This window comes from Phoca vitulina, unplaced genomic scaffold, assembly GCF_004348235.1.
Source record: "Phoca vitulina isolate PV1807 unplaced genomic scaffold, GSC_HSeal_1.0 scaffold9, whole genome shotgun sequence".
Classification (NCBI taxonomy): Eukaryota; Metazoa; Chordata; class Mammalia; order Carnivora; family Phocidae; genus Phoca; species Phoca vitulina.
In genome coordinates this window covers 31412965-31552769 of record NW_022589712.1, presented here as the reverse complement: position 1 = coordinate 31552769, position 139805 = coordinate 31412965, and the positions used below count along the sequence as shown (strand labels likewise).

The 139805-nt window shown below is 38.6% G+C and overlaps 1 protein-coding gene and 1 non-coding gene across 2 annotated transcripts; both read right to left on the bottom strand.

Annotated features, from left to right (window-relative positions):
* Positions 1 to 35287: 35287 nt before the first annotated feature.
* Positions 35288 to 122674, bottom strand: MOXD1 (monooxygenase DBH like 1). The gene is made up of 12 exons (XM_032407851.1): positions 122366 to 122674; positions 101314 to 101460; positions 99515 to 99682; positions 99310 to 99393; positions 57731 to 57910; positions 57344 to 57446; positions 55618 to 55784; positions 54335 to 54526; positions 53126 to 53185; positions 48233 to 48375; positions 37817 to 37985; positions 35288 to 37347 (listed from the first exon to the last, which is right to left on the bottom strand). Exons 1-12 carry the CDS (start codon positions 122627 to 122629, stop codon positions 37147 to 37149), a joined length of 1878 nt encoding a protein of 625 aa, XP_032263742.1. The 5' UTR covers positions 122630 to 122674; the 3' UTR covers positions 35288 to 37146.
* LOC116634853 lies at positions 68224 to 68331 on the bottom strand. Its single transcript, XR_004300072.1, has one exon. It is a non-coding gene; the product is annotated as a U6 spliceosomal RNA (small nuclear RNA).
* Positions 122675 to 139805: the final 17131 nt, after the last annotated feature.

Below are 139805 nucleotides of genomic sequence, written 5' to 3'. Positions count from 1 at the left end.
AAGAAAGAAAGAAAGAAAGAAAGAAAGAAAGAAAGAAAGAAAGAAAGAAAGAAAGATGGAGCCTGGGGCTCAGTCGTTAAGCGGCTGCCTTCGGCTCAGGTCATGACCTCAGGGTCCTGGGATCGAGCCCCGCATCGGGCTCCCTGCTCTCCGGAAGGCCTGCTTTTCCCTCTCCCACTCCCCCTGCTTGTGTTCCTGCTTTCGCTGTGTCTCTCTCTGTCAAATAACTAAATAAAATCTTAAAAAAAAAAAAAAAATAGGGGAGGGAGGGAGGAAGAGAGAGAGAAAGAAAGAGAGAAGAGAAAGAAAGCAAGAAAGCAAGCAGGCTATTTTGCAGTTCTGTGGACAGAAACACCACCTCCCGTCAGCTCTGACTCTGACTGGGTCTTGTAAGCTGGACTCACTCATGGAGGCTTCCCGTCGCCGGCCGCCCGACCCTGCGGGAAGGCTCCGCAGCTTGCTGCTCGGGAGGTCCTGCTATCTTACTAGGGTGAAAAAGGCCCTTGGTCCGCCTCAATCACACGGTCCCCTCGGGGAGTGCTGCTATAGATAGATGAGTGTTGGTTCTAGTTCCCCGAAGTATGATACGTCCATTTCAAAAGTAATCTCAACAGAAATCTTTCCAAGTGGTGTTTTATATAGTTTTCTTCTTGAACTAATCATCAAATGTCATTTGAGATTTTCTTCATCACTTAGTATCACCAGCATAAACATTTCTTAATGAGCTCTGTTCCCAGGCTGGGGTGGTTCTGAGGTTTATCGGAGTTGATAAGGATTTGGGCCCTTGTCCTAAATGACCTTATTATATAAACTGAAAAACTGGGATGGTTTTTTTTTCCTTTTAGCATTTTCCTATCTTTTCCCGTGTACTCACTCCCTTCTGTGAATAGAGATGTCGATGACTGCAGATCTGAATTGCCTTAGATTTGGCAACCATTTACGTGTATAGTAACAACAGATATGTTGTGTGAGGTGGTCACAACTCTGACGCATGTGCAGTAACAGTAAATGCAGTTGGCGTGAGGGCCAGCTGTGTCCCCCCAGGAGCACTGTATCTGTGCCTTGGGGCCTTGATCTGGTGTGTACTTTTTCGCTGCTCAGAGCTGCTTTGGTTTGGTTTTGTTTTTTTATTCCCGGTTTGCAATTATATTTGAAATATATAAGGTTGCCAAATAGAGGAGTTCCTTGATAGACCAGGTGCTGAAGTAATGAGTTCATCTATTTTATACTTGTTCAGTTATTGTCACCTGCAGCATTCCAGAGCTTGCATCGTGTAGGGGTAACTGGGCTGTGTAACCTGGCCCGACTGCTTCTAAGTCCTTTCTCATGCACTTAGCAGCTGTGTGACTTTGGGCAAGTTGCTTAACCTTTTTGTGTCAGTGTTGTCTTATCTATAAAATAGAAGTAATAATAGTATCTAATTCATGGGGCTATTGTGAAGATGAAATCTGTAGAGTCTCCACACCTAGCACATACTAAGCACTCAATGACTGTTATTTTGTTAACATTGCTATTGCAAGCCTAGAACTGTGGTTCCCAAGTGTTAAGTTGAACCACCATAGGTGGTCAATATCCACCGTCTATTTGTAATTCCACTTCCTGCAAAGATCTTTTCCAAATGCAATTGACCCTCACTTTAAAAGATCAGGGGAACTTTGACCTACTTTTTTCTTTTGGTGCTTATCTTACTGTACTTCCAGCTGCAGTTATGGGGAAAAAAACCTCTGTGGAGGGCAAGAACTATAGTATTGATCACCATGACCTAAAGCACCAGCACTCAATCAAAAACTAATTTTGAGGGGCGCCTGGGTGGCTCAGTTGGTTAAGCGGCCGACTCTTGGTTTTGGCTCATGTCATGATCTCAGGGTTGTAGGATCGAGCCCCATGTTGGGCTCCGTGCTCAGTGTGGAGTCTGCCTGTCCCTCTAAAAGTCTGCCTGTCACTCAGTCTCCCTCTAAATAAATAAATAATGAATAAATAAATAAATGAAATTTATTTGAATTGAGAGCAGACATATATTTATGTTTTAAGCAGCTTTTTCCCTCAAAAGAAAAAAAGTATATATTTATATGTATATGTTCCTCAAGAAGGAAATTGGTTGCCCTTCTGTTTTCCTAAGCTAAGGCCTCCTCAAGTAGTGTACAGCAGTAAGAGGCTGGCTATTATTCCCCTCTCTTCTAATAAAAACTACAAATATATATATATATATTCCTTCTTGAGGAACATCCCTGATTAATGATACTCTTACAGAGGAAAACTTGCCCCAGGAGTGAGTAATGTTTACCAGGTAAACAAAGTTTTCAAAGTGCTTTTTCAGCTCTGCAAATCAGTAGAAAAACCAACCACCCCAAAGAATGTGACTCTCAGTAATAACAGCAAGACTTTCCTCTCCTGCCCAGACCTTTCTCTGGAAAGAGGAAAATCAATACCCTGCAGGGGATTTTCCAGGTTGACTTCCTTCAGTGTTGTTCAGCTCTGGCAACGCGTGTTGACAGCCTAGATGGAAAATGTTGACACACTTAGAAGAGCACTCTTCCAACTACTTCAAGCTGAAGCCTGTGGAATATCTCTTTGATATAACCACTCTGTTTCATACTCTTCCAATTCTCTCAAGGTCAGAAAGGAGGAGTGCAGATTTAATGTAAAACACTTACCAGTGATAACCAGTCTGTTTGGATTATTGGTTATAGATTACAACACTTGAGCAGTTCGTGTTCTATGAAAATATTCATGGACTCAAATATGTGTTATGGCTAAAGAAGGAAAGTTGCACACTGTAGGGAATATGTATTGTGTCATTACTTCCAAAGACAAAATTCACCTTTGAGGGTAGTTCAAAAGGAAAAAGAGGAATTAACCTCAGTTAAGCCGGAGGAGGTGTGAGGAGAAGCATCGCTATCTTGAGGACAGGGAGCAAGTGGTCTTGGAATAAAGTACTGTGGGTGTATCCCAAGTATCTCCTTGTACAAACACCCTCCACTCCACTTCCACCCCGCTGCTCCTCTTCCCTGCTTTACCTCCTTGAGGAGACCCTCTCCTTCTGACCTCCCTTAGCCTCTTCTTACTACAAGACAACCAAGCTTGGTCGGACTCTTCACACCACCTTGTGGCAACATCTAAAAATCTTTTTTTTTTTTTTTTTAAAGATTTTATTTATTTATTTGACAGAGAGAGACATAGCGAGAGCAGGAACACAAGCAGGGGGAGTGGGAGAGAGAGAAGCAGGCCTCCCGCAGAGCAGGGAGCCCGATGTGGGACTCGATCCCAGGACCCTGGGATCATGACCCGAGCCGAAGGCAGACGCTTAACGACTGAGCCACCCAGGCGCCCCATCTAAAAATCTTTTAAAAGAGTGTTTTTGTTTCTTTTGCTCAGAAGTATTCCCAACGCTTTCATGTAGCTCTTCCTTTTCTAATTAAACAAGCTTTATTTTTTTAACCACTTAAGATAACTAAAAATTTGTTTCATACCATTAAATATTGGCATGTATGCTATTTTATATTTTAATAGCAAAGTTGTTGTTAAGGATGCTTTATCACCATTTGTTTTTGTGTATTTTTACTTTGTGCCACTGATTAACAATCAACCTGTATAATATAAACTTTATTTCCGTTACAAAAAAAAAGCAGAAGTACCATTGAGCCAATGAAGCAATAATTATGTGAAACAACAATAATATAAAATTTTAATGTCAGGAAGGATGTGGAGAAGCATATTCTGGGCTTGCTGCGCTCCACTTGGGGCTTCAGAACTTCATTCCTACACATCACCAGGAAGCACAAGGAAATTGGTTGCCCTTCTGTTTTCCTAAGCTAAGGCCTCCTCAAGTAGTGTACAGCAGTAAGAGGCCTGCTATTATTCCCCTCTCTTCCAATAAAAACTATGAATTATTGATATCTCCCAGACCTTCCTTTGTTCTCAAAGATTCAATAACTTCATATATATGGTGTGTCCTAGTTGAAGAATAAAGTCTCCATATTACAACGTTTGGATTGTTCAAATAGAAGGGATATGAACTAATAGCTAAAGGCCTGGAGGTGTCCATGGATAGAGAAATGTCATCTTCAAAGAAAATAGCAGACAGAGACTTCTAGATTTAGAAAGAAACTTCCAAACTCTGACTCATTAGCTGAGGAAATGAAAAGTGTAAGCAAGGTCACACATGGCTTTTTGGTAGCAGCATAGGACAAGAGCCAAATATCTCTGATCTCTGGCTCATGGACCTTCCTCCAACAGAGGAAGAGATTCAGGCCATGTTGCAATACTACCAATGAAACTGAACAGGACAGTCACAGTACTATTCCCCTTCTAAATCCAGACTCACCTGGATGCATTGTTCTAGGCTGTAAGTAATACAGAGTTCTAAGTAGAAGAAGAGGAAGACTTGATCAGAACTGTAGGTACACCAAACCACCTTGTCCACATTTCTAGATGACTCTGTGAATAAAGAAACAAGGGCTACTTTTGGGTTTAATAGTAGCAGATTTCAGCAGATTGTTAGACTAAACATGAATTAGGTGAGTTCTGAGACTATTTCACGCTTGGGCTTGGGGCAACTACAGACCTGGTCCTCCAGTTAGCACAAGGAACCTCTGGAGCAGACTTAGAATGAGGTACCTGATGGTAACATCCCTCCTGGCATATCTTATTTCCAGAAAAGCCAATCTTCCATGTAACTGTTATCTGTTCTAATCTCTCTCAGTCATGGACTTCAATGAAAGTTCTGTTTCTGTAAAGAGGAAAACATCACATCTGATTTTTATCATATTAAGCCAAGGAGAATTTCCTTCCTCTAATGGTTCTCTCAGTAGAACTAGGATGCTCTTACTATGTTTTAAATGATGGCTACCTTTGCCCTTGAGGAGTATGTGACAAGGAAGACTAGTGTCGTGGGAACCCAGCATGCCTCCCCAGCATGAGGTGGGCCATGATCTGCCTCACTCTTACTGAGCACATCAGAGGCAGACGTGTTGGGACATCTGTAGTTGTGTGATGTCAAAGAAAAGTTTACTGCAGGCTTTGGCTTGACAAGTTTTGAAATATTTCCCAGCTTTTCAGAGATATTACAATATTTTCCACGTACAATGGATTTATTTTTTTTATGCTGCCAAAATGCAGTATATGGGAAAGACAACATGGAAAGTTGCCTGTGCCTACAGGACTCCAGTTCCTGTATGTTTCGGGGCTCTACACATACAAGTTGGGACCTGGGCTCGATCAGGAGAGCGATTACCACTGACACATTATACTGCGGAACTACCGATCTTTATATAAAATGGAGTGTCTAGGCATTCAGACAACAAAGCTGAAAGAATACAAAATAGTGGCTAAGAAAGTGGCCTCAGAGACATTGTTGCCAATGAGTAACATGAGAATATCTCTCCTTTAGATTTGCCTCAAGTATTAAATTGTATAATGCAAGTAGAGTACTACTCATTGCTTGCACAGATTGAGTATTCTAGAAATGTTACCTATAATCAGCATTACGTGATGCCAATACCCTGGACTGGAAGTGGGACAAGACAATAATCCAGACCTTGTTTAAATGGTTGAGAATATTAAAATATTTGAAATCACTTGATCAATGGAATTTTTAAAGATTTGGAATAACATAGACTTATGTTTAAATTGCCTTCTTTAAACAGTTTATTTCACATGGGGTGCCTAGCATTGTGCTTTGCATATAGTTTTGGTATAATAAATGCTTGTAAAATAAATTAATATTTTAAAGGAATGAATAAATGCATTATTGTTCATCACATAGTATGTAATTTGTTCTTTCAAGCTCCATGCAAAAACTGCATAGAAATTTCTCTTTTGCCTTCATTTGCCTGAGCACTTTTGAGAATTGTAGGGAGCTAAGAATACAAGTCAATGAATACTCTTACTTTTTTGGCCCTTATTTATATAAATGTGTTCATTCCTAGTGGTGATATGTTAGTCATGATGATAATACGTTACTATTGTAGAGTGCCTTATAGTTTTTAAAGCCTATTCAAATGAAATATTTCACTTAGACTTTCTGGGCAAAGGATGTGGGGATCATTGTCATTATTTTGTAGAAAACAAAAAATGCTCAGGCCGATTGACTTGTCTTAGGTCATACAATTAATAAATGAAAGAGAGAGAACAGTGTTTGCACTGGACTTTTTCAATACATGTTTCTTGGATGGATGGATATATGGATGGATGGGTGGATAGGTGGATGGACGGGTGGATGGATGGATGGAAGGATGAATTAATGAATCAGTTATATACATTCTATCTACTGCTTTTTTGCTACACCAAAACAAAGAGATTAAAGAATTATATCTTAGTGTTTGTATCTATTACTATTTTTGTAGCTTTTCTATTTATGGCAAAATTACTTAACGTATTTCAAGAACAAGTTAATCTGTGCACAAATAATTATTGACACCTACTGGGTATTAGGCATTGGCAATATAGATGTAAGAAAAAAAGAATCTCCTTAGAGAGTTCATATTTTATTTGGGGATTGGAGAGCACAGACAAAAAAGGCTACGATAGAATAGTGTGATCTATTCAGCTGTTGCTAATTTATGGACAAGATAAAATGGAATAATATGATAGAGATTAGAATATAGGACATGACAAGGAGGTTAGTGTTTTTGCAGGGCTAACTGAGGAGGCTTTTCTTAAGAGATAAATTAGGAGAAAGCAGTTGTGAAGATGTTGAGAGAGAACCTTGCTTTTTCTTTCAATATTTTTGTAAATGGCTTTAAGAAATCACATTTATATGTCCTTCTCTATATTTTTAAATATTACTAATTATAAGCAGCCTATTAATTTATAAAATCATCATACCACTTTATTATTTATAAGTCTTCTCTTAATTTTTAAAATTGTCAATTCTCAGTTCTTTTAAAGCTACTTAAATTTTACAGTGAGATAGCTTCTGTATATATTTTTAAATCTTTTTTAAATTTCTTTCTATCTGTTGCCTGAATTGGATTGAATCAGATTTGGGGAACTAAAATTTTCATTTTATCCTTTTAGGAAATTTCATTTGTATCAAAACAGTCTGAAGAGAAAATAGGTACCAAACAATTTCAGACAAACTGCAGTAAGAAGATTGTGAGGGCAAGAGCAAGTAAACATGCCCTTTTTCCAGATTTTTTAATTGGATACTGATTATTGTTTTTTCCACAAACAATGCTTAGAGGCAATTCATGATTTAAATAAAGCACAGTTCAAGAGATCTGGAATCTCTCACCATAACAAAGACTAGACATATAGTAAATTTGAAATAGAACCCCAAGGAAAGTCTTGCAAAGAGCCCTGTAACTTTATAGTTTTTAAAGATTGTTGCGATGAAAATGTACAAAACAAAACAAACTTTAGCATAACTTCAGGTCCTCTCCTGGCAAGTATGATGCATCTCTGTGGATGCATCATGATGACAAGTCAGGGGACTGAATGGTGGCCTGTTATGTGCTGTGAATTTTAGGTAGGGAAACTACATGCAGACAAGAGAACCATTGACTGTCCAACACATTGATTCAATGGTGAATTTTAAGAATGCTACTTACAATTTTCAAACAGACACAATATAATGTAACCTAAGTGTAATGTAACCTAAATGCTGGAATAAAAAATTAAACTATATTATTTCTGTGTTCAGGAATAAATAAGATAACTACATGTATATAAAAAATATACAAAAATAATTTGAAAAGTGAAAAACAGCATGGTGGGGGTGGGGAGGCTGTGAAGATACAGGCATTTATTCGCTATATAGCTTAAGAATTTTTTCTTTTTGGGGCTCCTGGGTGTCTCAGTTGTTTAAGCTCTTGACTCTTGGTTTCGGCTCAGGTAATGATCTCAGGATCGTGAGATGGAGCCCCACCTCGGGCTCCGTGCTCAGCATGGAGTCTGCTTGAGATTCTTCCTGCCCCTCCCCCAACTCATGCGCGCGCGCGCTCTCTCTCTCTCTCTCTCTCTCTAAATGAATAAATAAAATCTTTTTAAAAGAGAATTTTTTCTTTTTTTCCTCCTTTTTATTAAGTTTTTTTTTTTAATTCCAGTGTAGTTAACGTACAGTGTTATATTAGTTTCAGGTGTACAGTATAGTGATTCAACAATTCTATACATTACTCATTGCTCCTTGTGATAAGTCTACTCTTAATCCCCTTCACCTATTTCACCCATTCCCCCACCCACCTCCCCTCTGGTAACCATCAGTTTGTTCTCTATAGTTAAGAGTCTGTTTCTTGGTTTTTCTCTCTCTCTTTTTTTTCCTTTGCTTAATTGTTTTGTTTTTTAAATTCCACATATGAGTGAGATCATATGGTATTTGTATTTCTCTAACTTACTTATTTCACTTAGCATTATACTCTCTAGCTCCATCTATGTTATTGCAAATGGCATGATTTCATTCTTTTTTTATGGCTGAGTAATATTCCTTGTATATTTTTCTTTATCCATTCGTCAGTGGACACTGGCTGTTTCCATAATTTGGCTATTGTAAATAACGTTGCAATAAAAATAGGGGTACATGTATCCCTTTGAACTAGTGGCTTTTGTATTTTTTTGGCGAATACCCAGTAGTGTGATTCTTGGATCTTAGGGTAGTTCTATTTTTAATTTTTTGAGGATCTTCCATACTGTTTACCATAATCGCTGCACCAATTTGCATTCTCACCAACCGTGCAAATGGGTTCTTTTTTTTTTCCACATCCTCACCAACACTTGTTTCTTGTGTTGATTTTAGCCATTCTGACAGGTGTGAGGTGATATCTCACTATAGTTTTGATTTGTATTTTCCTGATGATGAGTGATGTTGAGCATCTTTTCATGTGTCTGTTTGGCCATCTGTATGTGTTTTTTGGAGAAATGTGTATTCATGTCTTCTGCCCATTTTTTAATTGGATTTTTTGCTTTTTGGGTTGAGTTTTTTTTTTTTTTTTTTAAGATTTTTTTATTTATTTATTTGAGAGAGAGAGAATGAGAGAGCAAGCACATGAGAGGGGGGAGGGTCAGAGGGAGAAGCAGACTCCCTGCCGAGCAGGGAGCCCGATGCGGGACTCGATCCAGGGACTCCAGGATCATGACCTGAGCCGAAGGCAGTCGCTTAACCAACTGAGCCACCCAGGCGCCCTTGGGTTGAGTTTTGTAAGTTTATATTTTGGATACTAACTCTTATCAGATAAGTCATTTGCAAATATCTTCTCTTATTCAGTAGGTTGACTTGGTTTTGTTGATTGTTTGCTTCACTGTGCAGAAGATTTCATTTTGATGTAGCCCCAATAGTTTATTTCTGCTTTTATTTCCCTTGCCTCAGGAGACATACCTAGAAAAATGTTGCTATGACTGATGTCAGAGAAATTCTTGCCTGTGCTTTCTTCTAGGATTTTTTTATGGTTTCAGGTCTCACATTTAGGTCTTTAATCCATTTTGAGTTTATATTTGAAGCTGAGATTGCTCAAGAAAATAAATCAGGTCTTTGACACTATTTATATCCACATCATTTAGAGCTTGCCTGAAAGCATTTATTCTGTGCATGAAACTGTACTTTAAACATCCACAACCCCCTGAGCTATTCCACTGGATAATTAAAAATGGGCTCTTACTCTACCCAAAGCCCAGGTTTTTAAGTACATTAGCAGTCTCTGAGACCCTAACAGTTTCTTGCATGACTCCTTACCAGTGTAACAGTCTTAACTGATATTATATTTAGCACCAACTTCGAAGTCTTATCCAAAATTTAAATGTTGCGTGTTTCCAAAAAATAAGGTGGCCCAAATTAGTGGGCAGATGTTGAGTGAGGAAGGATTGAGAGCATGAATGACGACTTTACTGAATGGTGCCTCAGTCAATGGCACATACAGAAGGTCCATCAACAAAACAGCGTGCAATAGATTTTGAACTTCTGGGATGACAACCATGCTTCATTTCCTCAAACCCTCAGAACCTATTTGTTTCCACTGGGGGGGGGGGGGGCGAGAGGGAATGCATTTTTGAGCTCAGAAGCTATCAACAAAGACAGGAAAACTGCCAATTCTAGGCAGTAGCTACTGTACAAAGATAAATGGCATCCACTAGATTAGCCTGAAGATAAATTTGGACATTTGGAGCTAAAGTGTTGTCATAATGTCATACTTACTGTCAAAATTAAAGGATATAAGTTTAGATAAAATATTTTTTAAAAAGATCTCTCTGGGTGTGGGGGGGTGCCTGGGTGGCTCAGCTTGTTGAGCATCCAACTCTTGATTTTGATTCAGGTCATGATCTCAAGGTCCTGGGACCAAGCCCTAAGTAGGGTTCCATGCTCAGTGGGGAGTCTGCTTGAGGATTCTCTTCCTCTGCCCTTCCCCCCACTCACACATTCTCTCTCAAATAAATAAATACATCTTAAAAAAAAAAAGATCTCTCTGGGTTCATGATTAGAATATATGGCTGCACAGATGTTTCCCAGCAGATACATAAAAATATTGTTATTTTCTCTTTAATATCCACATAGTAAGTTCCAAAGGGCCATAGCACTGGATTTAGATGGAACATTAGCCATTTTCGGTTGGCAAGTGCCACTTACTCATTTGAAATTTTAAGCATTTTATGAAGACAATGACATTTATGAACTGAAAGGAAACCTGGCCTGCTTACAAATTATGAAGAAAGTTAATCCATACTTTGTGGTAGAGTGTCCTGATTTTTATTTTATGATTATAAAACTAAATTTAGTTATTCAACCAATAATGTCTGGTATCGTAAGCCAATTGAATTGATAGCGTTCTCAGAAAAATAAATGAAACAAAATGAGTCATTTTAAGGGAGGTAAATCTTACACCATAAAAGACAGCTGCTTTTCAAATAACACCAGTTGGATTCTTAATGTAACTTATTAGAATTCTGTTTTCTTCCCCTTTTTGAGAGATGTTTTAAGTGAAACATAGTGACCCAAATCTACAATTTGGCTTTCTTTCCTCCAAGGCATTCTTATGTTCAACTTCCACTATTTTTAGCTTTGCGCAGTTGTTCCAAGAACATACTTTTTTCTCAGAAAGTAATATTTTCTCCATTTTCAAAGAGAAAATTTAGGAATGGTCAGAAAATGCAGACTCTCTAAAAATGTCCTTGGCCTACTTCTTCTCAGAACTTAAAAACAGTTGGGTTTCTTTAGTTCAGTCTCTCTACAGAACAAAAGCAATAGCAGAATGTGTTATTGTAACTGTACAACTTGACCAATGGCAAACTAGGAAACTTAGAGCTCAGGACCATCAAACCACTTATGTGCCTACTGGTAAGTAGCTTACCTTCTCTGTGGTTGGGCCCTTATTGTCACTGATTCTTACAATCAAGACTGGTCTTTATAGTCTACAACCCATTAGCCCACAACACTTCACTGCTTTTCTCAGGTTTTCTAAAAAATTCAGGAGCTTGGCAGTAGAATCATCTCTGACCAGCATGTGCCAATCAGGCAGGATATGCAGTAATTGTATCTATGTTTTATTGTAGGGATGTGATATCATGATATGATGGTGGAATGTAGGGATGTGATATAATGCAGTATGTGTTGTAATGAGTTACAAATAAATAAGAACAAGTGTTACCTACAGAATACCTAGAAAAGCATGAGGTCAGGAATCAAGTATAAGTCACAGGTATGAAAAGTATTAAGATGAAAACTGTGGTGATTTCAACTTTCTAGGGAGTTGAGTAGGTGTTTGAATAATAGTGGAAAAATAAATCTCTATTCTGTTCCTTTGCACTTACAGAAGCTATTGAAGAGGGGGGAAAGGCTGAAATATCAAAGCCTCTGCTATGATGAGACCCAGAGTAGACAGTTCTTTGTTGAGTGGTGCATATTAATGAGTCATTTGGAGCTAAAAGTAGTTTCAGGGATGAGTGAATGGTGGCATGTCTTGAAAGATATCCCAAGCTGATGCGCCAGAAAAATGGAGGAACAGAGAAAGTGACAGAGAAGAGGCCTTGAGAAAGGGACAGGCTGAGTAACACAACCAGTGAAGTAGCGAAGGCAGCCTAAAGACTTAAGAACAAGGATACGCAATAATTAATTTTGCATTATTTGCATTCCATCACTGTAAAAACTCACTATGTTGCCCCTCAACTTTGGTAAAATCGGAAATAAATACAGTGCCACCGGTGTGGTGAACTCAATCATTTTTAAGAATTAGCTCAAATGTCAGTCCCTCTTTATGACTTCACCTGACCCACCCATACCCCCAGGAAGTCCATCAGAGAAAACAGAGAAAATAATCTCTTCTTGCTCTATGTTCTTACAGTACTCCACACATAATGTTTAAAACTTGCCTACCTGGATTGGATTGGATTGCTTTGAAAATATGTCTCATCCATTAGACCATGAGCTATTGTAAGCCAGGGGCCTTTTATATTCATCTCCGTAACCCCCAAATCCTAGCACCATTTTGGGCTGACCCCTAATAACCATTCAAAAAATCATGATTGAAATAAATCAGTCCTAAGGCAGCCTTCTAAGAACAAATAAACTTTTTAGAAAGAAAGAAAAGTTAAAAATAAAAAGCTTCAACAACCACTGATTGATCACAGACAGAGAAATAGAGAGATACCAAAATCAGTTGTATTACCGGAGCGATTAGTGTGGACATCTAATGTTTTCAGGTCATTGGGACACATGACACTTTGTACATGAGTAGCATACGGCGTTGATATGGTTGTATTGCTGTTAATTGTCTTCAAGTCTCCCACAGACTGTGGACACATGTCCGTACTATTCTCTACCCCCCAGCTGCACAGTACCTGATGGACATAGTTGGGGTCTAAAAAAGGCTTGAGAAAAGAAAAAAGGACAAGTTGAAAAGAGTGGTGGTGGGGGGAAGACAGGGTAAAATGTTAAGAGTATGATCTAAAAATACCACAAAAGACCATTTTGCTGGGTTGGAGGTGTCTAGGCCAAATAAGGCGCTCAGACATACCAGAGTTTCCAAGTTGACAGTGATTGAGCCAAAAGAAAATCTGATTCTTCCCGGTCTCCTCCTTGTTCCTCAGATGCCACATGAGTATCTGACTAACGTCAAAACAGAAAGCTGGACTCCTCGTACAGAAATGTGCTGGCAAGCCATCCGGTGACCTTTAGGAATCAATCACTGAAAATGGGCACTGGAACAAGAGGCTAGCTGTTTCTCTTCCGCATATGCTGGCTGGCAAAGTGGCAGGCACAAAATTACAAGGAGCACAATTTTTGTTTTCAAACTGCCTGCCCAAACCTTTCAGTATTTTCCATAGCTTTACTGCAAAAAACAACACTAGCCTTAAGCTTAACACAGGATGTGAAACTCCCTCCATGTTTTGAGACAATTCCCCTCCTATGCCGCTGCTCAGCCTCCTGGCCTCTCCCTACTCACCCAGTGTGATCTGCGTAAATTATTTTAACAGCCAGATACCAAGAACAAATATTGGCTTTTCTTCTTCCTGTGTCCCCAAGTTTTCCCTTTAGCCAAAGGCACCTGGCACCTCGCCAAGGTCAGAAGGAATTGCCTAGGTCGTATTTATGAGCTCAGTGTGAATAAACACAGCTCATCAGCAGCTCCCAGTCTTCCTTCCTTGCTCAGACCTTTTCATTCCCTTTGCAAGCATAAGGTCCAGCTGCCTCCCTGAAGCTGCCCACCACCAGTGGTTCTTTTTAGAAGACCAGGTGGTATGCGGTGTCAGACAGCAAATGCAATGCCTGCCCCGACCTTTAAAAACAGAAAATACAGCTTCTAGGATACTATTTGTCCTTCCGCGTTTCTCAAAGTACCTGCTCACGAGTTTACACATTGTTTGCTGCTGAATAATTCCAAGAAATTGACAGTTCCTATCATTCTTCTAATGAAGACACACACACACAGGAAAAGTGTTTTGTTTGTTTCTCTTTGTTTTTGGAATGGAAGGAGGACGTGAGGAAAGGCAGTTGCTTTGTTTCTAAGTATACAGTATACCTCCTTTTAAGACAAAAAAAAATCTTTCAAAATAAACCTCTCAAAAATCACACTATGTTTGAACTTTGAATGTAAGTTACTTTTTCCCGGAAGGTGAGTTTCTAGTACAAGCAGAGGAGGTCAGTCAGAAGTAAAGTTGAGGGGCGCCTGGGTGGCTCAGTCGTTAAGTGTCTGCCTTCCGCTCAGGTCATGATCTCAGGGTCCTGGGATCGAGTCCCGCATCGGGCTCCCTGCTCCGCGGGAAGCCTGCTTTTCCCTCTCCCACTCCCCCTGCTTGTGTTCCCTCTCTTGCTGTGTCTCTCTCTGTCAAATAAACAAAATCTAAAAAAAGAAAAAGAAGTAAAGTTGAGCTGCTCTCTAAAGCAATACTATATTAGAATAATCCAACTTTGGTTATAACATTTTGTCACCAGCCGATGAGAAGCAACTGCCTCCACTGAAGAAGTTTATATAATGTTCAGAAGTGAATCTAATATTATAGATGAAATACTACTGAAAAAAAAATTTTTTTTTTAAATTTTGAACAAATCTGAACACTATAACAGGTAATAGTCACTGTATTTGCAGCTTTGAATAAAATGTGAGGATATAAGTGCTTTTGAATAAAATGCGCACTGTATTACCATCTAAAACACTTCATTAGCATTGTCTTTTCCTATTCATATATCGTATGGCAATAAATTTCAAAATCTCTTCATCTTTGTCCTCTCCTGTTCCTATGTCTTCTTAGAAATTTGCTGTGAATGTGTCCTCAGGGCCATTTGAGCTCTTGGAGTCCATTCCTATGACCTTAAAGTGTGTGTAAGCAATGGGAAAGGCTTCTTTTCAACAGGTTAGTGTAAAATTAGCTGACTTCACGCTGCTGCTCCAACATGCATATTAGGCATCATTAATTAAGGAAGCTACTTTCTCCTGCAGAGTACAGATTAGACTCAACCTTGCCAAACATGGAGATCCAGACCGCTAAGGAAACCTATCTCTTGGACTGGTGATGGAACTAAAGGAAGTCAGTTCGGTTCTCTGAAGTCCCTCAATGTCTTAAAATTGTGATCTTTGATCTATCATGATCACTCTGGGAGTTTGTCAAGGCCAACTTGAGAAACATGGTCAGGACATAATTAGCTACTGCTTTTCTACGGTTCTGAACTAGAATAAATAATGGTTGAATCAGCCAGTGCATAAATAAATGTTGGTACTATGAACCAGCATTTTGTTATGCTCTGTTTAATTATCTATCTTACCCCATGCACCATAGTTTTATGAGTCAGAGAACTTTCCAGAATACTCATAGTACTGGACAAACCCTGATCCTGGAGCAGCTAGGACCACAACAGGAGAGTTCTGCTGTTGTAGAAGTAGCACATTCTGTTCCTTTTCTGGACCAGCCAGCCAGAATAAATAAGAGCAGTGCTCCGCTCATCTCTGGAGCCGCATTCCAGTGCGGACTGGAGAGGTGCCCCTGACACACGGTGTTTCCTACTGGGAAACGTGCTAAAATTAACCAGAAGTGCCTCAAGTCCTGGCTGGGGAGATATCACATGGTCAGCTTACTTTTCCTCCTTCAGCCCACGATTTTTCTTGCTATCTCTGGAGCAAGTTCTCTTTGGCATTCTGGAGGATTTATAATTGTTGTGTCTTAAACTTGTAACTCTCTAGTAATGATCAAATAGTGGAAATTTCAGGGACCAGAGCATTCCTCTACCTACCGCAGGCTGACTCCAAGCGCTAGCACCAGCGTTTGCCTTTGATCCGCTCACCCGGCCGCACCCCTTCTACCCCCTCCAGCGCGGCCTCAGCCTAACCCGCGGCATGAGCCCAGTTCCCAGCCTCGTTCAGGCCTGGCCCCCGCCGCGTCCTCAGCTGGCCAGCCTTCGCCTCGAGATCCTGTGTCCCCCACAGCCCTGCAGCCCTGCTTTCCTGCCCGACCAATGTCCCCGTGCCCCGGGGTCCTTACTCTCCGCGTCTCTACTGTCTCTCTGAAACCCTTCAGATCCGGGTTGTGCCTCCCAGAAGGCAGGACGTGGGGCCGGAGCACAGAACGGGGGCTGCAGGTGGGGCTGGAAGAGGCCTGGAGAGGCCTGGAAGCCGGGGCTCTGAGCGCGGTCCGCGGAGCGCGGGGACTCGCTTGCTCCCTGACCTCCTGCGAGTCTCTGACCTGCTTTCTCCATCGTAAAAAGAAGAAAACAGTGGTGCTCAAGAACTAATTAAAAATTCTTCTCCAAGCCTTTAGGACTGGGCTGGCAGGCACATGGAGCTTCGCAGTATTCGCTCTTATCGTTACGGTGACACCGACATACCTCGTGAAGAAACAAATCTCTCGATTTGCCGCACCAAAATCTTTCAAATCATACATGCCTGGGGGAATGCGGTGAACTGAAGCTTACCCCAGGTCACGTGGAAGTTTGTAATTTCTGGAGACAGTTCTTCCACGTAGGAGCCTGGACAAATTACTTAATGGCTCCGTTTCCATTTTTCTCACCCATAAAATGGGACCAGTAATAGAGTCTCTTCCGCCTGTTATTTTGTGAGCACTAAATCGTGTGCCATATATTAAACATTTAGCAAAACACCTGGCATATCACATGCTAACGAGGACTTTTACAACTACTATTCCTACCACTAATGATACTGAGAATTCTTGCAATTAAAAAACAACAACAGGGGCGCCTGTGTGGCTCAGTCGTTGAGCGCCTGCCTTCGGCTCGGGTCATGATCCCAGAGTCCTGGGATCGAGCCCCGCATCGGGCTCCCTGCTAGGCGGGAAGCCTGCTTCTCCCTCTCCCACTCCCCCTGCTTGTGTTCCCTCTCTCGCTGTGTCTCTCTCTGTCAAATAAATAAATAAAAAATCTTAAAAACAAACAAACAACAACAACAACAACAGCTTTTCTAATGTTACTGAACCAAGTGTTTCCCAAATTTATTTGACGACGGGTCTCCTTTTTGGTGACCAGTGGACAACATGAGCTAAAGAATTGAACCCTTAAGATGTGTGCAGTGTTCAACAAGACGCTCCCAGAGATGTTGTGTCTTAACCCAAAGAACTTCTCATGCTGCGGCAACATTCCCTGAGCTCTCCTGGCGTGTGTGGTTCATGCTGGGGGAGAAAACATTTGAACAGGCATGGGCTTCAGAGTCCAGACACAGGAGCGTCCCAACAGATGGAATTGAGTCTAAATCTTCACTGGGCATTTATTATTCTTTTGGGGGGGATGAAAGGGAATTATTTCATCTCCCCAAACTTCAGTTTTCTCATCTACAAAATAAGAAGGATTGGGACTACTTCACAGGATTGTTCTCTAGTATAGTAAATGACACATACTTGAGCCTCAAGAAATTAGATCTCCTGGTTATTATAATTGTATTATTATTATTATCTTTGTTATTATTATCCCAGATTCTCTGCCTAACTAGTATATGATCTTCAGCCCAATACACGTTTATGTCTGGAAATTCCTCATGGACTTTTGAAGGTTAGATGAGAAAATGCGTGTGAAGAGGGTGGCCCAGGGAAAGTGCTCACTATAATGCTTTTCCTTCCCCAGCTTGTATCCTCCTATAGTATTGATTGGAGCCCATTTTATACTGGTCCCCATTGTTTCTTATATTGAGACTATTTTTTTACCAGACTGTAAATCCTGAAAAGTAGATTATAAATTCTCTCCATTCTACCTTTTTCTAAGTACCTAGAATATACCAAACATACAGAAGATTGTCTGTGGTTCACTGTGTGAAAGAAATAGGGGAATGTCAAGTATTAATCAGACTAGTGTAGGAGAAAATTTCAACCTAGCTTCTTTCTGGAACCCATCAAATCAAGACCTAAAAGAAAGGCCTTTTCTGGTTTTGTGTTCTAAAGTGAACAGGCACCACCTCTCTGTGGAAAAAAGGCAAACATAACTCTTGGCATTCTTTGTTCTTCCTGTGCCTTAAATTCAGTCGCAAAGTCCCCAAATTGAGGAAGCAAATTCCTATAGGTATTTTATTCTGCAGAATCCTATCTTCCCAAAATTAATTTGCTCATTTCTGTGTCCTGAATTGCTTCCAGAAAGCTGCCAATGGTTAACCATAGCCCCTAGGGCATAAGTCAATGTCGCTTACTTTGTTCTGAAGATTCTGTGTTAATTATATGAAAAAGGAAACCTCTTACATCTGAAAGTCTTATGATCTCAACATTTCTACCTTCCATAACTATTCAGAAGGCAAGAATGGGCCTTGTGATGGTTAATTGTATGTGTCAACAGGACTGGGCTAAGTGAGGACCAGACAGCTGGTAAAACATGATTTCAGGAGGTGTCTGGGAGGGTGTCTCCAGAAGAGATTAGCATTTGAATTGGTGAACTGAATAAAGCAAATCATCCTCACTGGAGTAGTAGGCTTCATCCAATCTGTTGAGAGCTTAAGTAGAATAAAAAGGTAGAGAAGGGAATTTGTTCTCTCTTTGCTTGAGCTGAGAGATTCTTCTTCTCCTGGCCTTGAACATGGATACTCCTGGTTCTTAGGTCTCCAGATTCAGTTAGGAATTTCCACTTCAACCCCCATTTCTCAGACCTTTGGACTCAGACTGAATGACCACACCAGCTGTCCTGCTTCTCCAGCTTTCAGACAGATGTCTCTGACTCCATAACAGTGTCAGCCAGAAAATAAATTTCCTCTTATCTATCTACTTATCTATCATCTATTTGTTATTTATCTCCTATTGGCTCTGTTCCTCTGGAGAATGCTGACAAATACAGACCTCATAGAATGGCCATATATGCAAACAGTTTCATAGTAAAAATTCATTTACACTCTCTTTATTTTAGAAAGCTGAGAAAATAGAAAAATTAAAAAAAAAAATTAGCCAGAAAAGTATACCTCCTTTTGGGAAACAGCAAGTTAATCTATATTTTATTTTTAAGCAAACCTACTTTGTGAACAACTCAATTCACCTAAAATAAAATAAAACATGGGTAGTTGCTTGCACACTCCTTGGAAGTAAGAACTTTATCTTTTCTCTCTATTCACCTTGCATACAGTGCCTCACTTGATATTTAGCAAGCACTAAGTAGACTTTTAATATAATGATTTCTCTTTAAATAGAAATATTAATAGAAATATTAAATATCATAAAATATTAAAATTTCTATTTTAAAATATAAAACTTAATTTACACAGCTTTCATTACTTAACTAGTTCATCTATTTCATGAGAAGAATCATAGCTGAATTCTCACAGACAGGTAATATAATGAGAGGCTTTCTATTCACTAAAAACAATTCAATGAAACCAATACCTTTTTTATTATGCCAGACACCTGCTAAACATTCAGGTTCTTGAGATACATCTAAATATAGCAGCACTTCTCACAAATGGACATTGGCAATAAAGTTGGGAGTGTTTTATTGTTTGTTTCTTTCGATTTGAAGTGGCTAGAAACACTGGATGTGTCATTGTTTTCGATAGATTCCACTAATGTGTGCAAGACAGGAGACTGGAAGGCACTATTTGGGTTCAAAGCAAGTACTGTACTTGCTCACAAATGTCTTTAAAAGGCTGTATTAAGATGAACTTTCTTATCCTTTTTATGTAATAATAATAGAAACTATTAAATCTATTAGGACTGCATTCGAGATTTCTATGCAGATCCTCAAATGCCCATTTAACCTTTTGACAATATTCAAATCCTTCTTGAATTCTTTTTTGGATTCTTTCCAGAGAATTTACCGCTCTCTTTGCAAAGGTGACACATCTACCACAAGAGGGCACTGTGCTCCCAATTGGCTCCAAAAGAAGCTAAAATCAAAACAGCGCTCTGTCCTGGTTTATCCCCGAAGGTTCCAGGTGTTGCAAAAAGAACGTTTGCATGTGTCTATTGTATTTGGATGGTGATAAAACAGATGCTATTAGGAACCCAAAGGGAAGAGAACAAATATATAATGAGGACTATTGGCTTGCCCGCACTTCAAATCATTTTTCATTTGTGCCACAAGATGGCACCTCGTCCCCGCCCATAGCTCTGCTGCCCACAGGGACCCAGCGACCATTTCTTTTTTAAAAACTTTGGGCTGACAGCACTGTCATATTGAAAAAACTTCTATATAAATAGAAGTTTTATTAAGAAACTTTGTAACTTTTATTTTAGCTTTTTAATTTTTTATCTACTTATAAAAATGTATTATTTTTTGAGAATGTGTTCCTGTTAAAGACGAACAAATGTCAGAACAATGAAATGAAGAGCTATTTACTATGTCGGAGGGATTTTCTCCAGTCCCTGAGTAGAGGTTCATTTAATAAGGGCAAGGCAGCGTTTCACGTGTCTTTCATTTCCAGTGCTACCTTAGAAGTCTGTCCGCAAAACTGACAGAAATCCTTTTAAACAATCAGTAATAATTCTCCCATGAGAACCGTGAGGAAGATAAATTATTTTTTGAAGAAAATGATTTCATTTCTTGGTGTTGCAATTAGGTTTTCGGCTCTGAATTTCTGGATAGTTTTCCAAGTCATAAGGCTTGCCCTTCTTTTGCCTTTTGACTTGCATGGTCCACTGTTAAAAGTTCTGAAGCTTGAAGCACTTATGGGCTGTCTTGCAGCATCTTGAACTGTGGTTTCTCTTTGTAGCATGAAGGTGATGTATTGTCCTCTCTAGGAAGAGGAAGGAAGAGGGCAGCCTGATTGGAAATACAAACTGATGTGATGTAATAATAAGAATATTGATGAGTATTTTTTTTATTTTTTTAGAGAGAGGGAGAAAGGGGGGAGGGGCAGAGGGAGAGGGAGAGAAGGAATCTTAAGCAGGCTCCATGCCCAGCCCAGAGCCCGACATGGGGCTCTATCTCACAACCCTGAGATCATGACCTGAGCCAAAATCAAGAGTCAAACACTTAACCGACTGAGCCACCCAGGCACCCCTTGATGAGTATTTCTGAGAATTTAATTAACCAATCGTGAGTGTCCCAAGCCCATCCCCTGAGATTATGCTTTAGTAGGTATGACGTGGAGACTGGGAATGGAAAGCTTTATGTTTACAAAATGTCCGATATGATTCTGACACACATCCAGGTTTTGGAATCACTGACAAGGTAACTATGACAAAAGATCAAATGAAAGTAAGAATTTGAATTGAACTCGTAACACTTGAGGATAGAGAAAGTATTCAAGGATCTAGAAGACACAGGGGCAGATGACTATGAGGATTGAAGAAGTGGGTGACATCTATGATGAGTTCAAATTCCAGTTTAGGTGAATGAGAAGACTGTGGGGCCAGTTTCACAAAAAGGAAATAGATAAGAACATGGACTTTTTGGAGCAAGATGAGTTCTATTTGGGATATAACAAATATGAAATAAATATATATATACCACATACATTCCTATATAATATATACCATATATAACATGTAATAATATATATTACATAATATATAACAACATGTATTATATATAAATAATATAATTTTACATATTTTATATATATCTCTATCTCCAGGTTACTATATCTAGTCCAATATGTTTGAGGCCAGGAATTATCATGATACTAACAATAGTGAACCCCAAGAAGGACGGAACCCTGACGAGCACCAACATTTAAGCCTGGAAATTGCTGAATCACATAAATACGTTTGTGAGGCTTACTCAACATTTTTAAAATTTAATTTAATTTAAAAAATTGAAACTTTTAGTTGAGGCTTGTGTTCTTTAATTGGCCAGAGACCTCTTCATTCCAAATTTTCTTTTAATTGACAAGCATAATGCTTATTTATATTACCTGCTTGGCCACCACATTTATTGAAGTTGCCACCTTAAATTCAAAGAGTGGGTAGGGTTTAGGAAAAGATGAAAGTCTGGGAAAGAACAAGGAGAGAAAGTATGAAGAAAGAAAGAGGTAGTGATTGTTGCATTAAATGCTCAGGGAAGTTAGATGAGATTGGTTTTAGAAGCAACCTGAATTTTCATCTAGTAATTTGTAAAAGAATACATTTATTCAACCAATGTTCATTGAGTACTTTCTCTCTACACAGTAATAAGTTAAGGGCAAGTGAGAAACAATAAACAAGACAGTTATAATTCTTGTGTTTGTAGAATTTATAGGCCAGAGGACATAGAAAAATATGCAGGGAGTATATAGTAATAAATCCTCTGAAAAAGGGAGCACATGATGCTATTGGGTAATAGACGAGGAGCCGCTAATCCAGCCGTGAGGGATGGGAGGAGTCAAGAAAGACCCCTGGAGGGGCGCCTGGGTGGCTCAGTCATTGAGCGTCTGCCTTCCGCTCAGGTCATGATCCCAGGGTCCTGGAATCGAGCTCCACATCAGGCTCCCTGCTCAGCGGGAAGCCTGCTTCTCCTTCTCCCACTCCCCCTGCTTGTGTTCCCTCTCTCGCTGTGTCTTTCTCTGTCAAATAAATAAATAAAAACTTAAAAAAGAAAAGAAAAGAAAAGAAAGACCCCTGGAGGAAGAGACACCTACAGCTGGCCCTTCTGTTTGGATGGCTGGCTTCCTGTGGCTTGGACCACTCTGACTTGGACTTTGGCTTTCTGGTCCTCTTAGCTCTGCACTCTTTCCTGGTTTTAGCGTTTCCCTTTAACTTGGGCCCCATGAAATGGGTGGAAACTTCCCATTCGTGTCCCACGCCCAAGGAACCCCACTGACCAGGTAGATAAGCTTTTCTTCTCCTTTGTAGGAGAAATGAAAATTCAGGCAGAAACCAAGACATTTCAGATATCAACCCACCATGAGATTTGTTGACTTATAAACTTCTCAGTTTTATGAGCATTTATCTAGGCTGCTGTCTATTAGTATCAAAGGAACCCAGTAGTGTCCCTGAGTTGAGGAGACAGAACTGGGCTTACAAGAAAGCCAAGGATGCTAGCATTCACAAGAAGAATATGAGAGAGGAAAGAGATGCACAGAGAGAAAACCCCAGGAATCTGCAGCAGTCCCCATTGAGTATTCAGTTGACTATGAGTCAGCTCATGCTGAAGCCAGGGGAAAAAACACCTGAGCTGTTTGGAGAGGAATAGTGCCTGGAGGTTACCCAACATTGAAAGTAATGCTAGCATCTGTTTCCACCAGCCAGAGTTAAAAACTCATAATTAATCGGGGCATTGGTTAAAATGCTAAGATAAATCTTGCTTCAGTAGTGAGGAAAAAATTAACCCTGGACTAAATGTTTCCACCAACAAAGCTTAAAAGATCTAGGGATTAAACTGTTTCCAGGTAACTAAAGTGTTCCAGCACAAAATTCAAGACTATTTATAGTAATACAAAAATATCCAGCAACCATTACAGTAAACTTCAAAGTGTCTACCATTTAATTAAAAATTACTGCAAAAAAAAAAGTCCTGTAAAGAAGCAAGAAGATACAGTCTATAGTGGGGGGAAAACAAGTCAATCGGTTGGAACTGATCTAGAGATATGAAGGTGATGGGATGAGTAGCCAAGGTTGTTACAATAGTTATAATTGTATTCCATATATTCAAGAAACTAGAGGAAAGATTGAGCATGATAAATAGAGAAATGGGAGATACAAAAGATTCACTTCAAATTTCTGGAGATGAAAGCTACAATATCTTTGATGAAGGATACACTGGGTGGTAATAGCAGAGTACATTACTGGAAAGACATAGCAATAAAAATTATCCAAAATGAAGCACAGTGGGGAAAAAAAAGACAACTCTGAAAAAATAAATAAATAAAGCACCAATCACTGTGGGACAACTTCAAGAAGCCTAATATACAAATCACTGGAGGCCCTAAAGGAGGAGGATGGGAGATAGAAAAAATATCTGAAGAAATAATAGCCAATGTTTCTCCAAATGGGATGAAAACTATAAATCCCAGATCCAAGAATCTCAACAAACCCCAAGCACAAGAAACAGGAAAAAAATTACATCAAGGCATATCATAATCAAATTGCTCAAAACTATAGTGATAAAGAGAAAGCAAAGAAAAAGACCCACTACACACAAAAGAACAAAGATAATGATTGTACATTTCCATCAGAAATAATGCAAAAGGGCCACATGTCTAAAGCAGTGAAAAGAAAACTAACAACCTAGAATTCCCAGCAAAAATGCCTTTCAAAAAGAAGGCGAGCACATGATGTGAGGAGCACTGATGAGCACCTAATGAACCATTGAACACTACTTCAAAAACTAATGATGTACTATATGTTGGCTAATTGAACATAAATAAATAAATAAATAAATAAATAAATAAATTCCTCTAAAAAAAAAAGAAGGTGAGATAAAGACTTCTGCAGAATACAAAACCTGAATGAATTTATTACTGGCAGCCCTGCAATACAGGAAATGTTCAAGGAAATCTGACAAGCAGAAGGCAAAGGACACCAGATGGAAAGCTAGATCTATACGAAGAAACTTGCAAGTCTCTGACCTGCTTTCTTCATCGTAAAAAGAAGAAAATAGTAATGCTCAAGGACTAATTAAATATTCACTGGAATGCTGATTGCATGGGTAAAATGTTTCTTCTCATCACTGAAATTTCTTTAAGGGTCATACACTGTTTGAAGCAAAAATAATGCCACATATCACGGGGTTTATAACACATGTAGAAGTAAAGTATATGACAACGATAGCAAAAAGTTCTGAAGAGGAGAAATGGGAGTACACTGTTGAGAGGTTCTTACGTGATATGCAAAGTAATGAGAAATCACTTGAAGGCAGGACGGGAAAAGTAAAGATGTACACTCTAAACCCTCTAGCAACCACTAAAATGACATAACTAAAAGTCACAGGCAGCCAGCAAGGAAACAAAATGGAGTTACAAATAATAATTAATCCAAAAGAAGGCAGAAAAAGAGAGAAAAGTGAACAAAAGAGATGGAACAAATAGGAAATAGCGAGAATAGATTTGAACCCAACCATATCCTAATCATATTGAATGTAAATTGTCTAAAGACTTCAATTAAAACACAGAAATGATTAGGACCGCCTGGGTGGCTCAGTCAGTTAAGTGCCCAACTCTTGGTTTGGGCTCAGGTCATGATCTCACAGTTGAGGGATAGAGCTCCTCCCTACCCCACCTCCGTATCCCATACCTCCCCTCCACGGTGGATGTGGAACCTGCTTACGGTTCTCCCCCTCTTAAAAAATAATTGAGGGTGCCTGGGTGGCTCAGTCGTTAAGCGTCTGCCTTGGGCTCAGGTCATGATCCCAGGGTCCTGGGGTTGAGCCCTGCATCGGGCTCCCTGCCCAGCAGGAAGCCTGCTTCTCCCTCTCCCACTCTCCCTGCTTGTGTTCCCTCTCTCGCTGGGTCTCTTTCTGTCAAATAAATAAATAAAATCTTTAAAAAAAAAAAAATTGAAACACAGTAATGATCAAATGGGATAAAATAGCAAGACCCAACTATACACTGCCCAAAAGAAACTCACTTTAAATATAAATCCATTAAAAGTAAAAAGATGGAAAAATAAATACCATGCTAACACTAACTAATATCAACTAAATATGTGAAAATTACTTGGCTATGAATAGTGTCAGTCTCCTGACTAAATTTATCTGATAAACAGTATCTAGGGAGCAGGCCATGGAATATGTGAGAAATTTCTATACCTTCCTCTCTATTTTGTTGTAAACCTTAAACTACTCTAAAAAAGTAAGGTTAAAAAAAAAAACAAAACTGCCACCCTGCACTCTCCCAATGAGGACAGATCCCCATCCTAGTAGTATTTATTTGTGTGGGTTTTCCAACCAATGCACAGTGAATTGTTTTTGTTATTTAAAAATTTTTCATTTATACTTTTTAATTTCTGAATAGCTTAAGACTCACGAGAAGCTGAAAGTAGTCTAGAGCACAGATAGTCTGCGTACCAGTCATCCAGCTTTCCTGGATGAGAACATCTGATGTAACCTAAGTGCATTGTCAGAAGCAGCAAACTGATACTGGTACAATACAATTAACTAAACTACAGACAATGTTGGCATTTCACCAGGACTTTCAGGTACCTTTTTTTGGAGGAGAAGGGTACCTAGACTAGGAAATCTTATCACATGTATATATTTGTGTAACTGTCACGATCAGGAAACAGAACTAGTCCATCACCACAGAGAAACCTCCTCATTTTACCCCTTGATAGTCAAATCCTCCTCCCAACCCTGATTCCTAGCAACCGCTGGTCTCTCTGCCACCACTATGGTTGTGTCATTTGGATAATACTACACAAGTGGAATTGCATATTGTGTAACCTTTCTAGGTTGTCTGTCCCGTCCGCACAATGACGCTGGAAACCATGCAAGCTCTCATATCGATAGCTCATTCCTTTTTTACTGCTGAGTGGTTTTTCAGTGGCTGCATGCACCTCAGTCTGTTTCTGCATTCACCAATTTAAGAATATTTGGGGTGTTTCCAGTTTTTAGTTATATAAATAAAGCGCTATGAACATTCATGTAAGTTTTTGTGTGAACACAAGCCTTCCTATCTGTAGTATAAATACCCAGGAGCGGGAAGGCTGAGTTGTATGTTATATGAATGTTTCATTTTTTGTGGGGGGGGCGGTGAATGTTTCATTTTAAAGGAAACTGCAAACTTTATCAGAATGGCTGTACCATTTTACATTTCTATCAGTGATGTCTGAAAAATTGATATATTTTTGCTTCATCTCCTCATTGGCATTCTTTCAGTGTTTTATTTTAGCCACTCTAACATATGTATAGTGGTATTTGTCTGATTGCTATTCATGGTGTTTCTCTCCCATTAGGCGGTCAATTCTAGAAAGTTCAGAAATTTGTCCTGTTTATGGCCTGAGTGGGTGCTCAGTAAACATGTGCTGTCTAGCTGAGAGGATGAGGGAAAGAAGAAAGAATGGGCGAATCTGCAGGTGGAAGGTAGAAGGTCAGGGCGGGGGTGGGGAGAGAACATGGGAGAAGAATGAGGAATTTGCAGGGCCACAGTATTGGCTCAAAGTCCAGGCTACCGTGTTGTCCACGAGACCAGATTTCGGGATTCTCCAGTCATGAGAATATCTCTGCTGCGGCCTGGACCTCTGTTCATGAAATAACAGCCACATCCCTTAAAAACACATGAGGCCTTCAATGATGGGTCGCCCCTCCCTTCTTTGGTAAGGACTTTTCATCAGCCCATCATTGGCGCTATGAATGTTCATAGCGCTTTATTTATATAACTAAAAACTGGAAACACCCCAAATATTCTTAAATTGGTGAATGCAGAAACAGACTGCGGTGCATGCAGCCACTGAAAAACCACTCAGCAGTAAAAAAGGCCATCTACTGCCAATGAATACACCTACCGCCAGGATGGGAGAAGGAGCACCTCTTTTCCCTTGACCTCCCACTCCAGAACTTTATTCTTTATTAGGCGCATGTCTCCTTAGAGAGGACTGAAAGAAAATGCATCTGCTGTGTACAGGGGACCGCATTCAACTTTGCACAAACTTTTCCTCTTGTGAAGCCTCTTGTTTTCCTTCTTGTTTTATACTGATGCTGTTTTTTGTGGGTGACAGGAGAGAATGCATTAAAGGTAAATTATTTTGACAAATCTTGGGTGTGGCTTATGCACATACCTGGTGCCCAGTAAGAAAATGGGAGAGAAGATTGTTTTAGATTTCTTTCTATTGCCTCTTACCTCTTACAGGAACCCTTATTCATTCTTTCATGGAATACACCACCCAGCTCATCTCAAATCCTTTTACCCCCACCACATCCCACTGAATTCCTTCTCTCTTCGGAAGAAATAATAAGATTTACTGCATTATCTTCCTCATTACCAAATATTAATGTCCTAGTTTTGGAATTTTAGGCATCAACCAGTGAGGCAGAGTTTATCCATCCATCCCATAAGCCTTTGAATTCATGAAGCTGGATCACATGGATGGTTATCCATTTTGCCTATTTACGAAGTGAGCCCTGCCTACAAGACATAGCCTTATATCCTAGTTCTGTTTGCTGTGTTTTTCTACCAAAAATAAGCTCTCCCATGAAAGAACTTTACATGAAAATGCTTGATTTCTTTAGTCTGACATTACGTGCTTTGTATCACATTTGGTACAAAAATTCAGATATTTTTTAGAATTTTTAAATAATAAATATATTTAGCTTCTTGGGATTTGGCAACCTGCTTTAAATTCTTTCTCTCTTTCTTTATGTATTTATTTATTTTTGAGTAAAGCATTCAAAGTTTATTAAGTGAAGATACAGAAAAAGCTCTCAAGAGTGAGAGGGGTCCTGACAGGGTTGCCAATGAGGGCCTTTAGAGTTGCTAACCAGGGAGCTTAAATCCCTTTAACATCTCTATTGATAACACCTTCAAAGGCTTACTTCCTTTTTAGAGTCTGGTTATTCTTTATTGGTCACAGGTGATTATCAGAAAGACACCCAGCCCACACAACCCACCCCACACGCCTAGGGCAGGGTGGCCCTCTGCTAAAAAAAATTTTAAAGCACGGTGGGAGATACTCTAAAACTATATCTTTCAGAATTATTCAACTAATATTTATAGTGAAATGACTACAGGCAACTCACCGTGCTAAACTCTATAGGGGTTACTAAGGGAGACGATGGAAACTTTTCAGTTAAATCACATTAGACAGTCCAGTGGACAGGGATTTTTAAATAACAATCTTAAGAGGATTTTTTAAAGTTCAATATTTTATTATAGCTTTTTCATTGTACTTGGGTCAGCTATTTTTTTTAAGATTTTATTTTTTTTATTTGAGAGAGAGAGTGAGAGAGCATGTGAGCAAGCAGGGGGAGGGACAGAGGGGAAGGGAGAGAGAGAGAGAATCTCGAGCAGTCTCCACACTCAGCACGGAGCCCAATGCACGGCTCGATCTCATGACCCTAAGGTCATGACCTGAGCCGAAACCAAGAGTCAGATAGATACTTAACCGACTGAGCTACCCAGGCGCCCCAGTACTTGGGTCAACTTTAAATCAATCCTTTGTTCCTCTTAATGAAGTAAGGCAAAAATTTAAAGTCAATTCTTCATGTCAAAATAGGTACTATAAGCTGGAGACCAAGCATGTGTAATAAATTCCAAGTACATATTTTTCTGTAGATAGGCAATATTGACCACAGTCAAAGCTCTCCTCCTCTGCAGGCTCTCTGCTCACTCATCCCACCTCTCAGTTCCTCTTTCATTCTGGTAGGGAAACTGTTCAAGAGTATAATTTATAAATTAGATAGATTTGAATGGGACCAAATCACATAAAAAATAATATTCTTTTTTTTTAAGATTTTATCTATTTATTTGTCAGAGTAAAAAATAATATTCTTATTGGAGATACAGGGATATCTTACTTGAAGAAAGGTCTTTTAAACTATTGATTTAAATGAATTCATCTATAGATAATAACCAAAAGTAAGTTAAAAGTTCTAAAAATACCACTAACATTGAGGGTAAATACAACACTTAGCTATATACAATATACATGTCAAATACTACGACAAGATGTATACTAGAAGTGAAAAGAAACTATATCCTATGGCCATCAGAATCAATGCTATATTAGCTATGCAAAGAGGACTCAAAAATAAGAGATTTTTAAAAATCATACCTACAACTTCTGTTTTTCTCCCTGTGTTTGAGCTCCAGCTTTCTTGTTTACCAATGTATTTCAAGTCTATAGCGAAGTGTTTGACTCAAGGGTGAATGATGAAAAGTTAAAATCATTTAAAGGATGCATACAGACTTCCTGCAGAGCCCATATGGACAACTACATCTCAGTTAAGCAAAGGACAGACTGCAGGAAATCTCTGTTAACCATAAAAATAGAAGATTTTAAAAGAAGGAAAGAGAAAATTTCTCTAATTAGCAGTCACAAAAGCGACAAAGTCAGCTCAGTATACCGTATTTGCCCAGTTCTCCAAGCCCAATGGCCATATACGGTCCCTGGCTAGGAGATGAAATTGTCAAAGTTAACTCCAGACCCTGTGGTTTTATAATTTGGGGACTATGGAGTTTTAAAGAACAGAGTACTTCGTATCAGGACTGAATGGTCTGTGGAAAGCAACCCCATTCTTGCAAATCCACTGTGTCATCTGAGTGATGGGATCTATGACTCTAGTAAGATTAACACATGACTTCAAGCACTGGGAGAATTTCCTCAGCTGTCCTGGGAAATCCTTTACAGGGAGCCAGTGATACAGATGCAAAGAGTCTGGGGGGAAAATTCCTCCCCTGTTTCTTGTTTGCAAAGTGTATTCTCACCCACTGCTCATGATTCTGCTGATGAGATTCAAGCTGTTAAGAGAGTAAAGAAGGATATTTTTTAAACATAAAGAACTAATGGACTAACTAATAGAGACTGGGAAGCAATGATCAAGATGGTGAAATCAGAATTAAAAGGGGAAATTAAATTAGAAAACAAACCAAAAAAGTGAAAAATAAGAGAACAGAAAGTTAAAGACCTAAACAATTTCAAAATGGAAAGTGAAGTATAAAACACAAGCTATAGTGAAGCAGCAAACTGGAAATTTTATTTTATTTTTAAAGATTTTATTTAATCATTTATTTTAGAGACAGAGAGAGAGAGTGAGCGTGAACAAGGGAGGAGCAGAGGGGGAGGGAGAGGGAGAGAAAATCAAGCCCACTCTGTCCCGAGCGCGGAGCCCAGTCTCATGATCCTGACATCACGACCTGAGTTGAAACCAAGAGTCCGAGGCTCAACAGACTGAGCCACCCAGGCGCCCTCGAATTGGAAATTTTAAAACCAGACTTAGAGTCATCTCTGTAAAAGGCTAAGAGACCTAAGATTGACCTCGGAGCTAAACCCTCAGAAAGAAAAGTTTAAACTTTTTTTAAAGTAATTGAATTTAGAATTTGCCCCAATAAACGTAATAGGGAAGGAAGTAGATAGAGTTGGTATGAAAGGCAGGTTCTGACAGGCCTGCAAGATTTACAGCCAGATACCGCAGCACGCCCCCTAGTGGCTAATAGGGAGAAATACTTCCCTTGTAACACATGCCCCTCCCACCCCACTCTCTTTCATTTCCCGTATTTTTCCTTATCTTTGCTTAACACAGTATCATTATATTTAGTAGAATTATTTGCAAAAGACTGTTTTTCCAGACATGTACTAATAAGAGGAGACAACTTATGGAATAATTTCTCAAGGTGAAGTGAAATTACCGTAATCAAATACAGACAAAAAAGGCTCACCAAGCAATAAAAATTAGAGCGGAATTTAAAGCTATTCACATACAAAACTCATCATATAAAACACAAGAAAGGTGTATTGGCTCATTTTAACTCTGAACCAGCATTCATTTCAGTGAGAACTCATTATTTCCAAGAGGAGGGAAAAAAAGCAAAATACGGTATTTTTCCTCTTCAGACCTGAAAGGCCTAACAAGTAGTCAGTCATTAGAGAGCCTTTTTGAGGGAGTGATTGTCAAATTCACCCAGATCTAATATTCATTTGATTACGTAACATTCGCTCAGCAAAAGTAGTTTGGTTAAAGTCAGATTTTAGTTGATTATGCCTGAAAGGTAGGAGAGAAAACTCTGCAGTGATTGTCAGATAGTGCGCACCCCAGTGTGAGATCTTGCAAAGAGAGGAAGAAAACATTGACAGCGCAGTGTGCCGCGTGCTTTCTCTTCATTGCCTCTTTTAGTCCACAAGCCACTTTATAAGGTCAGAAATTATTATCCCCACTTTACTGGTGGGAAAACAGAAGCTCAGTTAAGTCCAAGTAATTTGGATCTAGCTCATACACATGTAGTTTGTAAAGTGATTGAAAACAGGTCTCCCACGATTATTGAGGTATAAAATGCTATCTCCTTAGCTTTTCTGAATGTAAGTATTCACTTATAAGAGCAGTTTTAAGCATTAAATATTGTGAAAACACTTTGCAAATTCCAAAGCATTAGATAAATGTATGGTATTATTTTGCTTGTGAATATTTAATGGGGCTACTTAAAAATATTAAGGAAGAAATTGGCTCAGTTCAGGCTTGTGTCCTACATTTGTAGATTATTCCCCACACTTTCCAAAATTTTTTTTTTTGTATTACATCAACTCCACACCATTAGTCTCTGTTTAGAGACTGTAAACTTTTCAAAGTCATACAGCCTTATTGGTCAACATTTCTCAAATACCTTATTCATGCCATGTAATTCATTTTAGTATATTCTTTTTTAATATTCCCTTTTAAATTCCTTTTTTAAATCCTCTCTTTATATTATACTATCTCTAGATTAATTAAAAAAAAAAAAAGTAGTGTGTGTTTGTTGGCAAAATAGAACAGGAAGTAAGGAAGAGACCAGTGAACGTAAGTGGAAGGCCTATGTCTGTAGGGCTATGTTTTATAGTTGCCCACGAACAGTTTGGAATCTTCCAAAAACTTGTTATAGAAACCTGGCCATGTTCGGCCAGGAAAGTAGTGTGTCCCAAAGCTTGTTTCTTGGGGAATGTTGCTCCACCACAGCATGGTACATTGGGAAATATTTCATAGAACATAACTTCTTTTGGACTTTAAGATGCATATTTATATTTTAAAGACTCTGAGAAGTTCTGTAGTAAGCCTGTTTAACTTTGAAATAATTTTCCATGACTTTTCATATTTTTCATGGAACACAGCTCTGGCCCGGGGAGTATGGGATGCTGCCATCAGTCTATTCAATTATCTGTTTTCTGCTCATGACGTATCAGTTTGACTATGCTGGATTTGGATACAACTGTCAATCAAGATTTTGTAGGGCTAAGATGATCAAACTAAGACACAAACTGGATTCATGGTCCAAATTTATGGAAAAAAGTGGATGAATAAGCTTTTCACAAAGCTGGATTTGGATACAACTGTCAATGAAGATTTTGTAGGGCTAAGATGATCAAACTAAGATACAAACTGGATTCATGGTCCAAATTTATGGAAAAAAGTGGATGAATAAGCTTTTCACAAAGCTCAATTTATTCAATTTGAAGGACTGACATTTATTCTGAATCCTTCAACATTTCATTTATTTTTTCTAAAATTTTATTTATTTGACAAAGAGAGAGAGTACAGGCAGGGGAAGCAGCAGGCAGAGGGAGAAGCAGACTCCTCACCGAGCAGGGAGCCCGAAGTGGGACTCCGTCCCAGGACCCTGGGATCATGACCTGAGTCGAAGGCAAACGCTTTAACCAACTGAGCCACCCAGGCGCCCCTCCTTCCACGTTTTAAAGTGAAATGTTGGTGATAGGAGATTTTAGTTGACTCAGCTATGAGCTTCATCACAAGACTAAATCTCCATCATGGCAGAGATAATATCCGTTTTTGCTCACAATTCTAAGGCCAGCACTAGTGCAGAGCCTGGCTCCCAGGAGGCTTCCCATAAAATTTGTGAAATAAATAGTAGTTATTCTGATTAGTGCTCTACTTGACAAAATGTATAGGCAGCACCCCTATATTGGTCTAATTGTTTCTAACTCTTGAAAACCTTGGTATCACTGAACCAGATGAAAAGTCAATTTTGCTAAAATATATCTATTGCAGCAGAGACAGCTCTTCTATAGTATGGTCATTGGCAGGCAGCTGCCCCGTTAAGCGTTGTATTTCCAGCCCCTTTTGCATTCCAGTGAGGCCCTGTGGCTAATTTTAATTGACAGAGTGAATCCAGAAATGATATATGTCACTTCTAGATCAGGGCTCTGTCCATTCGCAAGGTGAATGCACAGGACCCTCGGGATCTTGGGATGATGGAATCACAGGATCTTGGGGACCTGAATCACCTTAAGAAGGAAAGTCAGTGACCAAAGGAATCGCACACATTGAACTATTAAATAAACATGATATTTGTGTTCAACCACTCAGATTTGGGTATTTGTTGCAGAAGCCAGTGCTGGCCTAGCATCAATATGGATTCACACAAATATGTTTGCAGAGGCGTATACTAGAAGCATAAGCACCAAAAGGTTAAAAGTGGTCTTCTCTACATAATAGGATTAATGGATTTTGTTATTTACTTTTTCAAAGTTACCATATTTTCTAGACTCCCTTCAGTGAATAGGCATTACTACACATTAGGTTTATAATCCAGGGAAGAACACAAATAATATATATGTGTTTGAATGATTCCAAACTCCAAGCCCTCTTGCTAGTTTGTTTTAGGGATCTTTCTCCACTCTCTGGATTCTTCAAGCCCTTTGTTTGTTCTGGACCTCCAAACTGGGCATATGCCCATCTTTAGTCAGAACTGACAAACTGAGAAATAACCTACAGAGGCATCTGAGGAATAATCACAACCCAACTTCTCTTTTTGCCTCTCCAAAAAGGTGGGTTACTGCCTTGGGGAGAAAGACTGCTTGGATCATTGTACTGTAGGTGGATCCTTCATTATTTCGTTCACATTTGTAGCTTTTTATTCTGAAATAATTTCAAACTTAGAAAGAATAGATTTTTAAAAACCCTTCACCCAAAGTCCTCAATTGTTATCATTTTGCCATATTTAAATTATCATTCTTTCTCTGTAAATAGATGATGGATGGTAGATAGATAGATGATAGATAGATAGATAGATAGATAGATAGATAGATAGATAGATAGATGATAGATATAGTTAGATGGATAGATAAGTAGGTAGATAGATAGATGATAGGTAGATAGAATTCTGAACCATCTGAAAATAATTTAAACAAAAAGTTGAAGACATCTGGCAATATTCATCAAAATTCAATTTATAATTAATTCAAAATTCTTGAAACAGATAATTATTAATTCTGTGATTTCACTTATAGTAATTTATTGTAAGGAAATACTTATAATCACAACAATGTTTATCATACTGGAAAACAGGAGATGGCTCTGTATCCAACAATAAGTTTGGGTGAGCAAATTGTACAGTACAATTATGTACAATGCAATTACCGTGTTTCCCTGTGTCCTTCTGTTTGCCACTCATCATGGGACTCCCTAGCCATTAAGATGAAGTTCAAAGCTCTTAATAGGTTTGCCTCTGTGGACTGCATCTCTCTTATCACTACCAGGACTCTCTTGATCCTGCCTGAGACTCCTTCAGAGAAAGTGATCATCCAAGATACCTTCAACTTCACCCAGCTTTGGTGAATATTGGTGTCATCACACATGTTTTTCCCACCCTTCCTGCATTAAGGATCAAAGCAGGGACCATCAGACATGGAGACTCTGTCCTCCTTTGGGTCTCAGGCAATCCTGCTAGCCTAGGAAACAGGTCATGCAATGTGACCAAGGGCAGAGTAAAAAGCCTGGGTTTGGGGCACCTGGGTGGCTCAGTCATTAAGCGTCTGCCTTCGGCTCAGGTCATGATCCCAGGGTCCCAGGATCGAGCTCCCCATCGGGCTCCCTGCTCAGTGGGAAGCCTGCTTCTCCCTCTCCCTCTCCCCCTGCTTGTGTTCCCTCTCTCGCTGTGTCTCTCTCTGTCAAATAAATAAATAAAATCTTAAAAAAAAAGGCCTGGGCTCTTCAGGAAGGTCTGCTCATTGTAAGAGCAAACTAACTTATAATCTGAATCCTACCAAATTTTCAACAGATAACCTATTTTAACTTCAAATAAAGAGTCAATGCCTCAAAATTATAGATTCATGAGAATTCCTAAGAGAAGAATGTCAGCTTCATTATTAGTACATCAACTGGAAAGGTAGATTCCCTGAATCCACCAATGCAAACTTCCAAAAGCTGTGTATCCCTTTCTAGCCTATATATTCACCTTCCTCACTAAGAACAATGAAAACAAATATATTATTACATAATTTCCAAAGGAAATCACTTTACTTTGACATCTCAAATTCAGACTTTCTGAAGTAAAAATAAACATGAAATTTCAAATAGGGAGTGTTTGGGATTATCGTGTTTCTTACACAAATATTTGGATGGAAAATCATAAAATTCGATATAGCACTTATGAAATAAAAACAAGTAAAGTTAACTATGAAATATGCTTCATAAATATTACACAGATTTCATTAAGTCGATAAATTCTGAGAACCAAGAAGGAAACACTCCAAAATACAATGTTTATTTAAAAGACGATATAGTTTGTGTTGAAGACATTGTTTGCAGGAGAGAAAGGGCTTACAAATGGAATACAAAAATGCAACATTCTCAATCCATTTGACTGGACACATCAGTCCTGGATCTCTTGCTTCTTTCAAAGAGTGTATAAGATTCCACACAAACATTTAATTTTATTTAGTTTATTAATATGAGCCAAACAGACTTAGCTTAAGAAATGAGGAAAGGACACGCAACAAGATTTGGCTGAACTACACAAAGGGAACCTAAAAAGTGACAAGATTTTCCACTGGTGACGGTTTTTCTAAGGAAAGTTAGTTTATTAACTAATATAAAAATAAATCTACCTTAGCAACTGTGACTTAAATTGAGTCAGGATGCCACGCACATGACACCCAACATGGATAGTGAGGTGCTGCAGGGACCTCCCACCCTCCTAGGCTGGCTTGTACTACTTGGCCTTTGACCTGGAACCTCATGAAGGACCCCTCACAGCACAGGGTTTGCAGCCAGCTACATTTCCTCCTCAGCCTCCAATCCATTATGTACCACTTCTGTGTTTCCCTTAGCTTCTTTCTTTTTAGAGAGTGACAGAACTCAAGAAAAAACTCACCTGGTCAGCACTGAGCAGGGAAGGAAAAAGAAAATACTCTGAGATGGGTTTGGGGTAGTCTGGGAATACCAGTAGACTCAGATAAACAAAGAAGCTAGAATGGGCATCACTGAAAAGCACTGAGGTAAGGGGCCCATCGGTTTTTCACAGAAAAGGGCAGAGCTGGGTTAACACTGAAGGACAGAGAGGACCATTGTCACACTGCGGAATTCACACCCAAAGAACAATAAAGAGGAAGATTAAAAAAATTTAAAAAAAAAAACAATTTTAAAGAGGAAGAAACATGAAACAGAGCGTACTTTCTTTTACATTTTTAAGGTGAAAGCATTTTAAGAAAGGCATCTGGAAGCCAAATCACCAATTAAAAAGTGAAATAACGGTAATGAGTCTTTAAATAAAATGAACCATGGAAGGAAATAAAGACCTCTTTCACTTCCACTTGACTTTGTCCAAATTGTTAAAAGGTTGTAAGTCAGTCCAGTTTTGCTTTATTGGCAATGGATACATGTTATCTGACATATCTGAGCAAAAGAAGAGAACCCAATGGACATCTCTCAGGTAGACAGGGAAGGATGGACGTAGGGAGGCAGGGCGTGTGTGACCGGACGTTCTCCACAGGCCTCGTGCTCACTCTTCATGCCCACAGTGTCTTTAACCCGACACGTGTGGATCACAGGAAACGCCGTCCCCAGGCACAGAATGAGGACCACAAGCGTGTGCTGTGCAGCATGCTGCCGAGTACCACGAAGCCCACGAGCAGCTCGAGAGAGCGATTTCTGTGCACAGAAGAGGAAGAAGAGGCTCCACACACCAAAGGCTCTGCTTTATACGGTCTTTCCACATGGGGAGGTAACGCTGTCATCCCTTGAATCTGAAAACCAAAGAGTAGACAATGCCAATGATTGAAGAGAAGGTCTTGCTCAGCTCCCCCACTTGGGCAGGGTGGAAGGGATCGGTGGGAGGGGGTAGCTGCCCAAGGAGTCAACTGTCAGGGGCGTCGGAGCCTTAGGGACTCGGAGGGAGGTGAGGAAGAGAGCCAGAGGCGCCTTTGGGAAGAAGAGATACAAACTCAGCTCTGTTGCTTTTTGAAGCTCTCATCTCATCCTATTCCTGCTTCATTGTGACCTTAGTTGGACAGTCAATCTTCCAATCAGGAGCGGAATCAGGAGTTTTCAGTCAACGCAAGCAGTTATTGAACAAATAAATTATCAGACATACCAAAAGACAACTGAAACATTGGATTTATGGATATTTGTCTGTTCCTTAGATTTTTACCTGTTGGGGATTAGGTAAAATGTGACATCTGGTTTCTCCAAAGATGAAAACAAAGTAGGGCTTACCGACCACTCTGCATTGTCTGTCTTGGAGCATCTCACGTTCACAGGCAAGCTAAGGACAAGCTTGTTGAAGGAAAGACCTTCCTTCTTAGCCCATTTAAACTTATTCATTGCGTCCATGAAAGAAAGGTTTTTATACTGCTTGGGGCTTTTGATAATGAAGGGCCAGGTCCTGAATTTAAAATAACCACAATTAATCATATTCAGAACAAAAGCATTACATGTCTCCATTACTTTTCAACATTCTAAAATAGACCTCAGACTTGTCCTGTGTTACCACATAGAAAACCTAATGCAAAGGATTGATTGACTCATCAGCAATTGCCAGAAGAAATACGCATACCGAGTAAGGAGTCTTTTAGAAAAATGAAATTCCTTATTTTAGTAGCAGATAGGTACTACTCTTGGATAAATGATTTTGACTCAGAAAGCTTCTCCCAGTTTCACAATTCCTCGCTTATTTGTTTTGTCTCTCCTTAACAATACAGCTGGTATGCGTTCCGGTCTGCAGAATTTAACGCTAATGGAGTAATAAAGAAATGTGTTACTGGAAGACATAGAAATTTCAGTTCCATAGAGTTGAAAAGCCTGACCCCTGCTGGCTGCCCTGTTTTGACTTGCCTAAGTGATAATAAATTAAAAAAATCTGAACCTGAACCAGTATTTTTCAAATTTTACTGAGAAAAAAAATACTCTGCAGAAGATATAGTCTGGCTTCTACTTGCTGCTCTAAAAAAACAAAAACACATTAATGCCCAAAAAAGAAGAAAGAAGGAAGAAATCACAGAAGAATGATACAATCTGCTTGAAAAGATATTTCTCGAGTGATGTTTTTCATTAAATGTAAGTTTTATATTATTGACTCCTGAAAAAAGGAAAAGTGTAAGTGTTGGCAGACCACAAAGATTTACATGAACTAATCCATGGTCCTTCCTGGAGATTATCATGGGCAACCAGTAGGTATTTGGCTCCCATAACATCCCAAGTAGATGCTCCAGGGGTTCCAGTAATTATCTACTAATTAACCCCCAAGGAATTTATACTTTTAATATTTGATCTTCACAATTTATTTTTAAAAAATATTTATTAATTTATTTGAGAGAGAGAGTGTGCGTGTGCAAGCAGGAACAGGGCTGGGGGGAGCAGAGGGAGAGGGACAAGCAAACTCCTCAATGAGTGGGGAGCCAAACGCAGGGCTCAACCCCACGACCCTAAGATCATGACCTGAGCCAAAACCAAGAGTCTGACGTTCAACCAACAGAGCCACCCAGGCACCCCTACAATTTCTTCATTTATCTATGCCTTTAATTACTCTCACACACACAAGCTACTCAGGCACATTGAATTACTAGCTTTTTAATTAAATTAACCATCCTTTATTGATCTTTTAGAATTATGAAAATAAATTTTTAATGTCTAAAATAAAATTATTGCCCCCTTACTCTAATAAGTGAAAGAGAGAGAATCTGAAGCCGACTCTACAATGAGCGCAGAGCCTGATAGGGGCTCACCCCACAGTGAGATCATGACCTGAGCCAAAACCAAGAGTCCCTGGCTCAGCCAACTGAACAACCCAGGCACCCCTACAATGTCCTTTTAAATATGTGGAAAGCTACAGGTAGGTTTTATTGAAAGTTTCAAAATCAAATATTAAGAATAAAATTTGCTTTTCAAAGAGATAAGGTGTCCATCTTTAAAAAAAGAAAATCAATTTCATAACCAGTGAGAAATGCTGGAAGGAAATCATCAGCCTGTAAGCCTCTGAACTACCACAAGGTGGCACTGGAATCCGTACTAAAGCGCTAAGGGGGACTAAATTGGCTGCGTTTCCCCCAGCCTTGCTGATGAGTGAATAATGCATTGTTGTACATAGATGAAATCTTTAAAAAGTTTTGCTGCTATAATAAATCAGTAAACCAGTATTTTTTTTGTTTGTTTTAGATTTCACAGCATAAATTAACAAAAGTGGTATAAACACACTTGTTAATTTACTATAAGTGTATGGAAAAGGATGTAGAAAAAGTTCACATGTTCGGAGATCTCATGACCTGGGGCTGGTGACCTGGACACGTGGTCCTGAGCCTCTCTGAGATGGCAGCTGGACTCATATTTATTGTCTCCCCTGCATTCCTGCTGACTTTGTTCAGGCCTCTATCTAAATGACATCACACCAATAAACCTCCTACCCCTTCCAGCCTATCCTATACCGCACTTCCGGATTACCCCTGGAGAACAGGGAATGGAGAGACGGAAGAAGGAGAAATCCTGAAAAAGTAAGTATTTATCCTGAGTATTTTTCCTTAAAACACTCAGCTTTAAACCAGAAACAGGTAACCTTGAAGTAGCAAGTTCTGCTCTCATGGGGACTGGGAGTTGGTTAGGAATATTGGGAATGGGTTAGAAATTAAAAGTCTCATTTCTGTACATCTGAGCCGTGTGTAAATGTCTACCCAGATGCATATATAAATAAGAGGGTATTATTTACGAATCACTGTAGTTGATAAAGACAAATTACATTATGACTTAATATTGGTGAGCAATTTTCCTTTGTAAATTTAATTGACAAGTTGATTTAAAAATATATATATAAATGAAATGAACTTAGACTACCCAAAATAATTTTGGAAAAAGAAACAAATGACAAAGTTTTGGGACTTACATGGTCTTATTTCAACACTTATTATAAAACTATGATAACAGAGTGTGCTATTAGAGTAAGGCTAAACATGAACATCAGTGAAACAGAATTCAGAGTCCAGAACTATAGTCAGTTTATGATCCAATGATTTTCCACAAACATTCCAGGGTAATTCAATGGGAAAAAGGTAAGGTTTTTTTTTTCATCAAATGGTTCTTGAATAACTTGATATCCATATGAAAAACTGTGAACCTCAGTATTTACCTCAGAACACACATGAAAATTTACTCACCATGGATCATCAATCTAAATATAAAAGCTAAAAACTGTAAACTTTTTAGGGGGGAAAAAAACAGGAAAAAATTGTCATAACCTTGGGTAAGCGAAGACTTCCTACACAGCATATCCAAAGCACAAAATAAATAAAAAATGATAAAATGGGCTTCAAAAAAATACCATTAAAAAATGAAAATGAAAATCTCCACAGACTAGGAGAAATTAGTGGTAAAAATATATCTGACAGAAAGCTTATATCTTAAGTATAAAGAACTCTAAAAATATAAAGAACTCTTACAACTCAATAATAAGAAAACAAGTAACCCAACGAAACAATGGACAAAAATTTGAACAATTAAAAAGGAACATATATAAATGACCAATAAGCATGTGAAAAGAGGATCAACATTGTTAGTCATAAGAGAAATGGAAAATAAAATCACAATAAGATACCACTACATACGCTTAAAATAAATAAAATTTAGGAGTTCTTATACATTACTGGTAAGAATGTAAAAAGAAACTTCATTTTGGAGAGTATTTTGAGAGTCTTATGAGTTAAACAAATCCAGTGATTCCAGAACTCCATGCTAGTCCAGAAAATGGAAAACATGTCTATACAGAGACTAATATAATACTGTTCATAGCAGCTTTCTTCATAATAGCCAGAGACTGGACACAATCCAAATGTCTTTCAACTGGTGAATCAATAGATGAATTGTGGTGTATCCACACAAGGGAATACTACTCAGCAATAAAAAGGAGTGGACTGCTGGTAGAGGCAGCCACATAGATGAATCTCAAAAACATCCTGAATCAAAGAAGCCAGGCACAGAAGAGTACATACTGTAGGATCCCATTTTTATAAAACCTAGAAAAGATCGAACTAATGTAGTGATAGAAAGCAGATTTGCAGTTTCCCAGGGCTTTGTGTGGGAGGTGGGACTGTCTCCACATAGCAGGAGAGAACTTATGGGGGTGATGAGAACGTTCTATATCTTGTCTGTGAAGGGGTGCATTTTGTCATAGGTAAGTTCTACCTCAAGCAATGTGACTTTAAAATAAAATTGTAAAACAGAAATAAAAACATACCAACAAGCCAATGAGAAAAAAGACAACATCATGTCATACACTTGATAATCTAACTGTTAAAGAAGAAAGCCAGGAAATCTGACCTAACAAGGTATAACTGAATCCTTTCAACACTCCAAGAGTAGAGGAACGTTGGGAAGCCCACAGTAAAGTTGTCTCCCTGATAGAAGAGAAGCTTCTGGGCCACAGCAGATTTGACCGCATGACGTAAGGCCTCAGACATTCCTCTATGGAAAGGGATTCAGTCCCAGCCAGTTAGAAAACTTGCGCAGGGGGCCGTCTGGCTGGCTTGGTCCGTGGAGCATGTGACTCTTGATCTCCGGGTTCTGAGTTTGAGCCCCACGTTGGGTGGAAAGATTACTTAAAAATAAAACCTTTAAAGGGGAGCCTGGGTGGCACAGTAGGTTGAGTGTCTGACCCTTGGTTTCAGCTCAAGTCATGATCTTAGGGTCGTGAAATCGAGCCCCGCATCAGGCTCTGTGCTCAGTGCAGAGTCTGCTTAAGACTCTCTCTCCCACTCCCACTGCCGCTCCTGCACCCTCTCTCTCTCTCTCAAATAAATAAATCCTTTAAAAAAAACTTATAAAAAAAAATAAAACTTCCTCGGTAGATTTTCTTAAGAACATCTGAGGAAGGAATAACCCATCCACTGTAATCCAGAGTATACAGTCCCACCTCTATACCTCCATCCCCAGAGCCTTTACCCTCAAAATACGGTAAAGTGTGTACATAAAATATGTCAGCCAAACCTCAAACTGCAGTGTGCAGAGACAGAGGGCTACTGTCACATTTGCTTAGAAGGTAGACAAGAATGCACCCACATTTTATCAGAGCAAAGAGACGTTTTAGATAGAATTAGCTCAGCATAAGCAAGAAATGACATAACAAGCCTGCAAACATAGGGAAAGAAGAAATTATATCACATTTCATGAAAAGAGACAGAAAAAGCTGACTCTAGAAGAAAATATAAACCAATTACACCAGAGAGAATTCTCACAAGTGTTTCATGTGCTAAGTTTATTTAATAAGAGCATGAATTTAATTAAACAAGAGCTCACATACAGGAATTTAAAACAACAGAATGAGATGAAAAGGGATGTAGCAGACCAATGGAAATAAATTTAGGATAAAATAAATTTAGCACCAGATAAATTAGAAAAAGCAAGAAGCAGAAGAACCCTTCCAAAAAATTGTAAGAAAAAGCACTTGTGAAAAATTCGAAATAGATTAGAAAACACTTTGTAGATATACGAAAAAAATTTTCCCTATAATAAGTGCTAATCATAATCACAAACAAGACTAAATCCTACCATTTCATATTTTTGCATCATAATAAAAAGAATAAGTGAGTATATGTAATGAAAGAACACATTGTGTTTCAGGAAAAGTTAACACTGATGTTCAACACTGAAATATGTTCAGTTTAACTTACAAATTCTACAGGTAGATGAAGAATATTACCATTCATCCAAAGAGAGCTCCCAAGGGGAAAAAAATGGTATGGCCCCAAAATGTTATATCCAGCCAAATGCTGTCCAGATATAAATGCAGAAATTCACACACACACACCAAAACCAAAACAACAACAACAACAAAACAAAACACAGGGCATTTTAAAGCACTTGGAAACCCTTCTTGATGAACCAACTTGGAAATAACATTCTGATGAATCAAATCAAAGAGTCGGAAATGTAGATATCCTGTAAGATTAGGGATTACCACTGAATCTATTAAACTCTAAAAGTTGCATTAAATATTGTGGGAATTTGGTTTGAGAAATAAGTGGGAAAATTTAAAATCTTGAAAATACAAAAATTATAATCTAAGTAATAAATATTTGGAGGTATGGAAAAGGGACATGGGGGAAAATGTGAAAGTATGAATGTCTTCATCTTTTATGATCTGAAGTCAAAACATGTAGTGAAACAAGTGTGCGCAACATTTTAATGTCTTTTATAATCTATGTTCTCAACATTTGAGACCCTTTTATGAAATATTACCTCTCATGGCTAAAAACAGTAACAGCAACCACGTTTATCTGAAGTTCGACAACTGTTCAGTTTTAGCTTTGTGTTTTATATAAATTTTTTTAAAGATTTATTTATTTATTGGACAGAGAGAGAGAGAGAGCACAAGCGGGAAGGGCGGGAGAGAGAGAAGCAGGCTCCCCATAGAGCAGGGAGCCCGACACAGGACTCAATCCCAGGACCCTGGAATCATGACCTGAGCAGAAGGCAGATGCTTAAGCAACTGAGCCACCCAGGCGCCCCGTGTTTTTATATAAATTAAACAAAATTAAGATTTTGTGTTATTTAAAACAGTGTACCAAATTATCATCTTTATAACAGCAATCTATTCATCTTTATGGCAACACCCCCACAGAAAGACGTCTGTAATAACATTCAATTAATGTTAGCATTGTTTATTTCTAACAAAATTTGAGGTGATAGCTTGTGCCTTCTTTTTGAATCCTTTTTTTCTGCATTCCTTAAAGCCCTTATAACAAGCCTGGGGGATTTTTACACATTATAAACATGGAGTGATTTTTCTTACAAAGAAAAATATACACACATCCCCTGATTCTTTTTTAGAAATGGAACAAATTACATCAAACTTCCCATCACATAAGCCTCACTGGAGCTACGTACACAGGGTCGATGTGTGGTGCAGCAGAGAATACAGAATTTATCTAAATGCATGATCTAGTCTGTTTTCTGATCTTTATGAGTCCTTTTGTTTTTCCTTAAGCCCTGCTAGATCTGTAGGAGGCAGAGGGAAATCGCAACCCCTCAAACAGACAGATCCTGAGACAGGATGTAGTTGTCTTTACGTTTCTACCAGCTCCTCCTCTGATCCTAGGATTGTTACAGAATGTTTAAAATAACTTGTGAACCCAACTAATCGTTACGTTAAAGGCATGGGATAGGAGAGTAGGGGTTATATATTATAGGATATTCTTCTTGAGTATGGTATCCTGAAACTAAATTCGCAATATTCTCTTCAGTAAAACAGAAAAAAAAAGTCATCCAAGCCATTTCTCTTTCTGATCTTTTAGCCCGTACCTTGTTGGTCTGGCTTTCAATAACATCGATGTCAGTGGGATGAACTCGCTTGAAAATCTGATTTAAAGCCTAAACATGAATTTTACAACAGAGGCTCCTTCTCACTTGTATTTTTGAAGAATAAATAAATTTAACCATGTAGTTAAGTGGTTTTATGTGGGCAATGAATCTCAAAATGGCCTGGGTCTGGGAAGCAATTCTCCCTGTCTTTGTAAGTAATGAAAAACCCAACTTCAATATTTCCTGGGAGAGACCAAAGGCATGGACTCTAACACAGCTCACTGGAACTTGGGAGTAGAGCGTTTTCAGAGGATTTACACAGGTTGAACACAAAAGAAAATAATTAGGTTGTAGAATACATTTTGAATCATCACCTTATAAAACAAACAGCTTTGAACGTCCACTTGCTTTCAACATGCTCTCAGATTAATTCTTGAATAGGGAAATTTTCCAGTCATTATGTAAAAGAAATATTCTAAAGGGAATAAAAAGGCTACTAAGTCTTAGTTAGGAACAATATTGATGTTTTAAAAACAGGACTATAGGAGTGCCTGGGTGGCTCAGTTGGTTAAGCGTCTGCCTTCAGCTCAGGTCATAATCCCAGGGTCCTGGGATTGAGTCCCACATCGGGCTCTTCCTGCTCAGCGGGAAGCTGCTTCTCCCTCTCCCTCTGCCCCTCTCTCTCAAATAAATAAATGAAATCTTTGGAAAAAAAAATAAAAACAAGACTAAATCCTAGTGTTTTTAGAATGACATCTTATATACTGTTTTGATATTCATTACCATTTGTATTTTTGCATGTGTAATTATTTATTTTGAATAAAAAGGCAGATATCTATCTCCCTCTCTACATCAGAGACACAACAAACACTTGCTCCTCCATTGATTATGCACCATCTGATGTGGAATAATCTCTGAGTCCCTCAGTTTCCATTTCCTCGTCTACAAAATTGGGATTGCAAGTCCTACTCTACCTATTGGAATTGTGTGAAAACAAATTAATTGAAATTATACATACAGAAATACTTTATGAACTACAAATGAATTTACATAAGCATTTTGTTATTTGTATTTTAGTACATACAGACTTCTGGTGTCATTGGGTTGTCTGGGTAGGAACTCACTAGAACATATTTACAGATAGTATAATTTAAAAAGAAGAGCGCACTTAGTTCATCATTTACAATCTCTATAATATTTTGGAATAAAAAGTAGATCATAATCACATGCTACTTCACTGAATGCATTTGACCACATTCTCATGACGTGTTTTTTAATCCTCTCCTTAAACATAGCCCCTCAAAAATCTACGTGTACCTTTCACCTAATTATATCAGTCTCTTTCATTAGAAAATTCTTCCTTATATTAAAACAAAATCCATGCCCCCAAATTTCCACCAGCCATCCTAATTCTTCTTTGTGGTGTTGCTAAGAATGAATAAAATCCTTTTATCTACGTCGACCTTAATATATCCAAAACACAACTTTCCATTTCTGCTTCAAATATGTTTCCCTACAGCACTCACACATTTTCTCTTTCCTCTTCTTTTTCCCTCATCACCTCCCTGAGATGGCGTCAACCAGTGGGTCCAGCATGTGCTACCATGAGAAGGTAACCTGCTTGTAACTGTTTCTCATCAGCTCGACTGCCACCCCCTTGGTCCCAGACACATTCATCTCACAACTCAATACAACTCAACATCGCGATCACAACAGTCTCCTGGTTGGTGGTTTTTTTTTCCAGTCTGATGCTCCTAGAGTCTTTTCTCAATTCAGTGGCCAAATCAACTTTGTTTCTATCCTACAATGGCCTCTCTTTGCACTTAAAACCCAAAGTCCTTATGTCGCCTATAAAGTCCTACGTGATCTTTATGTCGCCTATAACATCCCTCTTGCTGTCAGACCTCCTCACTTACCCTCTACCATAATTCACCCTGTTCCAGCCACACTCGCCTTCTTGCTGTTCTTTGAACACACTACGTTCATACCCACCCTCAGGTCATTACATTGGTTCTTCTCTCTGCAAAGAGTACACTTCATATCTTTCCATGGCTAGCTTCTCATCACTTAGGTCTCTGCTCAAACATCACCTCCTGCCATGGACTGAATGTTTATATCCCCCCCTAAAATTCATATGTTGAAATCTTAACACTCAAGGTGATGGTATTATGAGCTGGGGTCTTACCCCTCATGCGATTAGCTCCCTCATAAAAGCAGCTTGAGAAAGCTCCCTCTTACCCTCTGCCATGTGAGGTTGTGGTTAGAAGACTCTATGAGAAAGTGAGTCCTCACCAGACACTGAATCCACTGGCGTCTTGATCTGGGACTTCTCAGCCTCCAGACCGTGAGCAATAAATTTCTGTTGTTTATAAGTTACTCTGTCTATGGTACTATGTTACAGCAGCCGGGACAGACTAAGAGACCTTCCCAGGGAGGCGTTTATCACCCTACTGACAACAGCTACATACTTTCTTCACTGTCTTATTTTCATAACATTTATTAATACCTGAAATTTTATTTTTATATTGTTTCTTACCCCTCCCCCACTCTAGAATATAATCCCAAGAGGGCAGAAATAATATATATCTTGTTTATTATTTTATCTTGAGTAGTTTCTATGATGTGCAATTGTGCAGAGCGAGTGAACATAGTAGTCCTGACAATTCCATCCTTAGAAATGCTTGTTTGGAAGGCTGGACTTTGGCGGGCATCAGCGAACCTAAGTAAACAATTTCCCCTACTGATATAAAACTTTCCCTAAATAAAGAGTGACTCACTGTGCCTCGACTATTTGGACAAACAATGCAATTTATGTTGACCGTCTGCTTTCCTTCTAGGAGTCTAGATTTTAGTACTTACTAGGCAAAGGACACCTATGTAACCAGCCCTCAATAAAAACTCTGGGTGCTCAGTCTCTAATGAGTATCTCTCACTGACAACACTTCGTGCATGTTGTCATACTTCGATGCTACTAGACTTAAGTACATTCTATGTGATTCCACGGGAGAGGCCTCTTGGACACTTGTACTGGGTTATCTCTGGACTTGGCCCATGTGCCTTTTCCTTTTGTTATTTTTGCTTTGTGTTCTTTCTCTGTAATAAATATTAGCCATGGATACAATAATAGGCTGAATCCTTTAGGTCCTCTTAGAAAAATCACTGAACCTGGTGGGAGTCTTGGGGACCCTGGACATACCAACCAAGAAGCTCACCTTGTCACCCCAGCTAAAAATAAGTAAACAGAACAAGACTTAAAAGAATTCCATAATGTGGTGATAAATCCAAAATGAAAATGAATCCCATCCTTCTCTGAAGTATACTACCCCACTATGAAATCCATTTACTACTTACGTGACTGGCCTATAGATCTCCTTAACACCAATGAACTGAAGTTGTTCCATAATGTCTGGAATACTTGCACATCGAGTAAGATTAATTCTTGGGTAATAAAGAAGATATGAGAGACACATTTCATTCCTGGTGCTTAATCCTCCCTGAAAATGGAGATATTTTATTTAGAAAAGTTTATGTTCCACCAACTCTGACACTTAGAGCACACAGGCCACCAATGTCATACAGTTCCATCCAATATTGAAATGTAATAAATCTGAAAGCTGAGTAATAATAATCTGAGTGACAATTTGGTTTTTAAAGAGGTAGAGACACATTAAAAAATTAATAGAATGATTTCCATCTCTTAGAAGTTGCCTTTCTTAAACAACCTAATAATCTCTGTCAAGTGCTGTTCGTATGATGTAAACTCCTCACCACAGTGAACATTTGAGAGGATTATGGGGATGTTTGGTTAACATGATACCAATCAGTCGGGTTGATGGCATCTTTGCCTGAATGCACTGAATTTTCTATAATCTTGTTGTCATGTATAAACATCAGAAGACACATGCCACAGAGAAGACAGAGTTCACATTTTAAATCAAGGTAGTAAATTAGCTTCTGAAAGTAAAAAGATCAAAGCTCCTCAGGAGAACAGAATCTAGAACTGCTACAACATATTATCTACAGTGTTGAATTTTCAACACTGATCTGCACTCAGAAAATAAACAAGTTACCAGCAGAAACTGATTGTGAGAAGCTACAGATGCTGCATTTAGCAAAAACTTAGAAAGAGATAAAAATATGTTTAAAAAGCTAAAGAAAGATGCTCAAGTAATTAAAGGCAAATATGGCAAAAATGAGTAAACAAATAGAGAATGACACCAGAGAAAGAAAACATAAAAAAGAAGAAAATAGAAATTCTAGAGTTAAATGTTACCGTCATTGAATAAAAAATTCTCAGGATGAGTTTAACAGCAGATTTGAGATGGCAGAAGAATCAGTGACCTTGAAGATAGAACAATAGAAATTTTCCAATCCGAAAAACAGAGAAAGAAAGAAAAAAAAAAAAACTAAAGAAAGTGAAAATATTCCAGAAAATACCTCAAAATACGATATTAAATGTTCCAACATATATGCAATTAGAGTTCCAGAATGAGAAGGAAGATAGAAAAGGATAGAAAAAATATTTGAAAAAATAATGGCTGAAATCTTCCTAAATTTAGTGAAAAACACTTACAGACCCAAGAAGCTCAACAAATACCAAAGATAAATATGAAGAGAGCCATACCTAGACACATCATAGTCATATAGCTGAAAGCCAAAGACAAAGAGAAAATCTTGAAGGCAGTAAGAAAAAAAGGACACATCACATGCAGGGGACCAATGATACAAATGAGAGCTGACATTTCATCATAAGTGATGGAAGTAACAAAAAGATATTGGGATTACGTATTTAAGGGCTGCAGGGAAAAATAAATCAACCAAGAATTCTGTATCCAGCCAATGATCTGTTCTTCAAAAAATGAAGGTGCAAAACTTGGCAGTATTGTTCATAGTTCTAAATTAATGCAGTGGCTAAAATGCAATGATTTTACAAATTGCAAAACACAATGTTTTGCACTTGATGAGCAAAGCAGGATTGGGCAAAGGGAGAAGCTGATTTACAAATGAGGTTACAAGTGATGCCTCAGTAAAAATAATATTTAATTTATCCTTCAGCTGGGATGGCTATTTGGAGTGGTACTAAATTGTAGGAAGGGAGCCGGGCATTTGTATCTTCCCATGAACCAGTCATCGGCTGCTGGCTGCCCCACTGCAGGGAGCATAACTTCAAGTGGGGCATTCCCTGACACCAAGGGCAATGCCCAGTGAATGACATGGTTGTGAGTTATCATCTGGTATTTTCAGTGGCTGGGTTTTAGCTGTGCTGGCCCTGAAGAGGGACAGTATCCAGGCAGACCACCAAAATATCCCCTAAAATAATAAGGTATGATGTCTGAGGTAAAATATTTCATGCAAACAAAATCATATATAAGGCACGAGACAAATAAAGCCAACACCAATGGACTAACTGTACTCTGTGCCCATTTTTAATTCTCCTCTTCCCCATCCTAATTGAAGATGAGGATTATTTTACTGTTTGATTTATCATTCTATTGCTTTTCAAACCCTTTACATTCCATTTATTGACGTATGTTTGCATCCCTAAATGACATTTTCATTTTGTATGTTCTACTTTAGATACATGACATCATACCTATGCCTATGGTCGGCTGCAAACTTGCCATTTTTGTTCTTCCGATACATTCGTGTTAACATACGTGGCTTTCATTCATTAATTTTCACAGATATATACTATAAATATATTCTATGGACATATTGTATTTATTTGTTCTCTTTTTGATAAATAGTTGAGCTGTTTCCAGCTTTGTGTTCCTGTGTTGTTACGTGCTACTATGAATATTTTACATATTTTCTCCTGGAACCCTTCCTGCAAAAGGAACCTTAAGGTGAAATCCACACAGGAATGGAACTGGGTAGAGCATCTATGAATCTCCAACTTTACCAGATGATGTCATGCTTTTCCCCAAGGTGGTTTTATAAATTTACATTTAGCTGTGTGTGAGGCCTCCAGTTTTAGAACATTGGAATTGCAATTTTAAATATTGCCAAACTGATGGGTATAAAATATCTCCTTCTGGTTTAAATTTGCATGATCCTGATTTCAAATGAAATTTCATTTCATCCTTTCGTATGTTTATTATCTATTTGGGCTTTTATTTCCGTGAAACGTTTGTGTCTATTGCTCTTTGTCTATGGTCTATTTGTTTTACATTACTGATTTATGAAATTTCTTTTATATGCTGGATACTAATGCTTTATTAATCTATGTGTTGCATTTTTTTTTCAGTTTAAAACTTGTCTTTTCACTTACTTAATAGTGCTTTTTGGCAACCAAAAGATTTCAGGTAGTCAAATTCATCAATCTTTTATAGTTCGTGCTTTTTATGTTTTAAGTTCTTACTACCCCCAACATCATAAAAATATGTTCATATGTTTTTCTCCCAATTGCTTTAAGATTTTGCTTTTCACATTTAAATATTTAATCTACTGTGACTTGTTTGTGTATTGTATACCCAGTTGTGCTAGTATTCTTTAATGGAAAGTCCATTCTTTCCCACTTAAATGGTTACTGTGTCTGTTCTAAACCAAGTTTCTGTATAGGGGGTTTGTAGGTCAGTCTCCAAGATTCCTATTACGTACCACTATTCTAACTCTGGACCCAAATACACTATCGATCACCATGGCTTTAAAATAAGCCTTCATATCCAGTAGCTTGTCTCCATTTTTTACTTTGTAGTAGTGTCTTGCCCATTATTAACCCTTTGCTCTTCTATGTAGATTTCAGAATCTATTTGCTCCATATAAAACCTAAAACTGTAAAATTTTTAGAAATATGAAAAAATAAGAGAAAATCTTCACAGCTATGACTAGGCAAAGATGTCTTAGTTAGGATACCAGAACCTCAAATCATAAAATCTCTCTGAATTTTTTTTTACTGAAATTATATCAAATTTATAGGCCAATTTGAATAGAAGGATTATCTTTATTTTATGGAACCTTTCTATCCATGAACACAGTATCTCTTCATTTCTTTAGGTGTACTATAACGTTTTGCAAATAAAGATTTATAAGTTTTTCCCCATGGAGATCAAGCACATCTAATGTTAGATTTTATTTCTATAGAACTTAGAGTTTTAAAATGCATTTTCTTGAGATAGTTTCTTAACTATTCCTAGTTTATAAAATGTATTTATACATTTAGTATTTATGCTAAAATACAGTTAGTTTTAGATATCAATTTTGAGGAGGTTTTTGATGTAGAAAATTATAATATCTGTGAATAATGTGTTTTGCTTCTTTGCTTCTTCCTTTGTGATCCATATGTCTCATTGTTTTCCTTTTCCAGTACAATGTTGAATGGAAATGATAATAAATATCTTTGTCTTCCTTCTGATATTAAAGCAATACTTCTAATATCCAAGTAGTTTGATATTTGCTACAGATTTTCATAGCCAAGCTTTATCTGGCTAAGACAATTCTCTCCTATTCCTAGTTTATAAAATGCTCTTTTTTTATTACTCACTTAAATCTTATGAAGGCTTTTTTTCTACCCCTATTGACCTGATCACATGTCTTTTTCCTTCAATCTCTTAATGTAGAATGGTATTAATATATTTTCTATTTTAAACCAATTTACATTCCTTAGCTAAGCCCAAACTGGTCCTAACATTACATTTTTACCCTATCATTACATTTATATATAATGCTGAATTTATCCATCAAAGATATTTCCATCAGGTGCATGTTGTTGACCTCTTTCATACTGTCATTATCAAGTTTTAGTATTAAGATTATGCTAACTTCATAAAATGAGTTGGTGGGAGGTATTCCCTGGGAGAAACTATGTAAAGCATGAATGGTCTATTTCTTCAGTGTTTGTCAGGACTCCTCAGTAAATCTGCTGGACCAAATTTCTCTTTGGGTCAGAATGCAATTCATTCTTCCTTTTGAAGTTCTTGATTCATCTAAGTCTGGACTCAAGCAGTTGGTCACTTGCAACCACAAGTCTTTAATTAATATGATTTGGTGAGAAAAAACTAAATGGCTAGGATAGCTTTTCATGAAAGGGTTAATAAATTATACCGCAAATTTGCTGTAGAATCATTAGTTAATCTGATAAAATGCTAAAATAGCTCTGATTTCACTTTTGTGATGTTTCTTGCTCAAGATGTTCAGGAATTTTGCCTCCAAAATGGGAATGCTTTTTGCTTTTTCTCCTCTAAAATCAAAGTTTATTCCTCTTTCTCCATAAATGAATTTTAATAATCATAAAAATTTTCTTACCCAAGTCATCCGGGATCTATCTTTTGTGTTGTAACGACACTCAGTAATTAGATTATCTCCCTAGAACATAAAAATGAAAGCTTTCAGATTGGAGTTTGAGGCTGTTTTGTTTATCTAATACATTTGTAGGCCAATAGTTTTATTTGCTATGTGAGTAGATTCATTAAGAAATTTGATCCAGGGGAACCTTGAGCTACTTAATTCTAAGACTGTCAGTATAATAAACAAGCAAACAAATAAGGCTCTCTCAGGTCAGACTCCACCATGTTCTAGCTGCATGACCTTAAGTAAGGAAAAGAATTATCTGGGCACAATTTATTTATTTAAAAAATAATTATATAAAATAGCTGTTATTTTGCACAGCTTTGTGAACAGATTAAATGACATAACATGCATCTAGTTCTTAGTGCAGATTAAACACTTCATAAATGTTACCCACAAATACTAGTTATTGTGATGCCCTCTTCATTTATATTATTTTCTTTAATGGTCTTTAGTCACATCTTTATTTCCTCACAACAGAATTGTGAAGCAAAGTAATAGTTATTGTTCCAATGTTTTCTAACTTTTGAACAATTCAACATACACAGAAAATAATTTTGTTTATGGTTCACCACTCAGGTCAATGGACAGGCTATTCATGGACCAGAGGCAGCTTGTGCTGGGTGCTGGTCCCTAGATTTGCTCTCCTGGCCCACTACTCAGAAGGCCCACGGATCAGGTTCTCAACACACTGTCCTTCCACACCGTCCTTCCATAACCCCAAGTATTGTTGCAAGCTGGATAGTTAGCTCTGTCCAAAACCTTTGTCAAATGAAAGAATTATCCTTATCTTCATTTTTACCAAGATCGAGCTGCCCAAAATTCTTCTCTGGTATAAAAAAAAATCTCTGATTTTTGTATTACCAGAATTGTAACCCAAAGGTTTGCAAAGAAAAGAGTAGTGTTTGGTACTCAGAACCCAAGTTTTTCTTTTCTTTTTAAATCAACAACGTGAGTTGCCCCTGGGAATGGTAAGAAAAGTGAGTTTGATTTTGGGAATGAGATCAAACACATTCCATCTGGGTTGTGCAACACCCACAGTGGGTGGCTTCAAGAATGTGAATACCATGAGCAATTCACTTTACTGGTAGAAAACCTTGCTAAATCACAGTAGGTAGATGCCTTGACTTTTCTAAGATTCAGTGAAAAAGAACAAAACATTCATACCGGTAAGATTGTTTGTTCTTCCCTTAGATACTGAAACTCCTGGAAGTTGAAGTCAAAATCGTCATCATAAGCCAGTAATCTCATTTCCTCCCCTTTGCGAAAATGACGGAGCCTGATGCCCCTGCCAGCCAGGTGAGCATGGAGAAGAACAGCAAACACATGGATTCCACTTGGCTTTTCAGCTTCCAGAGCCTACAGGCGGGGCACACAGAGGAAGACAGAATTAGCCCAAACAAGCACATGTTCAGACAGTTCACCATAAAAGAGAGTTGGAGGGACAACTGAGAAGAAAATCTAAAGCAATTTAAGTGAATGCTTAAGCAGCCAAACATTTTGAATTTGGATTTTTCATGACTTATTCCTAGCAGTGTTATCTTTGTGAAGTAACATTTGCAGGCAGAAAAGAAAGGGAAATAATGCTTACTGAGGACCTACCAGACCACTTCTAAATGTTACCTTTCTTTTTCCTTCTTTTAGGAGGTAAAGAGTCAATCAAAGCTCTTGGCAAAAAGATTCCAGTGTGTTAGTAACCTGTAAATAGAAACTCTTAAAAGGCGAAATGATTCCTACTTTCCAAGATAAGAAAACCAAGTGGAAGAGTGGAATTCCATGAATTGCCCTTGGTCCTACAGCTAGTACATGATGTCATGGCAATTTGAATCCTGATCTAAATAACTCAAAGGGCATAATCTTTCCACTTCATCAGTCTGCCATCTGTCTACAATATAATAGCTTATAATTTGTAAAGAATATGATCCATGTTGAAATACATTTATTTAAGAAAAAAGAACTGTAAATGGAAGCATCCATAATTAAATAGTTTACATGGTTTTCCTTACTCAATATGCATTTTTATATTAGGTACTCTTGCTCTTTGGTTTATGTAGGATGGAAACTATAAAGCAGAGAAAAGGAGAAAAAAATGAAAATGAATAATGGAAAAAACAAATCTGGATTCAAAAGTGAAGTTGAGAAATGGAAAACAGACCACACGAACCAAGGTAGAAATTGTAAAAGATAAAGTGTCAAATATGAAAAAAAACCAAAGGAAGTAGGTCAGGAAGGAAAACATCCTGGAAGTTATTCTTGTCCAGAATTCTACTCGTACAGCCTTCAAGATCTAAAAAAGCAGTCAAAGGGTTGCCACAATGATAAATAATGGCTTTACAGCATGACAACGAGAAAAAGATTAATAACAACAAGCATGGGATTTTCCAAACATAGTTTCCAAGAGCACTGATGAATCTATGACTAGTAGCTCACAGACTCCATGTTCTGCATACCTCTTCTAGGCATTCCAGAGTGCAGTGACCCTCAGACCGGAATTCAGGCATCCCTGGAGGGATGGTGTGGAAGAGGCTTACCCAGAGGCCAGCCTCAATCACCCCAGCATCGTACTTCCTTATATCTGTCGTATGAAATAACCTCAGTCCAGAATTATCTATTAAGCCTGGAATAAGAACATATAATTAAAAGTGAGTTTGAGTTCTTAAAAAAAAAGTTCTTCACATTCAGTTGAAATGGATTTATTAATTTTCCTTAAAATCTCACAAGGGAAAGAATTACAAGTAAAGATTAATGGAAGACAACATTCAGTTTCACAAACAGCAATTAAAACATAAGTCACCATATTGTCTGCAACCATTTTTGACTTACACAGTATACCATAGGAGAAATGTTTGTGTTGTCTAGCTGATATATTCCACAATGATCTAACATAAAGATAGACCAAAGGAAAATTCTAAAGTCATTCATCAGAATATAGAATAACTCAACAAAAGCTTTATTTTATATTGTTTTCAGGTAAAGTTCAGTAACATTTCCATAGAGGTAGAAGCCCCTTGGTCTAGAAACCATCTGCTGATAGAATAAACTACTGATGATGATTAATTTTCTTTATAGTTTGCCACCATTCTTTTAATCACTCAATGAACAGTTATTCAATCAACAAAAAATATTAATAATCTATTATGTGACTAGAAAGCATGACAATAAGCATGTGGGGATGAAAGATGAGTAAGACACATTCCTTGCTGAGACAGTTATCATAAGGATGGAGAGTCCCAACCCCCTCATAAATCTGTTCTACTGACTTTGAAACTAATTGACTCCTTTCTGCAGGGTTGACTTACCTACCTGTGATTACCAAATTGACACTTTGGAACCATTGGCATATACACAATTTTATATTAATTGGTGTGATTATTTTTATTGTTTCTCTTTCTCACTACACTATAATTTCCACCCGGTTTGGTGTGTTTTTCACTCACGTTGTATCATTAAGCACAGACCGGAGACAGAGCTGGTGCTCAGTATTTGCTGAATAATTGCACACATCAGTGTAAAATAATAACTTTGAGTTACTTCTGTTGAGAACTTCATATTGAATCTTTCAACTTTTTGGTTTTGGATTATTACATAAGAAGGTTTAGAAAAGTAGATTCACAAGTCAAATATAAGTACAAACCCTCTTCATTTCAATATCATATTACACAGTGTGTCTGTACACATAAAAATAATATTTTCTAGTGTGATGAATGGTAGCATTTCATATGAGCAGTTAGAAAATGTTTCATAAGCACCAGGTTTGGGGAACTAACTTATATCACAAGGAGAAAAATCTATTATCCTACTTCTTGGAAAGCAGGATGCAAATTGTTTTTTTAAGAACATTGACCACGTGCATTCATTTTGCCTGGTTCAGTGCTGGTTAATCACTGTTGCCTCGGTATAATTTTTTTATTATTAACATATAATGTATTATTTGTTTCAGGGGTACAGGTCTGTGATTCATCAGTCTTACACAATACACAGCGCTCGCCATAGCACATACCCTCCCCAAAGTAATTTTTAACAGTATCCTCTTTTGCTCTAAAAAGTACCCTAATTTGGATGACAAATGTATAGGTTAATTTCTTCTAATACTGGGTGGTAGTTTATTTCAACCCTGTTAAGATACTTACAAAACTTTTAAAAATCATAGGTAAAATATATGAAGAATAAACTCACCCTCCTTATATGTCGGATTGTCATAATGGACTTCCAGGAGCACATAACGAGGATCTAACGGAGTGCCAAGGGATAATCCAACATGAGGTGGATAGGAAAAACCCTAAATAAGGCAAATTCCATGAGACATGCCCTATGAAAGTCCCTAAAAGTTCTATTCCACTCAAAAACCAACCATTCTCAAAGATATTTCAACATTCTGGAACTCCATAATCTAGAGTGGATATAACAAAATGGCATAAGGAGAGAATCACTTCCAATGGGAAGAAAAATAAGTCACCCTCCTATCAGAAATAATGTATAGAGCTTTACTTCTAAGTATTAGAACCAAAGGGAAAGAAACATGATCCATGAATAGTGTCACATCTCAGTAATCGTTGGTCCCACCTCTCCACCAATGGCCCAGGCGAAAATAACGGTCTCGCAGGTGAGGAACGCATCGGGCATGTTAGGGTGGTAGCACTCGTGGCCATAGTCCAGGACGCTGTCGTTAAAGCTGCTGCTGCACTGGTAGAGTAGGATGTGGTGGACCAGACTCTCGTGGCCTCTCTGTATCAGTGGCTCCACCTGAACAAGCACACACGAGAGGGAGGATGCCATGAAGCAAACCACCCTACAACCCCTGCGGTAAGCAGGAAGCGAGCATAAACGATGATCAGTTTTGCAAAGGAATCATGTTCTCAACTATGTCAAAGTTATGATGTGGCTCAAAAACAATTTGTTCTGGGGAAGATAACAAAGATACTGATGGTGACGGTGGCAAGAGCGAAGGTGAGGTAACCCATGGGGCGCCTGGGTGGCTCAGTCGGCTGAGGGCCCAGCTCTTGGTTTCAGCTCAGGTCATGATCTCAGGGTGGTGAGATGAAGCCTCACCTTAGGCTCCGCGCTCAGTGGGCAGAATCTGCTGGACGTGCTTTCCTCTGACCCTCCCCCAACTCATGCGCCCTCTCTCTCTCAAATAAATAAGTAAATCTTAAAAAAAAAAAAAAAAAAAAAAAAAGATGAGATAATGCTTTCCTCCAGGAATCATAAGATTTGCTGATCTGTTTGGGTTTTGAACTGACTTTTGTTTTCCTTAGCATTCTGTGTGGCAACTGTTTCTAGACTGCTTTCTTCCAGGCTTCTTTGCCCTTTGTTCCCTTCCCTCTTTTTTCTTTTCTTTTCTTTTTTTTTGCCACATTAAAAAAAAAAAATCAAGGCTGTAGATAGACACAAACTCCCTCAGACTCCCTCTCTTCCACCTCAAAATATTATCTTTATCCATCCTTATTGAAGGTGATAGATGATGTCTCATTCATCTATTACCTATCTTTCTATCTATCAATCATCTATCCATTATCTATCAATCATCTATCCATTATCTATCATCTATCTATCTATCTATCTATCTATCTATCTATCTATCTTTCTATCTACTGTCTATTTGTATATCTGGTGCTAAGCATAGTGCTGGACACAAAATAGGGCTCAATAATGGATATTTTTATTTTAGTGACTAAAATCAAATTCTAATAAGAATCTTACTATTAGAATTTGGGAGAGAAAACAACATTGTAGTGATGTGCCCCTGTAACACTGCTCAAATTAGGAGAGGGAAAGTGGAAACCAGGGAAGAGAATGAGTGGTCAAGTTGGTTCTAATACTGACAGCACAATGCATGTGAGCATGTTCCTTCTGTTGTCCCTCCTGGGAGTTCCCTTCATAACACCTGCCCACCTCAGCCCGGGAACTCAGGAGGAGCTAAGTGCATCCACAGGTCCCCAAGTGCCTTACCTGCCGAGGAAGTGCAGTACTTAGCGTAGTTAAATACAAGGCTCCAGGATTCTTTGAACCCTCCATACATCTGCTAAAGAAGTCCTGGTGTGTCCCTAAATTTCCAAGACTTTACCTGTCCTAGAGTTCAACACCTCTGCCTTTATCCTTAACTACTCAAATGCAGGCAAATGCATTTTGAAACCCTTGCTTGTTCTCTGCTTTAGACATGCATATAAAGATAAAGTCTATTCTCTCCTAAGGCTTTCCATTTTGATTTTCTACATAGTTTTTCTTTCTTTCTTTTTTTAAATCAGAAAATGGAAGCAGCCACACAGGGAAACAGTATGTAGAAGGCAGAGATCTGAATAAGCAGCCGGGGGGTTTCCACTTTGCAAATCCAGCTTGCCTTTGTGTTGCATTGTGAGTCATGCCGGGGCTAACCCACACGCACATTTTTAACATCACATTCACAGAAATGACATTGCACATGGCTTTGTTTGCACTTGTCTCATCTCTAAAGGACCGGGCACCCCGAAGGCAGAAACTATTTTCTATTTCGCTTGAAAATGACAGTTATTATTTAAGCATGGTTGCATAATGCATTACACAGAAGGGTAACCTAAGATTTCTATTAAAGTTTAGTTCCCACATCCAGTTTGAGCTTTCTTGTGAGATTTCACTTATGTGGGCACCTCAGCACTTCAAGGGGGATGGGGCACAGTATGTCCACAGGAACACAGGGACAGGAGACATTTTCATGAAGTGCCTTATCAGTTCAGGCAGAACCTGGAGGTGGTGCTGAGCTCCACAGGGTCGGTCCCAGAAAGGAGCCATTAGGGCAAAGGAGAGATGACTGCTGCCGGGGCAGCTACAGAAACAAATGGCATTCATCGAGGCGAGCTACAAGTGTGCATGGGGAATATATTTATTAAGGCTGGGTGGTGCCTGCCTTTAAGGAGTTTCACGTTCAACTTCTTGAAAGAACCTTTTAGGAGCAAGTGTTTATTTATTTATTTCTTAAATACAGTAAGTGCTGAAACCAACACCAAGCTTCTAAGCTACTAATGCATTCTAGGAACAGTTATAATAACAACTGTATTTTATTTAGCACCTACTCTACTATCTGTCAGCCACTGGATTCGTCATTTCATTTAATATTGACAACAATCTATCAGGTTAATGTTATTGACTCCATTTTACAGATGAGAGAAGTAAGACTCAGAGGATTAGGCAACAAGCCCAAAGTACCATAGGCAGGAAATGGTAGATGGGGATTTGAGATGAGGCTGGACTGACCCCAAAGTCAGTACTCTCCTAGCTGCCACACATCATTGCGGGAGATGCTTCAGGCCCTGGAAGCTGCTGCCAGCGAGGGGGAGGATGAAGACTGGGAGCCTTACGTCTGGGGGAGAGGGGTCTCCTGCCCCCCTTGCCCCCCTTGCCCCCTCAGTCCGAGCATCCGTTGGCCCTTAGGGAGACGAGACAGATGGTGGTCTTTTGATATGTTCTTTCCTAAGGAGAGCAAATAACAAGGTCTTTCTTCAAAACCTGGTGAGGTCTTCAAAGAGAATTAAGTTGTAATTACAAACCGAGGGGAGAGCCTGCAAGTTTTTCCCAAGAAAAAAATACATTCATAAGATAACAAGGAAACTTTCCGCATGCAAACCTGAGCACTGTTCATAGGAGAAAATATGAAGGCTTGGAAGAAGCAAAGCTCTCGGCAAAACGGAAAGGATGTGAGAGATGAAGGTGCAAACGAAGAAAGAGAAGTGAGGATAACTACGGAATGAAGGTGCCGCTAATATCAGAGACAAAACGCAGGTTATCAAACCCTTGAAGAATAGAAGCATTTCTGGAGAAGGAATTTTAAGCTGACCACGTGGGATAATTAAGTGAGACCCGAGGATATTCCTATGGGTAGGCATAACCTATTCAGTGCAGGGGACAAGTTCCAGGGAATGGGAGCATCTTGACCGGAGTGGGGCTGGCTCTCTCTCTTGGTGCCCCACACAGAGCAGAATTCCCCACAAAGCTTCCTGCCAAGCTTCCGGAGCATAGAGAATCCAGTGCCCTGCTACCAATCCCAGAAAAATACTGCTGCTCATTTCCCGCTGCTTCCTCAACGAGCTCCACAAACCTCGGAAGCAGCTGCAGCCCCTGCCGGGCCATTCTTCCTCAGCCCAAATAAGGCGGAGGCCGAGACTGGCGAGCACTGTATGAGGCTGGAGAGAGAGGTGCTCCATGATACAGGCTTCTTGCAGGTGGAATGCAAGCGTTAAACACTACCCTTTCTTGTGTATTCAGGAATTGTCTATGCAAGAAAGACTCCTCCTTTCACATCATTGCATCGTTTGAAATAATCGTTTAATTTTTATATTAAAAATATTTTGGAGACAAATAAGGCTGTAGTGAATCACTGCTTCTAAAGAGCAGCACTTAAACAGGGTGACTTATTTTGGTTACTTCAGAGATGTCACATTATCATCACAATCTAGATAGGAATGCCGAAAATTGCCTCTATTAAAAAAAAAAAATTAAGCTTAAAAAAATTGTCAAAGAAGGTCATGCCAACATAAGGTATACAAATGTGGATAAATGGGTACTTCTTTTTTTTTTTTTTTTTTAAAGATTTTATTTATTTATTTGACAGAGAGAGACACAGCGAGAGAGGGAACACAAGCAGGGGGAGTGGGAGAAGGAGAAGCAGGCTTCCCGCGGAGCAGAGAGCCCGATGTGGGGCTCGATCCCAGGACGCTGGGATCATGACCTGAGCCGAAGGCAGACGCTTAACGACTGAGCCACCCAGGCGCCCCATAAATGGGTACTTCTGAGACTGGAACAAACATTTAATTTCATTTTTGTTTTAGGCTGGCTATATGACTGCAGAAAAAAAGAAATAAAAAGAAACAGAAAATGCGTACAGAAGTGGGTGGCAGGGACACCAACACCTGATGACATATTAAACCATGTTATATGACATATTGTTATTCCTGTGTTTTTGTACACAGGTGGGATTTGCAGACCAGAACACATGGGAATTCCCTACATCCACCTTCATATATGCATTAGACGCCAGGCAAGGATGGCCTGGCACCTGTGGGTTATTGTTAGCTCCCATGCAGAGCAAAGGAAAAATCTAGAAAAGAAATCACAGATGGAATGGGGATGAGGGGGAAGCCTTCAACCTGAAAGATTTTTAAGAGTAAAACAGTCTCCAGTTAGTTCAAGTGACTGAAACTTTGGGGTACCCTTGAGAGGACTTAGGAGTAAAAAAGAAAACAAGAAAAAAAGAGAGCTGCTAATCATAGCCAAGACCAAGGTGGAAATTAACATCGACTATAAAACTGGGAATTGAAAAGCCTGGGAATTGAAAAGCCCCAAATATTACACTGTTCCCATGACCCCGTCATCTTCTCTTACCCTCTCTCCAGGTCAATATGTCTAGCATAATCCCTGCCACACATAGACTGCTTAATAACTATTTATTGAATGGAAATGAAGATTTTCCATGAAGCCTTTCCATCAACAAGACTGAGTCATCAAATTCATTGCCTCCTAATTTCTTGATTGTCTCAACACCAGTGACCTACCCTGCATCCCACTTCAGCAACCCAATCCCACTGTCCCACCCTGCACTTACAACCACCCAGGACTGTGCTCCCTCTGAAACTCTCTTTCTGTCCCTCTTTCCTGCTCTGTTGGTTCTTTCACACCTCTCCAGTCTCTCAACCTGTCACTTTTTCCCAGGAGGCTCCTTGAAACCAACCCCTCACAATTGACCCAGACACTCACAACTGTGAATCAATCCTGTAATCTTCCCCTTCTGATCCTCCACTTGTACTGAAGTACTGAGGATACTTTCACAACCATTCATATAAAAGCTCAAAAGTCAGGATTCACATTTGTACTTCCGTGCATCAGTCTTTCCTTATTTTGCGCTGTGTTCTGTTCCTTGGCTATGGATGAGTATAACTTGTTCAGTGCAGGGTACAAGCTTCAGAAAATGAAAGCACTTTGCTCCCATTGCAAACATTTTAAAATCTATGTACATCTCCTAATCAGCTCTCGGGTAAATGACTCAATTATTTTGGTAAGGGAGGAAAGAATTTTTATTCACTCCGTAGCTGCATGAGGGCAGAGTTGGACACAATACAATTAGGAAAAAATTTTAATTACATAAAATAATGAAACGATCCAAAGAATCTTACTTGGTATGACCTTGTTGTTTAGAACAGAATGAGATAGGGATAAGACAAAAACTTCCAAGTGTGTCAGGATTCCTTGGAACATAGAACCAAGGCACTATATCAGAATAGGAGGTAAGAAACTCTTAGTGGAAATGTATATTATCTTTCTGTCATTAAAGGTTTGGGGTCCTTGACAAAACTGTGCCTGCCTGATGGTCTTTCACAAACACCTATTGGGAAACAGATTATATTCCAAAAAGGCTTCTCCAAAAAACCACTGAACATTGGCAAACTTAAGAATCCACATGCTTTTGCAAACTTCAAATACCAATTACCTCAACAATAACAATAAACATATTTTTTGCTTTATTCCCTTATACTGGGTTGAATAGTGTCCCTCCAAAATTCATGTCCACCTGGTACTTCAGAATGTGCCCTTATTTGGAAAGAGGGTCTTTGCAAATGTTATTAGTTAAGATGAAGTTACACTGAAAAAAAAGGCGGGGGGGGGGCGGTGCCTGGGTGGCTCAATCGCTAAGCATCTGCCTTTTGGCTCAGGTCATGATCCCAGGGTCCTAGGATCAAGATCAAGTCCCGCATCGGGCTCCCTGCTCAGTGGGGAGTCGCTTCTCCCTCTCCCGCTCCCCCTGCTTGTGTTCTCTCTCTCACTGTCTCTCTCTCTGTCAAATAAATAAATTAAATCTTAAAAAAAGAAAAAAAGATGACGTTACACTGGCTTAGGATGGTCCTAAATCCAATGACTAGTGTCTTTATAGAAGAGAAAGGAGAAGGAGATTCAGACTCAGACATACACACAGAGAAGCTGATCATGTGAAGAGGGACACAGAGATTGGACTCAAGCTGCTACAAGTCAGGGAAAACCAGAGACCAGCAGAAGCTGGAACAGCTAAGGAACAATTCTCCCCTAGAGCCTTCAGATGGAACATGGATGGCCCTGCTGATGCCTTGATTTTGGACTTCTGGCCTCTGGACTTCTGGCTGTGAGAGAATAAATATCTGCTGTTTCAAGCTACCTGGCTTGTGGTCACTTATCAGAGCATCCCTAGGAAACTCATACATCTTCCTCTCTCAATTTTTTTATCATAAACTAACAATTCACAGATTTGTACACTTACACCTAGGTCATGATTGTCCCTGCATTTGTTTGAGACACAAACTTATTACAAATATACATTGTTTCCTCTTACATGATTGAGATTAAATAATTCCATATAGTTACTTAGTCTTAAGGCTATTTTACTTGATGAATATGCAAGTGCTCTTGAAAAAGTTAAGTAAGTTTTATTATCTAAACCTAAGTATATGTATATTTTACTTTAGTTTTTACTTTTGGAGGGTAAAAAAGGAGCGGGGGAGTAGGGGTGAGGGTGGGGCTAGTTCCCTTCTTGACTTGTCCAAGGATACTGAGCTCAGTGTGAGAAAAACAGGAGGTTATTAGAGCTCTTATGAGCAATTTTCCTATACTTATTCTTCCAAGTCTACTCATTTAAGATGTTGCTTGTTGAAACATGAGTAGAACATAGCTCTCCAAAAACAACTTGCAATTCAACAAATTAAAAATTAAAACAAAAGGAGAGAGGTGATGGGTGGAATGTGTAATGAGCTGGAAACTTGGTAAATCTCCATCACTTTTCTTCCTGCCCATTCTTGTTGCTGGCACTGTGCTTTATATAGCCACCCCAGGCACAGGCTGATGTCCACGGAAAAGCCAGTAAACCATCTCTGACAGAGGTTATCCAAAGGGCAGCTGGCTCATAATGCAATGCTGCCTATGAAAACATTTCAGCCAGAGCTAGCGGTGTAGACAGATGATTATAAAATCATGCTGATATGCTCATGGGACTATGGTAGGATAATAGATAGTATCTACCTGTCTTGCCCTCCTTATCTTCATCCCTAATGGGGAGATCTCTTTTAGCATAACAATATATTCAACTTAAAAGAGACAACCAAATTGAGCAAGAAAATGGTATTATTGTCTCACAGGTAATCCACTCTGAAAAAGGTCAGAGTTCAAAGCACAACCTGACTTGCTGATGTGGTATCAAGGGGCCACAGCTTGAATGGACTGGGCAGCTAAAGCTCAGGAAGTGATAGTTAAGTGGAACAGAGATGAAGAGAAGGAATGAAGGGAAGAACCAAGGGAGAGGAGACTTCTGGGAAATAATTTACCCCCCTTCTGCAATCCTGATTTCTTATGGAAACTAAGATGTGTGTGGCCATGCTCTGTCAGCCATAATTGACCAGTTCAGGAATGGGCGCCCAACCCATCAATCTTTCCCTGGGACTTGAAAACTATGAAAAAGAACTTAATACCTTCTGGAAGCTGGACACTGTGAAAGAAGTCAGTGTGTAGTGAGATCCAATAAAGTTGGTGCACAAAAAAGTTCCAAAGACAAGATGGTCTCTGCAGGGTTTGAATACTTAAGTTGTTCCTGAACCCAGCTGCATCTCTGCCATTCTCTGGCTTACTTGTTCAATCTTTCCTCTTATTTCATGAGTCGATTCCTTTCTATTTCCAAAACTAGTATAAGTTGGGTTTCTGTTATTTGCAACCAAGATTCCTGATTAAGAATCAAACACAAGTAAATATATATCATCAATTCATCAATTCTGTGTGTGCATTTATACATGTGGTATCTGAAATTGTCTTCTTTTTTCTCTTAGGAACTTTTTGCTACATAAAACTATTTTGTTTTAATTTTACTCTTTCATTTTATTTATAGTTCTTAATTGGATCTGGGTACATTAATAACAAAGTTCCTTCTATCAATGTCCTCAAAAAGCAAATGAGAAATATAATCACCCCCTATAAAACACACAAGGGTCTCTCTCCTTTGCTTACTGATTCCTGATATATTCCACATAGGTATTTAGTATTAAGCCTGGCTTATTTTGAGAGTTTTTTTTTTTTTTTTTAAGACTTGTTTATGTGTGACCAGGAAAGTCCCAGGGAAGGGGGATATTAATTCTCTAAGTCATAGCTCCGGTTTTAATGTTTTTTGATATTCTTCCAGGGAATATCACCTCTGTGACTCCCAGCCATACAAACGAGTATGCCACCAGCATGGTAAAGCAGTCAACTACTCCATGTTCATCAGTCTCAAGGACTGGGACAGTCACCATCTTGACACCCATAACAACATTTAAAATGGCAACACCGGGGGTTTCAACAAAAAGGACTTCCCTCACCTCAGTTTCACAAAACATACCCCAGAAGCCATTGATGATGACCATGACCACAACCCTCAACAGTTTAGTGACATCTGCTGCTTCATCAATAACAAGTATGTATCATCTTCTTTTTTTATAAGAATGAAGGGGGGGAATCGGAGGGGGAGACAAACCATGAGAGACTATGGACTCTGAGAAACAAACTGAGGGTTCTAGAGGGGAGGGGGGTGGGGGGATGGGTTAGCCTGGTGATGGGTATTAAGGAGGGCATGTACTGCATGGAGCATGGGGTGTTATATGCAAACAACGAATCATGGAACACTACATCAAAAACTAATGATGTAATGTATGGTGATTAACATAACATAATAATAATTAAAAAAAAATAACAAGTATGTATCAGAACTGACCCATGTTTCCTATGCTGAACATAGTTGTGAAATGCTACAGGTATGTCATTGTGCCATTCTGCAAAAATAGAAATGTAGATGATGACGTCATGTTAAATAAGTTAGTGGTATAGATCCTGGTATTCTTGTTCCTGTAGAAAATGAGTGTCCAACTTAATCAGGCCGAATAATGACTGTGAATAAGTGAGGTGTCTTACCAGGGAATTGTCCTTCAACGTGGTGTGAAGATGTGTCATGCCTTTAATTCCTGGGCCCTCATTAGAGAATAGAATTAGGCAGCATCAGTCTACCTGATTTCTAAACCAAATGGCTAACTTTGGTTTTCATTCGTTTGTGCCATAAAGATATTTTCAAATGGTATTCGAATCCACATGTGCAGTATCAGGGTCATTGCTCTTCTTTTTTTTTGCATTTGTTCAAAATAGAATGCCCGTGAAACCATAAATTCTGAACCTCACAATTTTCTTAACTTATTCAAAGTGCAGTTCAACTTAAAAGCTAGTGATTACATTTATCAGAAGAGCGGACTTTCTGGGTTTTTTTCTGTGTATTTTTATGTGTTTCTACTCTATAGTTTTATTACTACAATGCATGTTTTGAAATCAACTGTAATGTCTCAAGAGCTCTGGATGCGATAACACCAAAGCAGGTTCAACTCCCAATTTATTCAAAAGGAGAAATTTCAGTGAGAACAGTTTACTCAGATTGGATCTGGTTGCGAGATTACAGCTGTGTTGCCCAGACTTATTGTTAAGGCATGAACTCTTAAGAGGACTAATAAGGAAAAAAAAATTCCCCAAATCGTGCTGCCTCTGAGGTTGTGGTAGAGGATCCAACTCCAGCACCACAAACACCTTCAGATCCTGGGGTTGAAGCCCCAGGGCGAGGCAGGAGGGATCCACTGGAGGAAGGAGAGCCAGCAGTCATGGACACAAAGCAGGCTGGGGAGCATTTCTACCCAGAGACTCTCTCCTCCTCCATTCAGCGCTCTTATGTAGAAATTCAGTCTTAGCTTATTATAATGTTATTTAAAAAGCATGTTTTTGTTTTGTTTTGTTTTCGTCTAGTCACAGCAACTATTAATTCTCAAGAAAATATATAGTTTCAAAATTTGATATTGGCAGCTTTGTTGGTATTGTATTAATACTGGGAGTTTTGTCGATTCTTGACATTGGAGGCAAAATGTATTATTCAAGAAGAACTATGTGAGTTTTGATTGGTCAGGACATTGTTATTTCTGTATTTCCTTAAATGTCATGACAAAATACCAGAATGGGGCCATAGATTTATGAGTTACATTCCTATTAATCCTCTATGCCCAAAGTAAATTGTTGAAAAACGTGAACGCCTCACGAATTTGCGTGTCATCCTTGTGCGGGGGGCCATGCTCATCTGCTCTGTATCATTCCCATTTTCGTATATGTGCTGCCGAAGCGAGCACTATTAAGACTGTTTTACTTGATGAATATGCAAGTGCCCTTGAGAGACTTAAAATATTATGATTTACAGTCATCGATTTCTGAATGTGAAGTAATTAGGCTCTTTTGCCAAACACCTCAAGAATATAAACACAAACAAAGCAGAAAATTGCCTTTGAGAAAGTTTGTAACAGCATTCTTGTGTCTATTGTTCTTTGAATTTTTAATAGATTATTCATGAACTCTAAGGTAGCTGTTAGCCCTATATTAACAAATATTAACGTTCAGTTAACTGAGATATTCAATAAACTAGGGGTCACCTAGCTCCTCTAAGAAATGTTAAATTAATACCTATATGGCCAGCAAGGAGTGGTGAAAGATCTGGAGGTCAGGAGATCGAGTTCCCTTCTTGGTTGTGCCACTGAACAGCCGTGTGACACGACTGTGAGCGAGTCACAGCGCACTAGCTTTCTCCCAATCAGACTCTAATGCTCTAGTCTGTGTATAGACTAGATGAAAATAATAACGAATTTATATTTATATCTATATCTATTCATTTAATCCTCAAAACAACCTGATGAACTTAAGTAATAGAATTGTCACATATTTTATAAATGCAGAAAATAATGCCCATGTAAGTTAAGAACCTGCCCAAGTGTCAGAGCCCGGATTTGACTACCGGTGACCCGGATCAGGAATTGGTGCTCCTAACCACCACACTGATATATTCGTAACTTTAATGGCAGGGAAGTAAATGAGACAGGGTCAGTGCTCTACCAAGGTCACTTCAGGGTCACTTAACCTTTTCTGTGTACCTATCACTCAGATTCTGGGGGCCTTACTTCTCATCACTTGCATCTGTGGCTTTCCTCAAAGGCCTGATCTTGGGCTCACTTTGCAGGGAGCAAGAAATGCCTGAAAATGTACATTACTCTGAGGAAGGTGGTATGAATGTCCAGTAGCTTTGAGTCAGATGGGACCAACTCTAAACAAAATTTATGTTTTCCCTGGGTGCTATGGACTGAATATTTGTATCCTCCTCAAATTCATATATGGATACTCTAACCCCCAAGGTGATGATTTTGGAAGGTGGGGCCTTTGGAGGACAATTAAGTCATGGGGGCAGATCTCTCATGAATGGGATCAGTGTCCTTATAAAAGAGACCCCATAGAGTTCCCTTGCCCCTCTCACCATTTAAGGACCCAAGATGAGAAGATGGTCATCCATGTGGAAGTGGATCTCACCAGACACCGAATCTGCTGGCACCTTGATCTTGGACTCCAGAGCTGTGAGAAATAAGTTTCTGTTGTTTATAAGCCACCCAGGCTATAGTATTCTGTTAGAGCACCCCAAGTGGACTAAGACCATGGGGTGAGGTTAACACTCAAAGTACAATACAGTAACACCCTTTTTTGGTCTTTTCCCGTCCTTAGCCTTACTCTCCCACCTCGTGTTCTTTCCTGGCACTTCCTTAATCAGTCACAAGCACATAAATCCTTGTTTCAAGAGACTGCATCTGAGAGCCCAATGCAGCATAACGGTAGAGCATTTTTTGGACCCCATTGTTGGGGGTTTGAATCTAATGTTGGGGATTTAAATCTTGCTCCATTATTTTCTTATTTATTTATTGACTTATTTATTTATATTGAAGTATATTTGACATCTAACACTGTGTAAATTTCAGGTGTACAACATATGGATTTGACACTTTTATATATTGTAATATGATTGTCATTATTATGAACATGCTAGAAGACCAGGTCTTTTCTACCAGGGTCCTGAATTTTTTAGCCACACCATTTGGCTAAGAATGATTCCCACTTCCCTTGAGGGGCCTAAACCCATCGATGTGATCCCATCCTTGAAATGAACTTAAGTTGGTCAAATCACAGGGACTTTTACATAGTGGCTGACAGAAGAGCTATCCATCCGAAGCATGAAAGAGAAAGTGCTACTTCAGGAGTTTGGGCTGCTATTTTTCTACCATAAGCGAAAAGAGCCTAAGGATGAGGACCACACAACGTTAAGGACAAACCTCAAAATGAAGCTTAGCTCTTGAAACATAACTCTCTGGACTAAGGGATTTGCTTAAAATAAACCCAAGCAACATTCAGTTGAAATAAAAATGAGTTCGATGCTGGACTCATTTAGGACAATTGTTATTATCAAGGACAATTGTTTTCTTCAGCCACTTTTTGTCTTTCCCCTCTTTAGACCAGGAACACTGAGATGACTACCCAGATCTGGATGAAGTCAGAAGCTCTGTTAATTCAGACTTCTGAAAAACACAAAAAGAAGTTCCCCAAATAATTAGTAGTTGAGTTATATAATGTGTTTGAAAACCACATTTTTTTCATGAGAACACTGAATATTTAGAACATGCTGAAGCAGTATGACTCATCCTAATTTATCTTCCTCATCGTCAAAATGTTTTTCAAGTTACTGTGTAGGCACAGCATCCACTCTGGTCCACACTTCCATACACCCCACCTGGATTACACCAGGAGCCACCTACTTGTCTTCTTGGATGCTTAGGAGGCTGCTTTCTGGACAATGCTCCCTCTCCCAACTAATCTTCCCAGGTCACTTTTCATCTTGTTAATCTAACTGATAATTGGCAATGGCTCCACACCACCTATCCTGTAGCTGATGAAGTCCACACTTCTATTTCTGACATTCAGGATCTTATGTGGTTTGCTGCACATGAACTACACGGTCCTATATGCATGAATACCCAACCACAGGAATCCCTTCCTACACGACACCAGGTCCTTCTTCCCTCCATGGTTTCGTTCAGGGTTTATTCCATCCAATATGTCCACCTAGCCGCTCTTGGAAGTCCAGGTTTTGGGGCACCTGGATGGCTCAGTTGGTTAAGCATCTGCCTTCGGCTCAGGCCATGATCCCAGGGTCCTGGGATTGAGCCCCACATCAGGCTCCCTGCTCAGCAGGGAGTCTGCTTTTCCCTCTCCTCGTCCCCCTTGTGCTGGTGTTCTCTCTCTCTAATAAACAAATAAAATTAAAAAAAAAAGAAATTCCAGGTTTTTCCCCCCTGGATGCCTTTTCTGATTATTTTGGCACACATTTGCCTTGTTTCTCTAAGCTTCTTTCAGGAGGCAGAGCTATGTGGTAGCATAAGCCAAAGACTTGGTTTGGAATTCAACATCTGGCACTTAATAGCTGTGTGACCTGAGACAAATTGCTTAACTTTACTGAAACTCAGTTTTCTTATTTACAAAATGAAAATACAAATCAACTTTTTTTTTAGTTCACTGTAAAAAGTAAAGGAGAAAATGTGTCTAGCATATCATAATTTGTATCAAGCAATTGAAAACTATACTCAGTTCTGTACAACTGAGCACATATATCTTTTTTTAATTGGATGAAATTATTGCATATACATAAGAGTTTTTCTCCTTCGTTGGAGTAGCAACTCACTGTTCTGCCACTTGTTGACAATTCATTATGCGGAAGAGACTTCTTCAAGGCCTTTATTATTTGTTGTAGTTATTTGTTGTAATTAAAATATAACATCAAAATAAATCTTGCTAGCTATTTTTTAGTATGCTATTGCTTACATCTTTATAGGTAGGAGCTGGTTTTAAATGGCAAATGGAATTGATTTTCAGGTTAATCTGCATTTCAAACCCTGGCAATTCATGGAATTGAAAATTCATATAAAGTAGATACGATTTTCTGTTTCACACTGCAGAATATGGTTCAGAGAACTTTCCCCCACAGTTTTATTAGTCAACACATGCCTTTCAATGCAGCAACATGTATATCAAAGGTGTGAGTATATATGGATTTCTGTCAGTCTGATTTAGAGCAGAGAGACACACATGGATCAAGACGTTTTATGGAGCATAAGAATGCAGGAAGGGGGAACTTCTCATAGGAACAGAGTTCGACATCCCACGACAACAAGGGAGACAGACTTATGCAATAAAATACATAGACACTACAACTTTATTTTCTGTGACCCATCTCTTATCCTGGAGAAGTGTATTAAAGGTTAATAAAGGAAAGAATCAGAAGCAGCACTCAGCTGAGCAAGGATAAGTAAACATTAAATTACCAAAACAATGACGAAAATCATTGCAAGTAAAGGGCTAGATCCTTTAACGTAGTGAGAAGGCAGCCAGGACTACTGAGTCAAGAGACGAGAGGTCAGAGTAAAACCGGTTACCTTGCTGGCACCTTGATCTTAGACTTCTCAGCCTCCAGAACTATGAGTCACAAACTTCTGTGGTTTAAGGCATCTAGTCTACAGAATTCTGTTATGGCCACCCAAGCAGACTAATACGGAGAGTTCTTAAATGGCATAAAACTGAAAATAATTTAATGTTGTTCTTTATTCAATTATATTAAATTTAGACAATGGACTACCACACAGTCATAAAATAATAAGATAGTTCTATACATACTGTAGTGGAACATTTCCAGGACATACAATTAAATGTAAAAAGCAAGTGTCAAAATATATAAGGTAATCCCATTGAGGTCTACAAATAAAAGCAAGAAAAACTACGTGTGTGTGTGTGTGTGTGTGTGTGTGTGTATAAAGAGAGAGGGATGAAAATATACACAGAAGCAGACATAAAGGGATATGATTGCATACATATAGAAAATTTCAGAAAAATATAAGAAAATATTAATTTGGTTTATAGGAAGTAGAATGTGAATGGTAGAAGTTAGAACTTTTTGTTTTTCACTTCATGTCCTTCTGCATTTGAATTTTTACAGTGAACAAATATTAATTTTATAACATGTGTTTTATTTATTTATTTTTTAAAGATTTTATTTATTTGTCAGAGAGAGAGAGAAAGCACAAGCAGGGGGAGTGGCAGGCAGAGGGAGAAGCAGGCTTTCTGCTGAGCAAGTAGCCCGATGCAGGGCTCGATCCCAGGACCCTGGGATCATGACCTGAGCTGAAGGCAGACGCTTAACCAACTGAGCCACCCACGTGTCCCAATATAACATGTGTTTTAAATTCTGGTTTCGTCACTTCCTAGCTGAATGTCCCTGAGAAGTCAATTAATATCTGAGTCTCTATCTCCTACCCCACAAGGTGATCGTGACAATTACATGAGACCTTGGGAAACCCCTCAGAGGGCATGGTATATACAAAGCATTCATCAAATGTTAGTTTTCATACTTCCCATGCACAATCTATCTACGATATTACATATGTATGATATATATGCCATGCTATTATACTTAATTATATAATCCAAAGTCTCTAAAAACCCTCAAAATTGTTTATTTCCCTACACAAGGCAAAATAATCTATTTCCTCTCATAATGTTTTAAATTAAAATTTGTTATTTAGAGACGACATGTTGATCCTCTGAAAACCCAATCATATCTTCTGAGTTTTTAGGCTCTTAGAAAAACTAATAGTCTTCTATCCCAAACCTGTTGTCCAGACTTCACAGCCCAGCGGCAGATGTCGTGTATGTGGCTCACCCCTGAGCAGGCACAGCTCCTGCTGGGAGGGTCCCAGCAAAGGCACTGAGACCTTCCTTGGTTCTGCATCAAACGTTTTCTGTCTCTCTGGGTTGTTTTTCCTTTTTGGTCTCCTTTGAAGTAACAGTTGCTAGTCTGCTTTTTGTTGTTGTTGTTATTGTTGTTGTTGTGCATGTTTTTTTTTTCTTTTACAGTTTAAAGGCCTAATAATTCCATCCATGAAAGGACAGAATTCAATTACTAACAGATGATCCTCATGATAAAATGCCACAACCCCAAATTAGAAGAAAGAAAAACAACTCAGTTTTTCATTTACTCCAATACAACTTACATATTAAAAAAACCAATTTAATGGTGTATATTTTAAAACTAACTTTTAAAAACTTGTCTTCACATCCTGAAAGGTCTAGTACTTGTGTTTATATATAATTTATCATAATAATTTTGGCAGTTTTAAATAAAGTATATTATTTTTGCATTTATTTTTCTTAATTTAAGGATTATATTTCCTGAAGAAATTTAATAAATGAGTCATCTTTTTTTTCTTCTAAGAGTAGGGAAATAATCATTGAAAGACATTTTTTATTCCTTCAGGCAGTTTAAAGATTAGATCTAACTGGAGGCAAAACAAATTAATAACACTGCCTCATGCAGAGTTCTGTGTTGGCTTTTATCCAGAGGTCTAGAATCCATTGCTCTTTAAATTTAAGTTAAACTCAAATGTAAAGTATATTCTGTTTTATCTTATAATGAAAGGAGAAACTGATGTTAAGTGTTTTTCTCTAAGATATAAAATACTGTTGCTTTAGAACTGATAATAAGTGCAGGTCTTCAAATCATGTTATTGAATCTTGGCCCTCCCTATGAAGCGTCTACAAGTAGCACAGCAGAACTGTTCAGTTTGGCCCTTAAATTAGATACACAATCCACAGTGCCACACATTCAAAGTTCACTTGTCTGTGGGATAAGATGGATTTTCTGAGCATTGTTTACAGCTCACCATCATTGACCTGAGTCTAGAGTCAAGTCATTAATCCAACAAACACTCACTATGCACCACTCTCAGGAATTGTGGCCAGGGCTGAAAACCCAGGGATGAGCATGGCACAGCGGGGAGGGGGCCTACGTTCTCTGGTCAGGCAAAAAGATGAGTCCCATAGAAAACACGTAGGTTCTATGGCATCAATAATAGCTACCACTTGTGCCTAGTTACCTGTACCAGACCCATTACACATAGTATCACATTTCATTTCATTTCATCTTCATGCAATCTGGAGGTAGGTGTTACTGTCTTTGTTTGACAGACAAGGAAACTGAGGTACAGTTCAGTAAACTGAGCAGACTGACACAGCTGCTGTGTAGCAGGGCTGGGCTGCACCCAGGGCTGGCCATTCAGTCCCATTCTCCGGGTGACTGTGTTTGCTCCTTTCTGACCTGAACAGGCTGCAGTGGGGGTGTGAAACGGGAGGCAGGGTTAGAAAAGGAATTGAAATTGGCTCAAAATAATTTTGTACTTTCATGTTACAGTATGTTTCAAAAAGCCATTTGATTATTTATTTCTTTGTTTTCTTAAGATTTATTTATTTATTTGAGAGAGAGAGAGAGAGCATGAGCGGTGGGGGTGGGGAGAGGGAGAGAAAGAAAATCCTCAAGCAGACTCCCCGCTGAGCACGGAGCCCAAGGATGGGGGCTCGATCCCAGGACCCTGAGATCATGACCTGAGCTGAAATCAAGAGTCGGGTGCTTAACTGACTGAACTACCCAGGTGCCCCAAAGAGCCATTTGATCTTTTAAATCAAGTTTTACCCTCTGGTTATGAAAAGGATGATTAAAAAAAAAAAATGAAAAAAGGCTACCTATGCTTGACCTCACACAGTGTTATTAACCATCACTACAATTACAAAAGAGAGTCTTCTGTACTTCAAGAAACTTAAGCAAAGAAATGAATACCAGTGGATGGCTTTTATAATTCCGGCTCCTCTCTTGTTTTCTATGTGTTTAAACATGAGACCTCCATAAAAAGAAGTGCTCATTTTTAGGGCAATTCCATGAAAAGAAGACAACAAACCGAAGCATGCTCAGGCTAGGACTTGAGTTAAACACCGGTCTTCTGTGGGTGAATCTCCACTCTAGGTGGATAACCCCTACTCCACGAAGGCTCTGCTTAGCTTAGTAAACAGGTTCACACTGAATTCACCTTCTCAAAGCTCTTAAGTCTGCTGCCTTCCAGCTATTTAAATAAATAAGTCTCCTCAAGATGTAAGTTTCTGGAAAGCAAAGCCACTCTTTTATTCATCTTTGAGGTTATTTGTTTGTTTGCTTACTGTAGAAAGTTTATACAGAGAGAAAATAATATAACATTATTTGTATAAAAACCATCCAGAATTCGTTAACATCTTGTCCTTTCTACTTCACTAGTCATCTTTGCCCCACTTGATCCAGCACATATCTCTGTTCCCATTAGATACTCATGGTGACCTGAATTGCCAAACTGACCATCAAGGTGCATGCCAAGTACAAACTCAGGTTGTTAGTCTTAACAGGTCTGATGCGCCTTTTTTCCTAAATATGTTAGCCAACTCCTTTAAATAAAACCTAAAATAACTTTTGCAATTAATGCTTCTTATCAGAGTTTAAATATTCTCAGGTCTGTAGTTACAGAAATCACATTAAAATGGATCTATTTATGAAGGAAACATAAAAAGCATGGGTGATTTATTCCACATTTTTCTCAATCAGATAAAAGCCACACTCCATTTAAATGTCATAATTTACAACCAGCATAGATATTCAAAGAGAATTTTGCAAGTTTCAGAAATGTGGCCAACCTCTTTTCTTGGCAGTTGAAAGAAGAAACCTAAAAAGGACCCGATAAATTGAGTTATAATAATAGTTCCAAAAGAGAACTCATCATCTTCTCTCCCCCATGAACCATCACTTCTTTCAGATTTGTTTAAAAATCCTAACCCCTAACATCAAGCAAGTTGGGAGGGTTTCAATTTCTACCTCCACAGCCACCCTCGGGAGCATTCTCTCCTTATTTCCAAGGCCACTTTCCCAATTGAGGCTGCTTTTCCCTCTCACATACTTTGTCCTAACATATCCAGACTAAATTCCTGGCTCTAACCCTCTGTATTCTAAAATCTCTATGACAAATCATACCATTTGTCCAATCGAAACCCAATAGTCCTCCTTGGCCTCAAGAGAAGCTCCCTTCTTGGCTTACAATTCACGCTCTCTGTGGTCGTATCACGAGATCTCCAAACATTACCAGGAATACCTGTTCTCTGTGGCTTTGGTCATGGCATTCCAGCCTTCTCATCCTGAATCTGGCAAAACTGAATTGTATTCACCAGAACTTGAGCTTCTAGTAGGAGAACTAAATGTTCAGAACACCTCTCAGTTGGAAGACATCTGGATTCCCAAAACTTAAAACAAATGTGTCTTGAAATGTATTGATAAGCTCAGTAAGAAATTAAGGAGGATTTCCCAAAGGTAAAAGAAAAAGAATATAAAGTCGAAATCAGAGTGATAAAAACAGAAACTAAGGCTCCTGTGGGAACATATGTCATACTATGATCCTAGAGTCTCAAGGAACAATGGTAACAGGATAGGATAATCAAATGATGCGGGACCGAACTTGACATATACCTCTCCCCCCGCACCCTTCATTTAAACATAGAATCTAAACCCTCTAAGCTCATACTAATCCAGTAAAATGGTGGACTAGAAAAAATCTAACTACTAACAAAGGCAGCCAATGAAAAAACTCGTCTGTCTCTGCTACAGTTCTGGATGATTATGGACCAAATGTTTTTGCATGCCCCCCTCCTCAAATTTATATGTTGAACCTTAACTTCTAATGAGATGGTACTTGAAGATGGGGTCTTTGGGAAGTAATTAGGGTTGGTTGAGGTCATGAGGGTGAGGCGCTCATGATGGGTTTAATGCCCTCATAAAAGACACCAGAGAGCTTGCTGTCCTCCCCCTCCTTACCCCATGCTTACACAAGGAAGAGGTCATATGGGCCCACAGTGAAATGGTAGCTGTCTACATGCCCAAAGAGGCCTCAGAATGAAACCTACCTGCCAGTACCTTGATCTTGGCCTCCACAACTGTGAGAAATAAATTTCTGTTGTTTACCTGCCTATGGTATTTTGTTATGGTAGCCTGAGCTGACTAAGACATGGGTAGAAGAAAATAATAACAATATTCTCCCCTGGAGATGTGTAAACAGATGTCCACCCTCACAGGACAGTAGGATTCAAATTTATAGTCCTGTATGGTTGGGGAAATTCCAAACCAAGAAAATAAAGGATCCCTCATGGGTTGCCATCCCCTGGCGCTGACAAAAGCAAATACAAATATAATAATTCCTGGAGGGAGCATTCCCTCATCCACTACCTTGTGATTTCCATGGATTACATTAACTTGGCAAAACTTAACAAACACTTGGGGAAACAAACTATCCACAACACATTTAGATTCCCAAGGACTTGAGTCATTGGAATTATTAAGCATAAAATAGAAAATAACTATGTATATTTCATTTTTTAAAATGTTATTTAGTATATTTAAATGTTTTAAAAAATAAAAGATGGGCTTGGAAAGATGAGGAAGAAAAAGATTGAATCAGCGTATTTGAAAAAGGAACAAAATAGAATTTCTAGAAATAAACAAATAATTGAAATTTAAAACTCTATGGATGAGTTAAATAACATATTAAAAAACAAAAAAGAAGCAATTTAAGGAAGAATTACTGAATGTGAAAATATCATTCTGACCTCAAACTTCTCCAAGACCACATTTCTTTCACTTTTATTAAGGCATAATTTGACATACACTAAGCTGCATACATTTAAAGTATAAAATTTATTAAGTTTTGACCTATGGACATACTCATAAAACCATCACCACAATTGAGATAATGCATATACTATTATCCCCAAAAGTTTCCGCATACTCCTTGGCAATCCCTCATTGTCTTCCCTCGTTGCTTCATTCTCATCCCCGGACAGTGCTCAACAGCTTCATGTCATTATAGATGACTTGCATTTTTTGGAATTTTATGAAAATTAAAATCATATTATATCTACTCATTTTTTCCTGGCTTCTTTCACTCAGCATAATTATTTTCAGATTAATCTATGTTGGTTTTATGTACCAATAGTTCATTCTTTTTAATTGTGGAGTAGTGTTCCATTGTATTTATGTACCACAATTTGTTTATCCATTCACTTATTAATACACATTTAGATTGTTTCTATTTCTTGGCTGTTTTAAAGAAATTTAATTTCTTTATATGAGTCTTTGTATGGCCATATGTTTCATTACTCTTAGCTACTTAGCTAATAATAGCAGAATAGCCAGAATCTATGATAATGTATGTTTAATGATTTAAGAAACTGCCAAATGATTTTTCAAAGTGGTTGTACCACTTTCTATGCCCATCTGCAGTATATTAGAGCTCCAGTTACTCCCCATCTTTCCAACTCTTTAATTTTCATATGATGATTCATATAGGTAGTATCCCAGTGTGGTTTTATTTTGCAGTTTCTTAAGAAGGAATGATGTTGAGCATTGTCTCTAGGCAGTGGACATCACGCAGAGAAGGAGAGTGATCTCTGGTCACTCAAGGTCAGTCCTATGATTTCCTCAGATGACTGTACAGAGAGAGTTTCTAAGCTATTGCACAGAAAAGTGAAACTCAGGCAGAACCCAGCGTTCTCCTTGAGTTGAGGACATCAAATTGGAATTCCAAGGAGGCCAAGTAGGTTACAGTTGACAGAATATAACATGGGAGAGGAAAGATATGCACAGAGAGATAACTCGGGACATCTACATAAGGTCCACCTCAAGTACGTTACTGAGCACTGATCCTCTTATATAGGTAAAAATCACCCTAAAAAATCCTACCCAAGACCAGGTGAAAATTATTCTAAAAGATTAGATGAAACAATGACAGAAATATCACAGTGCAGAGAATAGAGCCTTTCCCCAGTAGGGTGGAAAATCTTGTCATTCACACAGCATTAGGTACAGTACTCAGAAGGGTTTGCCTTGCAGTGGGTAAAATGAGTATCTAACAAAGCTTAAAAATAAGACCCAAAAGGCCTGATTTCAAGTAACTTAACTACATCCCAGAACAAAGCTCAAAAATATTTCTAGAAATACAGACATATCCAGCATCAATAAAGTAAATTAAAAATGTCTGGCATCCAATCAAATGTTACTAGTCATACAAAGAACCAGAAAAATAAAACCCATAATGACAAAACTCAAACCAAACTAAACAGAACTCATGCAGATAAGAGAAATAGTAGACAGGGACATTAAAAGAGGTATTTTAACTGTATTTCATACGTTCCAGAAGATAGATCAAAGACTGAATATGTTAAGTAGAGACATGCTAGAGAAGATATTTTTTAAATACTCAAATCTGACTTTCAGAGATTAAAACTACAATGACTGAGGTGAAAAATACAGTGTATAGTATTAAGAGCAGAGTAGATAATAAAAAAGCAAAGATTGGCAAATTTGAAGATAGAGTAATAAAACTATCCAAAATAAAAACAGACTAAGAAAATGAATTTTAAGTGAGTTGTGGGACAACTAGAAACAGCCTGATATACTGACAATTGGAGTCACGGTATGAGGGGAGTGACAGAAAAGCCTATAACTAACAGCTTACGTAATGATGGAAGACTGAATACTTTCACCCTAAGGGAAGGAACAAACAAGGAATCCACTCTCACCATTTCTATTCAACATTACAGTGGAAGTTTTATATAGTGCAATACAGATGAAATTTTTATTTATTTATTTATTTATTTATTTATTTATTTATTTATTATTTTTAAAGATTTTATTTATTTGAGAGAGAAAGTGAGAGAGAGAGAGCACAAGGTGGGGAGCGGAGGCAGATGAAGAAACAGACTCTCCCACTGAGTGGGGAGCCCAACGCAGGGCTTGATCCCAGGACTCCAGGATCATGACCTGAGCCGAAGGCAGATGCTTAACTGACTGAACCCCCCAGGCGCCCCCAGACGAAATTTTTACAAAGAAAGAAGAAAAGGCATCAGATCAGAAAGGAAGAAGTAAAACTGTCTTTATTCTGAAACGGCATGATGATGCATGTAGAAAATCCAACGGAATTCTAACAATTCAGCTAGAACTAGTAGGTGAGTTTAGCATGTTTAAGGGACACAAGTTCCACATATAAAAATCATTTGTACACATTGGTAACAAACAGAAAATGAAATTTGGAGGTAAATGCCATCTAAAGTAGCATCAAAAATATTAGATACTTAGGAATAAATTTGACAAAATTGGTAAGACCTCTGCACTAAAAACTAAAAACACTGCTTACAGAAATCAAATAAGAAAATATTCGTGACCTAGAGTTAGGCAAAAATTTCTTAGTTACAACACCAAAAGCATAATCATAAAAAAAAAAAAAATAGACGAGCCTTTACCAAAATTAAGAACTTCTATTATTCAAAAACACTGTTAAGTGAGAAAAGACAAACCATAGATTAAGAGAAAATATTTGCAAATCAAATATGTGGTAAACAAATTGTATCCAGGATATTAAAGCATATTCAAGTCTTAATAATAAGAAAACAAACATCAAATTTTAAAAATGGACAAAGATTTGAAGAGGCAGCTCACCAAAGAAAATATACGAATGGCAAATTAGCACATGGAAAAGGTATTCAACATCCTTGGTTATTAGGGAAATGCAAATTTAAACCACAATGAGATACAACTATTAGAACAGCTAGAATTGTAAGAGTGACTATTCCAAGTGATGCTGAGGATGTGGAGCACCTGAAACAGTCATACCTTATTGCTGGCAATGTAAAATAGTGCAACACTTTGGGAAACAGTTTGACGGCTCTTAAAAATATTAAACATATTGCATACCATATGACCCAGTCCTTCCACTCTTAGGTACACATCCAAGAGAAAAGAAAACATATGTTCATGAAAACAGTTGTATACAAATGTTCATAACAGCTTTATTTGTCATAGTCCCCAAATGAAAACAACACAAGGGGCGCCTGGGTGGCTCAGTCGTTAAGCGTCTGCCTTCGGCTCAGGTCATGATCTCAGGGTCCTGGGATCGAGCCCCGCATCGGGCTCCCTGCTCAGCGGGAAGCCTGCTTCTCCCTCTCCCACTCCCCCTGCTTGTGTTCCCTCTCTCGCTGTGTCTCTCTCTGTCAAATAAATAAATAAAATCTTTAAAAAAAAAAAAGAAAACAACACAAATATCCATCTAGTGAATACGGATAAACCAATTGTGCTATACCCATACAAAGGAATGCTATCCAGCAATAAAAAGAATGAACTATTATGAAAAACTGTCTTGTAGCTAGGTTAGAACTGTTTCTTGGGGCAAGAGTAATGGTGTGCCATTCCCAAGGCCAGGCCTCAAACGGCCTTAGAGTTTCTATTTTCTCACTTGGAATCTTGCCACAACCATCTGAACAAGCTCAATCTAGACTTCTGGAGAATATGATACATTCTATTAAGGACACCCCGCTTCCCATCTGAGGCCTCCTAGACCAGCCTACAAATAGCTGACTCCCCACCATAGGAGAAAGCCCAGCCACCATTAATGTACTGCCTACATAACCCAAGCTGCTTACAGACTAAACAGAAGAACTCCCTGTTTCATCTATAAACTACAATAAGTGTGTATTTACTTAAAGCCTTTGAATTTTGGGGTAGTTTGGTGCACAGAACTGATACAAAATGAATAAAAAATTCTGTTATATTCAGATAATGAAACTCTATAAAAAGATGAAAATGAACCCATTATTTTCTACACACAAAAGCATGGCTCACTCACACATCGTATTGAGCAAAAGAAGCAAGACACGAAAGAGTCTAAAGCTCATAAAGTTCAAAACAGGTAAAAATGGTCGCAGTCAGAATAGTGGTTATGTCCAGAGAGAGGGAGTACCTGGAAGGGGTCTTGGGGCCACTTTTGGTGGACCGGTAGTGTTCCATTTCTTGATCCTCATTCTGATTCCATGAGTTAGTTCACCTTATGAAAATCCAATGAGCTGTATACTAGTGTTTGTGAATTTTTATGTATGTAATTCAATAAAAGGATTTTTTAAAATGAATTGGTTGAACAGCAAATTCACTGAAGAGGAAATTTAAATAAAAAGAGCATCAGTCTCACTGGTAGTCTGAGAAAAACAAATTGAAACAATCATAAATATCAGTTTTCACCTATCAGTAGCCAATAAATTTAAAAGACTGCAATATTCAGTCTTGAGAGGGAATATGCACACATTGCCAGTGTGTGAATTTTAGAAAGTAATCTGACAAATATATTAAAAATTGGAATGCCTGTAACCTTAACTCAATGCATTTAGGAATCTATCCTACAGAAATGAAACCACTAAGGATATACATAAAAGAATATTTATTTAAACATTGTTTACAGCAGCAAAAAAATTAAGTCACCTTGAATGTGAATCAAATGTAAATGGCTGCAAAAGTTATGGTTTATACATATGAGGGGATTTCACTGTGCAAATATTAAAATAAATGTGTTTATTATATTTTAACCTGCAATGGTATGGGTGGTAACTTGGAAAAGCAAATTTCAAAGCAATATGTACAGTGATCCTCCTTTCATTTAAAAAAAGAAGGGTGATTAATTCAAGAAAATCCTATATAATTTTGTGTTTTCTTGCACATAAAGTTATAGAAGGACACAAATAAATGGTTACCTACAAACTGGAATTTGGAGAAAGGAGGACATCACCACTATTATATACTTCAGTGTTTTTCTTGCTGTAACAAGTATATATTACATTAAAAATGAAATAAATACACATTATATAATACTTTTTGTTTAATTCCCAGCCTTTAAATAATAATAAAAAGGAACAAGTCATTTTATTAAATGCAGTTTTCAAATTTTATGTCAAGTCAGTGCAGGTAGACATAGACTTCATACAAAATTTATTTAAAAAGGAGAAAAAATCTAAGCATTCTCTCTCTCTTTTTTAAAAGATTTTATTTATTTATTTGACAGAGAGAGAGTGTGTGCACAAGAAGCGGGGAGGGGAAGAGGGAGAGGGAGAAGCAGAGTCCTCACTGAGCAGGGAACCCCATGCCGGGCTCGATCCCAGGACCATATGATCATAACTTGAGCTGAAGGCAGACGCTTAACCGACTGAGCCACCCAGGTGCCCCCTAAGTGTTCTCTTAAAAAACAGTGTACAGTACAAACTCCCTAAACTTTCAAACAATGAGGGATAAAAATTTAACACTGGTGATATCTTTTCAGGATCATGAAAGGAGCACCTCATATCACATAGGAATTTCATGATTATTAATTCAAGCTGAAGAACAAATAGATCATTTCATAAAATATCTTTTAGCAACTTGGAATAAATATACTTTGAAATACTGTGACTGAACCAACAATCTGTTGGAAAATTTTATTTGCTATATGAGTGGAAAATATTACTCAGTACTGACATTTCCTGTTTATCATTTAAAAAAAAGAACTTAGTTCTCTAACCTTACAAATTTAATCAGTTGTAAATCTTACAACCTCTTGCAATAAGAGCTTGCCTTACATAACAAATAAAATGTATCTGGCAGGTTCATTCTTAAAAGAACTAGGATTTATCTTGAAAGTGAATATAGAAATAAAAAGCAAAGATAGTAGAAATAGAGAAAGCCATGTTATAAAAAACTAATGTACCATATGAAATCCAATTGGATATAAACAAATGTATTTCAAGGCTTTCCCTTTTTAATGCCTCAAAAATGAAATCAAAATGAGTTTCACAACTTCTCTAAATTACTGGATAATTACATCTTTTCCAAAGCTTTCAATAATTACAATACTGATGACCTAAATCTGAATCCTGGGAGTCTGCTTTTCCAAAGCTCTAAAAATTATTTCATTATAGATTATTAAAAGATGACTGCAGAAAAGGATGCAAATCTTGGGTATATTTTTTTACTCTGAAATTGTTTTATATTTCATATGTTGGAAAAGAAATGTAGCAATTTGGGATTTATGCCCTAAATTTGAATTCCAGTTTCAATTAATTAACTGGATGAGAAAGGCAGAGTTTTCTCGATAGACTTTTCATTTTCTCCAACGACGAAATAAAATGTTGCCCAAAGCAAACAGAATGTGTAGAGAGTCAGAGTAAACAAAAAGTGACAGTAGAAGGATAGTATTTCTCATCCACCATGCTTCAGGTGCTTTATAAACATCTTCGGATAATTTTCCCAGCAATCTTGTGAACAGGTAGGATCTCCATTTCACCAGTGAAGAAACTGAGATTTAGAGTTCTATTTAAATTACCCAAGATGGGGGTGCCTGGGTGGCTCAGTCGTTAAGCGTCTGCCTTCAGCTCAGGTCATGATCCCAGGGTCCTGGGATCGAGCCCCGCATCGGGCTCCCTGCTCGGCAGGAAGCCTGCTTCTCCCTCTGCCACTCCCCCTGCTTGTGTTCCTGCTCTCGCTCTCTCTCTCTCTCTGTCAAATAAATAAATAAAATCTTTAAAAAAAATAAATAAATAAAAAATAAATTACCCAAGATCATATAAGTGGTAAATGAGCCAGGATTTGAAACCAGCTCTAAGTGACCAGGAAGACAGGGACCTCCAAATTTAGAAACATAAAAATTAAATGCATTGTGCAAATTCCCACCGCTAGACTAAGTGAATGATGTCTTTTTTTTTTAAGATTTTATTTATTTATTTGACAGAGAGAGTGAGAGAGCACATGCAGGGGGGAGAGAGCTCAGGAAGAGGGAGAAGCAGACACCCCACTGAGCAAGGAGCCCCATGCGGGGCTCGATCCCAGGACCCTGGTATCACGACCTGACCTGAAAGCAGACGCTTAACCGACTGAGCCACCCAGGCACCCCTAAATGACGTCTTATAATACTACTCTGTGACATTAGGCAGGACATCTATTTTTTCTGAGCCTCAGTTTCCCAATCTGCAAACTGGCGTAAGTAAGAAGTAAAGCACAGTGTCCGTTACATAATGGGTAATCAACAAATAATTTGTTTTCTAAAATTCTATATATTTTTATAGATATATTTATTTATTTTAGAGAGAGAGCACGTGCATGTGTGGGAGGGGCAGAGGCAGAGGGAAAGAGAATCTCAAGCAGACTCCCAGGATTCAGATTTAGGTCATCAGTATTGTAATTATTAAAATTTTCCACTTTCTAAAATCATCTTTATAAATAAAATGGGGTATTTTTCCCATAATAGCTATTTTTTTAAGATTTTATTTACTTTTTTGACAGAGAGCACAAGCAGGGGAAGTGACAGGCAAAGGGAGAGGGAGAAGCAGGCTCCCCACTGAGCATGGAGCCTGATGTGGGGCTCGATCTCATGACCCTGAGATCACGACCTGAGCTGAAATGACGGGTTGGCCGCTTAACTAACTGAGCCACCCAGGCCCTAAAATTCAATATTTTTAAAGCATTTTCAGAGTAATTTTGAGAAGGTAGGAACTGCTCTTTCCATTTTACATATGGGTTTGTAGTGTTACCAAGATCATAAAAGGTAAGAGAAAAGCCGTGGGGCATATCCAATAATAGGCCATACTACTGATGATGATGAAACACCGGTGTTCAGTTTCCATCCAAAAGGAGTAATTTTGCCTTGAAGTCATGAAGTTAAAATAGCTATTATGGGGCACCTGGGTGGCTCAGTCAGTTAAGCATCTGCCTTTGGCTCAGGTCATAATCCCAGGGTCCTGGGATCAAGCCCCACATGGGGCTCCCTGCTCAGTGGGGAGCCTGCTTCTCCCTCTCCCTTTGCCTGCCACTCCCCCTGCTTGTACTCTCTGTCAAATAAGTAAATAAAATCTTTAAAAAAATAGCTATTATGGCAAAAATACCCAATTTTATTTATAAAGATGATTTTAGAAAGTGAAAAAGTTTAATAATTATAATACTGATGACCTAAATCTGAATCCTGGTTTCAGTTACCTAACTGGTTGAGAAAGGCAGCTTCTTTCCACTAGACTTCATTTTCTGCAAAATAAAATAAAATGTTTTCCAACGATAAAGGATAAAATTTAATGGTTGTGATCTCTTTTCAGGGCATATCATATCACATATGAATTTCATGTGACTATTAATTCAAGCTGAAGAAGAAATAAATTATTCCGTAAAATGTCTTTCGGGGTGCTCTTAAGGCAATATTTTTTCAAATCTTGGGCCATCAGTAAATTCTCTCCAGAGATCTTTATTAGGCTCATGGTCCAATAAAATGAAAAACTAAATGATACAAACTTCTATGAAGAAACTCACACACATTAGATACCTTTCAAATACTAAGAACACGTAACTGACATTGACAAGGGGACGGACTTCCAACAAACTCAACAGTCAAATCACTCTCCAGTGACTACAGCTCTAAGGAAGACCCCCCTCATTTCCACAAGAATTGAAAGGCCATCAATCTCTTCTGAAGAACTGCCTGCAGCTTTTCTTTAAAGAACTAAATAGTTACATGCATACCGTGCAGTTAAGAGGTAGCCTTGGTTTCTATTTTGGAGACTATGACGCAACTTGCCAGAGTTTTAACATTAAGTAAAACTGGTAAGTTCAATGTCTGGGGATAAGGCTACACAATGGTATCATTCAAGATAAAAACCAGTGACCCCATTTAGGTACTAAAGGCCACAGACTGCAGTCCCTTTCAGCATTTCACACTAGGGGCTTTGGTACGATTAAGGCATTCTCTGATCAGAAAATGCAGTTACCCTGACAACAAGTAACTGCAAAGTTTCTGCATTCTAATCTGACATAACTATACAACGGATTTAAACTTTAGCCAGCAGCTGTGAGTTGGCTCTAGCACGTGCAGATAGATGTTGGTTGAAGCATCAAGTGTTCTTTGCCACATGTGGGACCAGATGGAGCTTCCGCACAGACAATTGTGTAATACTTGGGAACTCTAACACGGAAGCAAGTCTTACTTTTTAGTCAATGACTACTGCTTTCTGCAAACCTAGAATTCATGTTTTGAGGCTAAACTAGCAAAAGTGCTCATACACATTTATTTTAAAAATATGCCGTCTTCCTGGGGGTGAGGAAGGGGGAGGGAAATATACAAACAGGAAACTTATCAACAATGGGCAAGTTACTTAACTTCTCTGGGCTCTGGTTTCCTCCTCTGTAAAATGAGAATAATACTACTACCTACTTCCTAGGTTTTTTCTGACAATTGGTGATCCATGAAATGTACAGTGCTCTCAATAAGTGTTTTCTCATCATCTGATTTTATTTTGGTGCTTAAGCACGTGAACAGAGAGGTTGTGTCCTAGTCATTCTCACCACACTTCCCTACCTCCCTAAGATCCATTTAGTTGTATTTTCCCCAAATTATTCTTTCCATACAGTAGGAGATGGTGCCCAAACCTTCACTCCTTTCTTTCACCTATACTATATACTTTGACAGCAGCGTTCGCTTGCCAGTTTTAGGGTTTCTCTGTTATTCAGGGGTCCATATCTTCTCCCCATCTGGACTGGCGGGGGGTCCTTGGGGTGAAAGACTACATCTTATATTGCCTTATATCTGCTAAAAGATATAGTCTTGAGTGCTGTCCAAAGCAGGCACTCATTAGACACTCATTGATTCTTCTTCGTTGTTGGGAGGGTATTGCAAAGGGATGTATCCCGCTGGTTAAGATATATAGTGTATCAAGTGCACTGATTTCTGAAACATACCACCAAGGGCCTCTCCTATACTCTCAGGACTTCCTTAGGCCAAGCTAAAAGCCGAGAGGCTATGGGGAGTATTTACATGATCACTAATTGTTATTTACTTGGTCTTGCTCTTACTTAATATTTAAAGTTCCACATACAACAATTCAGTGAGATTTCAGTGATAACCATATCTCTCTTTATTGGTAATGGAATGCATTTAGAGTCAGCAAGGTTGCCCTTCAGTATATAGTTTCTAAAGTGGGGCCATTACCTTATAAACGTTAATGTATAGAGTTAACTTCGATGTATATATTTCACTAGGTCATAAATCTTTTCCCTTCATAGAAGAAAGTATCCCTTATATCTGAATTAGTTCATGTTGAAATTTTATAATGAAAGTCAGCTGTGGTTCCAGGAAACAGCTGGTGTTTTTGCGTCTCTGCATCCATGAAGAAATATGCAATGCATAAGGAATGGCCTATCTCAAAACCATAACTGCTTAAATCTTTTTCATGTGCAGACAACTAGCAGTGTATTTCGATAGTAGATGTGAGCTATGTGTTCAGCTTTTAGGATATTTGTTGAATAAAACAGTGTATTACTATAAAAATGGCTATTGATGCTACTTAACATGAAGAACATTTTACTAGGTGCTATAAAATAGAACCTAAATACAGTCTTTCTCAGTCTCCTGGGAAGTTTTAATAAATATGAAACAATGATTCCTAATCAAGGAGTTTGTATCAAGATCACTTGGGGAACTTTTCCAAATGATAGCAACAACCACCCACCAACATAAGGGCCTGGGCTCCATTCCTAAAGATTCTATTCAGATGATTCATCCTAGATTATGAATCAAGAAAAATATAATGACTCAATGAAGCAAGATTCAAACATAATGTTTTTGATATGTGAGAGTAATATTTTTCTTTATAAAATAAATATATTATTAAACTTTTATGTGTAGAAACACATTCATTTTAAACACACCAAAAGAGGCTTGATAATTCAAAGAACACAACTACGCAGTCTTTTATAACTTGATTAGGATTATCTAAAACTGACCTCTGATTTATGAGTTTTATAAACTCAAATAGTAGATATCTCATTTATTTAAAGTGAGATTCTACCACATATGCAATGTTTTCCTGCTCATTCCTAAAAGTCCCATTCATAAAAACTAGGGAAAAATTCATTGTTGCATCAAAAAGGAAACAATGGATGATCCTGTTTTGATAAGTGTGTAATTTTTTACATTGAAAACAGACACCAAACTAACATTGGCTAATATATGTTCCTCTGGGAACACACATAAAACTTCTCTTTATTTCTTTTATAACTTTTTAGGACAACCTTTTATTACAGTTTATTTTGTAAATGTTATACATGTATCAAGTTTATAAATTTATTTTATAAGTTTCCAGTTTTGTTAATTCCAATATTTAACTAAAGTCCTAGAATTTTAAGGACTAAAGATCGCTTAGAACAACCTCTCAGTTACACAGATTGATAGTCTTTGAATTGTGTTATTAACATGAATTAATCTCTGGAGACGCCCCATAGCGCAGCGGCATTAACTTCCGCTGACCAATGATTAGTGCGGGATTAGAACCAGTGCTCTCGCTCTGGCTCTTGGGCCATGCTGAGATGCCAGTACTTCTAGTTCTTTCTCCAATAACATAGCTCTTCTTGGTTTTAGGGAACTTTCCTCTGGGTGTTTTGCCATAAATTAAACTTCCAAATTTAAATGTTATTGTTTCTTCCCACAAGTCCCTTCTCATAGACCGTTACAGTGAAGGGGAATAAAATAGGTCATTACCATTATTTTCACTTCACTCCCAAGAGGACTGTAACTCAGCTTAAACAGAAGGTTATGGTCTTGCTCCCAATGATCCTTATGCTACAAGATGTGTCCCATAGATTAGTAGGCTACTCTCTTTTCAATGAAATTTTTTTCCAATTCCTTTCTCCCTAACATCATCTCAGAGATTTAACATTCTGTGCCTTTTTATAGGCATATGCATAAACTTTCACCTAATCATTTTGACTCTAGTCTTATTTAAATGACTTCCCAAATCACAAGTGATACTTTATATGTGTCATTTCCTGTTAATGAGTATTTCCAAACCTCAAGCGTGAAACAGCAGAGTTCTGTGTGCTCAAATGCCACACAACTATGTCTAAGTCAGCTCCCAGGACCTTTGAACTGGTATCTCTGGAAGGTTCTGATGGAATTTGCTCTTGTAGCCTTTGGTCTCTGCACTGATCCTATAGGATTCAAAATTAGCCTTGGCTCTGAGAAACGGACTCAACGGACCTGTGACTGGATGTAAGCTGTTAGACGTCTCTCACCCAAATGATTTTTCATTGCAGCATATATCAGCTAGAAGGCTTGGGTTAGTAGAATTGTAGAGAGAAAGGTCCACTAATTTTGCTATGGAGATCTGGGCTTGGTCTTGGCTCTGCATCACAGAATTTGTATAATAGTGTTAAGCAAGTTACTTACGCAGCTATGCCTCGGTGTGTTCATCTGGAAAGTGGTGCTAATTCAACTTACCTTGTGGGAGGCTGTGAAAAATCTAACCAGAAAATGGATTTAAAATACTAAAAAATAGGTAAGTGTATTACCCGCATACCTCCCTACAAAAAGTCACTCTTATCTACATATTACCATATTTCTTCTTACACCTATTTTGCCATCAATACCTAGAATCCAACATAAATATCTTAGCACAGATTTAGTGCTTTCGATAAAAGGGTTGTTCATTAACTTATTTACTGATTTTTAATAGTCAATAATTATCAATTAAATGTGCTAATGCTTTTCAGTTTTGTTGTCCAACCTTTTAGACTACTTTAGAAAAATGTACTAGATTGGGAGTAGAGTTAGGTGGTAGAAGAGCAACAAAGAAAAATAAATATCTTTTTCTGCCTGTTGAAAATGGTATTATTTAAGGTCACAGAATGGAAGGCTAATGGGTGACCTAAGAATGTGAAAGAAAATTTCCCAGCGGATAGTCACCAGCTGGCTTTTATCCTTACTTAGACAAGAACAGGAGGAAATTAGCTTAAATTTCATTTGGGTTAGAATAATGGAAGCTAAGCTATGAAATCTAATTCCCAGGGAATCTTTTCTTCAAAATAAAATAGAAACTGACTTCCTACCAAGGTTTCAGTGCAGCCCTGATAAGTATGAGAAAGTACTAGATGAAGTCTGAGTCGTCCATCTCTATAATCCCCATCGAGAGGAAAATGAGCAATTACGAGCCTTTTATGCAACAGGTGTTTTCACTTGTATTCATTTCATCTTCACTGGAAATTATTTTCCGTACTTTACAAGCAAAGATGTAAACTCTGAAAGTTAAGCTTGCTCAAGGTCATCAAGCTAATGAAAAGCAGAGTTAGAATACAACTCCTCCCTATCTCCAGAGTCTCTACTATGCACTGTACCAAACTGTAAGCTTTGCTCACACAATGGTACTCTTAATTTCTATCCTTATTTAAAACTGACATTATGTCCAAGATTTAGATTTATTTACTTATTTATTTACTTAGATTCATTTCATTTAGGTTATTTCCAAGATTTAGAGGTATCTGAAATCCAATGTAAATTGGAAATATAGCTAGTATTTATGAGCTATCCAATATATGCCAAAGATAAAAGAACTCCATGAATATTATTTCATTTGATAATTGTAGTTATCATTTGAGACAAGTACTATTATCTCTATTTACAGATGGGAATCTAGGTTTCAAAATACATGCTAGGAGAGCCCAGGCCCAAGGGACTAAAGAAAGGGGCCTTTAAACTTCAAGGGAAGCAGTAGGGTCCTAAGCATTCTTAACCCAGCAAGCCTAGGGATGGTGAGAAGCAAGAGTATCCACAATTTAGACCACAGGGCATCCAAACCCCAGCACATAGTTCTTTTAGGTTTAGCAAGTCATAGATATTTAGAAGTAAAAAGAGCCATTTGAAATCATCGGGTCCAATCCCTTTATCGTACAGACAAGGAATTTGAGGACCAGGGAGAGGTTAAGTACTTTCTCTAAGGTCAGAAAGCTAATTAGTGACAGAGTTAGCAATAAATCACTTCCATGAAAAGACATGCTTTCAAAGTGAATTCAATTACCTTGTATTCTCAAGTGGCTATTAAGAACACCCAAGTAGCTAGAGAATCTCCAATGTTTCTGTCAAGTAGATGTAACTCAAGAAGATCTAGAAAGGAACTTTGCAACACTGACTAATCTAAGACAGCAATCTTTCAAATGTGCTAATTTGAGTCAACTCATTATTGTTAGGCACAGAGTTCTACCCACTTTTTTCTGTACAAAGTTATAATTTCAGCCACAGTAAATGGCCAAGTATTTTCATCTCTTCTAGTGGATGAGAGATATATAAAATTTCAGATACACTGAAATATACATATATATATAACATTATTTTGGCATTTATAAACTTTGGATGACAAATTCCTAAAGAAGAGGATTCTTATGATTTTACGGTATAATTTTTCTAGAAGATAAAGAATTTTCCATTTTGTCAATGGGTGACAAGACGCACAGGTGCCGGGGTAATGCGCTGGTATTAAGAATTTAATAACCAAATATAGTGCTGCCAAGTATTTAAAAGGAATGGAAAGTATTTTCACAGAAGACATACTTTCAAAGTTAATTCCTTTCAACATACTAAATAGATATAGCTAAATATCCAAAGATTTACCTTTAGGAGATATGGTTAAATTGGTAAAAAGACAAAGGGAAACATTGGTAAGCCAAAAAAGTTCAAGAAAGTTGGACGTAATTGGGTGAAAATACAACCATTCAGTCAATAGTCAATAGCAAAAACCTGCTAGTCTCCCACCTAATGAAGTGAAACTGAAGGTGAGCACATGAAAAAAGAATGAGAACTAGAGCATATTTGGAAATGCATCCTGAAGACAAACCAAAATGCTATTTCCATCAGGGAAGAAAAATCATCAATGAAAATATATTTTGAAATATCATTTCAGAGGCAAAAAAAAAGATATACTGACAAAGAAGAGATCATTCTAATAGATGTCAAGTCATGTAGTTTGACACTGAAAATTCTTACAACTTACTAAATTTAACCTAGAAGTCTTACACATTTTCAGAAATAGAAATCCTCTATCACACTTGACATTTCCAAATATGTTAATGCTAAAGTTTCCCGTGTGATGGTGTCCTTTAATTTAGAAGAAGGAGGAGGAGAGGAAGAGGAAGGAGGAAGAGGAGGAGAGGAAGAAGAAGAAGGAGAAGGAGTAGGAGGGGGAGGAGGATGGGGAGGAGAGGGGAGGAGGAAAGGAGGAGGAGCAGGAAGAGGAGGAAGGGGAGGAGGAGAGGAGGAAGAAGAAGGAAGAGGAGGAAGAGAAATAAACATAACAGGGAAGCTGACCAGCAATGTTTATTTAACATGGGACATAAACCCAAATGTTCATGCCATGTGTCAAGGACAGGAAATCAATTTGTGAATGATTATTTCATGGCTATACAGTACTCTGGCTTCAAGAACATTTCATGGTCATTCGGTGTCAATTATTCTTAGATTTTCTTGTCCTAGGAAGCATTCCCCCAAATTAAATCGTTCAGATTTATGAATGGCACCTATGGAAAAGAACAGCAACATCTAATATCATGTCAAGAAAGATGTTTTGTTCAGTAGCCAGTATACAGCAGAGCATCTCCCTTCTGCATCTGTTGATGAACAAAATGATGATAGTGTTTTGTTTATCTCAACTTTACATTTCTCTACAACAGAAAGTTTTCAAGGTGGCTTCCCTAAATGAAATGAAGGACAATCTGGGTTTTATTTGGAATTCTGACTGTTTAGAAAGGGTTGACTGGTTTGAGATCCCTCAGCAACCCAGAAACCAAACAAGATGATTGACAGATTAGCAACTGTGTATTGCTAGTGATCTACATAATTTTATTTAGTTACTTATTTAACAAACAGTATGTGCCAGGCATTGTTCTAAATACCTATGATAAATTCCTTTAATTCACTCACCTATTAGGTGAGACCTATTATGCCCATTTTCCAGATAAGAAAACTGAGGCACAAGGAAGTAAATAATTTGCCAGAGGTCACACAAGAAGTAAAGGTAATCCTCTCTTAACACTCAGCAATGGTCAACCTTTTAGCATGACGCTCTTTCCTTTTCTGGGTCTCCTCACTAAACAGCAGTTTTCAGTGAAAAGTCATTCAGACAGCAACATTGAAAAAAAAATTTAAAAAGGCCTGATAATAGTTGGGTTTGTTAAGAGTTTTCTATGTGTCAGATACTGTGCTAAGTGGTAATAAAAATTTTTTAACTGCTACATAACTTTCAGTCCAAATAATCCCATAAGGAAGGTACCATTAGAATTTAAATGATAAAATGGAGCTGTTGGTGACAAATAACTTTCCCATGGATAAGTGACTAATAATGGAATGAAAGCCTCCAGATTTTGCCCATCATAGCACAGAACCCACCTACGAGACCACGAGGCTTACTGTCGCCCTATTAAAAAGGTGGGCCTTTAAGGCCAGATGGCTACAGGATGATGAGTCAGCCTGGCTGTTTTTCTTTTTTCTCCTCTTTAACATAATAGGCCATCAACAATTGTTTATTAAATCAAATAAGATAGATCATGTTTAAATGGAGGAGTTAGGAGTTCCGTTTATCAATGAGAGAATTCTCTGGCAATAAAAGCTCCAAAAAAACAAAAACAAAAACAAAGAAAGACCCCAAAACCAGTGTGTTAAACCAACTGATAACTCCAGCTTCTAGTAGAGCATATCCAATTGTTACTAGCAGGTGATTATGATATCACTATTGACTAAAGAGAGTAGAAAGAATCACTTTCTCCCAAAAATTTAAATTTAAGATAAAGTTACTTATTTGGCAAAGCTTAAATAGGGTCATATTCAAATAGGGCGACATGGGCTGGACAGTGGGTCTCGAGAGTCACAGAGGTGGTCTCACATGAGAAGTGTGGTTTTAATATAAATTACTAAGAGTTTTCTTTGTATAATCTCCTTATCTGTCTTCTAGTGTGATATGCTGTCATCTGACAATACAAATATTTTCAAATCACAATTTTAAACATTTTTCACAAAAATCAAAACACAAATCAATAAATTGGAATCACAAGTGAATTGAAACCACCAATAATTTTTATCACAATCCCATTACTCCTGCAGATGAAATTATTGACCTTTGTTCATTTATACTTTTAGAAATTATTTACCTTTGTTAGTTTATAATTTTAGAAACTATTTACTTTATTTCATATTTTCGGTAGTAAATTACTTTTATCATTACATGATTAAAATTTAAATTAAAATGTAATTAATATTTTTAATTTTCATCATTTACATTAAATATATTCATAAACAGCCACTGATATATTTTATTTATCTGCTTAGTTTTATAGTTATTACAACTGCGAAATGTATATTGGGCAGTACTATTAACATTTAAAGTGCAATTACACACTTTTCTTTGTTTGAAATAAGAGTCCAGACAAAAAAATTGATTTGTCACAATATTACTGTTATCAATATGTTCTTAAAACTCGCTGCAAATGACACATAATATAATACAATATAAAAGCAATGTTCTTTTTTCTGAGAAAGTACTTTTTGTTTTTTGTATCAGAGAAGAACTGAGGCTTTTTGATCCAGTGATCTGTGGGACACAAAATAAGGAATAAGGACAAGTACCTAGCTCATGGCTTTTCAAAACACAGGAGTCTTTGGTTTTTTTTGTTTTTTTTAAATTTTTTTTTGAAAATAGAGCTACCCTATAACCCAGCAATTGCACTACTGGGTATTTACCCCAAAGATACAAATGTGGTGATCCGAAGGGGCACCTGCACCCCAATGTTTATAGCAGCAATGTCTACAATAGCCAAAACACAGGAGTCTTTGATTCTATGAAAAGAAGATATATTTTTCTTAAATTACTAGAAATCATCTCTGCTAAGGAAAAGAGGATGGAAATTAGGTAATTTCTTAAGGTAAGTTTTAGATCTATGAATTCTACTGTAGAAACGTATTAAAATTTTATTGTAAACTGGCATAAGCCACAAATTAAAACTTTTTTAAGACTGTCTCAAAACATATACAACCTGAATTATTTTTACAATCTTTATTTTTAAAGTTTTATTTATTTATTTGAGAGAGAGAAAGAGAGAGAGAGAGCAAGTTGGGGGAGGGGCAGATGGAGAGAAAGAATCCTCAAGTTGACTCTCCGCTGAGCAGGGAACCGAGGCAGGGCTTCATCCCAGGAACCTGAGATCATGACCTGAGCTGAAATCAGTCGCTTAACCGACTGAGCCATCCAGGTGCCCCTATTTTTATAACCTAAATATTTTGAATTTATTTTCTAAGTAAAGCTTTCTCTTCTCTCGTTTTTTCCTTTTTAACATTTTATTTTTAAGTAATCTCTACACCGAACGTGGGGCTTGAACTCACAGCCCAGAGATCAAGAGTCACAATGCTCTACCGACTCAGCCAGCCAGGTACCCCTTCTCTTTTTGTATATTATCCTACTTAGGTTCATTTCTGAGTAACATGTTTCATAATACTTAACGACTTTTAAAACATTTTAGGGTTTAACAACAAGCTCAGGAATCTATTCTATAAGTGGTATTCTTAAGTAATAATAGAATTTTAAATTCCAGCCACCACCCCTCTCCTTTGCAGCACCCAAATTTTGTATAACCACACCCTCTCCCTCAAATCCCCTCTTGCTAGGAGTAAAGAACTTTCATCGTTTAATAGAACTCCAAATACTTAATACATGCCCACATATCTGACTATTACTATGATAAGCATGCAATGGAAAATTCTTAGATGGGATACCAAGTAAGTTTCCTACATAGAGAGTTAGGACATATACTGACTCCCTTTAAGAGCAAATATTTTCTTTCATTTGACTTAATTATTAACATTAATAACAATGAAGAATAAAAATGCATTGATGTAAGTGGTTAAGGACATCATATCCTATCAATTAACATTTGCTGAAAAATGAACCAGGGACACATTTTGTGAAACATTTGCTTTCATTTCTGACCCTGTAGTTTTTTACATTTGTCCCTTAAGCTGAGTTCCCATTAAATTTACTGTAAATGACACAAAGTACTACATGACACATAGTATATATAAATACACCATTCACTTCCCTGATAAAGGCTTTTCACTGGCATAAGGGAAGGCCGTAGGCATGGTATTAAGGCACATGCGAGAAACAGAAAATAACATTGCAGAGAGATAAGTGGCTCATTCGAAGTCTCATTGCTGGTAAGTCTTCTGATTACAGAAATACTCTACAAATATTTAGAACTACTTAATAATTCAATAAACATTCCCTCAAACTGTTCCTCTTGTCTGTGTAAGTAGTTATGAATCATGTGTATGAATAAAAGGCAGCTCTGTGCCTCTAGACAAATATATTAGAGATTAACAAATTTAAGTCACTTTATAGAATGTACTCAGTGTTTCCATCTCTGCCAAAATGTTTTGAGGTTAGTAGGGACAGTGTTATGATGGGACCACCTTTTACAGACGAAGAAGCCAGGGCATTACCCCAGCGCTACTTACCTGAGAGCACATAGTTAGCTCAAGAGACAACCTGTGAGTCGATCTATGTACTTCCTTCTGGATTCTAGTATCTACAAGTTTGCTCCTTTCTCACATCCACACTGCTTTGTTAAATAGTCTGGGGGCTGACAAAACGCTGATGACGTCGGCCTTCTGAATGTTTAGAGTATTTGTATGCATGATTGCATTCTATCTTATTCTTTCCTGTGTCTAGGATACTTTTCCTACATTCTTACTATAGGTTCTTTGAACGCATGGATTATATATTCAGCCTCTGTGGAACTACCAAACAGTTTCTAGCACAGAGCCAAGGACACGTAATTCCTTAAAAATACTTGTTCATTCACTAACTAGATGCAAAAGTTTTGGGACACTATTCCTGGTAGAGGTGGGAGGGAATTATAGGCCATAGGCAAACAGGGCTTCTTTCTTACCCAATTCTGAATTTTTTAATTCTGTGGGAATCCACTAATTTTCCTGTTTTCCTATTTTCAAAAAATCACTATAAAAATGTTTTTTTGACAACATCCAATATTTACAATGAAGCAGACATTTTCAAACAATAGTGGTGGGGAATGTAATCTTCCTGTATATAATTTATTGATATGCAAATGTATTATTTAAATGGCAACTCCAGCAATTCCAACTCTACAGTGTTGCCTAAGAAATAACTAGTGTTGGGGCGCCTGGGTGGCTCACTTGGTTAAGAGCCTGACTTGATTTTGGCTCAGGTCATGATCTCAGGGTCGAGAGACTGAGCCCGCCGTCAGGCTCTCCATCGAGCATGGAGTTGGCTTGAGATTCTTTTCCCCTCCCTTTCCCTGCCCCCCTGCTCCTCCCTGCCTCACCCTGTGTGCACATGCATGCATGCGTGCTCTCTTTCTCTCTCCAAAATAAATAAATAAAATCTTTTTTAAAAAAGAAAAAAGAAATAACTAGCAGTGTTCAAATGCATCCCAAAACTTTTACCTTAAAAAGTAAAATTAGGAGACAAAAACCAAAAATCCTAGCTATAATCCAAGATTTCTCTCTAAATTCAGTGACTCCTAAGATAGGGTGTGAGTCAGATAAGCCAGTTCTTTGTTCTTGAAATAACTTTCACATACTTGAAAATCATTTCTATTCTTTTAGTCATTTTCATTTTAATAACAATTTTTCCTCCATTCATACACATTAAATTTAGCCTGTGAGTGAGTCACATACCTTTATTACATGATGCTTTTCCTGGAACACAGGGATCTTAAACATTTGGCACCAATAGGTCGTACCTTTGTTTGGGATGGGGACCTGTCTTAATAAAAAGGGGAGGGGGACACAAAGTCACACGGTTAAACAGCATGTAAGTAAAAACTCTCACATGCTTTCAAGAAACCCACCCTTCCAATCATAAAAACCTGAAAAAACTTACGTCCTGATTCACCAGGTCAAAGTATGGTATGGCTGTAGACAACACGTTGGTTTTCTCAGGATTCAACAGCCGTAGACTCTTAGTGCCACGATTGGAGTCATGGTACTTGGGGCCGGCTTCGCCCACATCTTCATGATGGTAAGCCCAGATCACTCTCACAGTGCTCTCCTGGTGATCAGACAGGGGCATCATTATGTCTCATGAGAGCACCATCCTTACCACTGAGCTGAGTTTAGAGAACTCTACTGAAAGCCGGATAGAGACGTGAAGAAAAGAGAATAATGACATTTGGAGCCCTCAGTATGGTCTCTAGCATTAATTGTGTCAATTTGATTAAATCATTAAGTATCCAAATAGACGAGTTTCTTTTTGGAAGAGACGATCTCTCTCAGCATGCAAGATTATGTCTTCCAAGAGAGAGCAAAGAGCAACGGACCCGGTGGTTATGCTTTCGTGCACATGGCAGCAGTAAATCATCGTCACGCTAGGTCTGCAAACTAGCAACTCATGGTTACCAAGCAAATATTCTTGTTAAGACGCAAGGATTCTAGAAAATTAAAACCTGTTTTAATGCTATGCAACATTTTAGGGAAAAAAAATAAGCAGAATGAAAATTAAAATGACTTTCCGGGTCAGCACCTTTACGTTCATAATAGATTTTTCCCAAGCACTAGCCCAGTGACGTGTATGAATTGACAGAAAGTGCAAACACAGGAGGAATTTCTGATTTGGGGTTTATTATCCTAGAATCTAGCTTCAGTCATTCATGAATCCTCGGAATTTCCAAGGGACTAGGGTATCCCAACTAGGGAAAGTACTGTCAGGTGAAATTGGTTTCCATTTAGGAAGCAAGAGAGATTGCCCAAGGGATGCTGGAGCAGGGGGAGGGCTTGCTGAGTTATAAAGAAGTTGTTCAGTCCTCCCACAGATCAAGGTGTCTGCCAGATCTTTGTAATAAGAACTTTGAAAATAAATAATAAAGCAAAAGCTATTTATTTTAAAAGCTATATTCTTTCTTAATAAGTCAAATGACTATAATTATTTTTCCAATTAAAGTATAATTGCACTGTATATTACATAAAAAGTGATCCATGTCTTTGCATGTGTTTTTTTCCTTCCTCTTTTACTCTTTATGCTGAATGTTAATCAAAACTGCTTCAGATTTTTACATCCCATTTTTAAAGCTTTGATTTATCAAATAAAAAAGATAATTTGATTGATCTATACAAAATAAAATCGATCCAAGAAATTCATGGAAACTTCCCAAGTACCACATGAATTATATACTGTCTAAATATTTAATTTGCATATGCATAAAGATATTAATGTTTCCATGAAGTCTGACAATAAGAAATCTTGTATAACATGTCAGTAGGCAATTTTAATCAATCTACTATTCATCTCAATTTTAGAAATTTACAAAAATGAACCAGTCACAAATCAGATGAATTATACCCTGATATTCAGTATCATCATTCCTTCTTGTGTAATACATTTTTTCCAACCTTTATCTATTGTGTATTCTCAAACTTTATAGAGAAAAAGCTGGAAATCTTACAGATAAAATCATACTCATTTTAAATGGCCCTTGAAAATGTGAGAGTCACACAAAAATTGCCTTTCTTGAAATATATAGTCTTAGATTTTTGTGGCTTCTAAAAAGATTTCAAAGATATCCTAAAACAGACTGTGTGACTTTGTTTTCAAAGGTAAATATTTGTTCCTTTCATTCTACAAAGTGTTTCACAACCGTAAACGAACAACATATTCATGTATGTATTCTTTCATCGACTCCTTACCGTTATACTCTTGTCATTCATGTCACATGTATGCAGTTCTCTGGTAAATTCAACTACTGTGTGGGTACTATTTTCCATGGCATATTCCAGGTGGTAATCTTGCTGAGCATCTTTTTTCAACTCTCTATTTGCATTTGTAAAATAATCCTGTGGAAAATATGGAAAAGAAAAATTAGGACATCCCAGATTCAGAGATTAGGAATATTTATAAGACCTTAAAAAACTGAATCTGGGTTTGCTTTTTACAAAATCCTGCATCTATAGTCATTTTTAAAGTCCTGGGAATTTTCAAGGAGTTGGAGTATCCCAACTAGGAAATCAGTTCCCTATGAAAGTGGTCCGTATTTGAACTTCTGGCCCTTCGGGAAAATGTGATATGGATTTACAATTACCACATGGTAGAGAAGATAATTCTGTATCTAAAATATATCGCAGGCTACATGGGAATGCCAAAGAGGAGTAAGGATTCTAAGAGGGAATGAGCACTTCCAGTTGAAATGATCAAAGAAAACTTCCTGGAGGAGACAGAGTCAGGAGTCTTGAAGAGAAGAAGTATTTCAATGGAGTTAAGTATCAAAGGGTGGAGTTAGTAGAGAGGATTTCTCAGTATCATAGAGCATTGAAAGAGATGGAATAAACAGACATTCAAGATCACCTAGTACTTTTCCTCCATTATACAAATGAAAAGAGGAACTTCCACACTGTGAAACGGCTGGCTCCAAAGTGAATTGACTAGTTTATGACAAAGATAGAACCAACCTAAGGTAAGCACTTTTTCCACTGTTAACCCCGAAGTTACGGGTCATTTCAGTATGTGTTTTAGTAGCAAATGCTTATTAAAATGAAATGCAATGGAAAAGTATGGAAAGAAATGAAACTCGTTCAATTACAAGATATTGAAAAACTGGGGAAATTTTGTTTTATGGATCAGCTATGATTTTTGTACTAAACTTGATCAATGGTATACAGATCACTTCTGGGAGGCAGACAAATGCAATGGAGAGGCCATGGGCTTTGAAATCAAATGGCGAGGACCTGACCGACCCCTAGCTCTACCCCTAAATAGCCTTGGAGAATTGTTGAAGTCAAACTCTGTGAGCTTTTGTTCTAACATTAGTAAAATGGGGTTAATACATACCTATTTTATGGATTTTGAAAGATAAAGAAATGAAACAGTATAGGGGGGGAAATTGCCTATAATGGTTATTGCCAATTTAATGCTAATTTCCTTTCCCCTTTTGCAATGTAGTTTAGTTTTTATCCAAAATATTTCCCTAGACCACATGCCATTTACTTGCTATATTTTACCATTCGCCTACTATACTACCACTTGGCCCTTACTAATACATTACTATATTATAAAACTCATGGTGCTAATTTTCATCACTTATAGAAGACACAAAATTTGCCTTAATTGTACTGGCCTTTCTGTACATGATGATATTTTATTTTTAAAAATCCACAAATGGCTGATTTAGAAAATGCATACTGAAACATAAGTACAATTATTTTTACTAACATCAAAATTACATAATAATACATAATTTTCATTCTGTTTATTTTTTTCCCTAAAATTACATTTGAGGAAATGATTGCCATGCTTAGCAAAATAAATAAATAAATAATTGCCATGCTTAGCAAAATAAATACACACATACATACATACATACATACATACATACATACATAAAGTATACCAGGAAAAAACTTAAATTGTAAATGTCACACTCAAATGGATGGCATTTGGCATTTTTATTCCTAGTACCTTTTTAAGGTAGCTATCAAGTATGTGTAAATTTGACATTCAGATATTTGCTCAGACCCATTATTGGTGATGCACAGAGCCTAACTAATCTTTTTTCACCCTGGTGACAACTACAACTCACTGAGTACATTCCATGCACCAGACCCAGTTTAAGCATGTATTAATACATGCATTAACTCATTTTCACCTTCACATCAGGTCTATGAGACAAAACTGTTTTCCTATTTCACAGACAAAGACACTAAAGCATAAGAAGGTTAAGCATCTTGGATGTCTGGGTGGCTCAGTTGGTTAAGCGGCTGCCGTCTGCTCAGGTCATGATCCCGGGGTCCTAGGATCTAGTCCCATATGGTTCTAGGATCAAGTCCTGAATCAGGCTCCCTGCTCAGCAGGGATTCTGCTTCTACCTCTGCTTCTTCCCTCACTTATGCTCTCTCTCTCTCCCTCAAAAATTAATTAATTAATTAAAAATCTTTTAAAAAAGAAGGTTAAGCATCTTGTCTAGGATCACACAGCTGGTAAGTAGAAAAGCCAGTGTTTAAAACCAGACAGTCTGACTCAAGTCTGTATCCTTCTCCACTGTTATACACCGTAGTGCCCACTGCAGGAAAAGTATGGGTTAGTTTATATTTTTCTGTCTACGAATAAATATCTACATTAAGGTTTGTTGGTTTGTTTTGTTTGTTTGGTTGGTTTTTTACATAAAACATTACTTTTTCTACTGCTAAAGTTGGGGGCTGTCAAAAAATTTATTCTGAGAACTGGTTGTAACAGTGAAAACAATTCAAATGAAATATTCCTGTCATATTGTGATTTTCCCACTTTTGATCACACAGATTTTCAATGCGTAGATGAAATAATAATGTCTATAGACAGCGAGGGATTAGGATAAACTGTGCCTCTATACTGAGTTCACATTTCACTACACAATTCAAGCAATCACAGTTTTTACAAACCAAAAGAATACAACACAAAATGCAATCAGTTTGAAGAGTAGAATAATTATCCTGGTCTTGCAAATATGTTTCCAAACCCGTTAGTCCCACAGAATATCCAGCTGGCCCGCCAACTTTCCATTCCTTCTATTTCCACTCACCAATAACAATTTCTTTCAGCTATTCCACCTTTTTCTGGCTTTTCAGATAACTTAGCTATGAGAAAATGAGAGAAACTTCACTCAGGTCTCCCTGAAGTGAACACGTCTCGAGCACGTCTACCCTACGTAAACTGCTGAGTGTTCAAGATTGTGAAAAGAGAGCTGCCAGTTAAGTCAAAGCTCAAGAGTCCTGGCAAAATATGATTGTCTAAAAGATGCTGATATCTTCAAACTTATGAAGGGAAACATGAATGGATTTTATTATGACTGAAATGTGAAATGTCCTAAGCACCACCGTAATTCCATTATATTTTCTCCAAATTTTCCAGTTCTTAAGGCCTATTTTGATACATGTCTTCAGATTTGAGCCTAGCATAGCCCAGCTATCAAGATAGTATTATCAGTTACATGTTTACTTGAGCTGGCCCTTCCTAATGCTTAGAAATCCACATGTTAATCTCTTACTATTTTCTCAGGAGGCCTCCCGAGACAAATATTCTAACCTTCTCTATTTAAGATGCCAACATTTCCCCACCCTCAGCTTATGATCATGCATCTCACTTTAAGAGAATTTCAGTTATGATACATGACAGCTCACATCTTGCCTTCTTTCTATCCCAAATAATATTCATTTTTTGGACTCATAAAAAATACTAATCTAAAAGAAAGCAGAAGAGAAGAGAAATATAAAACAAAGAGCAGATGGGACAAGTAGAAACCAACTAGATGTAAATGAAATAAAAGGGAAATATTACATTAGACCCTACAGACATTAAAAGGTTAATAATATGCACACCTAGATGTAAGAAACTTGGATAATTTAGATGATAAACAGGCAAAGTTTGAAAGACACAGACCAGCAAAATTTATTAATGAAAACAGATACTCTGAATAGCCCTATAGTCTACTCATGGGTAAAAACCTTCTTACAAAGAAAATTCTAAGCCAAGTTGCTTTCACTTGGAATTTTACCAAATATTTAAGGAAGAGGTAGTATCAATCCTTCACAAATTCTTCCAGAAGATAAAGAACAGGGAGCACTGCCTAACTCATTGTTGGATGCCAGCATTACCCTGACACCAAAATCAAAGACATTACAAAAATATGTATTAGCAAATAGAATTTAGTGATTTTTTAAAAAGGATAATATATCATTATCATGCAGAGTTGGTTCAACATTACAAAAACAATCAATGCAATTCATCTTATTGAAGTCTAAAAAAGAAAACCACACAATCATCTTAATAAATGCAGAAAAACCATTTTGAAACATTCATTCATGGTAAAATCTCTCAGTAAACTAGCAACAGAACGGTACGTCCTTAACCTTATAAAAAGCATCTACAAAAAAATCCTACAGCAAACATCATAGTTAATGATGAAAAACTAAATTCTTCCCCTAAGTTTGGAAACAAGTAAGTCTTGGGAATAAGACAAGGATGTCCACACTCCCCACTTCTGGACAGCCCCACTGTTGACTGTCTACTTCCGACAGTTTATCTCTCTTATTCCCATTCTCTAACCATAAACATGAAATTCTGTCCTTGACATTATCTCCTTTCTTCATATTTCAACCTTTGGGAATCTCATCTACTCCAAGAGTTTCCAATCACCACCTTCACATATCCAAAAGTTTATCGGATAATTCCACTTGGAAGTCTTAGTTGTCACTTCAGAGTGCAATATATCCAAAATTGTATTCATCCTTTGTCTGTAAGACTTGTTTTCCTGAATTTATTTCAGTATCCTGCCATTCTTCCACCATCCAAATTCAAAACTGCTGTCTTCTTTAACTTCTTCCTCTGTTATTCACACTTCCACAATCCTATCAGTTCCTCCTTTGAAAAAATATCCCAACTTTTACTTCTACTCTATTACAGTTTCTTCTACCTCACTTCAGACTATCACCTGCATTATTTCTGTCAAAATTACTCTCAATGTGTCACTGTATTTTATTCAATGGCATATAGTACAAAGTTCTAAAATTTAGATTCAAGTTTTTCTACAATTTAGCCTAACCTGGTTTTTCAGTGTCTGTCATTAATCCTACCACATGATCTCTATTATCTATTTCTTATTCCCCTCAAATTCTGCCTTTTTCCATCTCTTTGCTTTTGTTCACACTCTTTCTTTTCTACCCCTCCCCCACTCTCTTCAGCCCACTGAGAAATCCTCTCTACTAACTCCACCCTTTGATACTTAACTCCATTGAAATACTTCTCTTCAAGACTCCTGACTCTATCTCCTCCAGGAAGTTTTCTTTGATCATTTCAACTGGAAGTGCTCATTCCCTCTTAGAATCCTTACTTCTCTTTGGCATTCCCATGTAGCCTGCAATATATTCTAGATACAGAATTATCTTCTCTACCATGTGGTAATTGCCTGGAAATAGAAAGTGAATCTTATCAATCCAGTTATAAATTTGTACCTTTATAATATAGTTGTTGGTGCTGTAAATAGAACAAAAAGAGGGAGACAGATTATTTTCTCAATTGCTCTCAATTACATTTACATATGGTTAAGATCGGTGTGGAATGTGTTTAACCAGATGCTAGCGTGAGTTTGAGTCGGCATGATCTGCCATGCAGACACATCTGGTCCTGAAATCTGGGAACGTTGCTGTGACCTTTTAGCCCTAAATGGACATGAATCTTATGAAACCGACATCAGCATTTAGAAAAAAAAAAAGTTTACGCATGCAATAGCTCTTTGAAACTGTTTTACACTAAGAGGGCATTCCCTACCTATTTTAAAGAAATAAGGCAACAACAACAACAAAAAATGCAAAAAAAAAAAAAAAAAAAAAAAAAACAGATCTAAGAGAGAGAAACCATGTTTCAGAATGTTTTTGAATGCGAATTTATATCCTGAGTGACTTGCATATTGCAGATGCTTATTAAGTATGTGTAATTTTAAAGGGAGCATGCTGCCTTTCCTTTTGCTAATTCTAAATAAGGGGATAATTTGGAAATAAAAGATAAGAACTCAAGAACCATCAATCCAATATTCACATCTTACTGGTATGGAAATAGTTTAACTTGGGGGGAGCAATAGTATTCCCCAGCAGCACCTTCTTTCTTCCTTCAATCTGTATTAAGAAAATACATGAACTAACCAAACACCATCTTAATGGTGTCAATATTTTACAAGCAAAAAATGGCATATTGGCAAACCTTAAAAGCGCAATTAAGGAGGAGAGAAAAAGGCAAAAAAAGGCAAAAAAAATCTGAGTCCCAAATTTCCTACCGTTCAACTGTTCTTGCCAGGAGGAAGAAAAGAAGGAAGGGAGGGAGGAAAGAGCTGAAAAGAAAGCAAGTCACCCAAAGAACAGTCAATCTTGAAAATCCTTCATGCAGATTGGCTAAACCTAAAAAAGTATGCTCAGTGAGTTTAGCAGTTACCTCACAGTTTGACAAAGGGATACATGTTATCTGAGTGGATAATTACATGGAATCATTATTTTGTATCATTATCCTCTTGGGGGAAAAAAAAATAACCTGCAGAATGAAATTGACAGTAAAACATTGACCAATTAAGAGCCTGAATACCAATAATATCACCTCGAAATTTATATTCACAAAACCATACTGTACAGTACTAATAAGATATTTATGAAATTCTCCCAGATCACTTTTACAATCTGATTTTCACCTTTACAATTAGAACAGAATGGCACCCCTTTTACCCCCATTCCAGATCCTATTTGGCAAACAGAGCCAGATACAGCACTATTGTACATCCATGGTAAAGGTCATTCCTCAGCCATCTTCCCATAGTGCTTGATATTCTAAGACTTTTACAATAAAAATAGGAATATTGATCACAACACAACTCTCACTGTCATGGTCGGATGTCACAGCCATTATAAAAATCTAATTGTATGATATATATTGTATATATTATAAATTAACATGAAATACTGATAAAAGTAGGCTTCAATTAAGTATCATTAAAAATGGACTTTGGGGCACCTGGGTGGCTCAGATGGTTGGGCGTCTGCCTTCGGCTCAGGTCATGATCTCAGGGTCCTGGGATCGAGCCCCGCATCGGGCTCCCTGCTCGGAGGGGAGCCTCCTTCTCCCTCTCCCTCTACTGTTCCCCCTGCTTGTGCTCTCTTGCTCTCTCTGTCAAATAAATAAATAAAATCTTTTAAAAAAAAAAATGGACTTTATGAGGACAAGAGGGTTGAGGAGGATTCAGCAAATCATGATTCTGTAAAGATTTTGTAAGTTTAAAAATAAAATTTGAAGATGTTTTAATTATGTAAATTTGAAGAAGTCATTCTTCTTTATGTTTATTCAGTTCTAATGTTCTGTAAAGTGAAATGTGAAGTTATGTTACTCTAGCTAAATGGCTTTATGTGGATTTTTTTTTTTTTTTAGATTTTCTTTATTTGACGGATAGAGAGAGCACACAAGTAGGGGGAACGGCAGAAGCAGAGGGAGAAGCAGGCTTCCCGCTGAGCAGAGAGCCCGAGGCCCGGCTCAATCCCAGGACCCTGGGATCATGACCTGAGCCAAAGGCAGACGCTTAACCTACTGAGCCACCCAGCCGCCCCTTTATGTGGATTTCAATCATATGCTAACTCAAATATCTACATTAAGATTAACTTCAGGGTGCCCGGGTGGCTCAGTCAGTTAAGCATCTGCCTTCGGCTCAGGTCATGATCCCAGGGTCCTTGGATCAAGTCCCGCAGTGGGCTCCCTGCCCAGCGGGGAGCCTGCTTCTCCCTCTCCCTCTCCCTCTGCCTCTGCCCCCTGCTTGTGTTCTCTCACTCTCTCTCTCTCAAATAAACAAAAAATCTTAAAAAAAAATCAACTTTAATAGGAATTGTCATTAAGGTATTAGTTTTTGCTTTTATTGTGGATTATTATTTTAATCAGGTGCTTAGCTTGCTTTACCTTTTAAAGATAAAATATTACCTGTTACCCTTGAAAATCTGAGTTGATAATTAGACTCCAGCAATAAAGTTAATCCGCAGTTGTGTCATAAAAATGAAACATGTTCTCACAGGATATTTTGCCTTTTGAACACAGGCTTTGAAAAAAATGATGAAATATATCATTGAGATTTCAAAATGCTGTGTGGCAAGAGTAAAGTAAGGCGGCATGAGCATCCGTTGGCATTTATCACTTGGCATGATAGGCAGGAGTCCTGACTGCCACTTTAAAACTAACATTCAAAAAGCTGGCTTTGAAAATCTGCACGATTGCTACAATCTCTTGTTAAAAAACATGATTACACAGATGTTAAATTGGTTCTTACTCATTGTCAATCTTTTTTTTCTCTCTCTTGAATAAAATCTCTGCAACAGAAAAGAGCTTTGGCTGGTACTGTGGTAAGCAGGATGAAGTAAAAACTCTTCTGGGTGTAATAAAAGATATGAATAAACCCTGTTCAGCCTGGAAAACCGAATGTAAGCACAGCTGCAGGGGAACCTTGAGAAAAATGTTACCATCTGCCATCACTTTCTTCAACAGGTGCTTGTAGTTTTTCCTTCTTTTTCTGAATCTCAAAACCCTTGTGAGTTCAAACATTTCTGTTTGTGATATCAATTTCTCTAGTAAGTGTCATGGTGGTTTAATAATATCGGTAGTGTAATAATACATATTTTTGTGTTAGAGAATCTTTGATCCTAAAAATATCATGAACTGTATAAACAAACTATATAAACATAATTTTCAGATTTCAGAGTAAGCTGGTTTTAGTAAGTTATTTCTTCACTAATCTTAGAAATCGGAGTGGAATGTCAAAACAGAAGGGGCTCGCCTTCTAGAAACCACTTCAGATAAAATTGAAACTCTTTAGGTCTAATGAGGGATCTGTTAAATAGCTACTGGAATGCCAAAATAGGAACCCTGTTAGCTTGCGTTCCAATAAGGGGCCCACCTGAGCAATCTGTTTGTTCTTTAAGGGCCACGTTCTGAAAATACACATCCTGGATTTTCCCCTACAGCCAATCATCTCAGTTCAGTTTTCATGTAGAGTAATTTAATACTTTGCTATAATCATAGAATTATCAGAGATGATAGAATGTAAAATGAACATTTTGACTCTTTAAGTTGACAATAAACTTCAATGGAAAAAAACAAGCAATTTCAGGTTTTATCACAGAAATAAGATATTATTTTACCTTCATCCTATTCCACCATCTTAGTTTTTTAAATTTTAGATGACTTTTCTTAACTACCTATGACCACTGTATGTATGCAAGAGGTAAATTTGGAAAAGAAAACTGGTTCCTTCCTCTTTTCTTTCCTTCCTTCCTTCCTTCCTTCATTCATTCCTTTCTTCCTCCTTCCTTCCCTCCTTCCTTCCTTCTCCTTTCTTCCAACACATATTTCATTGAGCAACTAGTACTCCTCAGCCCCTGCTGGAGGATTGGAGGCACATGACTCTACAGGACAGCAGACAAAATCCCTACTCCGATCAAAGTCATAATTTAGTTGAGGGGAGGGGGAAGCAATTTAAAAATTATTTTTAATAATAATATAACCAAAATGTCTAGATAATAAATACTTAAAGGAGAATAAAACAGATGATAGAGAGTGACTGGAAAGCCTTCAGGCTGAGTGATCAGAAAAGCCACTACTGAGGCAATGATACTTACTCTGAGAAATAAACTACAATTAGGAGCCAGCCACAAGAGGTTATAGAGGAAGCAGATTCCAGGAAGGGAGGGCAGCTATGGGAAAAGACCTGAACGGGGGTGGGTATCCAGTTTGAGGAAGCAAATAAAAGCCAGGTGGCTGAACTATATAGTGCCCAGGAAAGAGGTCAACAGGGATCAAAGGAGGCCCCAGAACTTATGATACCTTATAGGTTAGTGTAGGGAGTTCAAATTTAATACTAAGCTTACATAAAAGTCATCTGAGCTTTAAGCAGCAAGTGACATATTCTGATTGACATGAAAAAAGTGTGTGTGTGTGTGTGTGTGTGTGTGTGTGTGTGTGTGTATGTTACTGTGGCTACCATGTAGAGGATGACAAGAAGGAATAAGAGTGGTGGTCAGAAGACAGAAGTCATGGGGCGCCTGGGTGGCTCAGTCAGTTAAGCAACCGACTCTTGCTTTCAGCTCAGGTCATGGATCTCAGGGTCATGAGATTGAGCCCCACGTTGAGCTCCATGCTCAGAGGAGAGTGTTTTAAGATGCTCTTCCTCTGCCCCTCCCCCGACTAGTGTGTGCACGCTCTCTCTCTCTCTCAAATAAATAAATAAATCTTAAAGAAAAAAAAGAAAAGGAGACAGGAGTCATGCAGTGGTCCGGGTGGTCTGTGCTTGAATGGTAAGAGTAAAATTGAAGGGAAGGGGGCAGGTTTTCGATTTAGCTTGGAGGAAGAGTCAACAGAACCTGAAGATGTGTTTCATATGTGGGTGTAGGAAAGAGGAGACTAAAGAAAGACTCCTAAGCTTTGACTGGAGCTACCAGGAGATGCCATTTACTGAGACTAGGAAGGTGGGAAAGAAACAGGTTGAGGGTGAATGAGGTTAAATTTGAGGTATCTACCTAGACATCTTCCCAGGGTGGGAAGGTTGGGAGACAGAGAATATGCAGACTGGGAGGAGATAAATCAAAATAATGCCGCTACCAAGTTTCAGAAACTCACCAACTTCACATTCCGTTTCTCTCTTGAAGCCCTCCAAATTCTTCTGAGTATATACAAGTCACAAAGTGTTCTTTCTTTTTTTTTTTTTTTTTGAGATTTCAAATACACATTCACTAAACCACATACACTATACATAATTCAAATATACTGAAACACACAGTAGGAAGATGAAATACCCTCACGTCCACTGTAACGGGGCAGTGCACACCTGTCCACAGAGACAGGACAACTTCTGAGGCAGGGTAAAAAGCAACATAGACAGTTTCCAATATAGTTGCTAATATCTTCTCTTCTATTGAGTTCTTGAATAACCTAAAAGCATGAATGTGGAATAAAGTTATTTTTAGCATCACCCTAAAGCTGGAAGACAACCTGAAAGACCCTTGATCCTAGCTCCCACCAAAGGAGGAATTCTCTTAAAATATTTTTTTAAAAGATCAGTTATTTGAGAAAGAGCATGAATGTGGGAGGGGCAGAGGGAGAGGAAGAGAGAGAATCTCAAGCAGATTCCCTACTGAACTCGGAGCCCGATTGATGCAGGGCTCAATCTCATGACTCTGAGGTCATGACCTGAGCCAAAACCAAGAGTCAGACGCTCAACCGACTGTGCCACCCAGGTGCTCCTCTCAAAAATATTTTTAAAGAGATGATTACACATTATTTAATACCTCTAGTGAAAAGCTCATGAATTTACAACTTCACAAGGCAACTCATTCAATTTTAAGACCTCTCATTGTCAGAAATGCATTTGTCATACCGAACTAAATAAAATCTTCTACCCTTTAATATATTACTTGAGTCTTTTTTTCTTCCTTCTGGAGCCTAACAGGGAGCATCTAATCCATATTTCTTGAGGAAGACTGTCCCCTATTTCAAAAACAATGATCACATCTTTCTAATCATTCTTTCTCCAGACAAAACATTGACAGTTCTTTCCCATTACCCAGGGAACCCCAACTTCCAGAGATTTCAACCATGTTTGTAATCCTCTTTTAGATCTCTTAAAAATGTTATTCTAGAACTTATCTTCTGATGTGATTAGCTTAGTACAGAGTACGCTGTCAATATTACCTCTCTTGATGTAAACTGTAGAGTTTATAAGCTAATATTGCATCTGTATGTTTAGCCAGCTCATATTCTGAGTTTAAAATGACCTAATATTTAGAACTTTTCCATATGAATTCTAAGTTCATTTTTACACATTTTATATAAACACAACTAATTATTTAACCAAGTGTTGAACTCTATGTGTATTCTCAGTGAATTTTTAACTTTTAGTTTCCTTTCATTATTTTAATATATCACCATCTTTGAGTCCTCATCCCGTAATCTAATGTAGCCAGTCTGTTATCAACATATTTTGGGTATGAATGTTTAAATATCTACGATTATGCCTAATTCAACTTTATTAGTCCATCTCATACAAGAAATGAGAAACCCTGCCAATTACCTTACTATCATTCAGATGTACCATTTATTTAATACTCCAACTACAAGTCCAGCAAACCAAATGCAAAAGAAAATGCAGTCTTGTCAGTATAATCTGTGTTTATTGAAACCATGCTGGTCTCTGGTCAGTAATGATGGCAAAGTATTCACAAACCGATGGCTTACAGTTTTTCCTCAAATTTTCTTAAAAACTGCTATCAAGATCCCCGATCTCTACATTGAGCAGACACCTTTTCCCCAAGTTGAAAAGCTGTCGTGTTTGTCTCCATGTCATCTCCTGCTAATTCTGACATTTCACTGATTGCTTGATCGATTATAACAATATCTTGTATTTAAGTATTTTCAATGTGCCACATACTTGGCTTAAGAGTTTTACATGCTGATTTCACTTAATTCTCACCAAAACCCCATGCTTTAGATAGCAGGAGTCCCCTCTTCATAAAGGAAACCATCACTTAGAGAGGCTAAAGAGTTTGCCAGGGACAACACATCCAATAAGCAACAAGCAGTGGCTGGATTCACACCAAGAATTCCTGCTTTTAAGTGTTCCGCAGTTATTCGGCAGGCATTTCTTGACGACCTGCCAAGCACAAGGAATTGTTGTCCCTGGTACTTCAGGAAGATGTGGCAACGCTGACAATCACCAACTTGTAAATGTTCCATCCAAACCCTAACAAAATATTAATTATCTACCACTCCTGCTACTTTTTCTCCTCTCCCTTCTACAGTGATAGCTTTAGGGCATCTCACTGCTTATTAGTAACCTTGGAGAACAGAGGAAGAAAGGGAGAGGATATCTATTTACATAACTGGAAAGACACTTGAGAATTTTTCCAAATACAAAGGGAGTCCATTTTGTTACTGTTAATTCTAATGAAAGATTTTAAAGTAGAACATTTCTCTTGGCTTAAATACAGGCTGAGAATTATCTGGAACTTTCATTTATTAATGTTCCCTTGATGCCCTATAACCATATATAACTTATGAATTTTAGACTCTGTGTGGGCAGATATTCCTGTTGCCTAGAAATACGGCAGCTAGAACCAACTGACAAAAGGGGTATACAAATGATAGAAAGCTATGAGGAGGAGAGAGATTTCTGGTTCAGCATATGTTGAAATACACCACTACCCACATTCCTTCCCTTGCGACTCTTGTTTCAGCATGTAAATCTGAAAAAATACTTAGAGTTATCAATAACTTTGTCAAACTCATCTCAGAAGCATTTCCATTTTAGGAAAATTCACTTTATTCTTCTATTTTATAAAATAGTTTTCAGTATCCAGACATATGCCCGCCCTTGCTTCAAACATCAGACTTCAAATGCACTCTGAATGGTTTCATACGGAATTCTCCTTTGCATCCCCATGCCAGATGCCTGGAATCTTCCAGACTTCTGTAGGTTGACCATAAAGGAGTCGACCACCTGATTTCTATCAAAGAGCCTGAACACATAAGGTCAGTAGTTCCCGAGCATGTCTGCCAATCAGAATCACCTGGGAAACTAAAATTTATTAATGCCTATGTCCACCCCCTGAGATTGTATGAGATTTAATTGGTATGGGGGAGGGAGGGCGGTTACCTGGACACTGGAATTTTTTAAAGACCCCCAAGTGATGCTGGTGTGCAGAGAAGCTTGGGAACTTCTGACAAAGAAAGTACGTTTCTCAGTTCTCTGTTCTCAGTTCTCTCTTAACCCTGCTGTTCATCACTGGACTGCAATCTGCCATGGCGTGAATCCGTCTTGGCCCTGTCCAAAGGGATCTGGATGTCCAAAGTACCAGGAGGCCTAGCTTCTACCTGGTTTCATCTACCATCAGTTCCCTTGTATGAGTGAGTTTCAGTGTATGAACTTTGCAGGGGAAAAAAGGGCAGCAACTTAGTTTTATCTACCAAACTGAGATTTCCATTTAAAAATTGCCTGAAAGATGGAAATCTTCCGCAGGGACGTGTGTTTTGCTTCTCCAAGTTCTTTAGCTCTCTAATATTATTGCAGATGAGAAAGAACACAGAGTATAAGGGAAAAACATTCACACCTAGAATTAAGAAAGAAACTTCTATAAAATCACCAAGTCTCTAGATCAAAGCCCGAAAGACTCTAGTGGAGCTTACTAAACATCTGTGTAGCAAAGCCACAGAAACAGAAAAGAGAGCTCTGTGGTTCAGACACATTTGTTAAAACATTAATTATATTTCTCCCAGGTAAGCAGTTTCCTATATTTAAGGTCTACTAACTTCTTTGATGCGCATGCCAGATAATCTTCACAGTATGTAATATTTTGAGTTGTAAACATTATGATTAATCTCCAAAGACAACCTTTAAGACTTGGGACATTTGTTTTCCCTCAGGTCTTGATTAGAAGCATCCTAATCTGAAAGAGCCACATGGTTTCCCCTTATCACATCACTCTATTTTAATTCTCAGCACTTTCTGATATTTTTCTTGTTTATGTATTTATTTGTTTATCCCCCACCAAAATCTGAGCTCCATGATACCACTGGCCTCATCTCACTCAATGCTATGTCCCTAGGATTGGGAACTGTTCAATTAAAGTTCAATCAATATTGGTTACATGAATGAATGAACATTCCAACATTCACCGCCCATAGGTAAGTGTTTTACTCAGTCATGTGAGAGTCACAAATGATTCCCCTGCTGTGTGACCTGGAGCCTCAAGTTTGTACATCTACAAAGTGGGAGAAATAAGACGTTGACCTCACAGGGCTATTGTGAGAATTACATGAGAGTCCACACTTCAAGGAATTAAGAGTGTATGGCATATACTGAAAACTCAATGAATGAAAAATCATATCATAGAAATGTATGTCTATGACAGAAGGGAACAAAAGTGGTAAGAGAAATACTATGATTTTAATTTACCAATCACTTTTAAAATGTATTCTATTATACATGTTCTTTCACTATTAAGGAAGAAAATTGGAATATGTTTTTATGTAAGCTACTGCTTACTCGCAGGAGAAGAAAGAACAGCAAACCGGGACTCAGAGGAAATGAATCCAGGCTGCTGATCTTCGTGGCCTCCAACAAACCATTTAATAGGTACTTAAGATTCGGTTTCTCACCTGTAAAACTGGGGGTGTAGGGAAATTTAGGGAACCTGAGGGGAATCAACTGAACTCTGAGCTCTTTTTTTTTTTTTAAGTTTATTTTTTAGCAACCTCTACACCCAACATGGGGCTCAAACTCATGACCCTGAGATCAAGAGTCACACGTTCTTCAGACTGAGCCAGCCAGGCAACCCTGAACTCTGAGCTCGTAAGAGCAACAAGTAAATGTACAGGACAGCAACATTTAATCTGTAAAAGCAGTAACTGTTCAAAGTTTTCTCATAAGAAATGAGATGAATAGGAAATGAGATGAATGACGAAAGTCCTCAATAGCAAATTAAATCTGGTCTATACATTATTTGTATAGCACTAGATATAGAATTCCAACTTTACGGTTAACAAAAATTAGGCATTTGAAGTTATTTTTGTAGAATACTATGTGCTATGTGCTATGCTTATGAGCAGCTTTTTTTTTCTTTTTCTTTTTTTTTTTTTTTTTTTTTTTTGATCTGCTCTAGAATGTAACAAGTTTAAGAGACATAGATTGGGAAGAAGTTTCCTGGAGAAACAACTGTCTATTTAAAAATTCTGTACTAGTTATTTGTTAAAAGTTACAATAAACAGCATTGTGAGGCATCCATATGCACAGTTTTGTCTTTTTTTTTTCATATGGATCAAACATTTTCAGAAACGTGGTGATGTATAATGAATTCATTCCTTTTGCCAGCAACTTTATTGTAATAGGGCTCTATTACAAAAATGAATCAATAAGCCACCATTCACTTTCTTTGAAGTGGACTCTGCCTTCCCTTCCAAGAAATAACCCAGAAATATGCCATGGGTTGTTTGAAGCCTTGAACTTGTTGGTCAATTCAGGTGCATTGTTCCCTTGGCTCTTAGGTCTGCCCTGTTTCCTCAGGCTGGCGTTATAAAATCATCTGCTCTGCCAGGGAGAACCACACAGCTGAAGAGTATCATCATGCGTGGAGCATTACACTGGTTCATGTGTCCTTATTACTAATGCACAAAGCACGAAGCTTGGAGAGGTCCCTTCGTCATCTGGAAATTGGGGTGGGGGGGCATAATCTGAAGACATAAATATCTCTTAACAAAGCCCCAGCTGAGCTGTGTCAGGGTTGTACACTCTCTTCATCTTTCCCTTACAGCTTTTCAATTTGCTTTCCAAACATTTCTTTGTAGCCGTTGGCTGGGGTGCACTTAAAAGCAGCACATAGTTAACCACAAAGAATGCTCACTGTTTTCTGTGATTTCAAATCACAGCACAATTTCCAAGCACTTCCTCAGCGAACAGCCCAGCAGCAGTTACCCTGCTGCTGAAGACTTACTTCTCATCAGAGAAATGTTTCAGTTTTAGAGACAGCCCAGGAGCAAGGCTGTGACAAATGATGACATATGTTTCAGCCTCCATTCACTAGCGATTTCTACCCCCAAAGGAAGAGTGAATCAATTTTTGTGCCAATTCAACGAGCACATCCCACAATGCTGCCCTCTTCTCTAACTCACACAAACTAGGCATTCATCAACCCGGATTACTTGCCTCAAATGGGGACTCACAGTTGCTAAGTGGCTGGGTTGGGGGTGGGATTGCACTGTGTCAAAAAGGGGCAAAGTACAAGAAAAGGACATGAATCCATCAGGGAAGTGAGAGTTAATTCATTGAGACAAAATAGTGAGGTTTTCAAAAGCCAATGCAAGAGGAAAGACTGCTTCCCACCCCCACCCCTGACAATCCTGTGAAAGACAGTGCAGAAATGACCTCGGCAGCATCCCAGGGGTCATGTTACCCCAAGGGGGTGCGGCTCCATGACAGTGTATCTGATAGATTATACTGAGACCCGCTTCACTTTGCAACCACATTTCTCTTTTCTTTCCCATTTGATCGGACCTAGTTGTATACCATTTGAGGAACTGTCTCCAGACTGGGTCAGAGGGTTAGAAAATGGGCAGGGCAAATTTCCATAAAGCCTCATCTCTGGGTATAGTTTTAAGGGTGGACGAACCTATTGCCTTGAGGCAAGGAAATTAGAAGTTGATTTTTTTCACTCCAGAAGCCTACAAGCAAATGTCACACTGCCCTCTGGAGGTATTCTCATTGGGTCCAACTCTGAACTAGTCATTGGCAACCACTGAAAAATGTGGAGTTGTAGAGCGTCGGTAGTCTTTACTAGCAAGGGAGTGTGGAGTAGGAGAACTAACTGTTCACTAACTCCATGTGAGTGGTGTGAGAGAGTGTGTATAAAAGGGAAGAAGGTGAATAAGTAAATATTGCCTCCTGATCTCAGTAGTGTCAAGAGCGAGTGTATGCATGTAAACATGTACTCAAAGGTGGTGGTAGGAAGGAGACTGTGACAAGTCAGTGGGGATGGGTGTGAAAGCAAGTGTTTTGCAAAGATGGCCACACTCATATATTCCATTCCCCTGTGACCTCCTTATGATGTGATCCTGAGGCGCAGTCTATGTTCCCTCTTGAATCCAGTGAGATGTGACTACAATGAAGATGACTCAAAGGCTAAGTTATAAATGGCTGCTATCCAGTTTCTACCTGGGCCCCTTTGGATGTTCACCACGCGGACCCGGCCACTCAGCTGTGGGGAAGCTGAGTGGCAACATGGAGTGGCCACACTGCCACCACAGGACCAGCTGAGGTCCCCAGCCAAGAGCTGACAGCAGATGCCAGTCAGGCAAGTGATCGAGAGAGCCTTCCAATGATTCCAACCACTCACCTTGGAGTTGACATCCAGTGAAGCAGACATCTGTCCCCACTTAGCCCCTCCTCGGATCGCAGATTTGTGAGCAAACTAAGTGTCACTGTGGCAAGTGACTATGTTTTGGGGTGTTGTGTTATACAATAGATTAAAAAAATTGGGCAAGGTCCCCTCTGACACTGGGCATTTCTCTGCACAGAATAAGCCAGGCCTGAAGAGAAATGGAACCTGCCTCTCTGCCTTTCATAATCTGGGTTGATTCTTCACTAACCTTAGCTTTTTCCCTCTTGGCCCCAGATTAATTTGTCCATGGGCTCTTATCTCCACTAAAATTTTGTGTATATATGTGCTCTACATGGTGCTTGTACAAACTTGAATCGTGGCCACTATTTCATAATCAGATTTCATTTACACACATCTAAATTTCCATCTTCTCTCAAAAATTCAAAAAAAGCAAAAACAAAAACAAAAGATCTGCCAATACCTGATTTGCATTCCCACACAACAGTAACTCAGTCACAAGAACTCTTTTTTCCTCCATGCTCTCTACTGTCTATTGCATTGCATCAAGCCCATCACTCTTTTATCCTTGCTGTCTGACCTCTATGGGCATTTGGGTTTGTGGCATCTATTTTAACCAACAATTCTCTACCGGTTGGCTGGAATATATTCTCACACAGTTATCCAGGAGTTAATATCCTATTGAAACAAAAAGTTTAAGATAACCAGAAAAATAGAAGTCAGAATAATGACAGAAAAAATATCTGAAGGTCAAGTTTTTAAAAATTAAATAAGAAAGGAGGACATAACATATGAAAAAAAAAAAAAAGCCACAAGGGGATGTGACCCGTATGTCAATGTAGGGTATTATCACGCGGCCCGATGCCATCTCCAACCATTAGCAGCTGCACATACCTGGATGCCCCAGAAGCCAATGCTTTGTCTTGCAAAGTTCATTCTCACTGGGAGTAAAATTACATCAAATCCAAAGTCTACTAATTGAATCACATACACTGTTTAAGAACCCTATTCACCTTTTGGTATAGTTGCTCAGGATATCCTTATCACACCACCGTGTGAAGACTCTCAAATTAATAGTTTCTAGAGAGAAGATTCAATTTCAAGTTTTGGAAAATCACCTAGCCTGGATGACCCAGATGGAGCTGATACATTTCTTTTTATTTTTAGTGTTTGGTGTCTCTCATTTTATTAAAGAGGTTTTCAGTCAATTTTCTTTCCATATTACTGATTAGCATAATTTTTAGTGTATTTTATGTGTCCTAGAATGAGTAGGATTAAGGAAAGGGAACAGTAAAAGATGTCAGTCCACTAAGAAAATAATTATCATTTATAGATGAAAATAAGGATTTTATTTCCTGAGAAATAAAAATGGAGGGGAAAATCCTATTTCTTGCTCATTAAATATATTGGGAAAGTGACCATTTCTAAGGTTTATCTCATAGTGATTGATAGGTATTCACTGATTACTCTGAGAAAATTTCTATGGCTCAAAGTCAATCCAGAGAGCACTTAGTCAATTTTTATGCAGTCTTTATGAAGAACCACCAGCAGTGTGAAAACACTGTAGTTTAACAAAGTCTGTTTTTCTGGTGGGCCAATTATGGCATGTTGAAACAGGACTCTACTCTTCCTTTTTCATTTGATATCAAATTGGATGGGCTTTCTAGAAATATTGCTCTTTGGGGGGGAAACAATATCAAGTTATCTTTTAAAGTATATCCTATTTTATGATATTACCATAGATTTTCCATGTCCCTTTCAACAAAACATGCAAGGATGCAAGGGGCATATTACCTTTCCCACCTTGAACAAACAAACAAACAAAAAGACTTGGCTCAATTAGGTATTTAAATAAGGTATTTTCTTCTTCATTATCAGAAGAGAGTTAAGTTATTCAGCTAGTGAGGCCTGTGTCTGGGATCAAATTCTTGGTTTACAAATTTAATGTCTGAAATACTGCCGCAGGAGGATATTTATACATCAATGACTTCAACAAAGCACAATCCTCATAAAACTTAATCTTATTGGAGTTGTAGAATACTTATTTTGGGAGAAAAGGATTAATTTATGAAAAAAACAGACAACAGGATGGTTTTGAAGTTTTTATTACTGTCATTTTCTTTATTTCTAGCCAGAGTTAATAGCTCAGTGCCAGAATTAGGGTTAAAATTTGATGGCATCTCAGCCAGAAAGTTGTGGAAATCAAACTGAGAAGTCAGGAATAAAATTACTGACAAAGGCACTTCGGTATCCATCCGGTGCATTGATTTTAATATCATCAAAACCTTAACCCAATGCCAGGACAGCAAGGAGTTTTCATTTGGAAGCAGAGACTTTTAGCAAAGAGCAGTATTCCGGGATGAACTTTTTATAAGTAACAGAGTATATTCACCACGATGTTATGTAACTGTGGAAAAGTGTTCAAATGTTGTCAAGATCAAATAAACAAAGATGTCCAGAAAACCTAACCACCTTGTCATTCTGGTTTTCTCACAATTTTTTTCCCCCTCCTATTCATAAAGATATCTATGAACAGGCAATGTATCTACTCCGACTCTTTCAAAGCAAAACGGTAGCTGTCAAATTAACTTTGTTAGCTATTAAAATAAGTGAAAAGTTTCTCCACTTCATAGAGGATTTTGCCTGGGGAACTGTAAGTTGTGCAGGTCTCTGAGTGGGCATCCTAACGGGCTCCCAGAATAGCAAAGTTCCTAAATGATACTTGGGGACCTTTCATTCATCTCTCAGGTGAGGCAGCTGACCTCAGCTCCGTGCCTGGGGACTCCAGAGTAGCTATGATTTGTAAGTTCTGGGATCCTTGTCCTAGACAGCAAGACAGCAGAGTGCTTAAAGCTCACAGGTCCCTTCAACCCCGACAGCAGTCCCGTTAGGTCCCCAAAGGGTCGTTCTCCTTTCCCAGGAGGGATGAATGGGGATGCGTGGCAGGTGTGTATGTGGGGGAATCTAGTAAGTGGGACGCTGGGGACAAGAAAGTGTTCAGAGACGGAAAGCTGCCCGAGGTCACCCGTGCTCAGCTTCCCCGGGCGAAAACTCGGGGCCGGGCGGTGGAAGCGGAGAGCCCAGCCGCCCGCGCCTTTGGCTCCGGGGGTGCGGGAGCCGACCACCAAGGGGAGCGCGTGCGGAGTTCGGGCTGCAGGGCTGCCGGGGGACGGGGGGGGGGGGGGGGGAGCGACGGCTTCCAGCCTCGGCCGCGGAGGACAGCCGCTGGCCCCGGGGGCGCCTGCACTGGCGCCTGCTCCGAGGGCGGGAGACGGGACGGGGCTCGGCGCGGCGGGCTCCAGAAGGGGAACGCGCTTACCTGCAGATAGGGCCGCCCGTGGGCCACGCCGCCCACGACGATGTCCGCCGCGGCCATGGCCCCGGTGGGCGAGAAGCCGAAGCCCACGTAGCCGGCGGTGCGCACCTCGAGGCGAAAGGCGAGCCGGCCGCCCCGTGGGCCCCAGCTCAGCCAGTACTTGCCCTCGGAGTCGAGGAGGGTGCGGTGCGGGAGGGCCCGGCCCAAGCCCCCCGCCGCCGCGCCGGGGAGCAGCCCCCAAAGCAGGAGCAGCGGCCAGCCGCACATCCTCGGGCGCCTCCTGCCCGCCGGCACCTGGGTCGCGCCGACTGGCAGAGCGAGGAGGCGGCTCGAGGGGCGGCGGCGGCGCGCGGGAGGCCTGGGCCCGCCCCCTCGGCCCGCAGCGCGCCCGCCCGCGGGGAGGGGCCCCACCCGCTCCCTCTCCCGCTCCCGCTCCCCTCCCAGCCGCTGGCGACCCTCGGCGCGTCGGGCTTCCCGCCCATCCACCTGCGGCCCCGCACCCTGGTCTCGGTCCCCGAGGTTTGGGCTCGGTGGGGAGGCAAGAGACGGACGTCCTGGGTGCAGGAGGCAGAAGCCGAGAAAAGGGGGCTGGGGCCGAGGGGAAAGGAGTGAGCCCTCTAGTTCTGGGAGAACGTGGGCGCTTGTTGGGACGGGGGACGGCGCGGGAGTGAGTCCCTGGGGAAAGGAGAAACTGATGACAGAGGGCAAGTTTAGCCTAGCCGAGAAGGGGAGGAGTTGAGTGATCAAAAGGGATAATCCTGGGTTTTGGTGGAGGGACAGTGAGAGAAAGTACCAGTCAGGGCCACTGTTTAACACTTCCCTATCCATTGCAGTTGACTTTCTGAAGCCAATGTACCCAGCGATCCCCCTAGCCCACGGAGGGACACCATTCATCTCCTCCAGGACATTTCTCCCACCCTTTCACCCTGTGGGAGCCCCAGGGCTGGGAAGGGCTCGCTCCTGATGGCAGGAGTCAGCGCCCTGGTGCCTGCCTTCCTCCTGGGTTTGGTTTGGTTTGGTTTGGTTTTGAGGGGACAAGTACTGCCAAACTACTTTGTCATCGTAGGTCAGGGTTAAAGCATCATCTGGAAGTTAGATTAAATCTGAAATCGTCTTTTCCTGCTATGTCAAGTTCTGACCACAGTCACGTTTAGCAAAAAGTGTTTTTGACCACATCACTCCTGTCTTCAGAACACTACTCAATGTGGCAAATTACCTTCTTTATTTATTTAGTCATGTGTTTATATTCTGCCATGTTTAAAAAAAAAAAAAACAAAAAACTTCTAAGGTGGCTTACAAACATACAAACAACACAAAATAGAAAACTAATAGACGATATCAATTGAAAAGATAGAGGTAAGAAGAATACTACAAATATGTACTAATACTCTGGGTTTGGAAACTCCATACAAGCCACTCTTTCTTCAAGTCATAGTTCAGCCTGCTTTTTCTTCCTCCTATTTTCTCTTTCCATTTCTTTTCCCAGAACTTTTCCAAAGTTACCAGCCTGCACCAAAACTTTGTTCTTCCAAAGATTCAGGCACATGGCACCATGTCTGGAAGGCAAGCTTCAAGTGGATCTGCTGACCGGGGAGTCCCAGGGTAGCCTGAGAAGGGACCCATCCCAAGGAGAGAGGGGATGGAGGTCTACAGGTTTAGCCAATGACAAGAGGCCAGCATCAGAGAAGAGGGCTGTTGAAACTGTGGGACAAGGCAAGAAAGAGCTAAGTTTCTACAAGCACTGGGGCCGTGGCTACTGCTGCTGGCTCCAGCCATAAAGAGGAGAGGAATGTGGAGAGAGAGGAACAAAATGGTGGACAATGGAGGCCAAGAGGAATGGGTCTTGGCACCATGTGAGTCACACTCACCACATTGGGCAGGATTTTAGGGGAGCCCAATTATTTCAGAGCAATCAAAAGCAAACTTCCTGCTTTGTGACCCTACTTTTATTCCTAGCATGGAAGAGCCTGGAACGCATAGCTCTATCTGCTTCCTAAGGTTGGTTCTATGAGTCCTAAATTCACATCTAGAACCTGCCCCCCATTTAATGTTCTAGCTCCACCTTCCATCACTCTCACTTCACTCACCCCATGCCCTCTAGACACATGAAAACTGCCTCTAGAATTTTCAAAAGAGAGCCCTGCTGTCTCACATCACTGTGCCTTTTCAGATTGCTCACTCTGCCGCATTTGCCTTTTCTCCCCTCTGAAGTATTTTCTGATCCTTCCTCCTGTACTTCTGCCGAGATGACACTGGCCCCTCCATAGTGGTGTTCATGAAATGTTCCATCCAGACCTCATGATTGCAGCGTTAACACTTCAGTGTCTGTTGATATGCTGGTTTTCCCCCATTAGCCTCTCTAGATCAGGAACTGCCTCTGGTTCCTGGTTGTAAATGCATTGCCTAGAGTATGGACCAGCATGCAGTAGGTGTTTAATAAATATTCATAGAAAAAGTGAATAGATGCATTTACAGATCCTCCTGGAAGCATCCTCTTTACGAAGTTGGACAGTGGGGAGAAAGCTTGGCCCCCAGATATGTTGAAGGTTCTGCTCTGCATTAGTATTGAAGCAAAAATAGAAAAGAAGACCACACATGGATACACAAAAGAGAAAGTCTTAAATGGTTTTTATTATTTCATTAAGTAAAATCATTGAATGTGAAGTTATTGTCTTTTGTTTGTCTGTAACTGGCATTGTATCTAAAACACCCTGAGTGCTCAAGAAATATTAAAACTAATAAAATCATCTTGACATTAGGTCAATAAACAGAACATTATCAGCATAATTCATATGCAAGAGACTCACTCTGCTTTGGTTTGAATTATCCCCATAAATGAAGACAAAAGAGAAAATTTTATGTAAGTGTGGTTCATAAGTTGACTGAGTTCCCCAGATCAACACCAACTGCCTACTCAATTGCACAGAGGACTCACTTTCCCAATTTGGAAATTAATTACTGTATGGTGGCTTGTCTTAAATTTGTAAGGAAAACAAGAAGAAAGCATAGGTCCATTAAAAACTCGGGCTATATGGCAGAGAGGAGAATGAAATCAGTGGTAAGGGGTTTCAATTTTATTATTTTTCAAACTATTTTGTAAAAATCATACTTGCTCCTTTGTTAAAGAAAAAAAGTCAGGAACTGCAGGGAAGTATGACTAAGAAAGTAAACTAAAAAGATCACCTGAAATTCCACCATCCAAAAATAACGCTTGTATGCATTCTGAGAACATCATTCCAGAACTTAGTCCCATTAAAAGCTTGGAAGAACAGCCTGTGGGACAAGAATTTGCAAAGAAACAGGTGAATTAATTTTGGAAGACTCCACTTGAAACAAACAGACTCTAAACATGCCAGTTACAATCCCATTTTTTAGGTTTCTTCTCACCACATGTATCCAAAAAAGAAACAGAACAGACAAAACTAAAGATTCAGCAAGGTCGCAAGGTCTTACTCAAGTCCAGAACATTCAACCAAATTACTCATTCTTAAAATGAATCATTTTCTCACACTTTTCAATCAGGAATTTTAAATGTAATGTTTATTTTGAACCCTCACCCATTCTGATACACAGCTTGAGCTCAACCAGTGTGACTACCCCCACGCTGAACTTCCTCACCTTCCTACCCTCTGCTGTGAAGATTTATTTATATTTCCACATTCATCAGCTGCAAGGGTGGGGAGGAGAAAGGAAAAAGGAAAGCCCAAAGGACACTAACAAACCAATGCAAAGTTGCTTGGCATGAACTGGAATGGTCTGAAATAGGTTATTTCTTACGTAAATAGAGGAGTATTGTAATTTTCCTGTCTGCTTGTACCTAAGGTGCAACAATAATACTAAATATTTATAAAGTTCCTGTCTTCTAGGGAGCTCAAAGAAAAATATTTATGTAAGTGATCTCAGCAGTTGTCCAACATTCAAATAGGGAAGCTGAAGCATTTCTCACTGTTGTGTGAATAGGCTTAGTTAGCAGAGGAAAGTTGGTCACTGGTTCAAGTTAATACTATGAGTCAGTGGCAGAAAATCCAAAAATAGAACTTTGGTTTCTTCCTTCCTTCCTTCTTTTCTTTCCCCTTCCCTCCCCTCCCCTCCCCTCTCTTCTCCTCTCCTTCCTTTCTTCCTTCCTTCCTTTCTTCCTTCCTTCCTTTCTTTCTTTTCTTTCTTTCTTTCTTTCTTTCTTTCTTTCTTTCTTTCTTTCTTTCCTTCCTCCCTCCCTCCCTCTCTTTCTTTCTTTCTCTTTCTTTCTTTCTTTCTTTCTTTCTTTCTTTCTTTCTTTCTTTCTTTCTTTTTCTTTCTTTCTTCTTTCTTTCTTTCTCTCCTCCCTCCCTCCTTACCTCCTTTCTTCCTTCCTTCCTGTTTTCCTTTTACTTCCATATTTTCTCCATTGTTTTCCTCCATTAGCCTGTCTACATCAGGAACCGCTTCTGGTTCCTGGTTGTAAATGCATTGCCTAGAGTATGGACCAGCATGCAGTAGGTGCTTAATAAATATTTGTAGAAAACATTTATTACCTCACCTTCAATAAAAAGTAATATTTTTTCTTTTTTTTTTAAAGATTCATTTATTTATTTGAGAGAGAGAGTGCGTGAGTGAGTTGGGGGGGAGGGGCAGAGGGAGAGGGAGAGAATCTCAAACAGCCTCCACACCCAGGGCGGGAGCTGGACTCGGGGCTCGATCTCATAACCCTGATCATGACCTGAGCTGAAATCAAGAGTTGGATGCTTAACTGACTGAGCCACACAGGTGCCCCCCAAAATAATAATTTTTAAAGCCACCAGGTCATCACTATGACACTTTCTTCCAGCAGAGCTGATATTTTTCATATAAGCAAGATGCTATGACCACTATTAGCCCAATGATATACTCCTCATTATAGTAATGGGAGAAAGTAATGATGACTGTAGGTGAATGGAGAAGGTGAGGCTACAGTGCATTTACTTTTATTATCAGGAGCCTGAGATGGGCTTAACTGACTTCTTGAGGCTGCTTTGCAATGGAGGGCCAGTTGGCATTGGAAATCACTCTTAGGCTCTTACATATGAAAATAAAAATAACAGCAGGCAAACCATTTTCTCTGTCGCAAAACCTATATTTGGGCATTATCTATACACTATGCTCTGAAATAAACTTGTTTCAACTAAAAACAGTCTGTGGAAGAAAAAAAGTAATGTTCTTTTTTTTATCACTAATGACCGTCTGTTAGAATTTCCTGTTACAGGGTAACCGTGATGTCTATCAATAACATGGTAGGGAAGAAACTGATTTATACTAGTATTTAGCCTATATTACTATAAAGTCATGCTTAAAAAGTTGTTTGGGTATTGATGAGAGCAATAGGCCCTGGAATTTTGCCGTTCATCAGAATGATCTATAGCTTATTGAAAATAACCATGTCCTCACACTTCGACAAACTGCCCTTCTATGGGGATGAACCAACATTAGCTGTCAGTGATTGCAGGAGGAGAAATGAGGGGTGATAAAATGTGCTGAGTTAATCCTAGGAATGTCAGTTTTGGAAGAAACCTGGTCAGTACTCTCATCCTGTAGCTGGAGAAAGTAAGTCCTAGAGAGAAGCAAACTGTTCATAGATACAACATTTTACTAGGTACGAGCAGGATGGTTGGGTGCCTGGCACAATTAATAACAACGTTGGGCTCTTTCCACATCCTTCTCTTAACAGTTAATTCTTGGTATTGGTTTTACCAACGTTGGTATTGGTTTTACCAAGTTCTAACCTCCGTAAACATGTTTGGAGAAAGAATAGAGAGGAGGAAGGCAATGTGAATACAGTGCTATTCTCCCCAAGTCTAGGGACCCTCAGATATTCTCCTTCTAGTTACGCAGATTTAGTACGTACTTGTGCTTCTGTGTGCTTATACTTCTACGGCCATCAATTAAAAGAAAAGCCTGTGTGCTTTGATGAAATGAGCAACCACTATCAGTTCAAAACTGAATACAAAGTTGGCTCCACGCTGAGAATGAGATGATTCAGTACCACTTGATTCCAAAAATCCACATGTGGTTTTGGAAAAATTTAAAGAAATCTGTACTATAATGGAAAAAAAAAAAACCATAAAGACCAGATGTATAAATATAAAAACACAATTATCCAAAAAGTTCACTGAAGTCATTACAGTCATCACTAGGCATAATAACTAACGAAAAGAGGTTCCCTTAAGTAAAAAACTGGAATAATTAGCAATTATTTTTCCATGTGGAAACTGGCAAATATAAGACGTAGTCTGGGAATGAGTGTTAAATAAGGCTCTGAAGCTCTCTAATCAATGCTTGGATAAAGAAGAAGAATGCGGAGGCGGGGCGGGGCAGGTGGGAGACCCCAGCAGGAGGCATCTCATCTCGGTGCCAGGGTCCTGGGGTGCACCAGGCTGCGGGGGGAGCAGACAGGACGCTTCCCGGCCCTCCTGAACCCACAGTTCTGCCAGAGACAGTGAACAGGCCATGAGAAATGGGCTGACACTGTTCCAGAGAGCAATAGGAGCTGAGAAGGGAAATAAAAGAGAGTAATGGGCCAAAGTGTGGGAACAGGAGAGTTGGGCAGCGCCGGAAGGCACCTCTAAGGAGATGACTTCTGAGCTGAGGTCTGGATGTTGCCTGGGAGATGCTTAGGAAGATCCGCAGGAAAGGTGTTCAGGAACAGCAAGTACAGAGGCCCTGCCTCAAGGGGTTGACTGGAGCCAGAGGTTGAAAACACTGAATTGAGGACCAAGCCCCACAGGGAATGGAGCCAGATTTCCCCACAGGGAAATCCAGTCCAGTTCTGTGTGACCCACAGCCCCATGCTTCTGGCCCCTGAGATTTTATCTTCTGGATTCAGCAGAGGTCAAGAGCTCTTTGGAGAAGGCTGCTGTGCGGTATTATTTATGATTGTGAAAGGCTGGAAAGCACCAAAGTCCAACAACAGAAGAATAATAGCTAAGCCGATCATGGCCCGCTTCACAAGCAATCTCTTGCAGTAGTTGAAAATGCTAATTATAAGGATGGAAACACAGGGAAAGGCCCATCGTAATACGTTAAGTAAGAGAAAGCCCTATGCAAAGTAGTCTGTACGTCATAATTACAATCATGTCAAAATATGGCCATGTGTAGGGACTGAGAGAATGTGAAGGTGAATATACTTGTGTGTTTGGTTGGTGGGGTTGTTTTTGCCATGTTCAAAATTACACTTTACAGTTGTTGTTAATTTGTTACTCTAGAGAGTCTGTGTGTCTAAATCCACCCTTCCTCACCCCCAAAAGCCTAGTTTAGATCCACCTGCGTCTGTTACCTGCATCACATACCTGCTTCATGGAGTTGTCAGGAGGATAATGTCTTATAGCTTCTCATGGCGCCCTGTACCTTTTCTTCATGGCACTTGAGGCAGGACAAGTCATTGACATCCCAGTTTGTCCTTTCTGTGTTCTACCTCCAACCACCCCACCCCCTTGAAATACTGTAATTCCTTTTAGTGAGATTTTAGCCTGGTCCTCAAAGACCAAAAACCAAAAGCCTAAAGTCTACAGCTCTTCTCAGCTTTTGAAAAACTAAACTCATTGAAGAGATTGTACCTGGGGTGAGGGGCAAAGGAAGAGGGCCTGTGAGAAGCTAGGAGCAGGATATGGAATCCTATAACAGGAAGGGACTGTGTGCCTGCCCTCGGAGAGACTACAACTCAAAAGGATTAATAAAAATCATTACAGCAACATAACTAACACAAAGTATTTATTATGAAGCAGATCATTTTCTTGGAAAAACAAAATATATACACATATATATGTAAAAAAAAAAAAAAAAGGAAGAAAAATGTGTTTGTTTCCTGTGCTGCAAGCTTTTATTTCCTCTCATTTGTAAACTGAAGCTCTAGTCTTTTTTTTTTTTTAAGATTTTATTTACTTATTTGTCAGAGAAAGAGAGAGAGAGCACAAGCAGGGGGAGCTGCAGAGAGGGAAGCAGACTCCCCGCTAAGCAGGGAGCCTGATACGGGACTTGGTCCCAGGACCCTGGGATCATGACCTGAGCTGAAGGCAGATGCTTAATGACTGAGCCACCCAGGAGCCCCTTGAAGCTCTAGTCTTAATCCTTTGGAAATCTCTGCATTTAAAGATCCGTATCAGAAGTTAAAGAAATTAAAGATTAACTAACTTTGAAATTAGAGATAAATTAATTTAGCCTCACATAAATGCAATTTGGTCTTAAAAGTCATCTTTTCCCTCATTTAGATAATTTTTTTAAAAAGCTATACATTTTAAACTAAATAATCGGATTGACCGTCACTGTTATAATTGACCAGATAATTACTGTCACCTCACTTATAGCAGAGCTTACCAAAACAGAGTATCAAAACCCCAGGCCATCACAAAATTAGCCTTAGGAGTAAAACTACCAGTAATAATGAGAAACAGGAGCATGACCAGAAGGGTAATTTCTAAAGAGCCCTACCTTTGGGGAGAATACCACTGTATTCACAATGCCTTCTTCTTCTCTACTTTTTATCCTTCCAACATATTTAAGGAAATTAATATTTGGTAAAAAACAAATTTCAACAGTGAGCTTGAGACATTTAAAGAATAAAGAATAACTATTAAGGTGAGGTTATGGACAGAGCCAGGTATTGTAACTCTTGGGAGTAAAACCATAATAAGGATAATGATCATCACAATAATAATAATACATTTATTGAGTGCTTCAAATATGATACATGAACTGTCTCATTTAAGCTTCAGAATAACTCTAAGAGGTCAGTAGTGTTGTCTATTTGGAGGAAATTGAGGAAGAAAATTGCTTTTCGATTTATATAAGAGCAAAGACAACAGGATCTTCTCTCAATCGTGAAGGAAGAAATCCCTTATAATAGGAAATATTTTTTACTACTATAAACTGTTATGGATCCTAGAAAATTTTTATATCTCTTATCAAGCCACTCTATTGATAGTATTTTTATTGAATAAAAGTAAAATAAACAAACAAACAAAAAAAAACACAGAAAACCAATTTGCTACAGATGTTTAGAGCTTTCCTTGACAGAAATCTCTAAAACTTTATGTGGTTACTGAGTTCCCAGAGGAATGGCTACATGCTGAAATTGATCATACAGCAATGGAACATACGAAAATTTAATGGTGAGGAACATGATGTGAAGAGGGGAAATAAGTTGGAGTGAAATTGAAGGAAGTGAGCCATCTTTTTATATTTTATTTCTCTGTTCCTCCCCACCCCCCCTACACTCACACACACACACACACACACACACACACACACACACACACACTTTAAGGTAATTCAAATATTTTTGTTCGGGGGAATGGAAATTACCAATCCATTTTTCTCCTTTTTTCAGATGTTAGGAAAAGGACAACTAGAGGTGTTGAAAACTCAAACTTCACAAACATAAAATGAGAGTTAATGTCTTGTAAGGAACAACTTAGAAAAAAATAAATAATCTAGCTCTCTTTCTCAAGTATGTAATTAGTGCTTAGAATTCACAGTAGCAAAAAGTTATGGAGAAAATAGCCCTGATCGCATTTTTTTCAAATTGTAGGTTTATTTTGTGACTCCTAGTGACATTAGAGAGTGAAGGCATTTAGATAAATCAGACCGTGACTAAAAGCATTAACCAGTTAATGTGTATGAAATATTTTGAAAACATGTCTTTTAAAAAAACTGACAAGGTTTTATTATTGCTACCTATTTGCAGGTCTGTAAAGTCAGAAAAAAAATCTAAGGAAGTCAAAAAATATGATTTGGGATATAAACCAGAGAAACAAAATATTATTTCTGTATCTCTCATATTGCTGAAAGACTTTTTTCACTGTCATAACCAATGTTTTGATTTGAAAATATTTCCAAAATATCTACCCTTGGAGGGTAGGTTTATCCATGTAAAAAATATTTAAGAGGTCTAAGTATTCCAGGAAAGGGAATTGTCTTGACCTATGGGATCACTTTGACCTACCTCCCACAAAGAGGAAGCCACATGATCAGCCACAACAGACCATCCCCTGCTCCACTCTTTCCCCCCTCTTTAAAAGTGATGCCTTAATTCGGTCTTACAGAAATTCCTGGATCAATTCATTTCCCAAGGAAATAATAATTTAATACCGAGTAAAGAACATTAATTTGAATTCTCTAATTCACTGGGACCAAAAGCAAACACCATGTAATAAAAAGCACATTATTTGAGAGTGGCGAAGTTAGGCAAACTGATAAACCTGACGACAGTTATTTCTTAAAGCACACGTATCGTCAATTCTGAATTACCTAATGAAGCAAATGACCCCTTTAATATGAAGAAATTACCTGAAAAGTGTTTGTCTAACGGGGTATGAATTCCATATGTTTTTTTGGTGACCAAGAGTGGAAAAAGAGAGAACTAGAAAAAGCAGCAGATTGAATCCCACTGAATGAGTCAGAAGAGGGAGAAGTAAGGGATAGGGTCAAGGGGAATACCAGAATCCTGTCAACATCAATCACATGGCCTCAGCCTGCTCTGTGTCCACCTGCCTTGATATCCCATTTCAAGGTAACTCTCCATCAATTATGGTCATTGCCCTGATTTGGCTAGTTTGTGGTTTTTCACAATAGAAATAGAAAGCTCTCCTTTCTTGGGTGGCTGGGCCTGGGTGGCTCAGTCAGTTAAGCATCTACCTTCGGCTCAGGTCATGATTGGGGGTCCTGGGATCCAGCCCTGCATCAGGCCCTCTGCTCAGTAGGGAGGCTGCTTGTCCCTCTCCCTCTGCCCCTCCCCCTCACTCATGTATTTGTGCGCTCACTCTCTCTCTCTCAAATGAATAAATAAAATGTTTAAAAAAAGAAAAAGAAAGCTCTCTTTCTAAACGCGGAGAATAGATGCTTGGGATGTTCTAACAGAAAGCAGAAACTTAACTAGATTATCCAAGATGGCTCTGCCCAGCTAACTAGCATATTGATGGGAGGGGAAAACAAGTTGGTGCAAAACGAAGATAGTAGGAGTAGAGCTTATCTAAAAGAAAGTTAAGGATTAAAATAAAATTTAAAAGTGTATATTTAATACAAGGTCAGATTTATAAGCAGTCTTTGATGCAGTTTGGTGAGTAGGATGATCGCCACGTACAAGACAGTATTAGGCTGGGGAGCAGCAGAACTTTAAAATCAGAAAGTCTAAGCAAATTGTGGTTTTTATAGAAAGAACAGTTTAAAAATTAAGAAACACGACTCAAATTGATAGAAATGTTCACAGTATACATTCTATAATGAAGAAGTTAATTTATTCAGCTTTCTATAAATAGCTACCAGGATTTAGAAGCTTTTGTATTTTTACCAATGTTTAAAAATTATTAGATCAGCTGATTTTTGTGAGAACTTCTAAATAAGCAAACATAAAAAGAAAATTCGTACTGTGAAGCCAAACCTTTCTAAGAAACCATCATGTTTACACAGGCCTATAAAAGAACACTTCCTTAATTCATCGGGATTAATCCCTTGAAATGTTTTTTATTTGAAATTTGTGAGTTTTTTTATTTAGATTGCATCCCAGGGTGCCTGTAAGTCTAGACACTGGCAATATCTCACTGAACAAAACTCATAAAAAACAAAAAATCTGTTCCCTCATGGAGCTTACATTCTAGCAATTTAAGTAACTCAGGAAGCATTAGAAGATGAATCAAATTCTAGGTAGTCAAAAACTTGACAGGTTTTTTTCTCCCTTTTGAAGTGGATATGGAACACATTTTTCTTTAATATAAAACCATTTTTGAAGTACTATCACTTTCTTCTTTTGAGCTCTATCAAAAGAAAGAACAAAATAAGGGCCTCCATTTTCCTAAATAAATAAAGCGTTGAAATGTTTTGCTCCATGTGGTAAGAATTATCGGAACATGGAGACTAACTAAAACAAAACAAAAATTTGGGGGAAGAGTATTTATATAAGAAAGAACTGCATCAAGATACTCTTAGTGGAGCCAAGACACAAAGTTTAAACCACCATAAAGAAATAATGCATCTAAGCTCTAAAGAAACAAATGGAGATGTGCCGTTTTGAGCAGGACTGGACTATAATCTTCACAGAGGTCTGAAATGCTAATGCATTTTGTTACGTGATACCCCAAAGCATAGCTGTCTAAATTATGAAATTAATTTATTAGGAAGTAAATTCAGTCAACCAAGTGAATGTTTGGGTATGACATTTTGAATGATTAGCTTTGTTACATAAATATTGTCATCTCTTCCTGTCTTCTATTTACTCAAATCGCTTCACACACAATTATTCTTTGGGTCCCAGGGTTCCAGCTTCACTTCCGCAGTCTGATTTCTTCTGCATCCGGACCTCACTCTCCAGACCCCCTGCCTCCGCCGCACACACACGCACACGCACACGCACACACAGAGTTAAAATGCCTCTCTAATTTCACAATGCATTTCATAACCACATGTTTAAGAATATGTACATGTTATGGGATAGCTCTCTGTGCCTAGAAAACATGCCTGCACGTACAGCATCTTTCTAATATCTATTTAACACATTTTTGCAAAAGTTAAAACTCAGCTATCAAGGCTACACTTGAAAACAGAATATAGTTTTTAGGAACATGGTAGAAACTGAATCCTTTCTTTGGCTACATATTTTTTTTCCTCAGCCAGTTACTGAGAAGCTTCTGCATATCCTGAAAAATATTCCCCCACAATCTTAGTCTACTCAGCAAATTCAAATGTTCGGTTTAAAGCAGATTCAGATTTTAAGGCATTATTTCACTGCTTGCAAGTACAGGTACGGTTTGCTTTGTAGCGTAAATAGGATTATATTGGAAGCATTTTCAAATGGCACATTCTCTAAATGTATGGTATCGTATTAAATAAACCCAGCTTGTGATGATAGTGATGACAGTGACTCATCACTGTCATTTATGATTGTCTTCCTCACCAGTCCTTCTTTCTCTTTCTCCCCCTTCCCTCCTTCCTTGTTTTTTTCTCTCTCTTTCCCTGTCTTCCTTCCTTTTCTTTCTACGAGCAGAGTATACCTATAGGTAACCAGGTATGGGCTCAATTTTTTAGAAAATAAAGAGCATAGGGGCACCTGGGTGGCTCAGTCAGTTAAGCATTTGCCTTTGGCTGTGGTCATGATCCCAGGGTCCTGGGATTGAGCCCTGCCTGGGGCTCCTTGCTCAGCGGAGAGCCTGCTTCTCCCTCTGCCTGCCGCTCTGCCTACTTGTGATCAATCTCTCTCTGTCAAATAAGTAAATAAAATCTTAAAAATAAATAAATAAAGAGCATGGACTTTGGAGTAGGAGACCACCTGGAGTTGAATCTCAGCCCTGCCACTTGACAGCTGTGCAACCTTAGGGAAGTTAGTGAACTTCTCTGTGCCTCATTTTTTATCACTTATAAAATGTGCATAACATTAATAGTTATCTCATAAGATTGAGTTCATACTTACAAAGTCCTTGAAGACTGGCACTAGGAAGTACTATATAAGTACATGTTAAATTAAATAAATAAATAGGCCTAAAGACAAAACTGTTCTTGACTCCTAGAAATAATGTCTCTAGAACAAAACCATGGAATGTTAGTCACGCCACGCAGTTTTTTTGTTTGCATCCGCCAGTGCACCTGTTCTTGCATGGCAAATATATTCCTTTTGTCCAGTTAATTCACACTTGTAAATAAGAACTCCTGAAATTATCTATTGTTGCCATTTCGTTGGTCGTTAATGAAAGGTAGGCTTCCTTCGGAATTAGAAGTCAGTGGAGAAGGAGCGCGGAGAGGGAGAAAAGTACAGCAGAAGTGACTGAAAGTAAAATACAGGAAAGCTGGAAAAAAAAAAAAAATTCAAACCCCTGTAATTAAAAGCACGCAGAGTTCTGTTGACCTCGGCTGACTCCAATAACAGGGTTACAAGAGAAGTGGTCTACCCCAGCATGTCGTTAACCGTAAACACAGAGGTGAAGACTTCCAGAAAAAAAAGAACATCAAAGGGAAAGAGTGAGAAGGCGAAGGGGCCCCACCCAACCTCCCTGGACGAGCTGGGCTTCACATAATTTGCCAGCAGACTAACCAAACCAGCAGCTTGGACCCGAAGTGTGAATTTTCACCAACCGGGGCAGACGAGCCCGCAGGCGGAGTTACGGGGGGTTACCGGGATCGCAGCGCACGCTGAAATCAGAGGCGGACCTTTCCTTGCCTGTCTCTTGAGTGCTGACTGCTTGAGACCCTCGAGTTGGACTTGTATGAATAAAGCCCCTCTCAGACTTGCAGACTCTCCCGAAGGCTTTTGACATCACTTGCAAAACACTCGCTTTCCTGTGAGCTGCCTGGTATTGCCCTCTAACCTAATGGAAAGATCTAGCTCCTGAGAGAGTTCTGAAGTAGCTATTTCATTTATAAGAAAGTTACAACACAAGTCTGTAGACCTAGGAACTCATTTTGAACTAATCATTAATTCTGGAAATTTAAAATCTGAATGTTTGGGTTATTTTTTACTGCTTCTTTATTCCTAATTTACTAAATCACTATTCAGTATCAACTCTCAAAAAAGTGGAGTAAAGTGTGTAGCAAGAAAAAAGTCCAAAAAGTATTTTTATTTATTGTCTATACTTTTATCAAGAAAAGGATAGGAATTTTTTTTGAGATCAGGAGAAATGTAGTTTTTCTGTATGGCAGAGAACAGGGGCTCTGACAATACGGTGTCACTGTTGAGATACATAAATCCCCTTCCTTATGACCCACCACCAGTCTTGCCCTGAATGTCTCTATTTCTGAGTGTGAAATCCTTCCAATTAATTAATTTAAATTATGAAAACTTTCTGGCACACAAAATGACATAAAGAATAATAGAACATAGGGCGCCTGGGTGGCTCAGTCGGTTAAGCGTCTGCCTTTGGCTCAGGTTATGATCCCGGGGTCCTGGAATCGAGTCCTGTGTGGTTCTAGGATCGAGTCCCCTCTGCCTGCCGCTTCCCCTGCATGTGCTCTCTTTCTCTGACAAATACATAAATAAAAATCTTAAAACAAACAAAAAAAGAATAATAGAACACATTTCCAAATAAAGATGGTCAACTGAACACTTAATTTGCCTGGACTCCCTCCTTCCTGAAACCCACTAACAATTTTTCAAAGCCCTACCCCCACAAAGAAAAAGAGAATGTAAAGGGGGAAAAGAGCAGCAAACTTTTGAAAGCCATAAAGCACCTGGATCAATGGTAAATGACTTAGCAAATTTGAGAAAACTAAAGCCTCACCTGGCAATACAGTCCAGGAAAAATGTGACTTAAATCCCAGAATCTCCAAACGGCCCAGCCCTGTGGACTCCAGATAGCCCTGCAAGTGGAGCTGATGTGTGGGGAAGACAGTGAAAATATGAAGGATGTTCGGAAATTTAGGAAGATAGAGGCAACTACTTCCCTCTCTCTCTTCCACTCAGCTCTGCCTCATGATCCCTCTTGCGCTCCAGCCCCACACTGAAGGTTTACTCTCCAGAAAGTGTAACAGAGCAACTCTAAATGGGGATGGGGGTGAGGTGACTAGGCAGGGCTGAGGGCAGGAGTTCTGGAAGGAAAGAGGGAGAATAAGTGAAGTACGGAATGTCAGACTATAGTCCTTCTTTCTCTGCTAGCTTCTAGAACCCTGAGTGCTCACTTACACCCTCTAGGCAGAAGGTTATTCACTGGAGAATCTACTCAGCCTGAAGATATTAATGTTGAGGACCCCCTAATAAAACTGCCCTGTCAGATCACGCCCTGCCATGAAGACCATAGTGTACAAGTCCCACTAGGTTCTAGAACTTTTCCTTGAACTCCCCAGCTTTTGGTATGAGTGAGCTGCAAAGGATCACAGGTTATTTGAGGAAATCCTCTACTATTCTAAGATGAAAGACAGAGACTAAAGGAAAAAGAGAAAGAAAGAAAAAACCAAATCATCAAAACAATGCAACTTGAGCAATCAAACTATTCCTGAGAAAACAAAATACAACAAAAATCTATCATTAATATCCTCAGAGAGTTAAGAAATAATATAACATCTGTGAAATAATAGCAGGATGCCATTAAGAAGGAACAATCAGATAATAAAAGGAGTCTGGGAGATTAAAAATAAAATACCATGAAAAGAAAAGCTCAAAAGAAGACTTGGAAGATAATGTTGAAAACAAAAACCTAGGGGAAAAAAGCCAAAAGAAAAAAAGAGAGAGAAATGAAAATAAGATGCTAAATAACAATTTTAATAACACCAAATAAGCAAAAAAGTTTCTATCCAAATAATAGAAAAATAGTTAGAAAGCAGAGCAATTTGACCGGAGAGGAGAGGAGAGGATTTATCAAGTTGGTCAAGAAAATCTCCCAGAGGGGCCCCTGGCTGGTTCAGTCAGTGGAGCTTAGGACTCTTGATCTCTGGGTTGAGAGTTTGAGGCCCACGTTGGGTGTAGCGATTATTTAAATAAAATCTTAAAAAAAAAGAAAAGAAAATCTCCCAGAACTGTAGATGTGGGTTCATTGGACTAAGGATGAAAATAAAACTACACCAGAGAACATCATCATGAAATCACTAAACATGGGGTGAAAACAATCTGAAAATTGCTAGAGAAGGGGGAAACATTGCATAAAACAGTGAGAGTTGGGGGCACCTGGGTGGCTCATTCGGTTAAATGTCTGCCTTCCACTCAGGTCATGAGCAGAGGGTCCTGGGATCCAGCCCTGCATCAGGCTCCCTGCTCAGCGGAGAGCCTGCTTCTCCCTCTGCCGCTCCCCTTGTTCGTGCTCTCTCTCTCTCTCAAATAAATAAACAAACAAATAAATAAATAAATAAACAAACAAAATTTTAAAAAAACAAAAAAGTGAGAATTGGATTGGCTCAAACTTTCCAATTGCTGATTGGAAACCTATGAAGTCATTAGAGAAAAGTCATCAAATTTCTTATTGAAGATTATTTGCCACCTAAACATTTAGACCCAGCAAATGAACAGTTAAGGATGAGGGACCAATAAAGAATCTCCAGACTTGCAAAATCTCAGAAATTGATCTCCTTCACATCTTCTCACATAAATATTCTTTAGGGAAGAAAGTGAGAGATACGATGGTTGTGGAGCCATGAATCAGAGTTTAAGACATGGGAGAAACAAAGAGAGAACCCCCCCCTCAAGAATTGACAGAGAGAGATCCAGAGATGACAACTCTGTCATAGAAAGAAATCAATCCACACTGGCACAGAACAGAAGGCCCAGAAGAACTTCCAAAACTCTGAAATTGATAGGATACTTGATATGTTCGAGGTATTGAGAAGGAATTTATACTTCTGGGAGAATTTAAGGATAGATCTATGCCAAATACATAGAAAACTAAGCAAACAACACACATAGGGCAAAATTTTTAAATTTTAGCTTTTACATTTAGGTCTGTGATCCATTTGAATTAATTTTTGTGTATGGTATGAGATAAGGGTCTAGATTCTCTTTTTGCACGTAGTCAATTGTCGCAGCATTATT

What these genes read in the sequence shown, in the direction of transcription:
- MOXD1 (XM_032407851.1), bottom strand. Translation starts at nt 122,629, where the DNA reads ATGTGCGGCTGGCCGCTGCTCCTGCTTTGGGGGCTGCTCCCCGGCGCG. An exon ending in TGAATGACAAGAGTATAACG is followed by an intron (nt 99,683 to 101,313) that starts GTAAGGAGTCGA and finishes TCTGATCACCAG; the next exon opens with GAGAGCACTGTGAGAGTGAT. An exon ending in AAAAGCATCATGTAATAAAG is followed by an intron (nt 57,911 to 99,309) that starts GTATGTGACTCA and finishes GTGCTTGTTCAG; the next exon opens with GTGGAGCCACTGATACAGAG.